Consider the following 144,179-nt stretch of genomic DNA (forward strand, 5'->3'; position numbering starts at 1 on the left):
GAATTTGGGCAAAATGTCATGCTGAAGTATGTGGGTTATCAACATATTATTACAGCTACACATACGTAAGGATTTTTATGATGTCTGTTTCATTCTATGTGAATGTGAAACTAACTTAAACTGAAGGAAGTGAGAAAATAAGAGCAGTCAAGCATGTCAGATGTCACACAGATTGAGTCAATTGAGAATAGAAAACATCGACTTACAGGTTATTGCTAATCTTGGAAGTAGTGATTTTTCACTATGTGACTTGCAAGGAATTTGACACAGATATGAACAAATTTTTCTGTGCTTGCCAGTTACAGGCCTTCACACATCATTCAATGAATCTTTTCAGGTGCTTATTCCCATTCTCCACAAATATGGGGTTGTGTTCATCACAGATTGGCAAAGCAAAGCTCTAAACACAGGACTGAGAAACTCTGTCAAGTGCCACACTAAATATTTTAGGCTTTGTCACAACCACTAACCTCTAATGTTGTAGCCCAAAGCAGCCCTAAACAATACACTAATGAATGTGACTGTGATCCAATAAAGTTTTTTTTTTTTTTTTTTGAGACGGAGTCTTGCTCTGTCGCCCAAGCTGGAGTGCAGTGGCCTGATCCTGGCTCACTGCAACCTCTGCCTCCCAGGTTCCAGTGATTCTCCTGCCTCAGTCTCCCGAGTAGCTGGATTTCAGGTGCCCACCACTACCCCCAGCTAATTTTTGTATCTTAGTAGAGACGGGCTTTCACCATGTTGGTCAGGCTGGTCTCAAACTCCTGACCTTGTGATCTGCCTGCCCCGGCATCCCAAAGTGCTGGGATTACAGGTGTGAGCCACTGCACCTGGCCCAATAAAGTTTTCTTTAAAAAAACAGGCATCTGGTCAGACTGGGTCCATGGGCTGTTTATTGACACACACTAAACACAATTTTCTAATCCTAGACCCAGCGTTTTCTGCATTACACTAGTCCAGCGGTCCTTTCTTAAAACTACACTGTTCAAGCTACAGACATATTTAAATGTTTACATTTAAAATATTAAATTTAACATGTTTAAATGTTCATAGACACATACAACCTGCACATTTACTCTTTGAGAAATGGATGCAGTAAATTTACTTAGCTTTCTGTGGGAAATGATAGTCTGAGGGTATGATGTTTTCAAATACCCCAAACTCCAACTAAGATAACCTGGAACCTAGTAAATGGATATCCAGTATTTTGTACTAAACTCTAAGGATATGAACACCAGGACAATGGTTATTCTGAGGCACAGAAAATAGAGCCAAAGCAGCAGCTCAGTATGTACCCCGGCAGTGCCTAGAAGAGACTAATGTGGGAGACAAAGTTTCTGGTCAGGTGTATTTGTATACTCGGTCAGGCATATGCCTTGGATTACACAGCTCTCACCCCCAACTTGGCAACATCTTATTGGTTTTCAGAATATTCTGGTAAGATGACAGATTGCCAAAAGAGCTCATGAATGAATATCTTCTATTCTAAGAAAACTTTTTTTTTTGAGATGGGAGTTTCACTATTGTTGCCCAGGCTGGAGTGCGATGGCATGCAGGTTCAAGCGATTCTCCTGCTTCAGCCTCCCAAATAGCTGTGATTACAGGTGCCTGCCACCACACCCAGCTAGTTTTTATATTTTTGGTGGAGATGGGGTTTCACCATGTTGGCCAGGCTGGTCTCAAACTCCCGACTTCAGGTGATCTGCCTGCCTCGGTCTCCCAAAGTGCTGGGATTGCAGGCATGAGCCACCACACGCAGACCACGTCGTTTTTTTCTTTTTAAGAGATGGAGTTTGCTTTACTCTGCTGCCCAGGCTGGAGTGTAGTAGCACAATCATAGTTACACTGCAGTCTCAAACTTCTGGGCACAAGCAGTCCTCCTGCCTCAGAGTGGCTGGGACGACAGGTGTGCACCACGACGCCCAGTTATCTAGTTTACTCTTGTCCAAGTTTAAATGGTATCAAACAATCTGAGACTAGTCAGTCAACTGTCCTTAGTACGACCTCCTTCTTGACAGCCATGTGGATTCTATCACACCTTTTATAATTTACAGCAATATTCAGTGGTTAAAGCAAAAATGTGTATCTATAAAAGAATCTGAGAAAAATGCAGGAAAAGGATGACAAAAGGTACATCCCTAGCTACCACCAGAATGTTACCTATCTAAAATGAACTGCCAACTTACGAATAGGTAAAACATACGGTAAAATTATAAAGGTGAGCACAACAGGAACTGGAATCTGTTCTGGAGGACAATATAACGTACTTGCAAGAATTCTAGATTTTTTTGTTTTTGGAGACAGTTTCACTCTTGTCACTCAGGCTGGAATGCAGTGGCACAATCTTGGCTCACTGCAACCTCCACCTCCCAGGTTCAAGTGATTCTTGTGCCTCAGCCTCCCAAGTAGCTGAGATTACAGGTGCCCGCCACCACACCTGGCTAATTTTTATATTTCTCCATGCTGGCCAGGCTGGTCTCAAACTCCTGACCTCAAGTGATCTGCCTGCCTTGGCCTCCCAAAGTGCTGGGATTACATGCGTGAGTAACCACACCCGGCTAATTCTAGATTTGATAAGAGTACAGGGGAAGTACTTTTGTTACAGACCACTGGTTCTAGTCCTAGACCCAGACTGTCAATATATTAGCCACTGGCCACTTGTGCCTATGTAAATTTAAAATAAAATACTTTCTAGTCATGCTAGCTGTATTTCAAGGGCCTAATAGCCACATGTAGTTAGTGGCTACCATACTGTACAACAAAAGCCTAGAAAATATCCATCGTCACAGAAAGTTCTATTAGACAGCACTGTTCTAGACAAAACAGAGTATAGGTGGCATCTGAATATCCCTTAAATACATCTGGCTCTTATTTTTTATTCTACCAACCGAGCCACCTACAGTGAAGCATTAGAATTGAAAACATGTGGGTTCTAGTGCTAGCTCTTTCTTCCCCAATTTCCTTATTTCTGAAAGTATATATCCCTGATAGAAACGTCCTTTTTAAAAAATTACAGAATCAACCGGGCGCGGTGGCTCACGCCTGTAATCCCAACACTTTGGGAGGCCAAGGCGGGTGGATTACCTGAGGTCAGGAGTTCGAGACCAGCCTGTCCAGCATGGAGAAACCCCATCTCTACTAAAAATACAAAACAAGCCGGGAGTGGTAGCGCATGCCTGTAATCCCAGCTACTCGAGAGGCTGAGTCAGGAGAATCACTTGAACCTGCGAGGCGGCGGTTGTGGTGAGCAGAGATCACGCCATTGCACTCCAGCCTGGGCAACAAGAGTGAAACTCTGTCTCAATCAATCAATCAATCAATCAATCAATAAAGTAAGATAAAAAGTTACAGAATCACTTACATTTTAAACCACCAGAAGTACTTGGGCATAACTGACCTAGAACACGGCAGTTACTCATCTGTGCCAACATAGACCTTAATATAGGAGGTACAGAAATGAGAAAAATTGGTTGGATGTGGTGGCTCACACCTGTAATCCTAGCATTTTGGGAGGCCAAGGTGGGTGGATCACAAGGTCAGGAGTTCAAGACCAGTCCGGCCAACATGGTGAAATGCTGTCTCCACTAAAAACGCAAAAATCAGCCAGGCATGGTGACCAGTGCCTGCAATCCCAGCTACTCGGGAGGCTGAGGCAGGAGAATCGCTTGAAAACGGAAGGTGGAAGTTGCAGTGAGCCGAGATTGCACCACTGCACTCCAGCCTGGGCGACAGAGTGAGACTCCATCTAAAAAATAAAATAAAATAAAATAGAAAAAAAAGAAACGAGAGAAATTTTAAACCTGAAAAAAAAAAAAAAAACCTAAACCTAAGTTATTATTGAGCTGATTACTTCTGGGTTAAATAAGATTACTGAATTTGAAAACCAGGCAGGACCTGGTGGCTCACGCCTGTAATCCCAGCACTTTGGGAAACCAAGGCAGGTGGACAGATTGCTTGAGCTCAGGAGTTTGAGACCACCCTGGGGCCACATGGCAAAACTCCATCTCTACAAAAAAACTAGCTGGGCATGGTGGTGAACACCTGTAGTCCCAGCTACTTGGGAAGCTTACGTGGGAGAACTCTCTTGAGCCTGGGAAGTGGAGGTTGCAGCCAGCCAAGAGCACGCCACTGTACCCCAGCCTTGGCGATAGTGTGATCATGTCTCAAAAAACAAACAAAACCTCACAACTAGCCGAGATGAAAGGTTGAACACATTTCTGTATTTCTGTATCTATCTTAATATGTTTGTTTCCTGTATCATTTCCAGAATGCCAAAAAAAGAAAAGAAAAGAAAATCAACTCTCTAGCCTTCACTTTAGGTCTTTCACATTAGTCCAGGATTGTCCCCTTGTAAGTTAATTGCTACACTGTCCCTGAATACCACTAACTTTATGCAGTCACCAAGTCCTCTGCTACAAGTCCTTTCAAAAGGTGAAATCTTAAAAGGATTTCCAGGATGCATCTTTAAATTCCCCACCATAACTCAGACTAGGACGTCAAATATGAATTATAGCAAGCTTTCCACATTTCTTCTATAAATAAAAATAAGACTCACATGTTATAAATTGCTTTCAGGCCTTAAACACCTATCTCATCATCCCTATCACCTTTGAGACCATGGATTCACATCTTCCCAGTCTTCTCACTGTCCCACAAAGATACAGCTCTCAGCTCCGACAGCACAGATTTATTTTCTCATCATTCTTTATGTCTTACCTCGTGCTCACCATCTCCATAAAATCTCCAAGGACTATTCTAAATGTGTATGGCACAGACTATGCATGAAATAATTCAGTATGTAATTACACTGTTACACATCACAAAACTATGACCAGAAGCATTTGTCTGTCCATGTCTGGCATAAATGCTGCAGTTCTCAATCTGGGCAAAGAAACTAAGAGTCAATTAGTGAAGTGTTATTCTAGTTCAGGCAGTCCTAGAAAACCAAGTAAACAATCTAGCACCATGACTGGTTAACGCTGCTGCACTGATATTTAGGGCTCCTGCACTTTTTAATCATTAAAATTTTTGCATCAGTCATGAAATCAAGCACAGTCAAAAAATCATGATCTGTGGTTTTCTTTTTAATTATCTTTAGTCTTGCGATCACACATAATTTTAAAATTTGTGTATATCTCTGCTACTTTAATCCTTTTAAGTTGGCAAAAGCACCATTCCCAATCACAAATACACAGTTCTACAGATTTATGTTTCTGAATGGCTGTTTAAAGACAATCCTAAATTATAACTTAGTTTGACTTAGATTGTAAAGAATTCAGAGTGAAGTTTAACTTGCTACTATTTTAAAAGCATGTGACCTTATAGATTTGTAAGATGTGAGAAGTGTTGAATAATCTTTAATATTACACATAAACCATACTAAAATGCTTTTCAATAAGTAAAAGGAACCATTTTAAATACAGGGAATTATAATTAGATTGGCATCGTTAAGGCCAAAATTCTAGACATTGCTACCTTATTTATCTTCAACCCTTGCCTTTAAGAGGCAAATGAACACAAAACACAGGTGAATCTTGCTTGGTTCTGAGACAGTGAAGGAATTTCCCCAGTATTTAAATATATTCACATAACCAGCTATATAAATCTAAATATAAAACCAATCTCCAGTAAGTTTTAAGATGGCACTCACCATCTTTGCGAAAAGTTGAACATTACTAACAAAGTCTAATCATATCTTTAGAAGGGGTAAACAGTGATGGCATTTACTGAATTGGAATTACCATTAAAATTCAAAAACTGAACATATTCATTTAACCACAAGCCAGTCTTAGTTTTAAATTAGGACTGCCCAACAAAATATTCTGTCAGTCATTCATGATCTGAATTCTGGTGTATGAGATCTATTAAAGTATGGTACACATAAAAAAGTCATGAGACATTTGTTTTGTAATAAATAAGGCAGCGGCCAATTATTACTCATTAGTAGCTTTTTTGAGATAAGCTATCAAGTCTGCCCTTTCTTCCTTCTTCTTAATGCCGACAAAGATCATTTTTGTTCCAGGGATGTACTTCTTGGGATTCTCCAAATACTCCATCAGTGTATCCTCTCCCCAGGTGATGCCTAAACAAGAAACAATGCATCGGTTAAGTATTTCACACTCCTGACAGTGTGTCACAGGTTACATTCGTGCGTTTTGTACTGTTTCATTTAACAAGTGACTCTTACCTTTGTTCTTATTGGCGGCTGTGTAAGAGTATCCAGGGGCCTGACCTGTCTTCCGCCCGAAGAGACCATGGAGATTTGGCCCAGTCTTGTGCTTGCCTCCCTTTTCAACGGTGTGGCACTGGGAACACTTCATAATAAAAATCTTCTTGCCTTTCTCAACATCACCCATATTTAATTCTAAAAACGAAAGCCCCAACTTAGTAATTTTTCCTCAGGTAACAAATACAGTGTAAATGAATGACCACTCTAGCCACTTAATTACCAATCCATTGGTAATTTATGTCATTAAATACCAGAATTAATCTTGTATTGCTTTAATACTCTTTATACCAAATACTCTTTAATACCAAAAACATTTTTTAGGAGCACCTCCTCAAAAACCTATTTTTGTGTGTATACGTGAAGGAACGTTAAAGCCCAAGCAAGCAAAGAGGGAACCTAATTCAAACTCCAGTTTCAGAAGAGAAAATCATGGTCACGAAGTCACAGATCTGAAGCTGAAGGGCGATCACATTAAGCCAAAATCACCACAATTTCAACTTTTAAGAAGGCCTAGTCATTTAATCTTACTACAAAGTAAAGCCACCTCTCCCTGAGGATATTGCAAAGCACACAAATGTTTAAAAAGCGGTACTGGCTGTTTCTACCTGCCCAGGTCACAGGAGTAGCCTGACACTCGAACTTGCAAATGGGAGCGCAGGGGCAGGCTGCACGGTCCCCCCGGGACATCCCAACTCTCCTACCTGTGATCCCCTGGGGCGAACATGAGGTCACCCATCCAGGTCGGTTTCAAGGTGACTGATGAAACTGTTTCTAGGATGTTAGAACGACTGACGGAAGAAATGTGCCCACGTAAAGAAATGGCCCCTTATTAGAAGAGCAACAGCTTTTGCCCTCTGAAGGAGAACGTGAAGCGCTAAGCTTCGGCTTTCCGGGTAGGAAGTCTTGCCTATCATTTCCATAGCCCCTCAGCAACCACTACGGAAGGGGCCGCATCTTCCTCTGATCTGTATCTAAGCCGCCTCTAGTCCCTGACCGAGACCATACCTGTCCCTAGTTAGGGCTCCATCGCACCTCAAGCCGTTACTCGCCCGGCTCGGTCTGACCACAGTCCAGGGTCCTCACTCCCGGCCCTCCCACCCAGCGTGGGTTCCACTAGGAGGCTCCCCGCGTGGGTCTCGGTCGCTCGCGAGTGCGCGCCGCCCACAGCGCTGCCTCTAACCAGGTGAGACTTCCGCGACCCGCTCTCACCTCTTTTTAGTCGCTGGCGCAACAAAGATTCCCGCTCCGAAGCAGGACGTCCCCACTCTCTAAGTCCAAGGACACGCCGGTCCGCGCTTAAGTACCGGTGTAAGTGCAACCAAACTCGCTCCGCGCTCCCGCGCCCTGACGTGCGGCCGAGCCGGCGGCTACGCAGTAACGACGCCGCACCTCATTGGCTCCAGTCCCCATGCCTGAGCAAAGGACCTGCGCGCGCATGCAGGCGAGCATGTTAGGGTGTGCGGCGTGCGTGCCCTTCCTCTCGAGGCCTTTCTTGCCCGGCCGTTACGACAGGCGTTTGGTCGTACGACAACGAGGTGGTATCGGGAGGGGTGATGTCACCGGCGGTCCTCTGTGCGCTTGCGTGTGCTGGAGGAGCGGGGAGGGTGGGGCGGAGTCGCCTTGTTGGCGCGTTGCCCTGCTAAAGTATCAGTTCTTGGGCGTGGTGATGTAATGAGCCTTGAGCAGGGCGTTCTGCCGGTCCAGGAAAAGACGCCCTAACTCTGGCGCACCTAGAGGTCTCCTAGCTACCATCTTGTCAGCCGGCGACCTTTACCCAGACTCTGACCTGCTACCATGGCTGGCGCCAGCAGCATCCTAGAGGGACAGCCCGGAACCAGGAGTTACACGAGTTGGGCACCAGCTCGTGACCTTGTTCTAGTTTCACCTCTACTCGGTTACTTTCAGTCATCTTCCAGCTCTCCGCTTGATGGACGCCCCAAGACTGAGGAACATGCTGCATTTGCGGCAGAACAGGCTTATCCCTGTGAACCCTTACCTGTCGGCGTCTTTTCTGCTAACGCCCTCCCCCGCCTCGCGTTCGTGTGCCGAAAGAACACAGAATGTGTGCTGGCAACATCTAGGAAGAAACATTTTTAGATGATTAGAGAATTATTGGAAATCTCGAGGATTTGCATCCCTTCTGACCTAGATAAAAGTCATGTTCAAGTAAACTTAATGCAGTTAAGATCATATTGGAAATAAAGGCGTTAATACCACAGCTTTTAGTTATCATAGCCATTCTTTAAAACTAGATCCCCTTCCTGACATGCCTAGTTCTATCACTGGTTTTCTTGACTCCTTTACTCCTCAAATTCTGGTCCCAAGTTCTGATTAATTTTTCCATCTTTCTTTTTTTTTTCTTCTCCCCACTTGTATTCTGTCTGGCACTGCCGTATTAAGTCAAGTGTTTATTGGCCAGGCGAGGTGGTTCACGCCTGTAATCCCAGCACTTTGGGAGGCCGAGGCGGGTGTATCACCTGAGGTCAGGGGTTCGAGACGTCACCAGCATGACGAAACCCCGTCTCTACTAAAAATACAAAAATTAGCTGTGCGTGGTGGCATGCACCTATAATTCCAGCTACTCGGGAGGCTGAGACAGGAGAATCGCTTGAATCTGGGAGGCAGAGGCTGCAGTGAGCCAAAATCGTGCCACCGCACTCCAGCCTGGGTGACAGAGTGAGACTGTCCCTCCAAAAAAAAAAGAAAAGTGTTTATTGAATGCACGTTATATGCCAGGCATTTTTCTAGGTACCTGGAGTATTATAAATCAGTGAGGACTCTTTCTGGTGGAGCTTACATTCTGGGATCCTTTCTCCCATCCTGCAACTTAAGTAATAGATACAAGGAGGTTGACGTAGATTATCTTAGATCACTTCCAAACCATTGGTCTTATTATTTCTGCTCTGATCCTCCATCTCCCTATATGACGAGTATTTTTTTGTTTCTGAACTGTGTCCTGACTTCTAGTTCCCCTCTAATTTCACACACTACAGCCACAGTCTTCCTATAAAACAGCAGAAATCATCACACTTATTCAAGACCTTTTGTGCTTTTTGGAGGGGACAAAGATAGTCAGCATTTGGGTGTAACTCCTTAAGTAGGCTTATTTGGCAAACTGTTGAAATTTTTAAAAGACCAAGCTTAGCAACACCTTGAAAATTCAGCACATCCTTATGAAGCCAGGTCCTGATATTGCCACTCATACCCTTCTAAGGACAAAGTAGTCCTTAAATAGGTAACTGTTCTATCATCAGAAGTAACTAGTCTCTGTTCATACTGATGAGGTTTCATGTGCTGATACTGCAGATCATATAGACGTACGAATAAGTCAGTTAGCCAAGTGAATGGATTGAAGCCATTTTAAATTTATTCTCATGACAGGAAAAATAGAAAACAGGAAGCGTTTTTTTTTTTTTGAGATGGAGTCTCGTTCTGTCCTTGCCCAGGCTGGAGTGCAGTGGTGTGATCTCAGCTCACTGCAACCTCTGCTTCCCGGGTTCACGTGATTCTCCTGCCTCAGCCTTCTGAGTAGCTGGGATTACAGGCGCACACCACCATGCCCGGCTAATTTTTTGTATTTTTAGTAGAGATGGGGTTTCACTATGTTGGCCAGACTGGTCTTGAACTCCTGACCTCGTGATCCACCTGCCTCAGCCTCCCAAAGAGCTGGGATTACAGGTGTGAACCACTGTGCCTGGCCAGGTTTTTTTTTTTTTAACTAAGGAAATTGTGGATAAAGAGTTGCTATTGAAAGTAATGGGAAGATGAAGAGACAAAGAACAACCACAAAAATGAACAGTTAGCACCTTCCTGTAGTAAAGCAGATACCATAAATTTTGTGTTATATATGTATTCAAGAGATTCATGGTACTTACAATTTACTTGCGGTACCTAAGAGAATTAGTTGAAGAGAACAATAACATTCTGCAAGCTGCTTTGTTTCATATTCATTTCTGTTATATCTACTCCTCCACCTCCATCTTTTTAAAAATTATTTATTTTTTTATTTTTGAGACAGAGTCTTGCTCTGTCACCCAGGCTGGAGTGCAGTGGCACAATCTCGGCTCACAGCAACCTTCACCTCCTGGATTCAAGCAGTTCTCCTGCCTCAGCCTCCTGAGTAGCTGGGATTACAGGCACGTGCAACCATGCCCAGCTAATTCTTTTAATCTTTAGTAGACACAGGGTTTCACCATGTTGGCCAGGCTGGTCTCGAACTCCTGACCTTGTGATGTGTTCACCTCGGCCTCCCAAAGTGTTGGGATTACAGGTGTGAACCACTGTGCCTGGCCTCACATAACTTTTATTACAGTATATTGTTATAACTGTTCTACTTCATGATTATTGTTAGTCTCTTACTGTGCCTAATTTATAAATTAAATTATATCATAGTTATGTATGTACTATATAGACAAAAACCATAGTCCAGCCATGCATCACTTAACAATAGGGATATGTTCTGACAAATGTGATGTTAGGTAAATTTGTCATTGTGAACATTGTAGAGTGTACTACACAAACCTAGATGGTATAGCCTTAATATGGTTTGGCTTTGTGTCTCCACACAAATCTCATCTTGAATTCTAATGCCCCACATGTCAAGGTAAGGAGCTGGTAGGAGGTGATTAGATCATGGGCGTGGTTTCTTCCATGCTGTTCTTGTGATAGTGAGGGAGTTCTCACTAGATCTGGTTGTTTGATAAATGTCTTGCATTTCCTCTGTGCTCTCTCTCCTGCCACCATGTAAGATGTGCCTCCTTCCCCTTCTGCCATGATTGTAAGTTTCCCGAGGCCTCTCCAGCCATGCGGAAGTATAAGTCGATTAAACCTCTTTTCTTTATAAATTTCCCAGTCTGGGCATTTCTTTATAGCAGTGTGAAAACAGACTAATACAAGCCTACTACACACTTAGGCTATATGGTGTAGCCTACTGCTTCTAGGCTAGAAACCTGTACAGCATGATACTGTACAGAATACTGTAGGCAATTGCAATGCAATGGTATTTGTGTACCTAAACAGAAAAGGTACAGGAAGAAAAAAAACAACAACATTGGCCAGGCGTGGTGGCTCATGCCTGTAATCCTAGCACTTTGGGAGGCCAACGTGGGTGGATCGCCTGAGGTCAGGAGTTCGAGACCAGCCTGGCCAAATAGTGAAACCCCATCTCTACTGAATATACAGAATTAGCTGGGCATGGTGGCAGGTGCCTGTAATCCCAGCTATTTGGGAGGCTGAGGCAGGAGAATCACTTGAACCCGGGAGGTGGAGGTTGCAGTGAGCCGAGATCGCACAATTGCACTCCAGCCTGGGCAACAGGAGTGAAACTCCATCTCAAAAAACAAAACAAAACAAAAACACCATTGTATTTGTGATCATCATTGATCAAAACATTGTTATCTTGTACATTACTATATATATAGCGTTTGGTACTATTTGCAGTTTCAGTCATCCACTATGAGTAAGTGGGGACGACTGTATTTTTAAAAACTCTTCGATTGAAAAAAATCTAGTAAAATCCCCCACCCTACCCAATCAAAATTGAGACACAAGTAAGAGAAATCTCCAGGTTAGAGACAGGTGGTGAGGTAGGGCATAAGAACTGAAAATAGTGTGATAAGCATAAGCTGACTCCAGGGCCATCTTAAGGACTTGTGTTGAATGAAAGAGCATCAGGCTGTAATAGCAGTGCAGCAAAATGGAAGTAAAGCTCATGCAAAATGGTAATGGGCAAGTTGGAGGGAAAGTTGGCAGAGATCCATGCATAATCCTGGTACATTTAAATCTAAAGAATAAAATGCAGTCTTTCCACCAGCAAAGAGAAAAACCAGGTTAGTCTTGCCTGTCTTGGCCTTAGTATCAAGTGGCAGAAAAAAGTATTCCCTAAGAATTCATAACCACAGGTTTGCCTTCATGCAGGCTTAGGGTTTGATTGTACTCTACTCGCATAGTCTGAGAAAACTCTATCTGAAGAATGAACAATGACATTGTGGATGGGCAGTGTATCCCTGTGGCTGGCAGAAGCAAACACAGATCTTCTCTAGAGGAGTATCTCAGTCCAGGCCACTGAGGATTGTCATTATCTATCTGTCTCTCTCTCTCTCTCTCTCTCTCTCTCTCTCTCGCTCTCTCTCTCTCTGTTTATCCATCCATCCATTATATAAATTCAGGGCTTACAGAGGTTTGGAACCTGGCAAACCACCCCCTACTTTAGGCCAGCATTTAGGCTGCACCCTGATAGTGAGGGTGAACTGGCCAAAAACCAGATCTTACAAGGTCTGCGGCCTGACATATTTTCTGCCTGGTCAAGGAAAGCCTCAACTTTTGAACTTGGAATAAGGAGTTCTGTTGCCTCCAGATACCTGGTAAAACTAAATGAAAATTATTTCTGGCAGAAGATAATATCAGCTAGACTTCAAATTATTTCTACAAATAAAAATTTCAAATAAAGTATTCATCCAACAACGAAAAATAATTGCATACACAATATGAATGAGAATCAGCAGAAGGAAGAAAAAAGATCATAGGGATTCCTTGTTTTGGAATTATCAGGCAGTCTGTAATACATTTACATTTATGATGTTCTAGAGAAAAAAGCCAAAGTCGAACATTTTTAAAGGGAACTAGATATTATGATGTTTTAAAAAAAAAGATTTGAAAAAGAATTAATTAGAAATTCTGGAAGTGAAAAAATTAAGAGGATGCAATGATAATGTATATGTACCTTTTTAAGTTTTTATTAGTACAAAGTAGGTATATATATACACATATATGTACTTAAGAGGTACATGAGATATTTTCATACAGGCATACAATGTGTAATAATCACATCAGGATAAATGGTCTATTCATCACCTCAAGCATTTATCGTTTCTTTCTGTTACAAGCAATCCAATTATACATTTAGTTTGTTTAATGTACAATAAATTACTGTTGAGTGTAGTCACCCTGTTGTGTTACCAAATACTAGATCTTATTCATTCTTCTTCAGTGGTGCCATTTCATGTGTCAGCCTCCCAAGTAGCTGGGACTACAGGCGCACACCACTACACCTGGCTAATTTTTATATTTTTAGTAGAGATGGGGTTTTACCATATTGGTCAGGCTGGTCTCGAACTCCTGACCTCAGGTGATTCACCCGCATCAGCTTCCCAAAGTGCTGGGATTACAGGCATGAGCCACTGCACCTGGCCCCATTCTTCTAACTTTATTTTTGTATCCAATAGCCATTCTTAATACCCTCTACCCCCAACCACTAATCTTCCTGGCCTTTGGTAACCATCATTCCACTCTCTATCTCCATGAGTTCAATTGCTTTGACTTTTAGCCTCTGCAAATAAGTGAGAACATGTGAAGTTTGCCTTTCTGTGTCTGGCTTATTTCACTTAACATAATGACTTCCAGTTCCATCCATGTTTTTGCAAATGACATGATCTAATTAATTTTTATAGCGGAACAGTACGCCATTTTGTACATGTACCACATTTTAAAAAATCCATTAATCTGTTGATGGACATCAACAGATTTCCAAATCTTGACTATTGTGAATAGTGCTGCAGTAAACATTTGAGTACAGATATCTCTTTGATATCTGATGTTCTTTCCTTTGGGTATATACCTAAATATGGATCATATGGTGCTGAGGTCAGGAGTTCAAGACCAGCCTGACCAACATGGTGAAACCCCATCTGTACTAAAAATACAAAAATTAGCTGGGGGTGATGGCGGGTGCCTCTAATCCCAGCTACTTGGGAGGCTGAGGCAGGAGAATCTGTTGAACCCAGGAGGTGGTGGCTGGATCATATGGTAACTCTATTTTTAGTTTTTTGAGGAACTTCCAAACCGTCATTAAGTTCTATTAATTTACATTCTCACCAACACTGTATGAGCATTCCTTTTTCTCCACATCCTCGCCAGAATTTGTTATTGCCTGTCTTTGAGATAAAAGCCATTTTAACTAAGGTGAGATGATATCTCATTGTACTTTTGATTTGCATTTCTTTGATCAATGATGTTGAGTACCTTCTCATAGACCTGTTTGCCATTTTTAGGCCTTCTTTTGAGAAAAGTCTATTCATATCTTTTTTGATTGGGATTAGATTTTTTTTTCCTATAGAGTTGTTTGAGTTTCTTATACATTCTTGTTATTAATACCTTGTCGGAGGGATAATTTGCACATATTTTCTCCCATTCTGTGGGTTGTCTCTTTACTTTGTTGATAGTTTCCTTTGCTGTGCAGAAGCTTTTTAACTTGATGTGATCCCATTTGTTTATTTTGCTTTGATTGCCTTTGCTTGTGGGGTATTACTCAAGGAATCCTTGCCCAGACCAATGTCCTATAGTGTTTTCCTAATGTTTTCTTTTAGTAATTTAATAATTTGAGGTCTTAGATTTACATCTTTAATCCATTTTGATTTGATTTTTGTATATGGCCAGAAATAGAGGTCTAGTTTCATTCTTTTGCATATGGATATCCAATTTTTCCAGCACCATTTATTGAAGAAACTGTCCTCTACCCAACGTATGTCCTTGGCACTTTTGTTGAAAATGAGTTCACTATAGACATATACATTTATTTCTGGATTCTTTATTCTGTTCCATTGGATTATGTGCCTATTTTTATGCCAGTACCTGCTGTTTTGGTTACTATAGCTCTGTAATATAATTTAAAGTCAGGTGATGTGATTCCTTCAGTTTGGTTAATTTTGTTCAGGATGCCTTGACTGTTCTGAGTCTTTTATAGTTCCATATACATTTTGGGATTATTTTTGTTATTCCTGTAAAAAATGTCATTGATATTTTGATAGGGATTGCATTGAGTCTGTAGATTGCTTTGGGTAGTATGAACATTTTAACGATATTGATTCTTCCAATCCAGGAACATGAAATAACTTTCTGTATTTTTGTCTTCTCTTCAGTTTCCTGCATCAACATTTTATAGTTTTCATTGCAGAGATCTTTTACATCTTTGGCTAAGATAATTGCTAGGCATTTTATTTTATTTGTAGCTATTGTAAATGGGATTACTTTCTTGATGTCTTTTTCAGATTGTTTTGCTTTTGGTATATAGAAATGCTTCTGATTTTTGTTTGTTGATTTTGTATCCTGCAACTTTTCTGAATTTTATTGTCAGTTCTAATAGTTCTTTGGTGGAGTCTTTAGGTTTTTACAAATTTAAGATAGTATCATCTGCAAAAAAGGATAATTTGACTTTTTTCTTTCCAATGTGGATGCCCTTTATTTCTTTCTTTTGCCTGATTGCTCTAGTTAAGAATTCCAGTACTATACTGAATAACAGTGGTGAAAGTAGGCATCCTTGTCATTGTCCAGATCTTAGAGGAGAGGCTTTCAGTTATATATGGCTTTTCTTGTATTGAGGTATGCTCCTTCTATATCCAGCTTTTTGCCATGAAGGATATTGAACTTTATCAAATGATTTTCAACATCAGTTGAAAGGATCATATGGTTTTTGTTTTTCATTCTGTTGAGATGATGTATCACACTGATTGATCTGAGTATGTTGAATCATCCTTGCATTCCTGGGATAAATCCCACTTGGTCATGATGAATGATCTTTTAAGTTGTCGAATTTGGTTTGCTAGTATTTTGTTAAGAATTTTTGCATTAGTGTTCATCAGGGGTGTTGGTCTGTAGTTTTCTTTTTTTTCCTTCCTTCCTTCCTTCCTTCCTTCCTTCCTTCCTTCCTTCCTTCCTTCTTTTCTTTCTTTCTAATGTGTCTTTTGTTTTGGCATCAGGTAATATTGGCCTTGTAGAATGAATTTGGAAGTATTCCCTCCTCTATTTTTCAGAATAGTTTGAACAGAATTGGTATTCTTTACGATATCAATTCAGGCCGGGCGCGGTAGACGCCTGTAATCCAGCAGTTTGGGAGGCCGAGGCGGGCAGATCACGAGGTTAGGAGTTCGAGACCAGTCTGGCCAACATAGTGAAACCCCGTCTCTACTAAAAATACAAAAAAAAGTAGCTGGGAGTAGTGGCAAGCCCCTGTAATCCCAGCTACTTAGGGGGCTGAGGCAGGAGAATTGCTTGTACCTGGAAGGCAGAGGTTGCAGTGAGCCAAGATTGTGCTACTGCACTCCAGCCTGGGTGACAGTGAGAGACTCCATTTCAAACAAAAACAAAAACAAAAACAAATAAAATACCAATTCAGTCTGGTAAAATTCAGCAGTGAAGCCATTCATTTAGTCCTGGACTTTTCTTTGCTGGTAGAGTTTTTATTATGGCTTTGATCTCATTACCTGCTATTGGTCTGTTCAGGTTTTGGATTTCTTTATTGCTCAATCTTGGTAGATTGTATGTGTCTAGTAATTTATCCATTTCTTCTAGGTTTTCTAATTTATTGGTATGTAGTTGCTCATAGTAGTCGCTAGTGACTTTTTGAATTCTGTAGTATCAGTTTTAATGTATATTTTTTCATCTCTGATTTTGAGTATTTTTTTTTCTTATTCTGGCTAAAAGTTTGTTGATTTTATCTTATCAAAAACTAACTTTTTGGTTCATTTATCTTTTGTATTTTTAAATTTCATTAATTTCTGCTCTGATCTTTATTAATAATTTTTTTCTTCTGCTAATTTTGGATTTGGTTTGTTCTTGCTTTTCTAGTTCTTTAAGATATATCATTAAGTTGTTTATTTTGAAGTTTTTCTACTTTTTGATATAGGCATTTATTGCTATAAACTTCCCTCTTAGTACTGTTTTTGCTGTAGCTCACAGGTTTTGTTGTGCTGTGTTTTCATTTTCATTTGCTTGAATAAATTTTTCAATTTCCTTCTTAATTTCTTCATTGTCCCACTGGTCATTTAGGAGCATATTGTTTTATTTCCATGTATTTGCATAGTTTCTAAAGTTCCCCTTGTTACTGATTTCTAGTTTTATTCTATTATAGTCAGAGAAGATATTTCATAGGATTTCTATTTTTTTTTAATTTTTAAAGACTTGTTTTTTGGCCTAACATATCATCTGTCCTTGAGAATAATCCATGTGCTGTGGAGAAGAACATATATTCTTCAACTGTTGGATAAAATGTTCTGTAAATAACTATTCGGTTCATTTGGTCTATAATGCAGATTAAGTCGGATGCTTCTTTGTTGATTTTCTGTCTGGATGATCTGTACAAAGCTGACAGTGGGGGTGTTGAAGTCTTCAGCTATTATTGTATTGGGATCTGTCTCTCTTATATTTCCTCTATATATCTGGGTGCTCCAGTGTTGAGTCTATACATATTTACAATTTATATCCTCCTGCCGAACTCACCCTTTTATCAATATATAATGATCAGCAAGTGATGAATCTTGCCAGGACTGGGTTCTTCCCTTTAAGGCAGTGGGTTCCCTTCTGGCCCAGGGTGTGTCTAGAAATTTCATGTGGGAGCTAGGGCATGAAATGGGGGCCTCCCCCTAGTGCACAATTCTACTGTGGTTGAGCTGGTATTCAAGTTGTAAGACAATGTCTTCTTTACTCTCCCCTCTCTTCTCCCCAAGTGGTGGGAGGAGTCTCTCCCAGTGCTGTCAGCAGCAGTGCCTGTGGCTTGGGGAGGAGTGATGCAAACACTTCCGTAGCCTCCCTGGCTAGTATCTCACTAGGTCATGTACATTCTAAGCCCAATGGCACCAAGCCTAGCAACAGAACTTCCCCAGGAATTGTAGTTCTTTTGGCCTAGTCTGCCTTTCAAGTTTATTTGGGACCCCCAGAGCACTTTAGCCCATGGTAGCTGGGCCTGCTAGAACTCAGGTTCTGGCTGCTTGGGTGAAAGACTTCCTCTCTGGCTAGAGCTCGTCTAAATGCTCCCTCAGCACTGACTGATTTCTGCCCAGTGTTGTTTTTCACTGTGACAGGGCAGCACTGAGTTCCAATGCAAGGCCCCGCAATCACTGCACTGTCCCTCCCCCAAGCACACTGATTCTCTATGCCATGTGGCCACTGCTGGAGGATGTGGAAGGGGTGGTGTAGGCAATCCAAAACTGCCTTTTTTTACCCTCTTCAGTGCCTCTTAATATGATGTTAAAACCAGGTACTGTAATTGCTCACATGATTTTTGGTTCTTATGAAGGTTCTTTTTTGTGTGGATAGTTTTTCAATTTGTTGTTCCTATGTCGGGGGCAATTCTTGGAGGCTTCCATTTGGCCATCTTGCCCCACCTCTCCACCAAAATGACTTTTTGGAGGGGAGTTATTAGACTGTCACTGGAAGTGGTGTAACAGCCCAACAGGTTCTTCTTGCCCACTGCCTAGAAAAGCCAATGCATTGAGAGCAACAGTTTTTGGAGCAGAGAAAGAGTTTAGTTATCAGAGGGCCAGCCAAGCAGAAGGATGGGAGATAATTTTCAAATCTGCCTCCCTAAGAAAATGGAAGCTGGGGTTTTTCAAGGATAGTTTGGTGGCCGGGTGCGGTAGCTCATGCCTGTAATCCCAACACTTTGGGAGGCCGAGGCTGAGGCCTGACATCACTTGATGTCAGGAGTTTGAGACCAGCCTGGCCAACATGGTGAAACCCCGTCTGTGCTAAAAATACAAAAAATTACCCCTGTGTGCTGGTGCATGCCTGTAATCCCAGCTACTTGGGAGGCTGAGGCAGGAAAATCACCTGAACCTGGGAGGTGGAGGTTGCACTGCACTCCAACCTGGGCAACAGAGCAAGATTCCGCATCTGAAAAAAAAAAAAAAAAAAAGAAAAGCAAGCTGGGGGACAGTGGCTGGTTATCACTTCTTCTTCCTTTTTTTTTTTTTGAGATGGAGTTTCGCTCTTGTTGCCCAAGCTGTAGTACAATTGCATGATCTCGGCTCACTGCAACCTCTGCCTCCCAGTTCAAGAGATTCTCCTGCCTCAGTCTCCCAAGTAGCTGCGATTACAGGTGCATGCCACCACGCCTGGCTAATTTTTTGTATTTTTGGTAGAAACAGGGTTTCACCATGTTAACCAGACTGGTGTTGAACTCCTGACCTCATGTTCTGCCCACCTTAGCCTCCCAAAGTGCTGGGATTATAGGTGTGAGCCACCATGCCCAGCAGGTTATCACTTAACTATACCTACTTCTTAGCAATTCAGGACCCTCCCATAATCCTAACCTTGTGACCTTTCATTAGTTTTTCAAGGGTGGTTTTTGGTTCCCAAACAAGCAGGGAGTTAGTTTTGGGAAGGAAGGAGCTATTATTGTCTTTGCCTTACAGTTAAACTATAAATTCCTCCCATAGTTAGCTTGGCCTATGCCCAGGAATGAACACACAGCTTGTGAGGTTAGAAGCAAGATGGAAATAGCTATGTCAGATTTATTTGACTTTCATCATTTTTGCAAATGCAGTTTCGGTGACACTTGGAGCAACACACATCCATATATGTTCAGTGGGTTAGAGCGGGGGCCCTCAAACCCTCCTCTGTGGTCTGTTAGGAACAGGGCCACAAAGAAGGAGGTGAGTGGGGGTGAGCAAACGAAGTTTCATCTGTATTTACAGCCATTCCCCTGTATGCACATTACTGCCTGAGCTCTGCCTTCTGTCAGATCAATGGTGGCATTAGATTCTCATAGGAACTTGAACCCTATTGTGAACTGCACTTGCAAGGGATCTAGGTTGCATGCTCCTTATGAGAATCTAATGCCTGATGATCTGTCACCATCTCCCATCACCCCCACATGGGACCATCTAGATGCAGGAAAACAAGCTCAGGGCTCCCACTGATTCTACATTGTGGTGAGTTGTATAATGATTTCACTATATATTATAATGTAATAATAATAGAAATAAAGTACACATTAAATGTAATGCGCTTGAATTATCCTGAAATCATCGTCCCCCATGCCCCGGTCCATGGAAAAATTGCCTTCCATGAAACTGGTTCCTGGTGCCAGAAAGGTTGTGGACTGCTGGGTTAGAGGACATGGAGCTGGAAGACTTGAGAAGGAAGAGAAGAAGGTTCTATGCCACACTGGTCATGTTTAGAAAACACTTCGTATTATTGTTACTGGGGGGTCCTTGCTCCCAGAGCTTCCAAGATGGTGGTGGGCTGCTTCCAAAACGGCGGTGGCCAGTTCCAAGATGGTGGCAAGCCTTGTGTTCTCTGACCTGGGATTCTTGGCCTCACAGATTCCAAGGAATGGAATCTTGGGCCATGTGGTGAATGTTATAGCTCTATTAGAAGCCCTGGGTCACAGAAGAGAACTGTGGAACCCAGTGACTAGTGTTCAGCTCGATTAGGAGGAACCCAGGCACTTAGCCATGCAGGAACAATGGCAAGCCTTTGGCCCGATCGGGAGTGGCAATGGGGGCCTCGCTGGATCAGGAGCACAGCTGCCACCCTGCCACCCTGCTGGATCCGGAGGGATGGAAGTCAGCGGTGGGTTTGCGATGGCAGCAAACAGCAGTGGTGGACGGCGAGTGAAAGCTCAGCTCGAGCCCTAACAAACACGGACCAGAAGAGTGCAGTTGCAAGAGTTAATAGAGTGAAATAGAGCGAAAACAGAGCTGCCATACAAAGGGAGGGGACCCAAAGAGGTGAGCCATTGCGGGCTCGAATGTCTGAGTTTATATCCCAATCATTGTCCCTCCCACTGTGCTCTCATGCAACAGATGATTGGCTATTTCTTTACCTCCTGTTTTTGCCTAATTAGCATTTTAGTGAGTTCTCTTTACTGTCTGATTGGTCGGGTGTGAGCTAAGTTGCAAGCCCCGTGTTTAAAGGTGGAAGCGGTCATCTTCCCAGCTAAGCTTAGGGATTTTTAGTCAGCCTAGGAAATCCAGCTAATCCTGTCTCTCAGTATAACCATTGTCATCGTGTGCATTTTATTCCTCACTACTGTGTATGGTACTGACAATGCTAAGTACTTTTTTGAAATATCTAGGCTTTGTAGGTATTCAGTGCCTAATACATATGTTAAAAATAGAGGTTGTAAAATAATACATTCTGTAAAGATCTTTTTGTTAAAATTCCCTATGAAATGTTTGGGGGAAGAATGGCCAAACCACCTCTTGAGTAGTACACATTGTGTTTGTGCACTGTTTCAGGTGAGGAGAGAGGAAAATGAAGTGCAAAGAGCTCTATGCTGGTGTCCACAGTGAGGCAAGATTAACCATTGTTCCTTACTTCTATGCATTTTATTGTACTTATCTGTGTATATAAAGGATAAACAATACCTAATTTACAACATCTAGTCTTTCTAGATGTTAAAGAGGTCACTTGTGTATGACAAAAGTAGGGTTAGTAAACGAGTATGTTTTATATATTTTAAAATTTCCAGAGAGGATTGCCTTCTGAATATTTGAGCATTATTGACCATTGAGTTGATGGAGATGGGAAGTGTTCTAGGCCAGAATGTTCATATTTTAAAAGGCTCTTTCAAATTATAACTACTCTTACATGTGTGCAATTTATTCAAGACTGCTGTACACATAGTGGACAAATTAACTCCTTATGTATGTTAAATGTAGAGGTAGTAAAATATCACTTTTTGCTAAAATTCATAGGCAATATTGGCTTTTGGGAATGGAATTGTTACAGCATTTCTGTGAGCAGTGTAGTATTGTCTGTACCATTCAGTGGTTTTGAGGAGGTAGGAGGGAAGGAATTGCAAAAGGTAATATGCTAGTATGTTCATATTTGGACATTTTCAGGAACTGTTTTTTTCTGTATGTTTTGTGCATTTTGTTTTGCTGTATATATAGTGTATATAATGGACAAATGAGTCCTAATTTTGCAACATCCAGTCTCTAGATGTTAAAGAGGTTGCCAATGTATGCACAGTACTTAGTAGAATTAGCACATTTTGTACACTTTGTGTTGAAATTAATAGGCAAGCTTGTCTTCTGTAAATGACTTCTGGATATGAATTTGTTCAACCATCTCTAAGCATTACATATGCTTATGTTTGTCCACTGGATTGAAGGCAGAGAGCAGGAAGTGAGGATGGAATGGTTCAAGGCCAAAGTGGTCATATTTAGAAGATTTCTCAGATTGTGACCTTTGTAATGTGTGTAATTTAACTGCTGTGTATATAGTAGACATGTTCTGGTATGAAATAGCTAGTCTTTGAAGATATTCGGATGTGCTTGAAGTTTGAAAAGCAGAAGTAGTAGAATAACACTTTTTGTAAATAGCTTTTAAAAATTAATGGAAAATACTGTGTTTGGAAGTATAATAGAATTGTTATACCACCTCTGTGAACAGTGTACTCTCTGTATCGTTCATTGGGTTGAGGGAGGAGGGAGGAAATTACAAAAGGTGTTTTGCTAATGTGTACTAGAACATTTCAGCTTATCCATTGCTCTATACATTATGTTCATTTGATTTAACTTTTCTGTACTGTATATATTGTGCATGTACTGGACAAGCGAGTCTTAATTTTATAATACCTAATCTCTGGATATTAAAGAGGTTGCCAATGTAGGACAAAAATAAGAGTTAGTAGGCTGGGCGTGGTGGCTAACACTGTAATCCCAGCACTTTGAGAGGCTGAGGCAGGTGGATCACGAGGTCAGCAGTTCCAGACTAGCCTGGCCAACATAGTGAAACCCCTTCTCTACTAAAAATACAAAAAATTAGCCAGGCGTGGTGGCAGGTGCCTGTAATGCCAGCTACTTGGGAGACTGAGGCAGGAGAATTGCTTGAACCCGGGAGGTGAAGGTTGCAGTGAGCTGAGATTGTGTCATTGCACTCCAGCCTAGACAACAACAGTGTGAGACTCCGACTCAAAACAAAAACAAAAACAAAACAAAAACAAAAAAACAAAAACAAAAAACAAAAAAAGAGTCAGTAAACTAACACATTTTGTAAAGAACACAAAACAAAAAACAAAAAATTGAGCTTTTGATGAGCATGCTTGGAGTTTGGTATTCTCTGTCATCAAGTAAGGGCAGATTCATTAGCTTTAACAATCAGCAGAGTTAAAGGAAAGGCTGACCTCCTCTTAGTTGAGGAGGATGACTATGACAATGTCTAAAGAGAAGGCTGTGCCACCCTTGCATGGAGGTAGACAGAGTGAACACCATATTTAGAATGTAATTTCTAACTAATTTCCATGCAACCCAGGGAAACTGGGTACAAAGGTATGCACATTACACAAAACTCAAGGAGTGCAATCAAAACCTCAAATTTTTATACCACAGAATTACATCTTCCAAAGTTTATTATTTGGAATTCCAGTCCAATGATCTACTCTGTGATAGAAAGTGTGTACACTATCTTTATCTCCCTCACGTCAGACACTCCCAATTGCATCACATATTAAAGGCTATAGAGAACCCAGTGACCAAGTCATGCAACTGATATTGTTGCTCTGATTTCCCCAGTGTTATTTCACCATATAAACCTTTACTTCCTGTGATACTTAATGTAACTAGTGCTGTACAGAATGCAGTTGGAAAAAAATTCTCCAACTTTAGAATAGTTTTAAGGAGATTATAACCAAATGACACGTTGGTCATAAAATTAAAATAAATATTCACAAAATACTTAAAGAAATTCCTCTTGAACTTCCATGATAGACTACGTTTAAAATCTACCTCTTGGCACATTAAATGAATTGACTTGCATATGGGAGTTAGCCACACTCTTAGAGAACACACTCCAGAAATGAAGATTTGGCGCTCTGTAATAACTGATACCAAGCCTTCCTTTCTTGCTATAATTACAACTCACCAGCTGCTAATTAAAGCCATTGCTAGATCTTCAGTAAAATAATTTTATCTGCATACAAGAAATAGTTATGTTTCTTAGTCAGAAGGTTAAGAGTAAGAAAACAATTCAATTTGTAATGCGTACATGCGGAGAGTTTTGGGTTTCATTTTTTTCGCCGACGACTTTTCTTTTTTTTTTTTTGAGACGGAGTCTCGCTCTGTCGCCCAGGCTGGAGTGCAGTGGCCGGATCGCAGCTCACTGCAAGCTCCGCCTCCCGGGTTTACGCCATTCTCCTGCCTCAGCCGCCGGATCGCAGCTCACTGCAAGCTCCGCCTCCCGGGTTTACGCCATTCTCCTGCCTCAGCCTCCTGAGTAGCTGGGACTACAGGCGCCCGCCACCTCGCCCGGCTAGTTTTTTTGCATTTTTTTTAGTAGAGACGGGGTTTCACCGTGTTAGCCAGGATGGTTCGATCTCCTGACCTCGTGGTCCACCCGTCTCGGCCTCCCAAAGTGCTGGGATTACAGGCTTGAGCCACCGCGCCCGGCCCGCTGACTTATTTTCTTTATATGTTTACATAAAGGAACAGAGTCCACATACTTTTAAGACAATATAGTTTGTAGAGCTGTCCATCCCTCAATTAACTGGGTGTTTGAGTTTTGTCTTTTCTATCTAATGCTACTATGTACAAAAATTTACATAGGCCGGGCGCGGTGGCTCAAGCCTGTAATCCCAGCACTTTGGGAGGCCGAGACGGGCGGATCATGAGGTCAGGAGATCGAGACCCTCCTGGCTAACACGGTGAAACCCCGTCTCTACTAAAAATACAAAAACTAGCCGGGCGAGGTGGCGTAGTCCCAGCTACTCGGAAGGCTGAGGCAGGAGAATGGCGTAAACCCGGGAGGCGGAGCTTGCAGTGAGCTGAGATCCGGCCACTGCACTCCAGCCTGGGCGACAGAGTGAGACTCCGCCTCAAAAAAAAAAAAAAAAAAAAAATTTACATAAAGAGACAGTGTTCTCATATTTATTTTATTAAGATACTATAATTTGTATAGTCATTAATTAATTATTGCTCATTTGAGTTATTTCCAGCTTTTCAATTTTTTTTGGTGAAACGATGTAAACTTTGTTGTACACATTGCTTTTTGTGATTTTGGAAAATTTCCTTGGAGTATAATCTGAAGATGAGAGGTTAAAGACTATACATTTTTCTAGTTCTAATATTTTATTGCCAAATTGTTAAACTTTTCAAGAAGTCAGAACATCACCTTTTCTGGGTTCCTCCAACCAGATACTAACAAATTCCTGAAAGCATAAACCTCATTAACAAGGTCCTTGTGGATTAATCTAGAAAACAAAATCCAGCAATATGAAGGAAACTCTATTATATTTTTTAGCTTCTTGCAAGAGGCGGGGTTTTGAAGGGAAGAATGAGTATCTCAATTATAGAAATAATAGGAATTATGGCCATAGAATTGGTGCTTCATCCCTGAATGCTCATTATCTCTGAGGTCTTTATGGTCTTCTAGAATTGATTTATGGAAACGCTTTTGTGCACCAGTTTTTGAAAAAGAGTTCTTAAGCTCCAGCAGGTTGGTCTGAGGCTTGGTCACTCCAGCTCTAGGAATCCAACCAAGAATAGGTCTTGTTTCTTCATTGTTTTCCATGTTCAAGACCAACTCTTCTTCTGGCTTACTTAAAAAATGTTCTAAAGTGAAAGCTTCCATGTCTTGTTTATTTTGTAAAACACTAGGTTTACTAAGGCTAACAGGGTTTGGACACATATTATACTGATCACGCAGGGGAGATTTAAGATTTTCGTAGTGAATCCAGTGGTTTGGTTTACAGTAAGGTGTGGGTTGGGTTTTCAGTGACTGCTGTCTCCAGTATAAATCTTCTGTCTTTTTAGTATCTGTGATTTTTGGAAATGGCTTTATGTCATAAATGCTAGTCAGATCTTTTGTTGGGTAACAAGATGGGAGTTCATAGGTAGACAGCAAGCTCTGTTCTTCTATAATTTTCTCTTCAATATCCTGGTTTTTATGGGTCACACCTGCTGGTGTGTTATCACTAAGTGCCATCATTTCTTTAGAACTGGGTACAAAGGTATGAAAATTACACAAAACTCTAGGAGTACAGTCTGGACAGGAACGTTGTCTTTGCTGGACTATAGCCTCCAGAGAACGCCGGTTCTGAATTAATCGGGCAATTCGTCCTTCCAATGGTCTGGGAGGTTTGAAGACAGGATGGAATTTTTCTTGCTGTAGTTGTGGGATAAAAAGGAGAAAAAAATTAATCAGGGATATTGCCAGAAATGGTAGGTCAAAAGTCATACCCATTTTCACTGTCTGAGTACACGTGAGATGGGTGTAGGAGTGTACATTGCAATACTCTTTGATATTAATTTAAAGACATTGAAATTTGGGTCCAAATACATTTTCCTCCTTTAATGGTTTTAGTGAATATGAAAGAGGCATGTGTTTTATTTGGATATACAGAACTCTTTCTGTGTGGGAACTCTGCTTTTAAACTTCAAAGGTATAAAGGAATCACTGGAATAAAACTTCTGCCCATCACTAATAGATGGCATTAGCAGTATGTGCAGTTATTTAATCTTAGCCAAAGTCTCCTTTATTAGGCCTTAGCAAGTGCCCTTAAATCTTGGCTGAATCAGAATCATCTTCAGAGCTGGCATGAAATGAAATTCCTAAGCTCCTAAGACCCTCCAAGATTGTGGGTGAGAAGGTCTGTAATGGGCTACAGGAAGCTGAATTTTCAACAAGCATTTCGGGTGACGGTGAGGCTGGAGATGTGCTATGTTTTGAGAAACACTGGTCTGAGGTGTCATGTCTATGCTTCTTTTTAAGTTGTTTTATAAATATTATGAACTCAATTATGTCTGGTAACTGCGAAAGTAGTGAGTGTATTTAAAGGGCTATTAACAGATACATGCTGGGTGGTGGGAAGAGGACGCAGCTGACTGGGAAGGGGTATGAGGAGGAAACTTTCTGGAATGATAGTATTCTGTATCTTGATGGGGTCTGGGTTACAAAGGTGTATTTGTTAAAACTCAGTGAATGTACACTTAAGATCTGTGCAATTGCATTGAACTTTATTTCACCTCAAAAGAAAAAAACTGCAAACAAATATTGAACTCTGGTTGATAATATACATGCTGAATGTTTAGAAGTGAAGTATACTAATGTCTGCAATTTACTCTAAAATGCATACAAATAATATACTTTAATTATTTCTGGATGATGGATTGTTAGAGGGATGGAAAGATGGATAGATTATGTGATAAAACAAGCATAGTAAAATGTTAGTGGCAGAATCTAGGTGGTGAGTATATGGGTGTTAATTATAAAATTATTTTTACCTTTCTGTATGTTCAAACATTTTATAATAATATGTTAAAGTAAAAAAACTACCAAAGAATGTATGTATAATGATGATGGAATTGACAGCAGAGATAATACAAATGAGAATAGTGAGAAAATAATCACTGTAGCTTGGACTTAAAAAAACGGACTTAGGAACATCCTTTTGAAAGCTAGTCTGTTCACAGAGAAATTTCCATATTGAGGTAACAAGTTTGTTACAGCCTATAGCTAATCAAGTTTGAGTAAATACTGCGATGAAAAGAAAAAACTTCAGCTCTTTGACGTGCTTTGTTAAATTTGTCATAAAAAAGGACAGGACTTATCATATTGTACTTTGACCATATATATTCCTGTATGCAAGAAGCAGTTTTTAGTGCTTTTATTTTATACTACTACAATAAAACATTTCACACACATTTTTATTACCACTAAAACATGTTTTCTCAGTCTATTCTTTATGGTTTAATCAGAAACCAGCAAGATTCACTAAAACGTTCTTTTAAACTTCCAATTATCTTAGGTATACTTTATCTTGTTATTCATAAATATTTAAAAGTTGATTTGCCTGCACAATGATTTTGCATATATTTGGCAAACATTCTGTATATAATGGAATATGTACTTTGTACATACCATACAGGGTCGAATCTCTGGAAATCTGGACAGTTGTTGAACACACCTGACAATATGTGCTCATATAATATTTTCCATCCTTAGAGAATGCTCATTGCAAATTCCACATAAAAATCATTAAAAACCCTTCAGTGAATGATAAAACACAGTCTATAAACCTGCTCCTGGTGTTATGATTTTATATCACCTTAGGAAATGCTGAAGGTAATGTAAAATAAGTATGTTCAGTTCAGTTTTTATTTTTATTAATTTATTTTGAGACCGAGTCTCACTCTGTTGCCCAGGTTGGATTGTGGTGGCACACCCTTGGCTCACAGTAACCTCCGCCTCCCAGATTCAAGCGATTCTCCTGCCTTAGCCTCCTGAGTAGCTGGGACCACAGACATGCGCCACCATGCCCGACGAATTTTTGTAGTTTTAGTAGAGACAGAGTTTCACCATGTTGGCCAGGCTGGTCTTGAACTCCTGACCTCAGGTGATCCACCCGCCTTGATCTCCCAAAACACTGGGATTATAGGCGTGAGCCATGGCACCCAGCCCTCAGCTCAGTTTTTTTGTTTTCTTTTTCCCCCGCCCATCATGACCTTGGCTCGCTGCAACCTCTGCCCCTTTCCCTGGTTCAAGCAATTCTCCTGCCTCAGCCTCCGGAGTAGCTGGGATTACAGGTGCCCGCCACCACGCCCGGCTAATTTTTGTATTTTTAGTAGAGACGGGGTCTCACCATGTTGGCTAGGCTGGTCTCCAACTCCTGACCTCAGGCGATCCACCCATCTCGGCCTCCCAAAGTGCTAGGATTACAGGCATGAGCCACCAAGCCTGACCCAGCTCAGTTTTTAAAGTGTTCAAATTGAAATAATCTTACAGTTGTTTTTCCATTTTTTCCATGTGTTTTTCACAATTTATAGATCTTTAAAATGTTAATTTTGTTTTCAAAATTTGTAGTCGAGAAGAAAATTTAGGCCTCAAATAAAACAACATATATACAAACTATTAGGTCATTTCATCTCATTTACATAATTAAACCAACAGATTACACCTTTGCTCATTAAAAGGCTTGATTATTTCTTCCAGGCCATTTTGCATAATCAATTTAAAAGTCTCTATGATATCTGCAGAGAATGTATCGGCTTTTAATTGTAATTCAGCCAGCTCTCAATTATTATGAATAGCAAGAGGAAGCCTTTATTTCTTCAAAAGCATGGTAATGTACAAGATATATAAATATGCAAAGGGTGGGTGCAGTAGCTCACACCTGTAATCCCAGCACTTTGGGAGGCCGAGGTGGGCGAATCACGAGGTCAGGAGATCGAGACCATCCTGGTCAACATGGTGAAACTCCGTCTCTACTACAAATACAAAAATTAGCTGGGTGTGGTGCTGCATGCCTGTAATCCCAGCTACTCTGGAGGCTGAGGCACGAGAATTGCTTGAACTCAGGAGGTGGAGGTTGCAGTGAGCTGATATCGTGCCACTGTACTCCAGCCTGGTGACAGAGTGAGACTCTGTCTCAAAAAAGAAAAAAAAAAAAAAAAAAAAGCAAAGATCTACGGAATTTACTAGGAATCTCATTAAATTATTAGTTAAATTCTTTTGTAAACTGCTTCTTTTGTAAGTTATTTCAGCAACAGTAGCACAGTAGAAAATCTGTTAAAAAAAAAAAAAAAACAAAAACACTCTGAAGAAGAAAAGAAATCTTTTTTTTTTTTTGAGACGAAGTCTCACTCTGTCGTCTAGGGTGGAGTGTAGTGGCATGATCTCGGCTCACTGCAACCTCTGCCTCCCGGGTTCAAGCGATTCTTCTGCCTCAGCCTCCTGAGTAGCTGAGAGTAGAGGCGAGCGCCACCATGCCTGGCTAATTTTTGTATTTTTAGTAGAGACAGGGTTTCACCATATTGGCCAGGGTGGTCTCGAACTCCTGACCTCGTGATCTGTCCGCCTCGGCCTCCCAAAATGCTGGGATTACAGGTGTGAGGCACCGCGCCTAGCCCAAGAAAATAAATCTTGCTTGTTTTCCCAAACAGCAGACACAGTATTCAAACCATTTCAAATCAGCTCAGAATTTACTTCTAAAATGAATAAAAATTTCCATTTGCTAACTTGGTTGCTAAAACCCATGACACAAAAAGTGGCAAAGCAAGAAAGAGCCCAGCACTTTCCCCCCAAATAACTGAGAGTTGACTGTAATTACTTACAGGCTCTGGGTCAAATCCTATCTGTCCTGTTAACTCTGCTACCACCTTTTCATGGTAATCATCCAGTTCAAGGGGGTCCATGGGCCCCAGACCTTAATGGAAACATCGTCTTATTATTTTGTTAGGGTAAATGAAGAATGGCAGTTATATTACCCTTTACAGGAAAACTTACTCATTCCCTTTGTAATATAATTAGAACCAATAAAATGAAAACCAACCCTACCTCCCAGCTACCCATGAAGAGAAATTTACCACCCACCTTATTCCTATTACTTAGGATTTAAATACTTAGATTGAGAAAAAGGCAAAAATATGAGAAGTTGAAAGCTTGTCATAGCGTTTGTTAAATATTCCAATTTTGTTCTAATTTGTACTTGTTATGAAAGTGAACTCATACCTGTAAAATCATGAGTGTACGAAGTGAGCCAGTGGGACCTCTCAAGATTTCTTTGTATGTTGGCTTCTTTGGCAGAGCAAATAGGGTCCCATGAATTTAAAGAAGTGTTAGGAGCGAAGGTTTTAGGAGGTTTTGGGTAGAATACTGGCTTATTTTTCTCAACACCTCTAGGAAACTAAAATATGAACATAAAGATTACTGCTGTTAACGTCATCTAGTAGAATAAGAGCTGATTCATCATCTCAGCAGGAAAGACGCAAAGGAAATTCCAGGCTGAAGTCAGACACTGTTTTTTTTTTGTCATTAATTACTAGTTAATTACTAATTGCTATAATTGGAACCATATATAGAGTTAAACACAATATTCTATCAAAAAAATGGTAAGGTGTTTTCTAAAAGTCTTTTGCCTTAGCAGGGACTTTGATAATGTGTATTGGAGAAATGTCCCTGAATACTCTACCTCCAATGAAATTTTATTAGCAATACAAAGGGTTCTGAGGTGCTCGTTTGGCTAAGTTTAACTAAAATTGTATGGCTTCTACTTTTCCTTCCATGCCTGAAATGAAACCATTTGATGTCTTTATGAATTTCCAATGAAGTTTACATCACTCAAATTCAAATGAAATTTTCATTCTTCAGACATAACTATAGAGTTTTACTTTATATTTTCAAAAGAGCTATGCATGTAAACATGAGTGAATAAGTGAGTTTCACTGCAGTCTTTTTGGTTACTTAGAAATTCACCTTTTCTCAGTATCTCTCTTATGATACTTAATATTTACTGAGCACCTATATGTGCACAGTAGGGGTTAGAAACAAGCGTGGATCCGAAACAAATCTTGCCATCGAGGAACGCTAGTAGCGGAGATAAAGCATGGAACACAAATGACAAAAAGATTTTAAAAAGTAATTCTTTGTCGTAAAAGAAATAAATTTATGGACCGGGCACGGTGGCTCACACCTGTAACCCCAGCACTTTGGGAGGCCGAGGCGGGTGGATCACGAGGTCAGGAGATCGAGACCATCCTGGCGAACAAGGTGAAACCCCGTCTCTACTAAAAATACAAAAAAATTACCGGGTGTGGTGGCGGGCGCCTGTAGTCCCAGCTTCTAGGGAGGCTGAGGCAGGAGAATGGGGTGAACCCAGGAGGCGGCAGAGCTTGCAGTGAGCGGAGATCGTGCCACTGCACTCCAGCCTAGGCAACAGAGTGAGACTTCCTCTCAAAAAAAAAAAAAAAGAAAGAAGGAAATTTGTATAGTACTATTTTTTTTTTTTTCAGAGACAGGGTCTCACTCTGCCACCCAGGCTGGACTGCAGTGGTACAATTATAGTTCACTGAAACCTCCAACCCTTGGGCTCAAGTGATTCTCTGGCCTCAGCCTCCTGAACAGCCTGGAATACAGGCCTGTACCACCACTCTCGGCTTTTTCTTTAAAAAAATACTTTTTGTAGAGACAGGGTCTCATCATGTTGCCCAGGCTGGTCTCAAACTCCTGACCTCAAGTGATCCTCTTATTTCACCCTATCAAGCATTAGGATTATAGACCATGCTCGACCATGAGACACAATTATTTGAAAGTTCAAAGAAGGCAGAGAGTGATTCCACCTGAATGGGGAAGTGGACCTGGGAAACAGGGAGGGAGGGTGGAGATGAGAGGCCATGTCATGTTATAAGCAGAAACTGGGTCTTGAATGATGCGCAGAGATGTGGAGGCCAAAGGAACAGCAGGAGCAGAGGTATGGATAGTGGTGGCAAGTGTGGAACTAGCAGTTCTTGAACATTAGGCTGCTGGGTGCCCTTACAGCCAGGCCCACCCTTAACACTTGAGGGCCTGGGATGAAAGTACAAATGGGCCGGGTGCGGTGGCTCATGCCTGTAATCCCAGCACTTTGGGAGGCTGAAGCGGGCGGATCACGAGGTCAGGGGATCGAGACCATCCTGGTGAACACAGTGAAACCCCGTCTCTACTAAAAATACAAAAAAAAAAAAAAAAAATTAGCCAGGCATGGTGGTGGGCACCTGTAGTCCCAGCTACTCGGGAGGCTGAGGCAGGAGAATGGCGGGAACCCGGGAGGCGGAGCTTGCGGTGAGCTGAGATTGCGCCACTGCGCTCCAGCCTGGGCGACAGAGCGAGACTCCGTCTCAAAAAAAAAAAAAAAAATGCAAGTCCGTATTCCATTTGTCTAAATAGTTTAATTTATAAATCAAGTAAATAAATGTTACATAAAATATGTTCCTTTCACCTGCTTTGACAAAATATCTCTGGAACAACCTGGAAGACTAGGTTTAAAATTGGACTTCTTGGACTACTTCGAGTTCTGCACTGGGACAGGGTGGTTCAGGAAAAGCCAGCCGCTGGTCCCTGGTCTCAGCACCCTGACTGCTTTCTTCTTTACCCACTCCATTTACCCCCCACCCCACTTCTAGCAAATAGGCATGCAGTCATATTTTGGTCACTCCTTTGGCCATGAAGTATATACCAGCTTGGCAGCACTGCCAACCCGTGGGAGGATGGAGTTGAGGAATAGACCCCAAGAAGGGCCTAGGATTGGGTTCAAAGCCATTTGGTCAGGGAATTCTGTGGTTCAAGATCATGGTCAGGGGAGGGAGACAGGGGAGCATGGGCTCCGGATGAACATACCCGCTTGCTCCACAGAAAGGGCCACAGCCAGTGGAAGGCCAGAACTGGCCCTCTAAAGTGTGGGGCCTTCTAAAGCTCCTGGGCCTAAGGGTTATGCTGTTCATAGCAACCCTTTGAGATTGAAGTGATTCCATTTTACATATAGAGTACTCATGGGAAAAGGCACTGCTACCCCTATAAACCTTTAACAAATATGTGTCTTACTGATTCAGGGATAAAGAAAGCCCCCTTTGATCCCCTTCTCTTTTTCATTATTTGCAGAGCCAGCTTACTTGGAAATAAGAAGGACTGTTTTTTTTGTTTGTTTGTTTGTTTGTTTGAGATGGAGTCTTGCTCTTGTCCCCCAGGCTGGAGTGCAGTGGTGCGATCTCGGCTCACTACAACCTCTGCCTCCCGGGTTCATGTGATTCTCCTGCCTCAGCCTCTCAAGTAGCCGGGATTATAGGTGCCCGCCACCACGCCTGGCTAATTTTTGTACTTTTAGTAGAGATGGGGTTTCACCATGGTTGGCCAGGCTGGTCTTGAACTCCTGATCTCAGGTGATTTGCCTGTCTCGGCCTCCCAAAATGCTGGGATGACAGGTGTGAGCCACCATGCCCAGCCAAGAAGGACTTTTAAAAAAATACTGTTCTACGGGGCTGGATTAATCTTGTGTCTTACACTGGTGGAACTAACAACAGAGACCTACTGAAACACGTTCAAGGGCATGGGAAAGGAAATAAGCAATGTGAAATTTTACTGTAGCCTGTGATGTCTTGAGAAGGGACTAAAGAGGCAGGAAACATTTGAGAGGGGAATTGATCAGTTTTCAGTATGTTAAGGGGATGTTACTCTGAGAGGATAGTGAGAGAGGGGTGGTGGAAATCATTCACTCCAAAGGTATTCATTGGCTCAATACACTAAACTCAGGGTAGAGTTTGTATCTGATATGGAAGATAAGCCCACAGCAGAAAGGAATTACAGTTCCTGAGATGTTAGTTTCTAGGCAGACACTCCAGTCTACAAAGAAGTGACATTAGTTGTTTTGAATTTGGAATATATTCTCAGAGGAATAGTACTATATAAATTGTGGTAACATTCCCAGCATAGCTCATATAATATATGTAACTCATAACCTATTTATTAAACACTTGCTGAATACCTATTGCATGCAAACATTTTTGAGAGTTCTGTGCTAGGCACCAAACTCCATAAATTGTCACTAAATATAACATGGTTGTAATATATTAAATGAAACAAAAAAAGCAAATATAGATTTTTTGTTTGTTTGTTTTATTTTAATCTTGAATGATGGGGCTTAACCAGGTTAAATAGGGGAGGTTAAAAGGTTTACTGTGGAGACCACATTGCCATTTGCAGAGGCCTTAGCATTTGGGAATACTGGTTCTTTATTAGATATTTTAATTAATTCTATTGTATTAGCACCATCTTTATACTAACAGGTTATGATAAGGCACTTTGTTCATTTACATCTGGAATGAAGAGAGAGAGAGAGATGGAGAGAAGGAGCAAATAAGAGACTGGCAGAGAGAATTATTTTTGGCATCTAGTCAGGGCTTAGGAAAGAGAGGGTTGAAGGGAGAAGAGGACACCTGGTTGGATAACAGTGCTGCCTGAGATGGAATGGCGGGAACATCGTGGTGTGAGACAGTAGATGAGGAGAGAGACAGACCGTTTGTTTCCCATTCTGGGCCCCTTGTATGTCAATGGGTCTGAACAGGTGGGAGGGGGCACAGGGTGCTGGTGGCCACGGAGAGGTGCACTGTGGGCGTCCAGTTATTTGATAAGATGACTCCTTTCTAAAGGAGGTCCCCACATGATCACCAAATTCATTCTGGCCACTTAAGGATGAGTGTGGAGTATGGGTGGTATGTTGGAGAGAGAACTGTCCCTGGAATGAGGAAAGTATCTCTAGGATGGGGATGGGCATTTTAGATTGGAAAGATGGCAGGTGGAGCGAAGAAAAACTGCTCCCCTTTGAAGGGGTGATATTGGTGAGCTCTCTCTCAAAGGGAAGCCAAAGGTCTGTCCAAATATTTAGGTTTGCAAAAAACTGGGTTGTAATGAACGTTGTGTTATTCTCAGCGAGGCTTTGAAAATGGTTTTGTTAAAAACACTTCAAAAAGTCCAAGGTAAGGAGGTTTATGGCACTTGACCTTTGTGATTATATCTCATCTTAACAAAAAAATTATTACAAGGTAGATTTCATCCTAGAGACTATTCTCATATCCTAAAAGCTAAGGCTAGACATTCAAGCTCTTGAGAAATTGGACAAAAGTCTTCAGCCACTGGAGTAAGCAATGATACAGCCCAGAAGAGTCAAGTATTAAAACCTATGTATGGGCCGTGCATAGTGGCTCACACCTGTAATCCCAGGACTTTGGGAGGCCGTGGAGGGAGGATCACTTGAGGCCAGGAGTTTGAGACCAGCCTGGACAACACGGTGAACCCCTGTCTCTACTAAAAATACAAAAATTAGCTGGGCGTAGTGGGGCTCACCTGTGGGCTCAGCAACTCTGGAGACTGAGGCAGGAGAATCGCTTAAACCCAGAAGGTGGAGGCTGCAGTGAGCCGAGATCATGCCACTGCACTTCAGCATGGGTGACAGAGCGAGACTCCATCTCAAAACAAAAATAAAAACTATTTATGTTTGCCAATTGGAAAAGGAAAAGGAATGTTGACTGATTCGGTAATGGATGGAAATGGTCAGTGAGAAGAGATCTCAGCAGGAAGAGAAGGGTAGCAGAAGAGGCCCTGAATAGAGTGATAAGTGCAATGACCACTAATGACTCTGGAAAACTGGGCCAGTCCAAAGAGGCAAAGCTAGGGCAGCTCTGGGGTCTGGGTGGGAAAGGGGCGCCTGATCTCAGTAGCGGCTGAAGGCAGAGCTGCTGCATCCACATGCAACGTGAAAGGAGGAGGGAAAACGACATTTAACACACTCTGTTAACATGAAGCCCTGGGAATTAATTTTTAAAAGGTTAGCGTTCTTATGTGGAATATTCTCCTTTCCAAGGTTACCCATTTCTTTATGTTGCTAGGTTGACAAAATATTATAAGCATTGGAATAATAATAATTAATAATAATAATAGCAGCTAATATTTATTATGAGCTTACGATGTACGAATATCGTGCTGGGTGCTTTTCTGTGTATTTCATTCTCAGGACGGCACTATCAGGTAGATTTTATTATTATTCCTGCTTTGTCTATGAGGAAACCAGGTATTGAAGGATTAAGTATGTTACCCAGGTCACAGAACTCATAAGTTTTGGAGCAGTATGTTATATGTATTTTCTTATTGGCTTGGATGAAAAGTACTAACATATGGTTCCTGGAGTTTTCTGTTTTGCAGCTGGGTGACACATTTTTGAACCTGTGTATCAGGTTGGTAGTGTCCCTTCTCCTTCCCTGGGTACAGTAGAAGGAGAGGGAAGACTATTATCCCAGAAATGCAAGTTACAAGTCCTTGAAAAACAAGGCATTCTTGCTATGAGTTCCATTCTCAGAGAATGATTTCATTTTAGCCTGCACCCCTGGCGATTCTAATGCGCAGTCAAGGTTGAGGACCACTGCTCTGGCAATAGGAAAGGTAAATACTATAAAAAATATCCTCCTGAGCCTGGTGTGGTGGTGCACAGCTGCAGTCCTAGATACTTAGGAGACTGAAGCAGGAGAATGCATGAGGCCAGAAGTTTGAGAATATGGTGTGCCATGATCGCACCTGTGAACAGCCACTGCACTCCAGCCTGGTGTTAAATAATTAATAGACCTGAGAAAGGCAGCATGAGACAGAATCTGTCTCTCTTTCTCTCTCTCTCTTTTTTTTTTTTTTTTTGAGATAGAGTCTCACTCTCACCCAGGCTGGAGTGCAGTGGTGCCATCTCGGTTCATGGCAGCCTCTGCCTCCCAAGTTCATGCGATTGTCCTGCCTCGGCCTCTTGAGTAGCTGGGATTACAGGCATGCCCCACCACGCCCAGCTCATTTTTGTATTTTTAGTAGAGAGGGGGTTTCACCATGTTGGTCAGGCTGGTCTCGAACTCCTGACCTCAAGTGATCCACCCGCCTTGGCCTCCCAAAGTGCCTCCCAAAGGGATTACAGGCATGAGCCACTGCGTCTGGCTATCTCTTTGTCTTTTGTTTCTCATTTTTATTTATATATTTTAGAATTTAAAGCATTTAATTAAACAAAAATCAACTCATAAACTGGGCAGTCGCCAAACCAAAATAGGTTCAGAGACTCTGCCACTGCCAGGTGGTGGAAGAAGGTTTATGGACAGAAAAAGGAAAGTGACCTACAGAAAACAGAATTGAGACACAGAAACAGCTAAAACTAGGTGATTGGCACAACAGTAGGTTACACTCTGTTTATGCATCCAGTTAGGTTGCAGTTCATTCTATATGGAGAAATCTTTAGGCCAAACTTAAAAGACATGAGGAGGCAGCTGTAGGCTATACTCAACAATTCCTTCTTTCTGGTTACGGGGTAACATAACGAGACCTTGTTTCTTAAAAAAAAAAAAAATCCTTTAATGGGAATAGAGCATTGTAGATACAGAATGCTTTAGATTACCTCCCCCAATTAAATGATGAAAGGCAGGAAAAATAGGAAGGACAAGTATAGGGTATTATCCTAGAGATTAGAGGAAAAAAAAGGTGAGTCATGAGTTACTCCCATGAAGCTCAGTATCTATTTTATTTTTACTTCTTTGTCCAGGGAAACGCAAAACTTGATTAGAGTTAGGGATGAGCCAGAAGAAAATCTGAAAGGTTGAAAATTAAGAGCAGTTAATAAAGATTAAGAAAGTGGGATTAACCATCAGAAATAAGAAATAAATAATCAGCCAAAAATATTTATGTATAATGCACTGTGGGGATATACACATAACATGTTCTGTTCTCAAATAACTCATAATTTAGTTGGTGAAATATGAAGTACATGTGAAAAGTTACTGGTTACAGTATGTGTGGTAGAAGTCAGAAGAGGGAGCTATCATTTCTGCTGGAGTAATAATAATGCCTTACAAATTATAGTATTTTCTAGGTTTTGAATCTTTCATATGATCTGCATATCTTGTGAAATTTACAGGACAGATTTTAGTGAAATTACCCAGATATGTTTTATGAATTAAAGCTCAGAAAAGGGAAAGAATCTGCCTCGTATAACTTACGCAGCAAATGGTAACAGAGGAGTGACCAGCAAGCACACAGGCCTCCTGACCTGGTTCTCTTTGCTACACAACAGAAACAAGGAGGGTTGAGCTGAGCCTTGAATTAACAAGTATTGGGCAGAGAGGCCTTGGAGGAGGGCTTCCAGGAAGGGAAATGCCATGAACCTGTTTGGGAACCAGAGGGTGGGGCCAGGCTGCAGGCTGGAGGTAAGGGCAGATCCTGTGGGGTCTCTGCACCTCAGTTAAAGTATCGGGATTTACACTCAGGCAGAGGATAGCTATTCAAGATGGCTGCCAAGGAATGTGACATGAGGAAAACAGGATTTTAATGACTAGGAAGAAACTTAGCTACAGATCTGGAGCCTTTGGCTATAAGAACATGTAATGATAGGATGGGTTCTAGAATAACCTCTCATATTTCTGGGTTGCTTAGATATAGATTTTGCTTAAAAACTGAAAGAGATCCAGTAAAACAGACGATTCGTTAGGAATTCTTTTTGACGTTTAACTTTAAAAAACAAACAGGAAATGACTTACTTTATAGATGACTCTGTGACATGGCAGCGACCATATGCTGGGTCTGTCATAATGATTTGCCAAGTAAAATTCAAATGTTTCCAACCTCTCACTTGCCTATCTCATGGATTGCTGGATGCCACGAGATAATATATGGAGAACAGTTGGTACTGCTTCTCACCAACCATGTTAGCTATTATTATTTTCAAATGTCTAGATATTTTCCCTCTTGATTTATAATTTTCTCTTTTTATCCATGTGGAGTTATGGGGCAGAGGTTAAGGTCAGAGACTAGAACTTTACAAACCTGATTTCTGTGATCATGACATAGTCACAAATTCTTAGTCACAGTTTCCTTATCTATAAAATGAAAATGATGATGCTAACCTTAGGAGGTTATTGAAAGGGTTAAATGATGTATTTAGAGTAGTTAGGTGTGGAGCAATTTCTCAATAAGTGGTGGCTATTGCTTTATTTCATTTTAGACTTGACACCAATATGATAATACGGCTGGAACAATAATAGCTTGTAAATCTTTCTGGAAATCTTCCATTTCCTCTATGCATATTTGGAGTGACTGGATGTATTATAAGCCGTAAGAATAGGGTTGGAGGAACACAGTGTGAGAAATGCAGCCCTCCCCCACCATCTTCCTGGGGGCAATGTTTTTTTTTTTCTTTTGGTAACTGTGGAATGTTCCATAACTACCAACAGTACATGAAATCAGCTAAGAAAATTGAAAAATGTAAATCACAGTCAAAATCTCAAATTTTACATTCAGATGGAAAATGAAAACAATCTTTTAGATTTTTTTTTTTTTTTTTTTTTTTTGAGACAGAGTCTCACTCCGTTGCTCAGGCTGGAGTGCAGTGGCATGATCTTGGCTCACTGCAACCTTCACCTCCCAGGTTCAAGCGATTCTCATGCCTCAGTCTCCCAAGTAGCTGGGACTACAGAAATGCACCACCATAACCGGCTAATTTTTGTATTTTCTAGTAGAGACAGGGTTTCACCATGTTGGTCAGGCTGGTCTCAAACTCCTGACCTCAAGCAATCTGTGCACCCTGGCTTCAAAAAGTGTTGGGATTACAGGCATGTGCCACCATGCCCAGCCTAGATTTTTATAAATGTATTGACTAAAAATATTTGTTACTTTCTTTTAAACACACATTTAAAAAGATACTTACATCATAATATACACCCTGACCTGGCCAAGTCAGTGCTTTCTTCTTTGAATCCATGGGAATATCAATCAGTTCATATCTATAAGGATTACCTGAAAATGTCAGGAAAAGCAATAAATAAGAACAGTTTTTTAAGGGATTAATAGGTAGAATAAATAGAAATGAGATAATATAAGGTAGAGACGGATGTTGGTGTACATTTTACCTATGTAGTTACAGCTTTAGAGAGATTCAGCTTGCTCCTGAATTCCTTTTTATTTTTACACTTGATCTTAGCCAAAAGGCCGAGAAGCGATCTTTTTATTTTTATATATTTTTTAAGATAGCATCTTGCTATGTTTCCTAAGCTGGACTTGAACCCCTGGGCTCAAATGATCTTCCTACCTCAGCATCCTGAGTAGCTAAGACTACAGGGGCAGGGCAGGCCACCACACTTGGCTTGTTGCTCTTGAATTCTTGAGCATGTACAGGAGCAGCATGTGGGCCACAAGTGTGAGAATGAGTCTTTAACCCTAGTGCTCTCAGTAGTAACAGGAGTCACTAGTACTTCACCTTTCTTCTTAATGAGAGAGATCTTAGGTAAATAGTAGTGTTCCTGGATTCTCTTTCTGATCTTTTTTTCTGGTCTCTGGGGGCTCAACAAATACATTTCTATATTACCTGTTTTGGCTTTTCTCTGCCTAAATATCAAGTTTTCTGAAACTGAGTTAGTACTTGCTTACCAAAAAGGTATTGAAAGGGAACATCTTAAACAATATGGCTTCTTAGATTTTGTTTTATAATTTGATAAGCTTTACCAAACAGCATGGCTTGCTTTGCTCTCGTGATAAGTTTCAAGTTAAAGAATGTTCTGAACACCCATCTTCATATGTAATAAGAACAAGTGCAGGCGTTTATTGAACACTTACCATGTGTCAGTCACTGTACTGTTTTATATATATCATCACATGCAATTTTTAACATTACTATAAGAAAGGTACAGTTATTCCAACTTTAGTAAATGAGGAAATTGAAGCAGAGAGAGAATAAGTGATTTGTCCCCATCTCAAAGGTAGACTTCAAACTCAGGCAATCTGATTCTAGAGCCTGAACTCTTAACTTCCTTCCTTCTTCCCTCTCTCCCTTCCTTCCTTCCGTCCTTCCGTCCTTCCTTCCTTCCTTCCTTCCTTCCTTCCTTCCTTCCTCCCTCCCTTACTCTTTCTCTCTCTATTCCTTTCCCTTCCTTCTCCCTCCTCCCTCCCTCCCTCCCTTCCTTTTCTCTCTCTTTTTTTTTGAGACAGAGTCTCTCTGTCACCCAGGCTGGAGTGCAGTGGCATGATCTCAGCTCACTGTAACCTCTGCCTCCTGGGCTCAAGAGATTCTCATGCCTCAGCTGCCCAATTAGCTAGGACTACAGGCATGCGCCACCACGCCTGGCTAATTTTTGTATTTTTAGTAGAGACAGAGTTTTGCCATATTAGCCAGGCTGGTCTCGAACTCCTGGCCTCAAGTGATTTGCCCACTTTGGCCTCCCAAAGTGCTAGGATTACAGGCACAAACCACCACACTTGGCCCGTGCTTCTTATTACTAATAAAGAATAATTAAAACAAGTGAAAGAGTAGAAACCTAATGACATACTAATTCCTGGAAAGATTTTTTGATAAGGGTTGTTAGAGTATGCTCATCTTTAAAAAATTCCCTAATAGTGACTGAATGGTTGGAGAGAGGTAGAGGGTTGGAAGAGCAGGAAATTAAGAGGACAACTTGTGTTTTCAGTTCCTTATGTACTACTGCATTGAAAGTGTTTTTATGGGCTGGCCACGGTGGCTCATGCCTGTAATCCCAGCACTTTGTGAGGCTGAGGTGGGCAGATCACTTGAGGTCAGGAGTTCGAGACCAGCCTGGCCAACATGGTGAAACCCTGTCTCTACTAAAAATACAAAAACTAGGTGGGTGTGGTGACACACGCCTGTCGTCCCTGCTACTTGGGAGGCTGAGGCAGGAGAATCACTTGGACCTGGGAAGCAGAGGTTCCAGAAAGTGCCACTGCACTCTAGGCCTGGGCAACAGAGCAAGACTCTGTTTCAAAAAAAAAAAAAGTGTTGATATGAATTAAACACATATTTCTGTGATTTCTTGCTAACTATATGTACTTCACATAATTTCAGAAATTACTGAATTCAGGATTGAGAAAAAGAAATTTACTTTGACAATTTATGTAACAAAGTCATACAAATTTTACTTGTTGAGGTATCATACCTATCATTTCCTTTAGAACATTTATAGCTCTTTTGCACAGCACCATCTCTCCCCACTTCTGCTGTGTAGCTAAGCATGGTGCCCAACACTAACAGCCAGTACACTTGATACAGATTTCACTGCCTTTTTCCAATGCTGCCTGGTCTGAGAGGCAATGGGAAAGTTAAGCATGGTACACACATACGGCAGTGATTATATGCTAGCAGGGTAAGGGAATAACTGCTAACATTTATCTCTGTTATTTGATAAGTGGGTACTATTAATAATATTCCCATTTTGCAAACTGGGAAGCAGAACAGAGAAGTTCAGAAACTCTCCCATGGACCACAGGTGAGTAAGTGGCAGATCCAGAATTCTACTCATGCATCTGACTCCAGAATCCATGCTCTTACATACTCCACTATGCTAGCTTTCAAAATGTTACTGTCTGCTAATAAGACACTGAGGTTGAGGCTGATGATGGCAATATTCTGTCCTTGCATTTTGGTCCAAATATTCATGTGTAGAGGAACTGCAGGATAGGACAATTCTTGAGTCTTTTCTACCTCACCTAAGTGCACGCAACAAATAGTTGCCTTTGCCTGCCATGTGTCATTTTCATCCCTCTCTCTTGAGTGTTTTCACTCTTTCTCCAGAGGTGGCCTCTCTGTTTACGCACATGCGTAGGTATCCTCAGCAAAGACCAAAGTGTCTAGTGTGGGAGAGATTTGATGACTAGCGTACGGGATTCCTGTCCTCTCTGATAAAACACATTCACAAAGACTCCAAGGTTTGCAGCTGGGAGAACGTGCTCCAGGGTGTGAAGAAGGACTGAACAAACTCCTCTCATTGCTTTCTGCATCTTATTTTAATGGGGATCTTTCAATTCTATCACTGCTGCTGCACCCACATCCAGACTCTATGATTGATCCAAACACTGTTCCTTGTGCTGATCACCTGGGCTAGGATGAAATTTTTAAAAACTAAACCATGAGAGCAGGACATAAATAAAAATAGAAGTGGAATAAAAACCACCAATTCTACAACGTTTTGGTTTCTGATTCTAACATGGGAGGCTGTGTCTAGGGGAAAGTTTGGGAGCACCTGCAGAGTGTCCAATTTGATGGGTCGGTGGTGGCGCTCCAGCTGATTGTAAAGTTGCAGCTGAGAACAAGTTTCCTAATCTACTGAGTCACACATTTGTGACTTGAGTCCTTTGTGCTCCTTGCTTTAATTTTATTATTGAAGAAACCCCAATAATAAGAATTAATACAGTTCTGATTCTAGATCACATTTTACCTCTTGTCTTCAAAACTGTTGAATCATAAGCCTTGGATGGCACCGTGGGAGGAAAGGGCTGCTGGGTGCGGGCTTTAATGCCTGTGTAGAGGTCCTCAGGTGACGTGAAGGTGGGGAACATGGCGCCGCGACAGGTGTGTGTGTGGTAGGGGTGTTCAATTGGATATGGCAAGCAGATCTCTCTAAGATTTATTGAGGAAACAAAACAAAATGAAAACAACAGAAAGAAGTATGATTGAAAAAATTAATCACCAAATATTTATTGGGACCTTTTTTTTAATGGCAGAAACTGTTCTAATGCTGGGGGACAGGACAGTGAGTCGATGTCCCTGTGCTCATGGAGTTGGCATTCTCTTGGAATGTATACCATAAAACAGGGCATTTTCTTAATTTTGCTAGATAAAACTAAATTTAATTTTAAAATAAATCATGCTCAATTCTTTATCAGTGAATAAGTTTCATAATTGGTATAAAAAATATAAAGCAGAAAATAAATGAGTTTTGTGTTTTTAGAATGGTATATAGGAAGAATTTCTAGTTGCTTTTAATTACTGTGTCTTATTTTAAGAGGCTCCCAGGAATTGTTTTGGGCATTCTGCTTCAGCAAAGTGATCTCTAACCATCTTGGAATGACCTTTCAACCCAGGGCATCTGTTTCTTTAAGCAATCAATCAACAAAATATACTTCCTGTTTATATACACAGTACTGCTTCAAAATAGAAAAGCCAAAAACTGTTAGCACACTGAAGGAAAAAATAAACACGTTAAAGAGACCGTAGGGATATAATTTTCCTATTATTTGGAAAATTGGCAGAGGTTAAAAAAAAAAAAAAAAAAAACCATGTGGGAGCTGTCTAAACCAGAAGAAAAGCAAAATTAGGAAGTCCATGGGATAGAGAAATGTTATTCATAACAAGAAAATTAAGTAGAAAAAAGCAAGACCAAGTGTTATGTGTTGAATTTCTCCCCTCCACCCCCATCCATATATTGAAGTCCTAATCTCCAGGGCCACATACTGTAACCTTGTATGGAAATAGGGTCATTACAGATATACTTAGTTAAGACCAAGTTACTCCATACTGGAGCAGAGTGGACCCCAACCCAATACTCCTGGTATCCTTTTAAGAAAGGGAAAGTTGGACACAGACAAACACCCAAGAAGAATGCCATGTGAAGATGAGGCAGAGATTGGGATGATGCATCTATAAGCCAAGGAGCACCAAAGATCACCAGCAAAGCCCAAAAGCCAGGGGAGAGGCATGGGACAGAGTCTCTATCACAGTCCTCAGAAGGAACTAACCCGGCTGACGCCTTGATCTCAGACTTCCGGCTGCCCACCTTGGAACTTGCCAGGCTACAAGCAGAAAGGTGAATCGAAGAAATATGACCTAACAAAAAGGACTTTACTTTTCAAACTGTTTATGAAGAGAATTTGAAAAGCCCAAGACAAGGGTTCTTCACGTCGTCGTTTTTTTAAAAATAGAAAAACCAAAAAAACCTAGACATTAATTTTAATAGCCTTTTGAATAGGTCTTTAGCTGAAACACAACTTTTTAAATGGCAGCTTAATACTTTCTGTTAAGCTTGATAGAGGACTCCAGTGGCACGGAGGACACTGGGTGCTCAGATCTCAGCTTCTAACACCTGTCTCCAATCAAAGGAGCCAGGGTTTCTGGGAGTTATTATTATTATTATTATTATTGAGATGGAGTCTTGCTCTGTCACCCAGGCTGGAGTGCAATGGCGCGATCTTGGCTCACTGCAACCTCTGCCTCCCGGGTTCAAGCGATTCTCCTGCCTCAGCCTCCCGAGTAGCTGGGATTACAAGCACTTGCCATGCCAGACTAATTTTTTGTATCTTCAGTAGAGACAGGGTTTCACCATGTTGGCCAGGCTGGTCTTGAACTCCTGAGCTTGTGATCTGCCTGCCTTGGCTTCCCAAAGTGCTAGGATTACAGGTGTGAGCCACTGTGCCCGGCCACTCTGGGAGCTATTATATAAGATGAGCCTGGATTATCTTAGAGTGACAGAAAGAAAGGAAATGCTAAAAGGAAAAAAAAAAAAAAAAAAGCCAAAACCCTACAATGATGGGGAAATGTCAAAGGAATATAGGAGCGAACTCAAAGAGCTCCTCATTGCCAATCGTAGTAACAAAAGAAAGTGGTATTGGATTGCTACCTAAGTACTAAAGTACAAAATAAATGTCCATGAGTCTATACTGAGAGAAATAAGTGATTGAATAAATAAATAAATGGAGTGGAGTAGATACATCTCCCATGTATCTATTCTAGAATGCCAAATAATTTATGAGGGTACTCTGCTTTCAAGAAGGTGGAGTATAAATCCAGATACCTTAAGTGTGGGCTGCACACAGTCACACAGAGAGCTTCTTCTAGAGTGCAGTGTGGAAAGGAGGGAAGAAACAGTGTGTGTGCAGCGGGGAAACCTGCTGAGGACACCTCTGTGGGGCGGTCAGGGTTAGCATTACCAGGGATAGATCATGCTGATGGCATGTACCCTTGCTACGATGGCATGAAAACAGCACTTTAGCTCTGTAGTCTTCCTTCCGCAAATACGTCATCCCACTCTAACCATAAGAAAAGTATCAGTCAAAGCCCAATTTGGGGGCATTCTACAAAATATTTAACTAATAATCCTAATCATTGTCAAGGTCATTAAAACAAGGGAAGTCTGAGAAACTGTCACAGCCAAGAGGAACTTAAGGAGAGATGATGACTAAATGTAATGCGGTACTCTGGATGGGATCCTGGGACAGAAGGACATGAGGGAAAAACTGAGGAAATCTGGATAAAGCATGGATAAAGCATGGGTCATTGTAATGCATCAGCAATGGTTCATTAATTGTGACAAATGTTCCATATTAATGTGAGATGTTAACAATAGGGGAAACTGCGTGTGATGTATATGGGAACTCTCCACACTATCTTCACAATAATTCTATAAATCTAAAATTATATGAAAATAAAACGTACTAAAAAAGATTTGCAGGGGATATAATAGGAGAGAAATAAAAGTAATGCTACCCTGGACTTGCACCAGCCTTTCCTTCCCACTATTAAAACATAGTTTTCAGGCCAGGCACTGTGGCTCACACCTGTAATCCAGTACTTTGGAAGGCCGAGGTGGGCAAATCACTTGAGTCCAGGGGTTCAAGACCAGTCTGGGTGACATGGAAAGAATCCATCTCTACAAAAATTACAAAAATTAGTCAGGCATAGTGGTGCACACCTGTAGTCCCAGCTACTTGGGAGGTGGAAGGATCACCTGATCCCAGGGAGGTCAAGGCTGCAGTGAGCTGTGATGGCACCACTGTACTCCAGCCTGGGCAACAAAGTAAGACTCCGTCTCAAAAACAAAAACAAAAACAAAACAAAACAAAACAATAAACAAAAGAAAAGTTTTCATGGAAAGTCTCACTTGTTGTTTTCACACTTCTGAGACATAAGAAATGTCAATGTTTTTTCTTTGATTATAACAGAGAAGGAAAATATAAGTTATTTACTTACCTTACTGTTGAATTTGGCGGTTTGGGTATCCTAGAATAAAAACAGGAAATAAGTTCTAACTTATATTAAGGGCTTTTAAAGGTTTATATTCCTATTAGAAACTTGATTAATGATATAGGCTGGGCATGGTGGCTCACGCCTGTAATCCCAGACCTTTAGGAGGCCAAGGTAGGCGATTGCTTGAGCTCAGGAGTTTGAGACCAGCCTGGGCAAAATACAAAATAGAAAAATACCAAAAATACCAAAAATACAAAAAGAAAATTAGCTAGGCATGGTGGTGCATGCCTGTAATCCCAGCTACTCAGGATTACCCAGGAGGAGGAAGTTGCTGGGTGACAGAGCAAAAGTCTGCCTTAAAAAAAAAAAAAAATAATAATGATGAACCCCATTTTCAAACCGTAATGCCATTAAGATAACGTTCTTGATTAACTTTCTGGATCCCTGAATATTGACAAGACAGAGATGTTGTTTCCTTATCTCAGTTGTCTGTTAATTTTTCCATCCATTTATTCTAACCTCAGTCCTGCTCACCACTGTTTCTGCATTTTCCATTTGCAGTGAAGATACATGGGATGACTACTTCTTTTTTTTTTTTTTGAGACGGAGTCTCGCTCTGTCGCCCAGGCTGGAGTGCAGTGGCCGGATCTCAGCTCACTGCAAGCTCCGCCTCCTGGGTTCACGCCATTCTCCTGCCTCAGCCTCCCGAGTAGCTGGGGCTACAGGCGCCCGCCACCTCGCCCGGCTAATTTTTTGTATTTTTAGTAGAGACGGGGTTTCACTGTGTTCGCCAGGATGGTCTCGATCTCCTGACCTCATGATCCGCCCACCTCGGCCTCCCAAAGTGCTGGGACTACAGGCGTGAGCCACCGCACCGGGCCGGGATGACTACTTCTAATGATAAGACAACTTTGGTTCTTTCTGACTTTTACTCTCATAATCAGGCAGTAGCCAAAGTGCTCTGAGGAAGCCCGACATTATACATGTGGTGCAATTTCATGGTCTAAAGTGACCCGAGTGTGGCCCGGCTGGAGAGGATATTTAAGTACTATGTGTGCTTTCTACCTTTACTCAGGGTTGCTGATATCTCATGATAGTAAATGTTGCCCGGTCAGCAGAGAGAGAATAGAACAAAACGGACCAAGTTCCTGGAAGCATGCCTTTTCTGAAGCAGTTCAGTCCAAGGCTGTGCATTTACTAATTACTCCGAACCTTGCATGCCAAGAAATAATCCTGCAGACCTGGAAAAAGGTCGACTAAAGACGGGTAATCATCCATCTACATTGGATTTCAACAATTCGTTTCAGCCTATGCAAATAAAATTGTGAAAGACTTCAGGCGTGAAAAATGAACAGAATGTTATCAATTTGATAGTAAAAGTCAGTAAAATTGAATACACTTTAATTTTTTAGATGTTCCTCCATGCTAGCAGATATTCCCTAGAAAGTGGCATGTAAGCCATATAAATTTATTATCCTGTAATGTATTATAAACACGAGATTCCCATGAACTATAAAAGTTTATATCTTTTTACATTTCAACTCTAAATCTGCGGGCATGGAACTAGAAAAGCATGTTCTGTCTTCCATTGACATCACTGAGTTGGAGAGATGGTGGGGGCACAAAGGGCAGGGAAGTGATGAATATATGAATCCAAGGAATCTAGAGTTGTTATTAATAGATTGGCAACTATATATAACATAATATATATAATATATAATTAAGCTAGCATCTAAAATTATTCTCATGTGACAAATTCCACTACAATATTGATAAGCATATGCCTAAAATTGATTTGATTTGAAATGGAAAAAAAACAATTTAAATTTAAAATATAAAATTTTTTAAAACTTCAAGATTTGAAAAGATAAAATGAAAGTAACAAATGCTGAGACACCTCTTCCTTGACCTAAATCAGTCCATTAATTTTACTGCCATCCTTCACATCTGCTTTGCAAAATTCACTTATCCCAAAGGGATAAACCAAGACAACCACAAATTTTGTCTTTTTGGCGCCATCTAGTGGCTAACTTGTATATTAAATTTTTACCTATCAACAACTAGTACTTCTTAATAAATAAGTGATAGTTTCATTACTACTTCAATGCTGTCGTGTTTAATATTTATTTGTTTGTTTGCCTGTTTGAGACGGAGTTTTGCTCGTGTCCCCCAGATTGGAGTGCAATGGCGCGATCTTGGCTCACTGCAACTTTCGCCTCCTGGGTTCAAGTGATTCTCCTGCCTCAGCCTCCCGAGTAGCTGGGATTACAGGCGCCTGCCATCATGCCCAGCTAATTTTTGTATTTTCAGTAGAGACAGGGTTTCGCCATGTTGGCCAGGCTGGTCTTGAACTCCTGACCTCAGGTGATCCACTCGCCTCAGCCTCCAAAGTGTTGGGATTACAGGCGTGAGCCACTGCGCCCAGCTGTGTTTTATTTTTATCTAAAAATAAAAATGTATGCTTTTGTAATGTACATGACAAACTATTTAAAAGCATAATAAAATAATACACTTGAAAAGAATACCTTTAAGTGATGGCTAAATTAACAAGTATGGCTTATGTTAAAAAAGATACTTAGGAAGTGTTATTAGGAGTTATTTGCAGATGATAAAAAAAACTCTATCCTCGTAAAATTCTGGTTGCAAATTTGTTGAGGGCCACTATGGCGTTTTCTATTGATATTTCAATAAATGTAACAGATTCTTACTAGGTTACATAAGTAGGTCAAAGGCAGGGAAATGGACCAAGATAACCTTTAGGAATCCCTTTGAACATTACTATTCATCAGCTCCTGTTTTTTTCTTGATTTTTTTAAACACTAAAACTAGTGGTTTGTTATTTTTTTGCTTTTGTTTGTTTGATCTTGGTTTCTGGCATTAATTGTCTCTATTTTAAAAAAGGAATAATTTTTTTCCCTAAAAGTCCCCATTTAGGGCTTTAAAAATGTCTCATACAACTCATTTCCACTTAAAAATGTTATTTGATTTTATATAAGGAAAAAAACCCAGACTTACAAAGAATCATTTCCATAGAGATCACTTTTTTTGTTCTGGGTCAAATAATAAAATTGTTCAATAGGAAGCTTTCTGAAAAGAAAGAAAAGATTAAATTAAACATGTTTTAAAATTAACAGAATATAATGGTGAGATAGTAAAAGACAAATAGATTAATAATACATCCACATATATGTAGAAATTCAATATATGAAAACATGTCATTTTATTTTATTTATTATTATTTTATAATAAATAGAGATGAGGTTTTACTATGTTGCTCAGGCTTATCTTGAACTCCTGGGCTCAAGAGATCTTCCTGCCTTGGTCTCTCAAAATGCTGGGATTATAGGCATGAGCTACTGTGCCTGACCAAAGGTGTCATTTTAAACCAGGGGAAAAAAGATGTAGTTTTCTTTTTTAAAATTTTAAAAGTTTTTATTTATTTTATTGATTGATTTTTGTTTTTAGAAACACAGTCTTGCTATGTTGCCCAGGCTAGTCTCAAACTCCTGGCCTCAAATGATTCTTCTGCCTCAGACTCCCAAAGTGCTGGGATTACAGGCATGAGCCACCACACCCAGCCAGAATATATTTTTTAATATAGAAAAAATGCAGTATTCATTTGAAAAATAATCCATTTCTATTTACACTATTCAGAAAGATAATTTCAGATGGATTTAAAAATCCAAAGAATTTAGAGAAAAACCTATACAAAAACAAAATGTATAGGAATATGCTTTTTCTTTGGTGGTAGGAAGGACCTTTAAAACAATAACTTTATTTTAAAAGTCAAAAACCTGAAAGAAAATTTGATCATCAGATTTAATTATAAGGCCAGGAGCTCACACCTATAATCTTAGCACTGTGGGAGGCCGAGGTGGGCAGATGACTTGAGGCCAGGAGTTTGAGACCAGCCTGGCCAACAAAGTGAAACTCCATCTCTACTAAAAATAGAAAAAAATTTGTTGGGCGTGTTGGTGCATGCCTGTACTCCCAGCTACTCAGGAGGCTGCGGCATAAGAATTGCTTAAACCTGGGAGGCAGAGGTTGCAGTGAACTGAGACCATGCCACTGCACTCCAGCCTGGGCAACAGAGTGAAACTCTGTCTCAAACAAAAAAGAATAAATAAAAATTTTAAAAAATAAAAAATAAAAAAAAAAACCCAAATTTAATTTTCAGACAAAACCCATAAAAGTTTAAATAAAATAAAAATTAGAAGAATTACTTGCAAATATTAGCAAAGATAACACATAAAGGATTGTTTCCAGAACATAAAGAACCAACAAGAATCTATAAGTAAAATACAAACAATAAAAATGGGTGAAGAATAAACATAGAAAAGGAAATGTGAATGGCCATACCTAAAAGATAAGGAAAGTACTCAACCCAACTAGTAAGCACTGAAATACATTCTCATAACCATGATACCCTTTATACTCATTAGATGGGTAAAAACTATACATTTTGATAATATAGATGGCTGAGAGTGTGAGGAAATGAATACTTTTAGACACTACCATGACAATATAAATCATTTGGGTTACATGCACTAAAATTTAAAAAAATCCCTATACTGTGACCCACTTAGGATCTGGCATTTATTTATTTATTTAACTTTTTTTTGAGATGGAGTTTTGCTCTGTCACCCACGCTGGAGTGCAATGGCATGATCTCGGCTCACTGCAACTTCCATCTCCTGGGTTCAAGTGATTCTCCTGCCTCAGCCTCCCGAGTAGCTGGGATTACAGGCGCCCACCATCATACCTGGCTAATTTTTGTAGAGATGGTTTCACCATATTGGCCAGGCTGGTCTCGAACTCCTGACCTCAGGTGATCCGCCCACCTCAGCCTCCCAAAGTGCTGGGATTACAGGCGTGAACCACTGCGCCCAGCTGGATTTGCCTTTTAGAAACCTTTGAGCATGAGCTCAAGAAGCTTTGTACAAGGATGCTTTTTAAATGTGGTTAATGTATAAAGAAACACAGAGAGAAAAGAAACAATACATGATGGCTAAACTATGATGCATCCATATTGTAGAATACTGTGAGAAATTAAAAAGAATGATGTAGATCTATGTTTATCTGCATTTACAGGCATGTGACCATTTCTAGATTGTACAGAGAAAAAAAACCCAAATTGCCTAATACTATGTATCAAGTGATTCCACATATATATGAAATAACACTGTACATTTTCAATGGATACATGTATAATAGTGTAAGTGCATAACAAAAGGCATGGAAGGAGACACCAAAATGGTAACAGTAGTTCTCCTCTAGGAAGGAGAGTGAGACTGCAGGGTAGTAGTCAAAAGAGTACAGACCTCATCTGTAACCTTTTCATGTTTTCATGTATACTATGCTCACCTGCAACTTGTGGCTGCCCAATTATCTTTTGAACATGCAGCCTACATTTTTTTTTTTTTTTTTTTTTTTTTGTGATGGAGTCTCACTCTGTTGCCTAGGCTAGAGTGCAGTGGTGCAATCTCGGCTCATCGCAACCTCTGCCTCCCAGGTTCAAGCAATCCTCTTGCTTCAGCCTCCTGAGTAGCTGGGATTACAAGCACCTGCCACCATGCCTGTCTAATTTTTTTGCATTTTTGGTAGAGATGGGGTTTCACCATGTTGGCCAGGTTGGTCTCAAACTCCTGACCTCAGGTGATCCACCCGCCGCGGCCTCCCAAAGTATTGAGATTACAGGTGTGAGCCACCGCGCCTGGCCCCAGCCTACATTTTTGTAGTGCGTGTACCGTGAATGTCATCTACCCAATGCAGATTCCAAGAAACTTGCTTTTTCCAGCCTCCGAATGGCCCTGGAGCGTGAGGGTTATTTGTATCCCACAAGAATGCTCACCTAGAGAACCCCACCACTGAGGACGTTCTCAATAATTAGGCAGATACAACGACCAGCTCTGTGCGTGTCAGGTTTTCTCGTCACTCCGGTGCTTGCTCAGTGGCTTCGTAACGAAGTGATCATGGCGGCACACAGAAATTATCACACATGGACTCAGCAACATGAACTTCCCTCACTAAGACTCACCTGGCTGTTGGCGCATTTGAGTTTGCCAGCAGAAGTGACCAATCCTAAGCGCTTGATAGGGTGACCTATCCCTGGATGTACTAGTCAGCCATCTGGTGGTAGGATAATTACACTGAACCCCTTCCATCATCAAAGAGATAAGATTAGACACTTCTTCAAAATAGGGATTTCCCTTCCCTTCTCACCATGCCTCTGCAAGTAACATCATCAGTAAACTTACTAAATGTCTCATTTGTTGCCATGCCGTCTTAAATAATATTATTTTTGATTAAGGAACTCAATTTACCACAAAAGACATTGGGCAACAGTTGGTTGCATTCAAATGATTCACCATATATACAGAATGTCATATTTTGCCATACTTACAGAACATTAGAATGGCTTACTGAATATTCAATTATGGCTGAGTGTTGTCCTAAAGAGTGTGGGACACGCTCTGAACCAGTGACCAACATGCTCTGAACCAGATTCCCCCTTAGCCAGAATGCATGGTCTGAAAACCAAAGGATGGAAGTGGGAATGGTGCCTCTTACTGTTATACTTATGGTTACACTTGGGAAAATTTGACTCCCTCCCCAGCCACCTTGAGCTTTTGTGGTTTAGAGGTCAAGGGAGAAAGGCTTCCATCCGGGGATACAACAGTGGTCCCAATTGCATTGGAAGCTGAATTGATGATGATGTGGTAATTTTGGGCAGGATGACTGATCCTGAATATCAAGGGCCAGAAGATATTATACAATAATGGGGGAAAGGAGTATTTCTGGAACCTAGGGAACCTTTTGAACACCTGGTATTGTCTTCAGTAGCATGGAGTTAATGAAACACTATAGCAGCCTCACACAGGCAGAACCACTAAGAGCTAAGATCTCTCAGAACATACTTTGGGGTTGTTCTATCAAGTAGCATACTCCCACCAGCTCAGGTATTGGCTGAGGGCAAGGGAACTGGGAATAGGTAGTGAAGGAAGGAAATTATTATTATTTATAAAAGCATTTTTAATTTCAATAGCTTTTGGGGAATGGGTGGTGTTTGGTTACATGAATAAATTCTTTACTGGTAATTTCTGAGATTTTGGTGTAATCATCACCCAAGTAGTGTACACTGTACCCAATGTGTAGTCTTTCATCCCTCACCCCTTTCCCAACCTTCCTCCCGAGTCCCCAGAGTCCACTGTATCATTCTTATGCTTTTGTATCCTCATAGCTTAGCTCCAACTTATAGGTGAGAACATACAATGTCTGATTTTCCATTCCTGAGTTACTTCACTTAGAATAATGGTCTCCAACTCCCTCCAGGTTGCTGTGAATGCCGTTATTTCATTTCTTTTTATGGCTGAGTAGTATTCCATGGTATATCCATGCCACATTTTCTCCATCTACTTGGTTAATGGGCACTTGGGCTGGTTCCATATTTTTGCAATTGTGAATTGTGCTGCTATAAACATGTATGTGCAAGTGTCTTTTTCATATAATGACTTCTTTTCTGGAGGAAGGAAATTATAACACCAATGATAGCCTCATGACCAGGTGCAGGAATGAGGACAATAGTCGCTTCTCCTATTTTCTTCCTTGCTGTGTATTCTGCCTTATGTATCTTCTTTTTTCCTCTTCATTTTCCTTATTATTTCATATAGGATGCATTGGTGATAGTTAGCTTTATTAGAGGGCATGGGTATAGAATATTGGGACAAGATTACAGCTGAACTAGACAGGAGTGAGCACTTGGAGTTGGATATAGCAAAGTTGGAAACTGCTTTCCTTTGGCCTCTGCTTTTGGGGAGGTGAGTGTATTTTCATTTGTATGAAAATTGTTGTTTTTTTTTTTTTTTTTTGACAGAGTCTTACTCTGTTGTCCAGGCTGCAGTGCAGTGGCACAATCTTGGCTCACTACAACCTCCGCCTCCTGGGTTCAAGTGATTCTCCTGTCTCAGCCTCCTGACCTCGTGATCCGCCCACCTTGGCCTCCCAAGGTGCTGGGATTACAAGAGTGAGCCACCACGCCCAGCTGCATTTCCTTACATTGAAGCAACAGTTCTCCAACTTTGCTGCATGTTGGAATTATCTGAGGTATCTTGTTAAAATGCAGATTCTGTTTCAGTAAATCTGGGTGGAGGCTGAGATGTGGCATTCACCATTTCCTAGGTGATGCTGATGCTGCTGGCCCAGGTACCGTGTATTGAATAGAAAAGCATGTTATTGTTGCTGCTGTTGTTTAGAGTGACAGTCCACTGGCACTCAAGACTATCATCCTTACAATACCCTCTCTACATTTTGCTAGTTTCCCACATTTGGAACACCCCACTTCCCAGCATTCCTAGCAGCCAGGGTGCAAATGTGCCCTAAGTTCTGCCAATCATCCCCATCTATACTAGACTTTGATTTGACTGTGAGTAGTCTGAGAACATGAGCTCCATGAGGCGCATCCAAACTGCCAATAAGGTGGCAGCAGAGGTGTCCAGTTAAAGAGGCACTTCCTCCCTGATGAGGCCAGTCCTGGGAGTGAGTTGGCCACTATTCCTGGATGCTGAACAATGAGCCTATTTCTCTAGGCATCCCACAGTTTTGTGAGCTAATCTAATATCCTCCCATAATCTTGTTCTTTTCTCTTTTTTTTTTTTCTGAGGCAGAGTTTCACTCTTGTTGCCCAGACTGGAGAGCAATGGTTAGTTTAAGAAGAACAGGATTGGCCGGGCGCGGTGGCTCACACCTGTAATCCCAGCACTTTGGGAGGCCGAGGCAGGTGGATCACCTGAGGTCAGGAGTTCGAGACCAGTCTGATCAACATGGAGAAACCCTGTCTCTACTTAAAATACAAAATTAGCCGGGCATGGTGGGGCACACCTGTAATCCCAGCTAGGCTGGGAGGCTGAGGCAGAAGAATTGCTTGAACCCAGAAGGGGGAGGTTGCAGTGAGCTGAGATCACGCCACTGCACTCCAGCCTGGGCAACAAGAGTGAAACTCCATCTCAAAAAAAAAAAAAAAAAAAATTAAGAGATATGCCAGGTATAACTGGCATTCTAAGTGGAACAAGTATTCTCTCTCTCCCTGCACATTCAGTAAGAGATCATGCACCAATCTCATTTCGAAGTAGATTGCCCTTAAGAAACAAGTCTTTGGCTTTCTTTTTACACACTAGAATTCTGTATGAATACTTCTAATTCTTACAAAACATTGTGCATTTTTTAATATTTAAATTTTGGGAGGGCAGTAGCTGTAAATTCCATACAGAGCTATCTCCCCAGTCTCTAGAACAATGCTTCCTATACTTAAATTACAGAGCAGATAAATGAATAAACAGATGCATAAATAAAATGAACAGATAAAAAGAAGTTGGGGTGTTGGAGTCAATAAATCTGGACTCAAATCCCTATTTAACAACTTTATAATCGTCTGACCCAAGGAAAGGTGCTGAATCTCTCGGGTCTGTTTATTCATTGTAAAACAAGGATGGCAGTATCTGCTTCACAAAGAGATTACAGTTCCATGAGAGCATGGGCTTAAACACATCTGCTGAGTGAATGAATGAACATGAGGTCCTCACTATCTATAATGTGTGTTGATGTCTGAATCTTTCTAATTGGCCTGTGACTGTCAGGCCTTTTTATTTGTCGCTTTTTATTGCTTTTCTAAGGCTTTGACAAGGTCACCGGCGGCACATGTCCCTGTTGTTAATGTTTCTCTCTCTTGCTGTGGCTTGTCTTCCTTAATTTATTTCTTTTACCTGCTTTAGAACAAAAAATTAGTTAACTAAAGTGTTCATGAGCCAGATAATCAGGATTGTTAGATAAAGCAGGGGGAAGCAGGCTCTGTGCCAAGTGTATGATAGACTCTGCTCTGAGTAAATGTCTTAATCCTTAGGAAATATTTAATATGACATTTGCTATTCAAATTTTTTTTTTGCTTTCTCTTGAATTTTAATGTGTTTTGAATAGAGTTGCTGAGTGACTTTAAGATTTATAGACTATTATTGAAAGGTTTTAACACTCGAAAACAATGCCCAGCAGAGTCTAGTGATTATCAAGAAGACTGACAAATTACAAATCAAAAGTTCCAAAAACCAAGAGCATCTGTACAAATTAGGCCAGGTCTTCGCTCAAAAATATTTAACATTTAATTGTTTTTCTCTCTTTCTATCTCAGGAACATTTCCATTTAGATTTAGGTAAGATATGATAAGTAAGTAAAGGAATTAAATGAATAAAAATTTCTGATCACAATATTTTAACATCACTAAGGACAGCAAAAACCATTCATTTATTATTATTTCACAACTAGAAATTAGTCTTTCATTCTGTGTCTTTTCATAAATAGTAAAAGAAATAACTTTGAAGACAGATTTAAGCAAACAAAGGACTCACAATAGAAATAAAGAAAAATGGATAATAAAGACCTTTCTGTGAATGGCAGAAAGTTTATTTACCTTGGCCAGGTTTCTCCACCAAATCCGTAATGCTGATGTCCTTTGCCCATGACACGAGGAGGCTCACACTTTGGCCTGTGGTCCTCGGGGAGTGAAATCGGTATTATCCCACCATACTCTCTTTCAGCGCCCCAAGGAAGCCTACATTGTTGAAGTGACTCCCTTAATTCCTGATATCTGTGGAAAAAGACAGACTTTAAACAGCCTCAGCAACAAAACAGATGCACAAAACTGCATAACGGATTGCATAAAATTCCTACCACTTCACAAGAATTTTTAGATTAAATCTTCAGAACACAGAATTCTCAGTGTCAGGTAGATTATGATACTGGTTACTTAGGCATCATGGGACTGCTGAAAGAATGAGGTTAAATTTCGGAGGACTTACAGATTATCCTTTTTTTGGTCATCAGTTGTAGTGTGCTTATCTTTTATTTTTTAAATTTTATTTATTTATTTTTTTGAGACAGGGTCTCACTCTGTTGCCCAGGCTGGAGTGCAGTGGCATGATCTTGGCTCACTGTAGCCTCTGCCTCCTGGGTTCAAGCAATTCTCCCACCTCAGCCTCCCGAGTAGCTGGGATTACAGGGGCGTGCCACCATACCCAGGTAATTTTTGCATTTTTAGTGGAGACAGGGTCTCATCACGTTGGCCAGGTTGGTCTCAAATTCCTGACCTCAGGTGATCCACCTGCCTCGGCCTCCCAAAGTGCTTGAGATTACAGGTGTGAGCCGCTGCGTCTGCCCATGTGTTTATTTTTAAAAACAGCTTTATTGAGATTGAATTAACTTGCCACACAATTCATCCATTTAAAGTGTACAATTCAGGCCAGGTGCAGTGGCTCATACCTATAATCCCAGCACTTTGGGAGGCTGAGGCAGGAGGACTACTTGAGCTCAGGAGTTCAAGACCACCCTGGGCAACACAGCAAGACCCTGTCACTATTTTATAAATTTATAATTAATTAAAAAATAAAGTGTATAATTCAATGGCCTTAAAGTTTATTCACAGATAAGTGTGAGCATCCCCACAGTCAACTTTACAACATTTTCATCATCTCAAGAATACCCTGTATTCCTAAGCCATTATCCCCTATACTCCGCACCCTCAGTCTATCCCTTGGCAACTATTACACTAATCTACTTTCTGTAGATTTGCCTATTCTGGACATTTCCTGTAAACAGAATAATATAACACGTGGCCTTTTGTGATGGGCTTCTTTGACTTGGGATAATGATATTTTCAAGGTTCATCCATTTTGTAGTATGTGTCCATACTTCATTCCATTTATTTATTTATTTTTAAGATGGAGTTTCGCTCTTGTTGCCCAGGCTGGAGTGCAATGGCGTGATCTTGGCTCACTGCAGCCTCTACCTCTCGGGTTCAAGTGATTCACCTGCCTCAACCTCCCGAGTGCCTGGGATTACAGCTGCCCGCCACCACGCTTGGCTAATTTTTTGTATTTTTAGTGGAGACATGGTTTCACCATGTTGGCCAGATTGGTCTTGAACTCCTGACCTCAGGTGAGCCCCCCCGCCTCGGCCTCCCAAAGTGTTAGGATTACAGGCGTGAGCCACAGCACCCAGCCCTTCATTCCTTTTAATGGCTATGTAATAGTCTACCATATAGATATATCATGTTTTGTTTCACCATTTATCAGTTGATGGACATTTGGGTTATTTTCACCTTTTACTCTTGTGAATAATACTGCTATGAATATTCATGTTCAAATTTTGGTTTGAATACCTGTTTTTAATTCTTTGGGGAATTAAATTAGAAGCGGATCATATGGTAATTCTGTTTAATTTGTTGAGGAACTGCCAAACTGTTTTCTACAGTAGCTGCTCCATTTTACATTCCTACCAACATTGTATGAGGATTCCAATATCTCCACATCTTTGCCAACACTTGTTATTTTCTGTTAAAATTTAAAAGAATTATTGCCATTCTAGTGGATGTGAAGTGGTATCTAATTGTAGTTTTGATTTGCATTTCTCCAATGACTAATGATATTGAGCATTTTTTTCCATGTTCCTATTGGCAGTATCTTTATTGGAGAAATATCTATTCAGATCCTTTGCATTTTTTGTTATTTGTCTTATTTTTCAGTTATAAGAGTTCTTTATATATCCTACTTACAAGTCCCTTGTCAGGTATAATAGGCAAATATTTTCTCCTATTCTGTGCATTTTCTTTTTACTTACTTGATAGTGTCCCTTGAAGTAAAAAAGTTTTTAAATTTTGATGAAGTTCACTTGATCTGTTTTTCCTTTTATTGCTTATGCTTTTGATGTCATATCTGAGAACACAGTTGCAAATCCAAGGCCATGAAGATTTATTGCTATGTTTTCTTCTAAGTATTTTACAGTTTAGCCCTTACACTTAGGTCTTTGATTCAGGATGAGTTAATTTTGGATACTATATGAGATAAGGGATCTCATGCATCTATTCTTTTGCATGTGAATATCCAGTTGTCCTAGCTCTTTTTGCTGAAAATCCTTCTTCCTCATTAAATGGTCTTGGCTACAGATTATTTTTGGATTTTCAAAAACGGAGAGTATTGTAAAGGAATATTCCCAATCTTGTAAAGGAGCTACTTGCTCATAAGTTTTATCTAGGGCTACTACAACAATGGTTCTCAAACAGTGGTCCCTAGACTAGTAGTGTAAGCATCTCCTAAGAGCTTCTTAGAAATGCAAATTCTCAGGCTCCACCTCAGAACCTAAGAATCAGAATCTCTGGGGATGGGGTGCAGTAATGTTTTAAGAAGCCCTCCAGGTGATTCTTGTGCATGCTAAAGTTTTAGGAGCACTATTCTATTCAACAGTTACCTTGTATGGTAATCATGTCTCCAAGTCCCACCCCTTACAACAGTACTATGCAGTGGACTGGAGATACGGGGGTTTCCTAAACTGGTTGGTAGGGCTTATCTAATCTTGAAACTGGTAGCTCAGATGATTCTCTCTGCTTTTTCTTAACAAAGGAGTGAAGGGCAGGGATTCTATTGGCTCACTGTTGTAACCAGGCTGTACCCCAGTGCCTGGCACACAGGAAGTATCCAATGAATACTACTGAATAAATGAGTAAGGCCAAAGAGGTGGATTTGTTTCCTGTACTGCTTTCTGTGAGAGAGGAATGAAATCTTCTGGTTAGGAACACAGCCTCACAAAAACATCTACAAATGTATCTGGCAAAAGTTCTGCTTCCTAATTAGGAAGGATTTAATGACTTTCAGTTTCCAGTAATGGGGGCCTAGGTTATTTGGACCAAACTTCCCACTGAAAACAACTAAAAATACTGGGAGGAGAAAAAAAAATCTTAAAAACAACGAACTTTTTGACAAGACAGAAAGGGATGAGTGCTACATAGAGGGTAAATAGGAAGCCAGTGAAGTAAGCAAGCAGGGAAGCCACTTCTGCCCTTAGGGCAGGGCCAATCCTGGCAAATTTACATTTTTGTTTTAAGGTGAGGGATATGGAAATCAGCCAAGTGAGGAAACTAAAGGAGACCATCTACACAAGAAGCTGGGACCTTAAAATGCTTACCCTCTCCTGTTCAAGGTGAGTCAGAAGTTAACCAGTTCCCCTGTGGCCCCAGTTTGCATCTACCCTAAACTTAAGCTTGGATTTAAGTGGTCCTGGATTGGTATTACGGTATATACCTATAAGGCACTTTGCAGGACAAACAGGAATCCTTTCAGGAGGAAGGATTCTTGGGGGAATCACATGATGTGTGTTCTAAAGGATGAGTAGGAGTTATCTAGAGGAAAGAGAGGAAATACTGGGGCATGCAAGGGAATAGCAGGTAGAAAGGCCTAGAGTTTAATAGACTGGAAAATTCTTGACAGTGTTGGCTTCAGTCTAGAATCTCTCTTAGGGAAGAATTACTTTTGTTTGGTAAAATATTCTGCTAAGCCACTTGGCGTAGACACAGACTCTGAAAGTATAGGTGTTGGTAGGAGCTCAAGCAAGCTCAGACTGATTAAACTGCTCTGCAGTGGGAGAAATGTGTTTGTTTGCTCTTGAAAGAGGGAGAGGAGAGGAAAGGGGAGTAAGGGAAGAGGGAGATGAGAGGAGCCAGACTGATGGTGAGGCTACTGGGGACTGCACTGGTTGGAAACCCAGGGAGAAACCCTTGGTGACAGCTGGTTAAAGACCTTTTAAGAATGTGGAAGTTATGGCTATAAAGTGTTTTGGTTACATGTAGCGTGGCATGGTGTGACTCTCCCTCCTGATCCCCAACAGTTCAGTGAAGTTTACCAGGCTCACAAATGCTCTGCATGGAAAAGGTCTTTAGAGAAAAATGAGGGATGACTGAGTTTCACATCTGGGCCAGTGTGTTCTTTTAAGTGCAACCAGGAACCCAAAGTCAGAAGTGACCATGCGACTTTCAAATGCTATCCCTATCCTTGTCATGGGAACTTGGATAAATCTGGAGGTAATCCACAAGGCATGGAGTAAAGATTTGAGTAGAACTTACCCAGATCTTAGGGGTTGAGAAAATAGAGTTGAATTTTGAACTATATTAGAAGAGTTGATAGAGAATTCCAGAACTTGGGGCACGTAGAGAAGGGCCATACTGAGAGGTGGAGCATGAGAGGAAAACAAGGACAGTATCCTATCCTTCAAAATCCTCTGGACTGTACCGTGAGAACAGTGGCAGCCACTCAGAAACATGGAGGAGATGAAGGGGTGGGGTGAAGGGTTGGGGAGGAGGGTGAGAGGAGGAAGGGGGAAGAAAGAAAGAGAAAAAGGGAGGGAGAGAGAGGGGGAGAGAGTGAGAAAGAGAAGGGGAGATAGATAGATAGGGAGAGAGAAGGGGAGAGACAGGGAGAGAGCGAGGGGGAAGGAGGAAGAGGTAGGAACTGTGGAGTAACTATTTTCTCTTTATCAGTACAGTGCGTGGCTTAACATAACCCCCCTCTCCTCCACCTGGAATAATTGTGGAGAAGAATAATAGAATGAAGAAGCAACACTCAGGACTGTCTTATAAGTGGAATATATTATCCTGTGAAGTCCCTAGATTGAGGGTTGACAAAGCATGGCCCATGGGCCAAATCCAACTCCCTGTCTGTTTTTGTAAATAAAAGTCTATTGGAATATAGCCATGACCATTCATTTATGAACTATCTACAGTCTATGGTGCTTTTGCCCCACAATGGCAGAGTTGAATAGTTGGACAGAGACCGTAAAGCCTACCATCTGCCTCTTTACAGAAAAAGTTTGCTAACCCCGCACTAGCTAGGCAAGGAGAGTCCTGGGCCCACTGATTTGGGGTGCTTTAGAAGGGACGCTGGCATTCAGCTCTCAGACATCTACATCCTCTCTAGCTGTCTGACAACGATCAACAGACACGGTTTCGGGGACATGACAAGTTAAAAATATTTAAATGCATTTGATTAATGACAACCTAAGCTGTAATATCTAAGTTTGTAAAAGTTACATTCAAAACCTAAATGAGTCAATTTCTCAACATCTGACCCCCATATATTACATTGTCCCCGGAAGATGAGCCGGTAGAAAATGCTAATCAATCATTTGGACTGGCATGTATCTAAAGCTGGAAAGTTGCAGGAAATCATTTAAAATAAAAGACAATGCATAAATAAATCATATTTCCCTCTTACTTTAAGGTATCATGTCTCCCTCCCCTTAGCCTTAATACTCACAGAATTGTAGAGAAGGAACCAAATTAAAATAAAAATTGACATTTTAGGATGTAATAATTTTAGGATTTCATTATAGGCTCCCATTTGTTTCTGGATTCACTTCGTTGCTTTCTGATTCTTAAACATTTTGTAAAAATGATAGTTATCTGCCAACTAAAAATGAGGGTTATGGTTTAATAATTTCAATGAAATTTTAAACCTTTCTTTTTCCCTCTCTCTCCCCGTCTCCCTTTTTCTCTCCCTTTTTTCCTCCCTCTCTCTCTCACTGTCTCTCTCACCTCTTTCTCCCTCTATCTCTCCCTCTCTCTCCCTTTCTGCGAGCCCAGTAGTTCTCAATGTAAATAAAATACATCTCTATAACAAAGAGAATAATTATCAAATTACTGGTGCTACCATCTCTAGCAATAGAAAATGGTTTACTTGTTTTTGAAAAAAATACATTCCCTATAGATGAACCAATATTTCATTTTAAAGTCACTGTACAAGATTTTGTGCATCAAGTCCCAAATTCAATAATTTAGCCAGTAATTACCGGGAGGCATGATTAAACAAAAGCTCGAAATAAACATAACCCTCATTTTTAGTTGGCAGATAACTATTATTTAAAAAAATGTTTTAAGAGTCAGAAAACAGCAAAGTGAATCCAGAAACAAAATGGGAACTGATAATGAAATTCTATAATGAAATCCTATTAGATAATGAAATCCTAAGCAGTTCTCAAGGCACTTCCTTAATGGATATGTTTGCCCTGTGAGCTAAGATAACTTGCTAGAAGTAAGGAGAAGACAGCTGAATGAAAAAGGGGATAGGAATCTTGATGATTTTGAGTAGCTGTTCCCGCCACACTTAAATTTTCAACAGAATAAATAAGAAAAAAAATACCACCTGTTTATATACTTAATATTTTTAATGGAGATCAAGCAAGTTTATATAAAATAGTGGCTAGCATACTTGTTCTAAAAAATCCACTTGAATAAAGTGATTAAAGTGTAACAACTAACTTACTCTTGGTCATCAGGTAAGCCAGAACCATAGTCCTGGTTTTCTTACATTTTCAGTGCTGCTAGCCCAGTAGTTCTCAATGTAAGCTGAAAAACTAAAAAATGCAGATTCCCTTGCCCCACCTCAGACCTGGGGAGTCAGAATGTCCATAGAGGAAGCCTGGGAATCTGTCTTTCTAGGAAGCTCCTCAGGTGATTTTGAAGTACCCTGTCTGCAGACCAGTCCCAGGTAACACGGCAGCTAGACTGCGTCACATGTTTTTGTATTGTTTTATTTTGTTTTGATTTTTGAGACAGGGTCTCGCTCTGTTGCCCAGTCGGGAGTGCTGTGGTGTGATCTTGGCATACTACAACCTCTGCCTCTAAGCTCAAGTGATCCTCCCACCTCAGCCTCCCAAGTAGCTGGGACCACAGGTGTGAGCCCCCACACCTGGCTAATTTTTGTATTCACCTCACCTATTGCGAAAAGAAAAAAAAAGTAGGCTGATGTGAGGAAATCATTTTGCGTCACTGTTAAAGCTGCCAAGTGAGGGCCATGATGGCTGCATCTAAGTTGTAGGTACAACCTACATATCTAAGTTGTACCTGGATACATCACGGTATTTACAAAGAGTGTCCCTTTAAGTACATCCGTGTTTAGAAAATTAAGCTGCTGAGTGCAGATGTATGCTAGGGCTCACATTTATCCTTACCATTATGAAGGTAATCCCGAAAAACCAGGGGCTTTCTGTTTTGTATTGTTTTATTTTGCTGTTGAGATACTTTGTGATTCAAATTGGGAGCCACAGACCCTGCACCTGGTCTGGAGAAGTGAGCCTCAGCAATGATAGAACAGACGGACCACCGGTATCCTGCGAACACCGCCCAGAGCCGTTCCCTCACTAACACTGAGAGAAGAGACTCTTTTGTAAGCTGCGCGGCTTTTTAAGAGGGGGTTAAGAGGAGGGGTTCTGAGAACACATGATCATCCTGGTTTTCTCAGTCTGGGGATTGTGAAAGGAAATAATTCATGTGAAATAAAAGGGAAAGCAAGTTGTAGTTATTAGTAGCCAGACACATGGTTGTACCTAGATAGAGCTTCAAATAATACCTTTTTGTAGTTTATAGTTGACCATATATCGTGTTGAATTTTATAGTCAGTTAACAAAAAATGTGCTTCTCTTAAATTTCATGCCAGTTAAAGGGTTTTGGAGCTGATCACTAACCACCTATAGGACCTTTTAGGTAGAGGGGATCAACATTTCAGTGAAAAGCCTTTGACAGTGCTTTTTGTTGGTGCATTCAGATATGACAGCCCTAAATTCTTGGATTCTTTTAGGCCAAATATAAAACCTTACATTGCTGTTTTTGAGCCAGGGACAACTGCCCATTCCCAGATCACACACAATCCACTAAGAATTTCATTTGACTCAAGTGAAGCTCTGCCTAATGTGATAGCCCCTGGAGTTGAACGGGAATTAAGGGCTGAAAACCACTCTTGTGAATCAGGTCAATGGTAGAGGAGTAGGGGCAGCAAGGACTGACCCAGAAGTGACAAGAGCTCCTCTTCCCCCAATATAAGAATATTTCTTTTCATTATGTGAAAATAGCAATTGATTTAAAAAATGTTGAATATGATCTTTACATTAAAAAAATTGGACAGGACACACATTAAGATGTTAACACAGTAGTTATTATCTCTGGATAAAGGAAGTACAGAGGGTTTCTTTCCTGTGCTTCATTTTCATAATCCTTCTGTGGAAAAAGAAATAATTTGTTTTCCTTACAGATTTCTATGATTTCTACATTATGAGGAATGTGTGTTAGTTTTATAATTATGGAAAAATCATTCTTTTTCTTTATTAATATACACAGCATGTTTGTAAACTGGAGAAGACCTGTGGAAGTCTGATCGAGATGGTGAAAGGCTAAGTGCAAGAAGAAAAAGGAGCTGAATCTGTGAGAATCAGTGTTTAGTCTGGCAAACAGAACTCTCAGAGGGGCCAAGAGAATCTTCAGATCTTGAAGGGCTGCTAGCATGGGATGATGAATTACTATTTTGCATAGCTTCAGAGGGAAGAACCAGAATCAGCAGGCAGAAATTACAAGGGAAAAAATTGTTCTCATTAGAAAGAAAATGATCTAACAATCAGGAGCATTCAAAAATGGAATGGACTGCCTGGTGTGGAAGTGCTGTCCTTTCTGGAAGTGTTTAAACTGAAGTTGGTTGACTGCCTGCCTGGTTTCCTAAAGAATTCTTAAATGATTGGGAGGCTGAGGTGGATGGATCACGAGGTCAGGAGATCAAGACCATCCTGGCCAACATGGTGAAACCCTGTTTCTACTAAAAATACAAAAAAAATTAGCTGGGTGTGGTGGTGTGTGCCTGTAGTCCCAGCTACTCAGGAGGCTGAGGCAGGAAAATTGCTTGAACCCAGGAGGCGGAGGTTGCAGTGAGCTGAGATTGCGCCACTGCACTCCAGCCTGGCGACAGAGCGAGACTCCATCTAAAAAGAAAAAAAGAAAAAAACCCCACAAAACAAGTCGACAACCAGTCAGGCTATTTTTTCATTGTCCAGGTGTTTTGAGGTGTTTTCTTCTTTTCCTTTTCTCAAAATGATTCAAATAAATACAATACAGGAAATGCTGACACTAAGATCTTGGCAAACTCCTTGTGTGTATCTGTTATTTCATATGTAAAATGCAGATACCAGTAGTGCTTATCTCATAGGGCTGTCATGAGGATTAAACGAATTACTACATACAAAGCATTTGGTAGAGTGCTGACACAGTAATCACTAGATATGTTAGGTGCAATATTTTTCATTGTAATTTTTTTAAAAAACTCTTTTTCTAGGTTCAGGGGTACATATGCAGGTTTGTCATACAGGTAAATTGCACGTTGCAGTGGTTTGGTGTACAAATGATTTTGTCACCCAGGTGATAAGCATAGTACCCAAGAGGTAGTTTTCTGATCCTCGCCTTCCGCCCTCTCTCCACCCTCAAGTAGGCCTTGGTGTCCTTGGTTCCCTTCTTTGTCTCCATGTGTACTCAATGTTGAGCTCCCACTTATAAGTGAGAATAGGTGATATTTGGTTTTCTGTTCCTGTGTTAGTTTGCTTTAGAATAACGGCCTCCAGCTCCATCCATGTTGCTGCAAAGGACATGATCTCGTTTTTTATGGCTGCATAGTGTTCCATGGTGTATATGTACCACATTTTCTTGATCCAGTCAACCACTGATGAGCATTTAGGCTGATTCCATATCTTTGCTATTGTGAATAGTGCTGCGATGAACATACCTGTGTCTTTATGGTAGAACAACTTATATTCCTTTGATAGAACAACGTATAAGAACAACTTAGAATCCAATAATGGGATTGCTGGGTCAAATGGTAACTCTGTTTTGAGTTCTTGGAGAAATTACCAAACTGCTTTTCATAAATTAAATCATAATGTATAATTAATGTGTTACAGGGAATTTGGTGAAGCAAAAATTTACACAACTATAAGCAGCAAATTCTGGGAGTATTTTTGGGCAGATGGTAGACGGTCATGTTAGGGAACCAATACAGTACTCTTTATAATAGTCTTTGATTACAACATATTAATTTCCCAATGAAGGAACGGGCCATTAGAATGTAGTGGATGAATACGATGTCTGGCTTTTATAGTACACAGCCACTTACTTCTCGAGTTCCTTACAGACACTTGAAGGTTCAGTTAATTGCCACGTTTTGCCTTCCCTGTGATATGATAAGCAGAAGAGCCCTGCCCGGTGCCCTGGTCACGCCTGTAATCCCAGCACTTTGGGCGGCCGAGGTGGGTGAATCATTTGAGGTCAGGAGTTTGAGACCAGCCCTGGCCAACATAGTGAAACCCTGTCTCTACTAGAAATGCAAAAAACTTAGCTGGGCATGGTGGCGCATGCCCGTAATCCCAGATACTCTGGAAGGTGAGGCAGGAGAATCACTTCAACCTGGGAGGTGGAGGTCCCAGTGAGCCGAGATTACACCACTGCACTCCAGCCTGAGCGACAGAGTGAGACTCCATCTCAAAATCAAACAAACAAACAAAAAACAGAAGAGCTCCAGAGCAATACATGTTTTTCATCAATACACTAAGACATTAAAACTGCTTTTTCTTCTTTGCTTTTTCCAGTTTTTGTTTTACCTGTCCTCTGACGCAGTTGGGCGAGTAGTCGTTTGGAGGGGGGTGTGCAATTCATTAGAGTAAAAGGTGTTGGACAGTATGTCAGCTCCTTCAAGCTCCCTGCAACAGTACGGCCTGCCGTGAATGACCTCCATGCTTCTTGGCTAAAAAGGCACAACCTGGAAAAGTAAAGGAGGGGACATTTGGCTTGTCGAGTCAAGGCAGGCAGAAAATACATTTTACACTGCTAAATTGTTCAACCTGACGCTGCACAGAAATCACAGGCTTCCCTCTGCACTGAAAGCGGTCAAATCAGTAATAGAGACCTAAATAAGTTCTATGGAAATAAATTTCAACTGAAACAAATCCACAAAGTGGATAGTGCCTCCAAGTAGTCACCAGAATGACCATCCAGTAGGTTCGTACCAGTCCGCTTTGTGGCTATCAACTGAAATTCAATTCCTGCCTCAAATTTAACTATAACTATTCAAGAAAACTCAGTTGACTTTTAGCCTGTGGTCTTTCCGAATATTAGAGACTCTTCATTCAACAGAATAAGAGCTGTCCTAAAGGCTTCGGGGATTCCGGACAAGAATCCCTTTGCAGATGGTGGAGTCAAGGGTGCAGCACGAATGGGACCCTAAAGAGGATTCCAGGTTTCCACTGCGTCGGGGAGAATCCCACCTCTCCCTCGGACTTGGGGGAAAGCCAGGAGGCGGCGTAGCTGGGACCAAGGGTGCCGGGGGCCGAGGCCGAGCCTCGCGGGCTGTCATCGCCCTGCGAGCGGTGCCTCGGGGGTCTGGACACACCTGGGACATGAGTCTGGGGGCGCTGCGGGACCGCGCCTCCCTTCCGCTCCCTGCAGCTGGCGGTCTTCGCGGGCCGAGGAATTTTGAGGTCGTCCGCACCTGCGGCCCGGTGGAGCTGGCAGGCAGGGGCGGGGGCGGGAGAAGGACGGCGGGCAGGCCGGGGTAGGGTGGGGCTGGGGGCGCTTGTGACGGTAGCCGTGACCGCGGCACTAAGTGATGCGTCCTTGAGGCGCTGGGGGCTTCCGGGTGGCGAGCGGGGCGCGGTAGGCGGCTCTTAGAGACCTCGGAGGAAGCGAGCCCAGCCATGCGACACTGGCAAGAATGCGAAGAGGTACTGAGAGTGAAGAGAGCGGGAGGCGAGGTGTCGGAGGTGAGAGGTGCTCTTCTGCCTTGCGGCCGCTGTCCCCGCCTCTCGGTCCCTTGTCCCGCCCCTCTCGGCTCGCCGCCCTGCCTCCTGTAGGACCCCGCCTTGCCCCACCCGCGTCCCGCCCCCAGGCGCCCTCTAGCGGCGGCGGCGGTGGCGATATCAGTTTCTTTTTCCAGGGCTTCCAAGTCTGAAGCTGTCTCCCGGCCGGCTACGGAGTGTTCTGATGTGGACTGGGCGGAGGAAGAACTCCGGTCCAGTGGAGTCCCTGGTGAGGTCGGAGCATCCGACCTGTCCTCCCTCCCCAGGTCACCTCGCAGGATTAAGGACAGTGCGACCAGATCGAGGGTGGAGTCTGCAGGATTTTGAAACTGCAGCCCCTGGCATGGCGCCCTAACAGAGCCTCTGCTCCTTGCCTGGTGGGTGCGGACGTGGCAAAGTCCTTTACTTGCCTCGTCCCCAGAGCCTAGCCCCACCTTGATTATCTCAGTTTTCCCCAAAAGATACAAATGTGAACCACGTCTCTGCACCTACAGGGTCATGACTTCCTGTGATGGCTGAGAACAGGGATATCACCCCCCTCCCCACTTGCCCCACCCCCCCGCCCCATCAAGGAATGGGATGTGGGGAGGTTAGGCTCTGTGTGTGATATGTGTGATATGGTTAGGCTTTGTGTCCCCACCCAAATCTCATCTTGAATTGTAATCCCCATAATCCCCGCATGTCAAAGGAGAGACCAGGTGGAAGTAATTGGATCATGGGGGCAGTTTCCCCCATGTTGTTCTCGTAATAGTGAGTGAATTCTCACGAGATCTTATGGTTTTATAAGGTGCTCTTTCCCCTTCTCTTAGCACTTCTCCTTTCTGTCGCCTTGTGAAGAAGGTGACTGCTTCCCCTTGGCCTTCTGCCTTGATTGTAAGTTTCCTGAGGCCTCCCCAGTCACGTGAGATTGTGAGTCAACTAAACCTCTTTCCTTTATAAATTACCCAGTCTTGGGCAGTTCTTTATAGCATTGTGAGAAAAAACTAATACAGTGTGGGAGGCTAGAACTGAGCCTGCAGGAACCAGAAGGTGAGGGTGAGAATGACAACCTCTGAGAAGAAGGACTCAGTTGAAACTGTGTGCCAAAGAGTTAAAAAAAAAAAAGTCATAGAAATTCTTGAGTTTACAGGATGGCAGATAAAAGAAACAAATTGCTGAAATGCTGAAATGCCTGGGCTTGTAGGTTAATAAAACTGGCTGAAATCCATTGGAACCTATAAGGCCAACTAGAGTCTGCACAGACCCAGCTTGCTGACCTTACAGCTGGATTTCTATGGCATGTTTCATACTAACTCCTCACTGAATTTGCACGTGGAACCCTTAGGTAGCATGAAGAGATAGGAGCACATGCCCAAGGACTTCCCAGACTTCCTCTTTCCTTCCACCACGCACCTGCTAATCCCAGAATCCACACTCAAAACCATTTCTAATAATTGCCCTAACGCCAGCACAGGGAGACAGATTTGAGCTGGACTTCCTATTTCTTTGTTGGTTGGCATGCAGTAACAGTTTTTATTTTATCAAAATCCCAGTGTTACAGTATTGACTTCCAGTGCTTTGGGCAGCGAGCCTCCTTTGCTTGGTAACAGTATGATGGTGTCTTTGCCATTCTCTGCCTACTTTACGACGTTTTACTAACCAACCAGTGGGCATTCATTTTGTGCTGTGCTTTCTATGTGAGTATTACCTGGAGTGGGGGAAGAAAGGTGTATTGAAGTAGGCACAGTGGTAATTTTGTAGTCTTGGTTTATTTCTTAGTTCCCGCATCTCTGCCAACCTTCCAATAGTTACCGCCCGCTAAGCCTGGAGGAGTAGATCCTGCTGGAGACAGAGTTGTGCATTAGGTGAAATTGGCTTTTATCTTTGACATCTTTATTTCCCCTCCAATTTCTCGTAGTTCATTGTAAGCTTTTGCCCCCTTTCTGCTCCTGTGTGTTCAGGATCTCCCATTAAATTCCTTGTCTCCCCAGCCTACTTCATGTCCCCAGTCTTCCAATACTTTCCATACTTCACCTTTTTCTCATCCTCAACCTTAGTCCTATTTTCCCGTGGCTTGATTCTTCCTGGGAGGAATAACTGAGCATGATAGATTTAATCAGAGGCATATGATGAAGATGCATCATTAGCCATGTATGTACATGGATGGTGGTGACACCGGAGAAGGTATGTCAACTCCAGGTTGAATGATCAGGATATGTGGTGATAGCCTACAGGTTCTAGGGGGTTTGAAATTTTATTTTAGGTCAGATAAGTATAAAAGGAAGAAAAATGTAATTATTTTGATCCTTATCATTTTTCAAATAAAATTTACAAGCAAGAAAAATTCATTGTCAGATCGTTGTGAAACAATTGTTTTCTTTGAAAATGCTTCTCCATCTGAAATTCTCAGGGATGTCAGGATTCAGTCTATTTGTTTGACCAACACTCTTTACTCTTAACTTTTGTGATTTAACTCACTCCATCTCAGCCAGCAGGTGATGTGGATGTGACCTCAACAACACACAGTAGCCTCCTACCCAGGTATGCTCAAGTGACTGACTTCTTAGGTGTAACATGGCCAGCGGGTCAGTAGCCTCAGATTGCCTTCTTTTGACTTCTCACATGTTGATCTTGTCACCACCTCAGTTTGCTAGTAGTCCTTCAAGCTGGGAAGATGAAATTTGGTAATGAAAATAATATATGCATAGAATACTGTGGGTTGACGACAATTCCAAGTCACAGACCTTTCACCTTCAGGTAAAGAATAAGTAGGAGGTAGATAATAACAGAAAGCATGACTTACAGTCTATAAACTTTCTTTCAAATCTGTTATGAGACCAGTAAAATGAATGAAGAGACTAGTAAAATGATTTTTTTTTTTTGAAACAGAGTCTCTGTCGCCCAGGCTGGAGTGCAATGGTGTGATCTCGGCTCACTGCAACCTCTGCCTCCCTGGTTCAAGCCCTTCTCCTGCCTTAGCCTCCCAAGTAGTTGGGATTATGGGCACTCGCCACCACGCCTGGCTAATTTTCTGTATTTTTAGTAGAGATGGGATTTTGCCATGTTGGCTAGGCTGGTCTCGGACTCCTGACCTTAGGTGATCCATCTGCCTCGGCCTCCCAAAGTGCTGGGCTTACAGGCATGAGTCATGCCCCCAGCCCAGTGAATATTTTTTACGTGAAAAAAAAAATTTGGAGTCTGGTGCCTTGCTTAGAAGATGTGTTGGAAAGTGCCTCAGTAATGTTAAAATATGCATCTTTAAAAACTGAAGAACCTTGTTGATTTCAGTATGTGTGTCTTCTTAGTAGGATGACAATTAGAAGTATGTATATTCTGCTGGCTTTAAACTACAAATGAGTTAAATGACACTTTAATACTTTTTTGTATTAAATAATTTAACCTAAGTTCAGTACTTTAAATTCTTCTCAAAACATATTTTCTTTCTTTCATTCTTGTTTATTATAAAAATGCAATCAACTTTTTTTGTGGGTGTCATTTCAATTTTTTTCTTGAATAGAGTTATTTTTAAAGAGCATTGTAATCTCAACAGTCTTTATGGTGATTGTCGTGTCAACTATGATCAATTAAATAAGCCTAGAAACATAATGTGCAGCACAAGGATTATAATTCAAAATATTGTGTTGCATACTAAAATTTTTCTAAGAATGTAGATTTTAGATGTTCTCTGCCTCCAATAAAAAATTTACTATGTGAAAAATAATAACAATATTATTATTATTTTTGGCTTGAGTAGCTAAGGAACGAGGTGGTCATTTAGTAGTGAACACTGAAGTGACATTGATGCACACATTTATAAAATGTGCTATTTAGTAAACAGTCACCAGTTACCTTGAATGCATCAGGGGTTGTCCTAGCACATACAATCTATGGGGACATGGAGCAGTGGACAGTCGTAATCAGTGAGGTAAGTGCTCGACTGGGGCCAACACTCTTGCTGTAGCGGTCCACAGTCTCCTAACCAAGATTCTTGTGCTTCTGATATCATTCCCTTGGAAATGTCTGAAAAGAAATGTAAGGTTCTTCCATTTAGAAACATGATCGTCAAAACCCTTTAGCAAGGTGACCTGGCCATGTGCCTTTGGTTACATGCAGTTGTTTGTCCTTGTGGCCTCCATGGCATCTTTCCATTTATCTTTCTTTGCATCTTCCTACATGGATATTCTAACATTTTGTCCCATGAATTTGAGTTCCTTCTGGGTAGCATTTTTCTCTCTAATCTTAAACCTCTGCTCAGAAGACTCAGTGATCAGTCTCTATTCCTCTGTCATGATTCAATGTCTTTGAACTGTGGCGTATATACAGACGGCCCCATGCACTATCCCTACTGTCTAGTTGAGTGAAGTTATGTAGAATATGTATTCCACATTAACTATTAAGTCCCACTACTTAAGTTTCTTCTTCACTTACCCACACACACAGATATGAATTAAACGTATATTGGATAGAGAGGGTGGGCATGGCACTTCCAGATGCAACTGACAGGAAGACATGCTGTCCCCCAGGGGCTCCAGCTGATGAGGACAGTTTGAGAGCATCCTGCGGTGTCGCATTCTTCACTCAGGGCACCGTGATACCTAGTCAGGGAGGGAGGCTGTAGGGGCTTCTTTGGGTGTACCTGGCCCACCATATGTTTAGCTGTCTTACCAGAAAAATACTGACTCAGTCATTCTCTATATGAAAAAGGTGATCAGTTACCCTATACTCAGTCATTTGGGTATTATGAGGGCTTTCTTGGCAAGACTGAAGCTGTGGGGCTCTTCTTAGGGAATGAGAAAAAGAAGCATTGCAAATCCCAGTGCTGTGATTTCTCATCACGTTAAAATAATGAGGAGACCCTTTGCTGAAATGAGGAGTGTCCTCACGTGGCTTTTTTGTTTTGTTTTGTTTTGAGACAGAGTCTTACTCTGTCACCAGGCTGGAGTGCAGTGGCATGTTCTTGGCTCACTGCAGCCTCTGCCTCCCGGGTTCAAGCCATTCTCCTGCCTCAACCTCCTGAGTAGGTGGGACCACAGGCACGTGCCACCATGCCCAGCTAATTTTTGTATTTTTAGTAGAGACGGGGTTTCACCATGTTGGCCAGGATGGTTTCGATCTCTTGATCTCATGATCCGCCCGCCTTGGCCTCCTAAAGTGCTGGGATTACAGGCGAGAGCCACCACGCCTGGCCTCATGTGGCCCTTTAAAGCATTGGCCCAGGGTTCCTCGGGTCTCTGCTGGGTGAATGTTCTCTTCCCTTGGAGACTCCCCATCTTTGGAGCGCACAGACGTTAATCCCAGAGCCGTGCTCTGTCCCCAGGTGACGACAACAGGAAGAAGGCCAACAACCCCAAACACTGCAGATGCATTATAGATCACATCTTCACTGGTGGGCTGCAGTTGGACGTCTCCTGGCAAGTCTGCCAGTAAGTGACAAGCCGTGTGCTTGGTGGCGTTGAAACCCACCGGGGCTGTGCTGACATCTCCCAGTCTCCAGAGCTGCCAGTCTCCAGAACTGTGTGTGCTCCGAGAGGTCTTTAAGGAGGCTGCAAGAGAAATGGTTAACAGACGCCCTGAGAGCGAAGGTCTTGGGGTAGAGGTGCTTCCTCTTGGGGAGATCCTGGGGTGGGTGTCCTGGTGGGATGCGAGACCTCTGTGTGGAGGTCTTGGTGTTGTCCACAGTCAGTGTTCTTGGACGCTTCCCCCAACATTTCTCTTCTTTCAGTCCTTGACCAGGAAACAAACAAAAAATAACCCCCTTCAAGAAGGGGTGGATCACGCATGGCAGATTATTTACATATGTGCTTTGAAGTGTGCTAGTTCTCATTATTTTATGGTTTCCTGTTCCATTTTCTCTATGTAGTGGCCCTAATTCTTTTGAAGTGTGGTCTTTGCTTATAGCTCCAAGCATTGAGTGCAGGAAGCATCTACTGTTTTGTTAGATTAGAGGAACGCTCTCAACCAACCTTAGTGCACGCTGCTGGGTTTTGTTTTATGTTTAGGCATGGGGTCTTATGTTGCCCAGGCTGGCCTTGAACCCCTGGGCTCAAGCAATCCTCCCACCTCAGCCTCCCAAGTAGCTGGGACTACAGGTGTCCACCATGGTGCCTGGCTCTGTTCTTTACTGCGGTTGAAGTTTTAAAAACCCTGGACATGATCCACAAAAACGATTTCAGAACCCATAATGGATTGCCACCTGCAGTCTGTATAAGACCAGTGAAAAACGGGAAAGGCCACTGCTGGCTGTGTCACAGATGCAATTTTCTGTAAGGAGCATAGATCATTAGAGGCCTTGGCTCTAAGCATTAGAAACCGAGTTTGCTCTGAGCAGTTTAGACCTCCTTGCTGACCCTCAACTACTGAATTCCGTCAGCAGGAAATTGTCTCAGATTTAAATCTTGTATAAATATCGAGAGCAAATTTCCCAGTCTGTGAGTTTTTGTTTTTAGTGTTGTCAAATAAATCTCTAGCAAGGAACTGGCCTTGTGAAATGCAGCATTAAGTGTCCATCTGGAAAATGTGGCACATATATACCATGGAATACTATGCAGCCATAAAAAAGGATGAGTTTTTGTCCTTTGTAGGGACATGGATGCAGCTGGAAACCATCATTCTCAGCAAACTATCACAAGAACAGAAAACCAAATACCGCATGTTCTCACTCATAGGTGGGAATTGAACAATGAGATCACCTGGACACAGGAAGGGGAGCATCACACACCAGGTCCTATTGTGGGGAGGAGGTAGGGGGGAGGGATAGAATTAGGAGATATACCTAATGTAAATGATGAGTCAATGGGTGCAGCCCACCAACATGGCACGTGTATACATATGTAACAAACCTCCACATCGTGCACATGTACCCTAGAGCTTAAAGTATAAAAAAAAAAAAAAAATGTCCAGCTGGGGGCTGGATGCGGTGGCTCACGCCTGTAATCCCAGCACTTTGGGAGGCCGAGGCAGGCCTATCACTTGAGGTCAGGAGTTCAAGACTAGCTTGGCCAACATGGTGAAACCCCGTCTCTATTAAAAATACAAAAAATTAGCCAGGCGTGGTGGCAGACACCTGTAATCCCAGCTACTTGGGAGGCTGAGGCAGAAGAATCACTTGTACCCAGGAGGTGGAGGTTGCAGTGAGTCAAGATGGCACCACTGCACTCCAGCCTGGGTGATGGAGTGAGACTCTGTCAAAAAAAAGAAAAAAAAAAAAAGTCCAGCCTAGCTGGGGCACACTCTCTGTGAAGTGTGCAAGGAGGTCTCCAGTGACACCTAGATTGCAGGCCCCAGGTTCCAGATACAGCTGTAAAATAGACCTGTGGATTCAGAGCCTCTGACGGGGCCCATGAGTTTATCCTCTTCCAAAGCCCTTTAGTGACTATGATGGTCTCCAGGCTGGGAAGCCCTTGCTTGAGGAGCAGCCCTTGGCTTCAGGGTTCACACACATCCCTCCCCAGGGCCACCTTGGGAGCCAGGACAGGTCGGGTATGAGCATTGCTGCTCTTGATCCCAAGTCCCAAGTGTCCCTGAGACAAAGGGCACCGTGCGGAAGGGGTGTGGGCGCAGCCTCCTCCCCAGGATGCCTCTGGAACTGGGAGGGCAGCAGTCCTCACGGGCATTGTTCCCTCTCTTTGCTTCCAGCAGTGTCTCCACTACCATAGATCCCTTCTGGGACATCAGCTTGGATCTGCCCAGCCGTTCCACCCCATTCTGGCCCCTGAGCCCAGGGACCAAGGGCAACATGGCGAACAAGGAAAGCCACGTGTCTGGGAACCACCACAATCATGGATTGCCTCGAAGGTGAGAAGCCTGCCTGCACCCACATGGAAGGGGCTCGTCTTCCTGGCGGGAAGGCTGTACTTGATGAGAACCAAAAGAGGGCTTTTCTTTTACATGCCCAGGACAGATCCTGAGCAAAGATGCAGCACTAGCGTGGGTTGGCTAGTTTGTCTTCTGTTTTGGCTGGTCACTCGATATTTCTGTTCCCCAGCTTTGCACAGTGCCGGGTGTTGGTGTCAGCAGCTGATATTCCAACCTCCTCATGTAAATGAGTTGAGAGCCAAACTGGATGCTCCTTTAGCCTTTGTAGTAAACACCAACCCTGGAGTGTGAGCTGAGAAATGTCCAGCTCTCTCCCTGTGGTCCGCAGTCTTCTCTGCACGTGATTAAAACTTAGTTGTGATGTTCTGTGCTTAGGGCCATTTTTGAAATTGTTCATTTACTGCTTTATTTGGGATAAGTAATAAGATTTAGGAAGTGTTTTTTTTTTTAAATGTATTTAAGTAGCTATAGCATACAATTGTAAAAGGAGCAGAAAACCTTCCTAAACTTTGTCTAGTGTTTTATAGTCCTTGTTTTATTTACATTAATTAAAGGTAATACAGAAGAGTCCTTGTTGAGTGGAAGTACTCCTTAGAAGAGGTGTAAGCTTTTGGTTTCTGTCTGACTGCATAGTCAACAGGACCAAAGTTGCATGTTTATTTTATTTTTTGAGATAGGGTCTTGCTCTGTTGCACAGGCTGGAGTGCAGTGGCATGATCATAGCTCACTGCAACCTCAATCTCTTGGGCTCACACCATCCTCTTGCCTCAGCCTCCCCAGTAGTTGGGACCACAGGTGCGTGCCACCATGGCCAGATAATTCTGTGATTAAAAAAATTTTTCTTTTTTTTTGGTCGAGACGGAGTCTTGCCACATTGCTCAGGCTGGCCTTGATCTTCTGAGCTCAAGTGATCTTTTCAGCATAGCCTCCCAAAATGCTGGTATTACAGACATGAGCCACTGTGCCCTGCCAAAAGTTTGCATGTTTAGAATTTTGAAAGCATCAACTTTGTAACACTAAGTCCACATAATAAAATGGAGTATCACATTTTAAATTCAGAAAACTAGTAAATAAATGATGGAAACCAAAACCTTCTTAAAGAACATCTTTGCAACTAAATTAAACTTCGTCATAAATTCCAATAAAGTGAAAGTGTTGGTCAGGCACAGTGGCTCACGCCTGTAATCCCAGTGCTTTCAGAGGCCGAGGCGGGCGGATCACGAGGTCAGGAGTTCGAGACAAGCCTGGCCAACATAGCTAAACCCTGCCTCTACTAAAAATACAAAAAGTTAGCCAGGTGTGGTGGCAGGCACCTGTAATCCCAGCTACTCAGGAGGCTGAGGCAGGAGAATCACTTGAACCTGGGAGGCGGGGGTTGCAGTGAGCCGAGACTGTGTCATTGCACGCCAGCCTGGGCAACAGAGTGAGACTCCATCTCAAAAAAAAAAAAAAAAAAAAGCATTGCTAAAACAGTAGGCCATGAGGGAGAAACTGCACTTCACAAACTACAATGTGTAGGAAGCCTGTGTTGTTAGGAGAGACCTGGCATGGTGCTGGCTCCTGGGAAGGTGGAGGAGAGGGAGAGCGCGCCCTTCCTCACTTTGTATTACAAGCAAAGGCTCCTTTTGAGTCTTGTGGAGAACAGATCCCAAAGCTAGCAAGGAAACAGGTGCCACTTTGCCCGGGGGTCTTTTCTTCTTGCCCTAGGTGAGATGGCAGAATTTCCAAACCGTAAACAAAGGCTTTCCATACCTGGCTGTGAAAAGATTGAGATTTTTGCTAGTGTTTCAGCTCTAAAATTTGATGTGTGCTTTGTTGAATCATCTGTTCCGTGGGTTTTGTTGGTGGCAGCTGCCACCTGTGCCAGATGCACTTCTAACATAGCCCTCCTACTTCTTGCCTCTGCACCGTCAGGAAATTACCTTTCCCAGACCCCTCGTCTCTCTACATTAAACTGCTCATGTTGAGATCATTGTAGATTCACATACAGTTGTAAGAAGCAATCTGCTACCCCTTGCCCTGGTTCCCTGATGGTGACATCCTGCAGTGCTGTGGCGCGGCGCCCTAGCTGGGATACAGAGATATTCATGCAGAAAGTACCCAGCATCTTCATCACCTCCTTCCTCACCACTCGCTCTGTAACCCCAGCCATCGGGGACTCCTCCATTTCCATAAACCTGACATTTCCAGAATGTCACGTCAACTGAATCATACAACAGGGAGCCTTTTGGGTTGGCTTTTCTTGCTCATGATAACTCTCTGAGGATGCGTCCAGGGTGCGGCTGGGGTCAGTAGTTCCTTCCTTTTTGCTGCTGACTTGTGTTCCATGGTACAGATGTTCCACAATTTCTTTATTCATCCATGGGAAGAAATGAGGTTGTTTCCAGTTCTGTGATGATTATGGGTAACACTGGTACACATTTGTGGACAGTTTTTGTGTGAACATTAGTTTTCATTTTTCTGGCTCAAATTTGACTGCTGGGTCATGTGGTGCTTAGAACATCATTATCATTTCCCCAGCTCTTTTCCTGAAACAAAACATTTATGATCAATATTCTTTAAAGAGATAGGCAGCAAAGGTGGAAACATTTTCTCTTTTTTTCATTGTGAAATTGTAACCATTCATAGTTGTATGTGGGTGTTTTTGGTAGGAAAATCAACCTATTGAAAGAGATAAAATACCCCTTTCCTCACTTTTTCCTGTCTCTCACATCTCCCTTACCACTCCTGTCTTTTTAAAACACCTTGTAGATTCACCAGACCAGAGTACTTGGGCAGTAGTGCCAAGATCAAGCAGAGTGATCGCCATAACTACCAGGAGTCCATGGATCAGCTCAACATGAAGAAACTGCCCATCGTAGCCTGTTCCTATCTCAAAATAGTTGGTTTTCCAGAAAGCCAACTCTAGTGACAGACTCGATTTTTAGCCCACAGTACAACTTGCAGCCTCTTGGTTTGGTCTGATGTGCAGAATTTTTGTTTGTTTGTTTGTTGTTGTTGTTTTTTTGAGACACAGTCTCACTCTGTCACCCATGCTGGAGTGCAGTGGCGAGATCCAGCTCACTGCAACCTTTGCCTCCTAGGTTCAGGCGATTTTTCTGCCTTAGCCTCCTGAGTAGCTGGAATTGCAGACGTGCACCACCATGCCTGGCTAATTTTTGTTTTATTAGAGATGGGGTTTCGCCATGTTGGCCAGGCTGGTCTTGAACTCCTGACTTCTGGTGATCTGCCCGCCTCGACCTCCCAAAGTGCTGGGATTACAGGCATGAGCCACTACGCCTGGCCAACATTTTTTATAATTGCAGCAAGTCAGCAAGAACACAGAGAAAGCAAGAGGGTGTGAGTGAATTGTCCTTCTGTCTGTGCTGTGGTAAACAAAAGCAGTGGTCTCACAGTGAAAGTAGGATGTGAGCTACTCTTCTAGGGGAGGGGAGTGGTTGTGACGTTTTTATTACTTCTACCCAAATTCCTCCAGCTACTCCCTCCTCAGATTTTACGTTGTTCTTTTACTTTAGAACGAAGGCCGTGAGCATTCAGATCCAGTCCAGGAGTTGGCAAGCTCTTTCTCTAAAGGCCCAGATAGTGAAGATACCAGGCTCCACGGGCCACATGCGATCACACAATCTCTGTTGCATGTTCTTTGTTTCATTTTACAACTCTTTTTTTTTTATATCTTCTTTTTTTTTTTGAGACGGAGTCTCGCTCTGTCGCCCGGGCTGGAGTGCAGTGGCCAGATCTCAGCTCACTGCAAGCTCCGCCTCCCGGGTTTACGCCATTCTCCTGCCTCAGCCTCTGGAGTAGCTGGGACTACAGGCGCCCGCCACCTCGCCCGGCTAGTTTTTTTTGTATTTTTAGTAGAGACGGGGTTTCACCGGGTTAGCCAGGATGGTCTCGATCTCCTGACCTCGTGATCCGCCCGTCTCGGCCTCCCAAAGTGCTGGGATTACAGGCTTGAGCCACCGCGCCCGGCCTTACAACTCTTTAAATGTGGAAAGCACCCATTCCTAGCTCACTGCCTGGAATGTGTGACTCCTGGTCTAGGCAAAAGACTGTCTTCTGTTTGGTGAAAGAAACAAGTTGTTCATTTATTCTGCTACGGGTCGTGGATCTTTGCTTGTCTATGCTTTGCTGGGTTTGCTGTGAAATTACTTTTTGTACCCTTGGTGTTATCACGGAACAATCCCATCATCTGAAGACTTGACTGGAACCCTGTAAAAGAGGACTTGTATGGGTTATCGTTGTTATTGAATCTGTAATTCTAGGTGTAGCTAAAAGGCAATTCCATAAAATACAATGAGATACACAGACACATATTATTGAAGGAAGCCCCTGAAGCCTCCAATGACATTTCTGTTCTTCTTTCCTCTTCTCTGCCTTTTTCCTGTTTCTGCAGTGATTTGAACACTCAGCCAAGCTGTGACGGAAGATCGCCACATACATGTTCTTTCCCCTGGAGCTGGACATGGCCCCTTTCATGACCTCCAGGTCTAGGCGGGGGTGTTGGCCTGTTCTGTGTCTGGAGGAGCTGTGGTCAGGACAGGAACCCAGCTCGGAGCTCCTGTGATAAGATGACTGTTGATATTAATATAAACCCCACCTACCAAAAACTTATTTATCCTGATCTTAAGATAAGACACACTTTAATGAGTTGTTTTTGCCAGATATACTGATTTTACTTTGAATGTTTCTCTAACAATTTTTGATCCACTTTCAAACTGGCAAAGTCAGGTGGGATCACAGTGAGAAGTCAGCACTTTAATTGGTGGAACAGGTGTTGAAATACAGACAGACATCGTTGCTTTTGCTGTTGTAGATTGCATTTTCCTTTTCAGATCTGTAATATCGTGGGGACCTTGGAATTTAAGCCTCCAGAATACCATGCTGCTCACTAATGTGTGAGACACATATGAGTTTCCTACAGATCTGTGACAAACAACCAAAAACTTGGAAGCTTAGAACCACAGAAATTAGTTTTCTCCCAGTTCTAGAGGTTGGAAATCTGAAATCAAGGGGTTGGCAGGGCCCCACTTCCTACAAAGGGTCTAGGGGGATTCCATTCCTCACCGCCTCCAGCTGCCGGTGGTTCCGTATGTACCTTCTGTGGCCATGTCCCTTCCCTGGCTTCCTGGTCACATGGCCGGCTCCTCTGAGTGTGTGTCCAATCTCCCTCTGCTTCTCTGTCAGGAACAGTGGTCATTTGGGGCTCAGGCAGATCATTCCAGGAGCATCTCATCTCGACATCCTTACCTTGATTCCAGCTGCAAAGACTGTTTTCACAAATGAGGTCCCAGTCTCAGGTTCTGAGGGTTGAGACGTGGATGTTATGATTTGGAGGATGTTGTTTTTTAGAGGGCCACCATCCCAGTGCCAGCACTGTGGAAAGCATGTTGCCTTTGGTTAGTTATCGGCTTCTTCCTGGTGTCCTTTCTCATGGCTGTCTCACCCGTCTTGTGGTACACAGATGACCTCTTGAATAAAACAAGATCACCAGAGTCAGAGCTCCGTGTTGTCAGCCTGACCACGATGTCATGTACTGAGGGAGGTGATAGTACTGTTGCTAAGGTCAGGGTCACAAAGATCTTGTGTTTTCAGCCAACCACAACCATGGGAAAACACAGTAAATAACGCTTGAGACTTCCTGTTCCCAGTACCGGTGTCTCCCCCATCTCACCAGGAGAGGTGCTGGTCATGAAATAATGAGCAGCAATCTTTGCCCCTTTTGAGGAAGCAGCTGTTTAGGTTGTGGAATGGATTTGACTTACGCTTTTCAAACAAACCCTTTACATGTGGGAGGAAGAGTGCCCTCGCCATCTCTGTGTCACAAACCAAACTCACGTTTGTCCCAGATCCAACTCCCATCACCAAACCCATTCAGGACCCATCTTGGAAGGGCCAGGGGCCAGGACAGCTGACTGGGGGACCCAGGTGTGCTCTACCTTGGTATCCTCACAAAATGTGGGGTGATTGCTACCTGAAACATAAAGTGCACCCCAGTACAGTGTCTGCGTGGTCGGGCCTGGATAAGTGTTGATATCACGAGAGCCTTGTGTCTCTGTGTCTGATGATTTTGAATGATGCTGAATTCTGCTGTTGTTTGTTATAGCAAAGAGAGCAGGATGAATGGACAGTCCCAGCAGCCCATGGACAGTCTCAATAACAGCAAGTAAGAGGTGCTCAGCGGTGTGGGTGTCAGGGGCCTCTGGCGGAGAGCCAGCGACGGGCCCCTGTCTGCCCTGCAGGACGCCCAGCAGAGCTCCTGCCACTTACCAGCTTCCTGTCTGGCTGCCCGTGGCTCTGCTAGGAGAGGCTGCTCCATGCAGGGCCACAGATGCTCCCTCCTATTGGAGCAGCCCATCTCAATTCCTGGCCTCTGGGAGAAGGGAGGTTCCATCTGGAAAGCTCAGTGTCCATTCTTCTTGCCTTGGGGTTGTAGAAAGAATGAAAGGCTGGGATGTTCCAGGAGCCCCGCTGCTGACTGCAGTCACCACTCCCACTAGTTGCAGTTCCAGGAAGCAGCTGGACCTGGCTGAGAGCCAAGCGGGGTGACCAGGCTCTCCTCGTCCCTGTAGCCTCCTGTGCCTCAGCCTGAGTCCCTGGGGATTGACAGCCAGGCCAACAGGCCTCCCCTTCCTGCCCGGGCTGCCTGGTTGCTGACGGTGATGAGTGACAGCATTGAGTCCTCTGCGCTTCCTCTCCCAGGCTGCCTGGTTTCTGGTGGTGGTGAGTGATGGCATTGAGTCCGCTGTGCTCCCTCTCCTTTCTCCTGCACTACGTTTTCCTTATTTGCTGACATTAACCATCAAAGGACTTTGGAGAGCGGCCACCACACCAGCTTTATCCCGTGGCACAAAGACCAGTGATTCAAGTGTGATGATGCCATTATCACCAAGGCCAGCATCAAGGACGTGCTGGATAGCAAAGAGTGCGTCCTGTGGAGCAGGAGGAAGGCCCTGGGGCAGGGGAGGCCCCGTGGTGGCAGTGCTGCTTCCCCTCTGGTATAGCTGAGACCAACCCACATGTGAGCATAGAACTGCTTGAAGGTGTTGACCTTCATTTGCTGAAGTGTGAGGGCCTGCTCTGGATAGGATGCCAGCCCTGACGAGCTCACAGGAGGGAGAGAAGGTGCCTGACTGAAGGCCCTCTCTGGAGGTGTTCCCTTAATGCAGAGAACATCCAGGCAGTTGTTTTTTTAACCGCATGACCTGGACACATCAGTTTTTTGTCAGCTCCTCTCTTCTTTCCCAGTTTCATTCTTTCACGGCACAGAAACCCGTTGACCCTCCAGGGATCAAGGGGACCCCAGCTGTCAGGAGCTCCCTGAGGCCTTTGCACTTCACATTCAGAGCAACACGGACACCCTCTGGAGAGGTTTCATTTGGAAGGCTCTGTGGTATACTGGATAGCCTTCAGGGCAACAAGGTGGATATGGACTGGATCCCCGTGATCCTTGACAACAGCAGGCCTCACACAAGGGAAGGGCTGTCACGGGTGGGAGAGAGGCTGTGTGAGGTCGGGTGAGGCAATGGGTGACTTCGTGGCAGGTGGGGGTGGTGGTCAAGCTGTGGTGATGGGCAGGGCCAGTGCCACCAGCCAGCTACACACTTGTTCCTCCTGGGGGACTGAAAAGCCAAAACCTTCCAGCCATGAAATCAGGCCTGTCAGACCTGTGCAGAGTGCAGAGCATGTGTGCTCTTGTGTAGGGCAGGTTGTTCTGGCTTTCCCGTCTTAGGAATTAGATGTGGGCATCCTCCCTCTCTCCGCCTCTGCAGGTACTTGCTGTTCGATCACAGTTCCTGGAATAGAGTAGACTTATCTGCAACTGGTCAGAAAAAATGAAGGCAATGCATTGGCAAGCCTCACCAAGTGATACCCCCATCCACCCCCCACCTCCCGGCCTGATGACACCGTCTCCCATGCAGATGTGGCCCCTCTGCACCTGGGACCCGTGGGGTCAGGATAGACCACATGGATGGGGAGGCTCCAGGAACTGCAGTGAAGATGGATGAGGTGAGGGTTGTGCTCTGGGTGGGAGGAGCAGTGTGCACCCATCACCAGGATATCTCCTGTGCTCCTCATAATATGGCGGGGGAGCGGGGGTGGACGATGGGAGCCTCACAGCATGGAGTGACCTCTGCCTGGCATTCCCTAGCACTGGGTATGGAAAGGCCCCTGTCTGCTGTAAGATTGTGGGTTCTTTAAGAAGTAAGTTGAAGTGCAATGTGCGGGACAGAGGACCTTGCAGACACCTTTCTGTTCATGACTTTTAGTGTTAAATACAGAGAGTATGGAACTCGTTGCCTCGGTTTTCTCAGCGGCGGTGAAGCAGCCCCCAGAACTCTGGAACTGAGGCCACTACATTGGGTTTCCAAGTGTGTCTGCTCTGCAGATAACTTAGCATCAAGCTGCAGGTGGAAGCTTCTCACAGATTTCTAGAAACAGGCATTTTCTTTCTTTCTTTTTTGTTTTTTGAGACGGAGTTTCATTCTTATTGCCCAGGCTGGAGTGCAGTGGCATGATCTTGGCTCGGTGTAACCTCTGCCTCCTGGGTTCAAGTGATTCTCTCCTGCCTCAGCCTCCTGAGTAGCTGGGATTACAGGCACTCACCACCACGCCTGGCTAATTTTTGTATTTTTAGTAGAGACGGAGTTTCACCACGTTGGCCAGGCTGCTCTCGAGCTCTTGACCTCAGGTGATCCGTCCACCTCGGCCTCCCAAAGTGCTGGGATTACAAGTGTGAGCCACCGTGCCCAGCCTAAAAAGCCATTTTCTCATCACTCCCCCTTTCCTCTCCTTTTCCACAGAGGTGAACTTCATACATGTAACACTAGCGAAGTGAGTGAATCACTGTTGATACTGAAATTTAGATAGCTTCTCCTTTAGTCCTGAGAGTGAGTCTTGCTTTTAAATCGGTGCTGCTTATGTTGCCTCTGCCCTGTGCACCTGGCTCCCCTCTGGCCACCTTGGTGTCTGCCAGTGGCTGGCAGTGGGCGCAGTGAAGGAGTCGGGCTGCAACTCACAACGTGTCTCTGTCATCTCAGTCTGGAGAAAATGCAGCATTGCTGGTGTCTGATCAATCCTCCTCTCGTGTTTTCCTTCTCGGCTTTCTGTCCCACTGCCTGGCTGCCGCTGCCTGGTGGCCAGTGTGTTGGTTGCAAAGCTGGAGTGGCCTCGGGTGGAGCCTGCGTCTCGTGGTGTCTGCCTCTGCTTTACATTTGGTGTACTTTCAGGCATAGTGGGGATACAATGACATCATGACCAAACTTGTCAGCAGAGCCGAAAGAGGAAGCAGAAGGATGTGTGTTGTTCTTTGTAAGACATCTTGCATGTATCTATGTATTCAAATTCAAACATGGTGGTTTGTCCGTTTGTCCACTGTGAAATTGCAAACTAGGGACAAGGAGGAGGAAAAATACTTAATATAATTTATGAAACAACCATCTCTCAAGCTGTGCTTGTCTGGGAGCCCTGTCTGCATCTGAACTGAGGGCTCTTCAGTCCTGCAGAGAATAGGATCCCCTGTTTCGGGGGTGGGCAGATGTTTTCATAGACAGCCAGGTAGCGAACACTGTCAGCTCTGTGGGCTGTGTGGTCTCTGCCGTAAACTACAGAAGTATGGCTGTGTCTGGTACAACTCTTAGACACAGAAATCTGAATTGCATATAATGTTCAGTGTCAAGAAACTTCGATTTTTAAAAACTATTTAACAATGTGAAAACTATTCTTAGCTCACAGGCACAGGGAAGCTGGTGGGGACCACGTCCAGCTCTTTAGCTGGTTAGGCTGGGGAGGGGGCAGTGACAGAACTCACTGCTCAGTGGAGAAAACACCAGAACACAGGACATGCCTATCATACCCGGCAGAACCATCACTCACATGCGGCAGAAGCCTTAGGGTACTCATGAGATCAGTTCATTTTCTGTTGTTTTTCTGCATTTAAAGAATTCAAGAGGAAGCATGCTTTAAAACAAGAATTATCAGAGAAATAGGGATGGGCCCAGATTTTCAGAAGAGGCTCTACATGACCAAGTTCTGCTGTTTGTGTGACAGTGCCATAAAGATCTCTTTTGGGGGCAAGAGCTCTCTTTTAATCTGGAACAAATCTAATGAAAAAGAGAGTTGACTGAAATTGGCCTGCAGGATTGCAAGCCGGGTAGCGCCTTTCTTGAAGGCTTGCCACCTCGGGCCACCCTGGTTTATGGGAGTGTCCTCTGAAGAGTGTGGAAGGCAGGTGTGAGGGCCTTGGGCCTTTCTGGTGGCTGCTGGGGTTTGGCCAAACCTTGCCTCCCCACGCCCCCTGGGCTCCTTCCTGTCTCCATTTGGATTCAGGGGTGGTTGTTGCTCTGAGAACACTGGAACTGGGAAGAGAGATGGAGCTACATGCATTCCTGGTGGGCATTATTCTAAACTTTTGTATCCAAGTTAATCCCCTATTCACTGTGACATTGCCGTTTCTAGGTTCAGGAAATCTCTCCTTTTAGCTCCTGATCTGGCTATGAAATTCAGGAAACCTGTTCTCCTGTTGCCCAGTAATCACCTCATGTAGGTGTAAATTGTGACAAAGTATATCTGACCACTTAGGGACCCCCTGGGTGACCCCCCCGACACATTCCCACCAGTGTATTAAAAATCGCCCGCATGTCTGAGATGCTGGCTATCCTTTCAGCTCTTCACAGGAAGTCAAATGGGCTTTCCCGCTTTGGATGCCTGAAGGGAATGCTTTGAGGTGAGTGATGTGTTGGGAATGTGGGTGGCCTCCCTCCAGCCCTGGGGCCCTCCATGGGGCTGGGCTCCCTGGTAGGCACTGGAACCTTCCTGGATGTTCCCTCTTGTGCCAGCACCACTGCAACATATAGACCCGAGAGCTGTTGTATTTTGGCTTGGTGTGTATGCTTTTCATTGTGTAAAATTGCTGTTCTTTTGACAGTTTGACTGCTTTGTTTACTATAAGTTTGAAAATAAAAATTAAGAAAAAAATTCCAGTGACTGTGCTGTGGTTGGAGACTTTATTTACCAAGATGTTTGCCCCTTCCTTTCCCCTCTCATTTTCAGGAGACTTTTAACTCCTCTTCCCCCCTAGTGGCTTGCAGTCTTTCCTATGTCATAATTAAGCTACACTTTTTTCTGAAAACTGGCTGCTTCTCCTTTTATTGACACAAGCAGTCAAAGAGAGCGTGGCAGGAGGGAGAAGAGCCAGCGCAGACCGACCTGGATGGGGATGTCCCTGGTCTGAGTCAGTGGCCAGAGCTGCAGTCTCAATTTGTGCCCAAAGACTGGCTTGGGTGTCGAGAAGGCCATGCACTCACATTTCTTCCCTTTCTGTGACTGGCCTGCTGCTGACCCTTGTTCCTTTTTTAATGGGCACGTGATGACATCCAGGAGTCAGGACAGCCACGGACCTTCAGACTTGGTTGTGCATGAAAGTCACCGAGGCCCTTGATGTGCAGGAATCCTTGCCAGACTTGGATTGCAAGACCTGGGCTGTGGTATAGCAATGTGCATTTTGTAGCAAGCTCCCTGCATGACTGGAGAGTAGCAAATGGAGTGGAGAGAAAATGTGCACAGCTATTTAAGTGCACGGTTCTGTGACAGGTCACAAGGCCGTGGTGTATGTCTATGAAGTGCTCTCCTACCTGCCCCCACACATTTCCCCTGCCCTCGGTGAGTCAGGACTCTCCTGCTTGGCCTCATCTTCAGTCAGCCTCTGAGAGTTAAATAGCCCTCCCCCTCCATGTTCAGGTGCCTCTGTTGCAAACCTCTATGGCAAGTTATTTGACTTCCTTTACATGGAAACACTAAGGGGCACCAGAGAATGTCCCAGGTTCCAGACTTAATGCTGTCTCCATGTTAAATGCAACCATTTTTTGTGTGCCCTCTGGGGAGGCTTCACTCTACATGGGCCCTAAGACCTTCAAACCAGTAAAGCTCCATTTCTCCAGGACAGAAATAGGAAAACTTTGTGACTGAGACATTTGGTACAATACAGGCCAGACAGGACAAGGCTTCTGTCCCAGGAGGGCTGATGACATGGGCCCCTAGAGCTGAGCTGCTGGGCCGGGGAGGGCCAGTCTGTCTCCCTCACAGATGGCCCAATGCCAGGGGATGCCCTTGAGGACCCTCACTCCAGTTTGGCTGAGAATAAAAGAAACGGACATGGTCAGCATCTTCACCGAGCCCACCGGGGCCCCTCAGGGATGAGCCCCACAGGCCTGGGCCTCTGGAGTCCTCGGGGTCCCTGTGTGGCCCCCTGGTCTGTGACTGAGGACACCCCTGCAGGCTGCTGATCCCAGAGGGAGTGCTGTGTGCAGTCTGGGGTTGGAAGGTTTTTGGAGTGGGTGAGCCTCAGGTCACTACTGGTTCGGCAGCCCTGATTCATATCTCAGATGGAAGAGGCCTTCACTGTCACCCAGGCCGCTTGCCACCTCACATGGGGGCCTGTCTCCACAGTGGGTGAGATGGCCCTGGGCACGGGACCCCCTCTGCCCTCCAGGCTGTCCACTCCATGCCGGGGCTGGACCCATCCCACACCTGGCTGAACTCTTGTTTCTGGATCCGGGCCAGGGGATCTTCCCATGCCCTCTGCCCATATCCTCTCTGGGCCAGGAACATGGATTCTCTTGTCTCCCTGGCTTGTTGTCTTGCCACCCTTGGAGGGGCACTCAAGAGTGAGGGGTCCCTGCTGCTCTCTAAGGAGGTGGGAGTGGGGGCTTCCACAGACGGGTCCGACTGCCCCAGTGCCCTTCGGGGCCCTTCGAAGGGAAGAGGGGGACAAAGTAGAAAGTGGAGAAGGGGTATTGGGGAGGGTCCTGCCCACAGCCCCCCCAACCCCATCTGCCCAGCATCCAGCATGTCCAGCACACATGTGCTCAGCACCTGCCCTGAGGACCGGCAGATCCACGTGACTGTCTTTGAGTAGAGGAGGAAGAGGAAGTGCAGAAGGAAGCTCCAGGTGGTGTCACTGGTGGAGGGTGTCTAGGTTCTTGGTGTCTTGAACAAAGAATTGGACAAAATGGACAAACAAAGCCGGGAAGGAATGAAGGGATTTATTGAAAATGAAAGTACATTCTACAGTCTGGGCGAGGGCCCAAGGATAGGGGCTCAGGAGCCCCGTTACAGAATTTTTGGGAGTTTAAATATCCTTTAGAGGATTCCATTGGTTACATGGTATATGCTTTATGTAATGAAGAGGATGAATTAAAGTTACAAAGTCATTTACTTGGCGTACGCCCTATGGAGAGGATATTTGCTGTCATAGCTGAAGTGCGAATCAGCCTTATGTTCCCTGCCTCCAGTCCCTATTTTCCTGCCTCATTTTCCCCTGAGAGATGTGATTCCCATAAATCCTTGTGGGAGGCAGAAGGACCGATGGTCTTTCTTCTGTAACTGCTTCATGCTGGCTTGGGGCATAGTCCCTATCTGTTGGGGATCACAGAACTCTCGCCCTGCTCTGTCTAGTGGAAGCAGAGTAGCTTCTTGATGGCCAGAGGTGGTGTCTTCACCTGGAACTGACTGGAACCTTTGTTGCATAACTATCTGAAGCTTGATGGTCTCTAGGCGAGAGGAAATGAATTTGGTTAAAAGATTTAATGGGAACTTCAGGGGATGGATATCTATGTTATCAGGAATGTTTGTTATAGAGATTTGCAGGAGAAAAAACAAAACCTGGTCTGTTCTAGAATCTATGTGTTTCCTTAAACTCTTAGCACAGATAACCCCTTTTGGCTTGGTTTGGTCTGCTGGGGCCTAGTGCATGATCTTAGTCTAAAACAATGGCATCCCAGAATTTTGTTTAAAAATATTCCCCCTTTCTGGTCAGGTTCTCTCTTAGGTGAGAGTGTGGCCAAAACTTAGGGCCTTAGCGCCACTCTCAGTTACCATGATTTTGGGTTTCCGGTCTCAGCACTTCATTGATAGGTTGCAGTGTCCTCAAGGTTGCACATTTCTTTCAGTTCTTGTCATTCCAGTTGAAGAGAGACCATATGACGTTCTAGAGATGGCTGCATGCGAGCAATAAAACCTTCAAGAGAATCCAGTGCACCAGGGAGACTATTCTCATGATTATTGAGAGGATAGTACAAAGAGTTTGGAGTATGGTCCTTACCCAGGGTCTCCATAAGTCAAACCTCCTAAAATCAAATAGAGCAAAGAATGAGCTAGATAAAGAGTCTACTCACTTAATAAGTAGTCTCTTTGTTAATTCACTACCACTGAATTTCCATAATTTTCACCTGATGTATTTTTCCATAGGCCACAAGTGCCAGCACCGGCACAGATACTTCTTGTTCAGCCAATTCTATTATAACTTTCACAAGAGAATTTAAAGTTTCTTGTGTCCTTTACTGTATAATTTGCTATAGAGTCTATCATGAGGGATACATTTCTAATCATTGCTTCTTTTACTTTAAACCATGGAAAAAGGACCTAACAAATGATGCCCTTCTAGAAGAGTGAAGACCTCCTGGCAGTGTTCTTTTTAACCCATGATGTGGGTTAAAAGGAATGAATCAATGTTTTGTTTATAACTGAATACGAGGCAATGTATGTACCATTAAAGTTTTGTACCTACATTAGGCTTTCATCTTTTATTTATCAAAGTATAAGTTTTTCCATGTATAGGGCTGGCTGTAAACTTCCTCACAAATAAAACTATACCCAGTAAGTGCACATAACAGACCGACTGCCTTTTCACTTCTATTGTTTATAGAGGCGTAAGCAAGAAAAAATATTCAAAGAAAAGAGTTTCATGATAATAGAAGTCTTAATCTGTGAACGTAGAAAAAGCAGTTCACATCAAGGATGCCACCTTCTTCTGGGGAGAAACTTTCCTGGCTAGTTTTACCTTAAGGATTTCAATGAGTGTACATTTCCAAGAGTGATGAGGGACTCTTCTCAGTTGTGAGATTATGAACCCAAAGTTCAACATCCTGAAGTTTTGTAATCATGTAGATGGCAAGGACAGTTTGTCTTTGACGTTCTCAGAAGATCCAAACCATAAAAAGTTTTCTTTACCAGATGAAACTACACTGTAGCATAATAATCTGCTGTGAAAACATCAGCCCTCTGGCATGGGAAAGCTTTTTTTTTTCCAAACAGAGTCTTGCTGTGTCACCCAGGCTGGAGTGCAATGGTGTGATCTCGGCTCACTGCAACCCCTGCCTCCTAGGTTCAAGTGATTCTCCTGCCTCATCCTCCTGAGCAGCTGGGATTACAGGCACCCACCACCATGCCCGGCTAACTTTTTGTACTTTTAGTAGAGGCAGGGTTTCGCCATGTTGGCCAGGCTGGTCTCGAACTCCTGACCTCAGGTGATCCTCAGCCTCCCAAAGTGCTGGCATTACAGGCATAAGCCACCTTGCCTGTCCAGGAAAGCTTTTATACAACCAGAAAACATGCACTGAAAATAACAATTGAGTGAAATCCCTTTATAAAATGTTCAAATGGCCCACCAGGTGACCAAATGTACCTGAAGCTTTAATTATTTTCCCACGAATATAGAGCCAAACATTGGTTATAAACTATTTTAGTAATTTATAAGTTACTACATGAATGTATTCACTTTGGATTATTTTATCTTTTCCATGATGAGTCATGGAATGCAGAACTTTTAATAATAAAAACTTTAAGGACTCAAAAAGGACAAGGTGGTTATCCTGATTCTCCATGAGTCCATGCTTATTAACATCAGATGTATATCCTCTTGAATACCAGTTGTTTTTCTAAATTAGGTGCATAGCACTGATAACTGATGAGTTATCAAAGGTAATTTTACTTAAGCTGTGAATTTATTCAAATTGTTTATCTAAACAATTTCAGTATCAGCTGGTTTAACATGAAAATCTGACTTTTCTTGTTTAATTTTTTTTGTTCTACTTGGGTAGAACAGATTTCCTTTATATAAGGACATTTAGTTATTTCTGTGGTTTACAGTAACTTAACACAATAACCATAATTATAATTGGTAGCATATACTTACACATTAGAATTTTAGAAATCCCATATAATTTTGGAATATGTATTAGTATTATTCACAAAAATATAACCTAAAGAAGATTGAACATCATTTTGGCAATCCCATATACCTAACCATGTCAAATAATCTTGTTTACTTCTTTTCCAGATGTTTTCAAGGGCCCCCCGATCCATTCAAAAAACTAGGCATTAGGAAAGAAAATTTTAAAACTGAAGTTTAATTTTGGAATTCCAAATTACCAGAAATTATTTATTTTGCCAAAATTATAACTCAGAAATTTTAAAGAAGCAAAAAACTTTTATAATCTTTTACAAAAAATTCTACTGTTCTTACACACCTTGCATGTAAAACTGTTTCTAGTAGTCTTAATTATGTGTTATAATGGTGACTCTCAGCAATTTTAATTTTCATATGAAACCTGGTAAGTTATGTTCTGATAAGGTTTGACTATTTCCAGCATTAGCTAGGGGTGTGGCCAACTCCACATGTCCTCAGGCCTCACCTGGAGGAAAGCAGACAAGTTAAACAATTTTCAAAAGCTAAAGAAGCAGTTTACGACCTTAAAGCATTTAGCAAACCTGATATTTGAACATAACTTAGACCACATGTTTACATTTTGAAGACATTTGTATTTTACCAATAATCTTTAAAACTGTCTTTATTTCCCAAAGATTACTCAAATCACATGAACTAAATAAAAGGCATTACATTTTTCACGTTTCTGACAAAATATTTGATTTAAGCTCTTATTATTATTAAACCAATTAAAGTTCTTTTATATTAATTAAAACTTTACAGAGGAGATAAACAGTGACTTTTACTATTTGTTTAACCAGTTTGTACAGAGAGAAAGAGGCCAGTGACTGGCTGGTAAGAAATTCTTACCCTTTTGCCAGCATGCCACGTTTCTGGGTTCTCTCTCCCTGACCAGTCCTAGTTGACCCCGCTTGACTGTATGCAAACAAACACATTGCCATGAATTAAGAATATTCACAAATAGTTTACAAATTTTGGAGAAATTAGTCAGAGAGAGAGAGAGAAATGTGACTTAAATTCTATTTATTAGAGTATACTCAACACACTTAAAGTATCAGGGAGCCTAGAATCCAAAAAATTAGTTTAAGGATAGGAAGCTGGTGTGCTCCATTAACTCCTGTGGCCCAACAAAGGCAGCATAGAAATTCCAGATAAATGGAACAAATAATGATTTGCTAGAAATGCATAGGAAACAAAATAACTATTCACAGAACCAAGTAAAAGCCTTCCACTAGGAACTAAAAAAAAAAAATTGGTTATATATATATATGCATACACATATGCATACACACAAAGCTAGAGGAGAATAAACGCAAATGAATGAAAACTAGAAGCAGAAACAAAAAACAGGAGACCAATCCTAAATTTTCCTACTCAGTATACCTTGGAGGCTACAGTGTACCAACCCCCAAAACCCACATATTACATATTTTATTCCTGATACACAATTTAATATCCTTAAGTCCATCAATATTATTATAAATTCTGTGCAATCAAGAAATTCACTTTAGGCACATGACCAACAAGTACTCCAGCACTATCCAAGCAAAGTGGTAAACAGCATGAAGAAATGCAAGCATGGATGTGAAATTTGGCTCCACACTCAATCCAGCTTCATGTTTAACTATATTTAAAAAAGAATTGCCAAACTGCTGATTCATTTCTTTACAATACTTTTATTTTACTTTAATCAAGACTTGGCTTTAACAATGAAAGTGTTAATTAGCCAAATATCTCCAATTCTTTATCAGGTTTTGAAGAATGTTTTATTATTTAAACTTTTTTCGCATCTTACTCCCCTACTTAATGATTCCTTACCACATTGTTTCATGAATAACCTTTTCAAAACTGTAATTTGAACTAACTTTTAGATAACTTCTGAATTAGACAAAATCATTCTTTTTTTCACCTATAACATAACCCTTTTTAGCATATTTTGTATACAGAAGTATGTGTTAACTATAATTTTTATTCTTAGTCACCTAAAACTTTAGTGAAACCCTAAAAAGCAAGAAATCCTGAACTATCAGATATGGACATTTATAGATAAAAACAACTCCACAACCTTTGCCCAGAGTGTTTCTGAGAGGACGTTCCCCCTGGGTCTTCTCCAGGACCAAGGCCCCAGAGTTCTCTTGTCCCTTTTCAGTGACCCAGGAAAACGAAGCCCCCTCCTATATTGATAGCTGGGAACTGTGGAGTCTGCTATCTCTCCTCTTGAGACAGGGTCTCCCCTAGCACAGAGGTTGCTTTGCATCAATAGATCATTTTATCCCCAAACCAAACACCCTCCTTGCTTGGCTGGTGTTGTTCCTAAGGCAGCTTCACTGGTGAGAGTGAGCGAGGATTGAAGTAGAATACAGTAGTCACCAGATGTCTTGCTTCCTACAGAAAATGATATCTCCATGGTCCCTGAATGATCCCAGGAGGCTGATCCTATAAAGACGTCTGGTCCGTGACCCCATTTGCCTCCAGGTGCCCAGAACAGCCTATCGTGGGCCTTCACCTTCGGCAGGTGGACGTTGTTGTCTCAGCTAAGGTTGAGAACTACCAACCTGGATAATTTGAGCAAAATATTGAGGACCAAATAAATATGGCTGGGAGAAACCTTGTCCTCATCCATCTCCTTTATTCCAAAAATAAATTTTGGGAAGTTTCCAAAATCATATGTAATATGGTAAGATGTTTGAACTTTCATGGGATCAGGGAGAGGGGAAACTTTAGAAAGAGGGGAGGGCTCTCAGAGAGGGTAATGTTCGAACTGAGGATTCCAGGATAAGGAACATCCCCCCTGACCTGAGTGAGAAAGGAGGAAATAGCATTCCTGGCAGAGGCAAAAGCCAGCCAAAGCCCTCAGGGCAGGAATGAGAAGTGGAGGACTTCTCTGAGAATGAGCTTCACATGGTCTGGGACAGTGGGCCCTGGAGAGTCAGGGGGGCTGAGGCTGAAAGGAAGCCAGGGCCAGGCCGTGTGGAGCGTGAAAGCTTCCCTGCACCAAACGGAGATTTCATTCTGATCGTGTTCAGCGTGCTTTTCAGCACTGAGGAGATGTGATCGGATTGATGTTTGCAAACATTGCTCTGGCTTCCAGTTGCGACCTAGGAGTAGAAAATCAGAATGGGCCTCACTCCTCTGGTAACAGTAAAACAACGGATAATCTACAAGATCATACCTTTCCCTGAACCTATCAGAAGCTGAAGACACAGGGCAAACACTCAGCCTGAGGCTGAAGGAAGGCAGGAGCCTCTGAGGAGAGGAGGTGTGAACACGGCTGCCTGTGGCCAAACATGAGAAGGAGCCAGCCCTGCCACACAGGTGGGGAAGACTGGCTCCGTCGATGCCTTTAAAGAATCAATGAAGGCTGTGTGTGAGTCAGCATGGAAGTGTAGACCTCCTGGGATTTTTGGACAGCGGAGTTCACACTCGCTTGCAGGTGCTTCTCTATAGATGGCCACTGAGCCTTCCTCACACATTAAATTACATCTCTGCTTACATCTGCTTTTCATGTTGTCTACTTTTTTCATTAGAGCTCTTGACACATTAATCATAGTTATTTAAAATTCCCTATATGATAATTCCAAAGTCTGTGCCATATCTGTGTCTGCTTCTGATGCTTGTTTTGTCTTTTCAGACTGTGTTTTTTTTTCTTTCTTTCAACATGTCTTGTACATTTTTGTACAAAGTTAGCTATGTTAGGTTGGATAATAGGAATAGTTCTTTATTGTGAAGTTTTATGTTAATCTGGCTAACAATTGGGGTGTATTTAATGCTTCTGTAGCTGTACGTGCCAGAGGCTTCAAATTACTCCAGTGTCCATGATTTCTCCTCTGTTGTCTTTGGCCTTCTCTAAGAACTTCCTCTTTTTTTTTTTTTTTTTTTTGACAACATCTCACTCTGTTGCCAAGGCTGGAGTGCAGTGGTGCAATCTCAGATCACTGCAGCCTCAACCTCTTAGGTTCAAGAGATCTTACCACCTCAGCCTCCCCTCTAGCTGGGACTACAGGCATGTGCCACCAGGCTTGGCTAATTTTTGTACTTTTAATGGAGATGGGGTTTCGTTATGTTGCCCAGGCTGGTCTTGAACTCCTGGGCTAAAGTGTTTGTTTGTTTGTTTTTTTGAGACGGAGTCTTGCTCTGTCGCCCGGGCTGGAGTGCAGTGGCCGGATCTCAGCTCACTGCAAGCTCCGCCTCCCAGGTTTATGCCATTCTCCTGCCTCAGCCTCCACAGTAGCTGGGACTACAGGCGCCCGCCACCTCACCCAGCTAGATTTTTGTATTTTTTTAGTAGAGACGGGGTTTCACCGTGTTAGCCAGGATGGTCTCGATCTCCTGACCTCGTGATCCGCCCGTCTCGGCCTCCCAAAGTGCTGGGATTAAAGGCTTGCGCCACCGCGCCCGGCCTCCTGGGCTAAAGTGATGTGACCACCTCGGCCTCCCAAAGTGCTGGGATTACAGGTGTGAGCCACCACACCCGGCCAGAATGCCTTCTTAAATAGAATCTGCACCTTGCAGCTCTTTCAGATATAATTCATTGTTATTATACTGGAGGCTGTTGATGTGGTGATATGGTGTAGGGGAGGGGAAGTTATCTATAATATTATAATTAAATTTCATTTTTATAGCGGGCCTGTGTTCCTGGACAATGTCCTTCAGGAGTATTACTTAGCCATCACTCTCCTCCCCCGAGTAGGTGAGACAGAAATGCTAGACAAGGATCTGGGCATATGGTTATAAATGGTTATAATTCCCCTTCTCCTGCTATGGCCACAAGGGGATCTTTCTTGACTGTGGACCATAAGAACTTGGTTGGGTTTGAGGAGGTAAAATCTACAAAAGGTTATATCTCAGACTGTGGCCCCCAGAAATTTTTCACTCTTATGCTAATCTACACTCAGCTCTCAACAGTTTGTCAAAATTACTACTTGCGTGTTACTACCCGTTTATAGCTCCAGTGGCTTCTGCTCCAGGTAAGCATAATCTTAGTTGTGTGTGTGTGTGTTTGCATTCAAATGTCTCTTTAGATTTCAGGATGGTGGTTTTCGCCTCAATTGTCTAATGGGTCCAAGAAAAGTCATTAATTTTCCATTTTTTCAGCTTTTTTTTTCTGTTATTGTAAGAACAGGAATGACACCTTTTACTCTCTTCACATGTCAGAGCTGGAATTAGGAGTCTAATTTATTTAAAAGCTATTAATCACAGTTATTTTAATACCTGATATATGGATTGTTCCTGGGTCTGCTTCAGTGATTGCTTTATCTCTTATCAGACACGTTTTTCTTCTTTGCATGTCTAGAAGTTTTCAAAAATTGTACTGCAAATATTATTGATATAGACTGTAGAAGCTTTGGATTATGCTATGATCCTCTAAAAAGTGTTGAGTTTTGTTTTGGCAGCTGTTAAATCACCAGCACATTGCTTTAATTCTGTTGAGGCTTCATTTTAGGCTTTAGGGTGGGTTTTTTTCAGTTTTGCCCCACTTCTAGGACATGGCCTTTTACAAAAGGATCTCAACTAAAGGGTCAGGATGTTCATCAAAGTCCCTCTGGCTGGGCCTGAACCCCTTAGTCACCTCAGCACTGTTAAGTGTCCAGAATCTCTGCTTAACACTCGTGCTCCCAGCTGCTGTTCTCTTCTCAGGCTCCTGGAGTCTTGCTCTACGTTTGAGACCCTGTACCCTAAGAGGTCTGAATCCAAGCTCCGTGTATCTTCTCTGAGCTTCTAGGATTTGCTAATTTCTAGTTTTTTCTCTGCTTCCCCAGCTCTATGGGTATTATCTGCTTACTGTCATTATTATTTCTGGTTTCCTATGTCTTCTTTTTGCTTTTCTTTCAGGCCTCTAACATCTGTATAACCAATTTTCTGTATTAAATTCTCTCTGCTGAAATGCCTAGTTTGGTTTCTGTTTTCCTAACTGTGCATATTGCACCATGGATAGATAGAAAACAAAGTTGACTGAAACAGTAAGAAACAGAATGCGATCTAAAGCACTGTATCACTAAGTTGAATTAAACACACACAGATTTAGGATGCATGCATATTCGAAGACTTATATTGAATCCATTTAGAGCCTTTGGGGGAAAGAGGGAGTGGAAGTGGTAGTCAGTGATAAAGGGAAGAATATAAAATGAGAGGGGCATGACAGCATGTTCTGAATTCAGGAGTACAAGTAACTCAACAGTCTGCAAGCACCTGATGTCCAAAATAAAAGAAAGCAAAACAATAACAACCAAAAAGTGCTATTCTTCTGACAGATGTTCCGGTGATTTGTCTTTTTGGAAAGGCAATTCCCTGCAAGAAAGATAAAGATCAGATGTCAGAAAAGGAAAAGAAAACCATTTATCTCAAAACATGTAAACTATTCTAGAAGATAAATGAATGACCACATCCGGGTCAAGAACCGGCCACTAATATTAAGCTAACAGCCTTTGGTGAATAGGTGCTCCAATGAGAAAAATGGCAAATTTAAGAGTAGCTGGCCAAATTATCAACATTATTGTCAGCAAATCTGACTCATATGCAAAGCTATAACAAAAGCATCTTATCTGATGCAGGTCATGGGTAAAGTGAGAAGGGAATGATTTTCGATTGCCTGATATGGAAAATGCAAGCATCGTTGTTCATTGCTTAATTCCACATCAGGACTATCCACATTGTCTCTTATGCCATGGAGGAAAATAATAGCAGCAAGACACAATCTTGACTTTCTGTGTCTAGAGCAACTCAGTTATTTCTATTGTAGGGGGTATATCTTTTAGGATACAACATTCAGGAGCTCAAAAACAAACTGTATCTTTTTTTTTATATATAAACATAATTTTGTTTCTGAGCGGTCAGCCTCAAGGCCGTGGGAGGATTTTACATCAGTAACTCTTGGGTATATCCTCCCTCATTAGGATTTCATGGAGATTGTGGAGGGTGTTGTGCAGTGACCAGAAGGACCATTCTGGTAGTCAAATTGGCAATTTTCACTGTGATGTCAATTTTCTATATTTGTATGTCTTCACTCTATGATGCACAGGAAACCCAACTGGCTGTGGCCTCACTCCAGTGCCCTGGTTCCCACTGCTTGAGGATCCACGAGTTTCTTTCTGCTCCTCTCAACTTGAAGGAATGCTTTGCTCCATCCTCCTCTTTTCAGACATTCTGCTGCTTCTTCTTAAAAAACAAACAAACATACAAACAAAAAAACGCTATCCTTGCTCTGAGGCATATACTTTAGGAAACAGGGCTAGAAAGTTGGTTCTTTACTTTGCACCTTACCACATACCTCCCCTGAGGCATGCAGCATAGCAAAGAGCAAAGGAGAAATACTGGGAGGGCTAAATATGTAAATTAATATCTCACAATATTAGCCATGTACATCTTTTTGCAGGATCAATCCTTTTATGTGACAAAGTGAATAGAGATGGAAGAGAAAAAGAAAAGCAGATGGGAGAATGGGCAATATATTTTATAACTGATGAAAATTCAAGCATAATCACTTTACATGTAATGATCATGTAATCAAATGTCAAGATAGAAAAACGATAGGGAGGTACTGAATATGGTCAGTTTGCCAGCACTGAAGCTGTAAACCAAATAGTATTTGAGACAAGTCTCAATCAACTTAGGAGTTTATTCTGCCAAGGTTAAGGGCAGGCCTGTGACACAGAAGGTCCTGAGAATTCGTGCCCAAAGTGGTTAGGCTACCATTTGGTTTTATATGTTTTAGGGAGACATAATACATCAATCAGTACATGCAAGACGTACCCTGGTTTGGCCCAGAAAGGCGGGACAACTCCAGGGAGTGGTATTTATTGATTGGCAGTTGGTTGAAAGAGTTTATCTAAAGACCTGGAATTATTGGAAGGAAGTGTCTAAGATAAGGGGTTATGAACACCAAGGTTTTTATTATGCAGATGAATCCCCAAGGTAGCATACATAGTAGAAGCTTAAGAAATCTTTGCTGATCAAAAATGAACTGGACATATGTGAAGTGTGGATGGCAAAGTCATGTGTATTTCAGTGGAATATGCTGAAGATGGGAGTAGTTTTTGGCAGAATAGGTGGAGAGGTTTTATAAAAATCCACTTAATCTAAAGAGGCACATCATAGATTTTGAGTCCCAGAAAGCAAGATTGATAGAAATTTATTGATGTGGGCAAAGAGATGTCTAAAATGTTTTGATTATATACTCAGTAAAAGAATATGTGCATTAGGTCCTGCATGTGTGTGTGTGTGTGTGTGTTTTAGTCACACACATATTGCTTTACTAATATAAACTATACATATGGACACAACTTTTACACATATTGATAATAAAATATGTACATTACAATGAGGTGTACTATATATTTGCATTTATAGCTACCTGGTTTCTTTCTTTTTTTGCCATTACTTTGTTCATTTCATAAGTGTTACTTGAACAAGTACTGTTCAGGCCTGATCCCTGATTCCAGAAAACTCTTCAGTTTACTAAACCATTGGCTTTCAAAGCAAGGTAAGACATAACTAAGATGACACAAGATGACCTAATAGGGCATGGAAAGAAAATATTAGAATACTATATATTTTTTATCCCAACACTTTAAATTTTATTCCAACACTTTAAATTTATATTTTAATTTTAAAACACTTAAAGTTATATTTAAATTTATATCTCTATTATATTATTCTTATTATATAGAGACAGTCTCATTCTGTTGCCCATGCTGGAGTGCAGTGGTGCAATCATAGCTCACTGCAGCCTCGAACTTCTGGGCACAAGCAATCCTCCTGCCTCAGCCTCCAGAGTAGCTAGCTCTAAAGGTGCACACCACAACTCCTGGCTCATTAAAAAAATTTTTTTAGAGATGGAGTCTAACTATATTGCTCAGGCTGGTCTTGAACTCTTGGCCTCAAGCAATTCTCCTGCTTTGGCCTCCCAAAGCATTGGGATTATAGGTATGAGCCACTGCACTTGGCTAGTTTTTGTTTATATTTAATATGGTACTTTCTTAATTCAGTTATACACATAAAGGAAGGGTATGGAGAAATAGGCTGTCATATGTTTTCCAAGGGAGTGTGAATCAATACAGTGTAGATGGAGGGCAATTTACCAACATCTATCAAAGTTATGACTGTATTATAGCATTTTGACCTAGAAATTACCCTTCTAGGAATTTTTCTTTTACATACACGCTCACAGGGCTTGAACACACACAGATTTTTTATTATTATTATACTTTACGTTCTAGGGTACATGTGCACAACGTGCAGGTTTGTTACATATGTATACATGTGCCATGTTGGTGTGCTGCACCCATTAACTCGTCATTTACATTAGGTATATCCCCTAATGCTCTCCCTCCCCCCTGCCCCCACCCCATAACAGGCCCCGGTGTGTGATGTTCCCCTTCCTGTGTCCAAGTGTTCAAGTTCCACCTATGAGTGAGAACATGTGGGAACACACACAGATTATTCAGTTCAGCATTGTGTGTAACAGGAAAAGCTTTGCTATAACTTAAATGTCCACCAAATAAATTACGTTACGTCTATGTAATGGAATACCAATTACAAATAAAGATACTTAAAAAATTGTATTGTGCATGTCTAAGACATATAACATGATGTTATTCTGGTTATATATATATAAAATAAAGAAGTTCTTATAGTGAAGCAAATTAACACACCCATCATTTCAGAGTTACCCATTTTCTTTTGCTTTTTTGACAAGAGCAGCTAAAATCTACAGTCTTAGCATGAATCTCACATCCAGTACAATTTTGTTACCTATAGTCCTCATGTTGTGCATGAGATCTCTAAACTTGTTTGCCCCACATATCTGCCATTTTGTGCCTTTGGACCTATGTCTCCCCATGTCCTCCCCATCCCGTCTCTGTTAACCACTGTTTTGTTCCCTATCTCGATATATTTAACTTATTTTTTTGATTCTACATGTAAGTGAGATCAGGATCATGCCATAGTTTTCTTTTTGTGTCTGGCTTACTTCACTTTGTATAATGTCCTCCAGGTTCATCCATGTGTGATAAATGGCAAGATCTTATTCCATTTTAGGGTAGAATAATATTCCACTGTATATGTGTACCACAGTTTCTTTATCCATTTGACTGTTCACAGAGACTTAGGTTGCTTCCATAGCTTGGCTATTCTAATGCTACAATAAACTCGGGAGTGTAGATATCGTTATGAGGTGGCAATTTTATTTCTTTGGGGTATATCATATGCCCAGAAGAGGGATTGTGGGCTCATGTGGTAGTTCTATTTTTAATTTATTTAGAAATCTCTGTACTCTTTTCCATAATGGCTGCACCAATCTGCAATCCCCCAACAGTGTACGAAAATTTTCTTTTCTCCACACTCTTGCAAACATTTGTTATCTTTTGACTTTTTGATAATAGCCATCCTAACAGGTGTGAGGTGGTATCTCACAGTGGTTTTCATTTGCAGTTTCCTGATAATTAATGATATTGAGCACCTTTTCATATACCTATTGGTAATTCTTATTTCTCCCTTGGAGAAATGGCTATTCACCTCTTTTGCCTAGTTTACAATCAGGTTATTTGTTTCCCCCCCATTTAGTTGTATAAGATTTTATGAGTTTTGATTATTAACCCCTTATCAGATATATGGTTTGCAAATATTTTTTCCCAATCCATAGGCTGCTGTTTCATTTTTTAAAATTTTTTAAATAGTTTGATATAATACCATTTATTTATTTTTTTGAAGTAAAATTTTCAAAATTATTTATTCCTCAGTTTTTAAAAATGTTCTTTCCAAATAACTTTTTTTTCTCAATCTTATTTCTTCAGTATCTGAAATGATCCTGTGGTGTAGAGTCACTCATTTTCTTTTCTTTTCTTTTTTTTAATTATTATACTTTAAGTTCTAGGGTACATGTACATAACATGCAGGTTTGTTACATATGTATACTTGTGCCATGTTGGTGTGCTGCACCCATCAACTCATCAGCACCCATCAACTCGTCATTTACATCAGGTATAACTCCCAATGCAATCCCTTCCCCCTTCCCCCTCCCCATAATAGGCCCAGTGTGTGATGTTCCCCTTCCCGAGTCCAAGTAATCTCATTGTTCAGTTCCCACCTATGAGTGAGAACATGTAGTGTTTGGTTTTCTGTTCTTGCGATAGTTTGCTGAGAATGATGGTTTCCAGCTGCATCCATGTCCCTACAAAGGACACAAACTCACCCTTTTTTATGGCTGCGTAGTATTCCATGGTGTATATGTGCCACATTTTCTTAATCCAGTCTGTCACTGATGGACATTTGAGTTGATTCCAAGTCTTTGCTATTGTGAATAGTGCCACAATAAACATACGTGTGCATGTGTCTTTATAGCAGCATGATTTATAATCCTTTGGGTATATACCCAGTAGTGGGATGGCTGGGTCATATGGTACATCTAGTTCTAGATCCTTGAGGAATTGCCATACTGTTTTCCATAATGGTTGAACTAGTTTACAATCCCACCAACAGTGTAAAAGTGTTCCTATGTCTCCACATCCTCTCCAGCACCTGTTGTTTCCTGACTTTTTAATGATCGCCATTCTAACTGGTGTGAGATGGTATCTCATTGTGGTTTTGATTTGCATTTCTCTGATGGCCAGTGATGATGAGCATTTTTTCATGTGTCTGTTGGCTGTATGAATGTCTTCTTTTGAGAAATGTCTGTTCATATCCCTTGCCCACTTTTTCATGGGGTTGTTCATTTTTTCTTGTAAATTTGTTTGAGTTCTTTGTAGGTTCTGGATATTAGCCCTTTGTCAGATAAGTAGATTGCAAAAATTTTCTCCCATTCTGTAGGTTGCCTGTTCACTCTGATGGTAGTTTCTTTTGCTGTGCAGAAGCTCTTTAGTTTAATTAGATCCCATGTATCAATTTTGGCTTTTGTTGCTGTTGCTTTTGGTGTTTTAGACATGAAGTCCTCGCCTGTGCCTATGTCCCGAATGGTATTACCTAGGTTTTCTTCTAGGGTTTTTATGGTATTAGGTCTAACATTTAGGTCTCTAATCTATTTTGAATTAATTTTCATATCAGGAGTAAGGAAAGGATCCAGTTTCAGCTTTCTACTTATGGCTAGCCAATTTTCCCAGCACTATTTATTGAATAGGGAATCTTTTCTCCATTTCTTGTTTTTCTCAGGTTTGTCAAAGATCAGATGGCTGTAGATGTGTGGTATTATTTCTGAGGACTCTGTTCTGTTCCATTGGTCTATATCTCTGTTTTGGTACCAGTACCATGCTGTTTTGGTTACTGTAGCCTCATAGTATAGTTTGAAGTCAGGTAGCGTGATGCCTCCAGCTTTGTTGTTTTGACTTAGGATTGTCTTGGCAATGCAGGCTCTTTTTTGGTTCCATATGAACTTTAAAGCAATTTTTTCCAATTCTGTGAAGAAACTCATTGGTAGCTTGTTGGGGATGGCATTGAATCTACAAATTACTTTGGGCAATATGGCCATTTTCATGATATTGAAATTCTTCTTATCCAAGAGCATGGTATGTTCGCCTGGCAGAGACGCAACAAAAAAAGAGAATTTTAGACCAATATCCCTGATGAACATTGATGCAAAAATCCTCAATAAAATACTGGCAAACCGAATCCAGCAGCACATCAAAAAGCTTATCCACCATGATCAAGTGGGCTTCATCCCTGGGATGCAAGGCTGGTTCAACATATGCAAATCAATAAACGTAATCCAGCATATAAACCGAACCAAAGACAAAAACCAAATGATTATCTCAATAGATGCAGAAAAGGCCTTTGACAAAATTCAACAGCCCTTCATGCTAAAAACTCTCAATAAATTCGGTATTGATGGAATGTATCTCAAAATAATAAGAGCTATTTATGACAAACCCACTGCCAATATCATACTGAATGGGCAAAAACTGGAAGCATTCCCTTTGAAAACTGGTACAAGATAGGGATGCCCTCTCTCACCACTCCTATTCAACATAGTGTTGGAAGTTCTGGCTAGGGCAATCAGGCAACAGAAAGAAATAAAAGGTATTCAGTTAGGAAAAGAAGAAGTCAAATTGTCCCTGTTTGCAGATGACATGATTGTATATTTAGAAAACCCCATCATCTCAGCCCAAAATCTCCTTAAACTGATAAGCAACTTCAGCAAAGTCTCAGGATACAAAATTAACGTGCAAACATCACAAGCATTCTTATACACCAGTAACAGACAGAGAGCCAAATCATGAGTGAACTTCCATTCACAATTGCTTCAAAGAGAATAAAATACCTAGGAATCCAACTTACAAGGGATGTAAAGGACCTCTTCAAGGAGAACTACGAACTACTGCTCAGTGAAATAAAAGAAGACACAAACAAATGGAAGAATACCATTTATTTAGTTTTACTTTTTAGGTCTGAGATTTTGGTATGATATACAAAAAGCTATTGCTGAGGCCAATATCCAGGAGATTTCCCCCTATGTTCTCTTCTAGGAATTTTATACTTTCTGATCCTATATTTATGTCATTTACCCATTTTGAGTTGATTTTGGTGTATGGTGTATGATGGATATGGGTCTAATTTTGTTCTTTTGCATGTAGAACTCTAGTTTTCCCAGGCATCATTCAGTGAAGCAACTATCTTCTCTCCATTGTGTCTTGTTGGTGTCCTTGTTAGAAATTAGTTGACTGTATATGTTTAGATTTATTTCTGGGCTCTCCATTCTGTTCTCCTACTATATGTGTCTGCTTTTATGCCAGTACCCTACTGTTTTGATTACTATAGCCTTGCAATATAGTTTTAAGTCAGGAGTGTGATGCCCCCAACTGTGTTTTTCCTTTTCAGAATTGTTTAGGATGTCTGGGGTCTTTTATGATTCTATTTGAATTTTAGGATTGTTTTTATAAGGCAAGGGGAGTGGGCATCCTTGCCTTGTAGTAGGTCTTAGTGGTAAAGATTTCAGTTATTCCCCATTGATTATAATGTTAGCTGTGAATTTTTGGTAAGTGGCCTTTATTATGTTGAAAGCTTTTTTTCTATACCTAAACTGTTGAGAACTTTTATCAAGAAAGGATGTTGGCCTTTGTCCAATGCTTTTTCTGTACCAGTTGAAATGATCATGTGATTGTCTTTCATTCTGTTAATGTTATATATGATGTTGATTGATTTGCATATGTTGAACCAGCCATGCATGCCAGGGATAAATCCTACTTGATCATGTTTAATTGTTTTGATGTGTTGTTAGATTGGGTTTGCTAATATTTTACTGATAATTTTTGCATGAATTTTCATCAGACAAATTGGTCTGTAGTTTTATTTTCTTGTGATATCTTTGTCTGGCATAGGTATCAAGGTGATGCAGGCCTCATAAAATGAGTTTGCAAATATTTCTTTGGCTCTATTTTTCAGAAGAGTTTAAGAAGTACTGGTATTAATTCCTCTTAGAATGTTTGGTAGAATTCAGCTGTGAAGCCATCAGACCCTGGCTTTTCTTTGTTGGGAGGTTTCTGATTACTTCTTCAATCTCTCTCTTTATTATTGGTCTGTCCAGGTTTTCTGTTTCTTCCTGACTCAGTCTTAGTAGGTTGTATGTTTCTAAGACTTTATTTCCTCTGGTTATTCAGTTTGTGAGCAAATAATTGTTCAAAATAGTCTCTTATAATCCTTTTTATTTCTGAGTCATCTATTGCAATTTCTTCACCTTCATTTTTGATTTATTTATTTGAGTCTTCTTTCTTTTCCTTTAGTTAAATTAGCTAAGGGTTTGTCAATTTTGTTTATTTTTTCGAAAAAACTTTTAGCTTTGTCGATTCTTGCTATGGCTTTTCTGTGCTTAATTTGATTTATTTCTGTTCTGTTTTTTATTATTTTCTTCCCTCTGTTTAATTTCGTGTTTAGGCCAGGCACACTGGCTCACACCTGTATTCCTAGTGCTTTGGGAGGCTGAGGTGGGAAGATCTCTTGAGCCCAGGAATTCAACATCAGCCTGGGGAACACAGCAAGACCCTGTCTTTACAAAAAATAAAAAGTTAGCTGGACATGGTGGCACACATCTGTGGTCTTAGCTATTTGGGAGACTGAAGTAGGAGGATCACTTGAACCCGGGAGGAAGAGGCTGCAGTGAGCCAATTGCACTATTGCACACCAGCTTGGGTGACAGAGTGAAACCATGTCTCAAAGAAAACAAAAATTTGTGTTTTGTTCTTTTTCTAGTTCCTTGTGGTGTAATGTTAGATGGTTTATTTAGGGTCTTCCCCTTAAAAACATTTTTTTTTTTTCACTGTCACAAATTTTACACAGTCTTTCTTCTTTTTTGTTGTAGGTGTGTGTTGTTATAAAGTTTCCTTTTAGGACTGCTTTTGTTGTATCCCATAGGTTTCATTATTGATGATACATTTTATGTACTCATGTGAAACCTCCCATATATATATATACTTTTTTTTTTTGATATGGAATCTCACTCTGTCTCCCAGGCTGGAGTGCAGTGGCGTGATCTCGGCTCAGTGCAACCTCCTCCTCCAAGGTTCAAGTGATTCTCCTGCCTCAGCCTCCGGAGTAGCTGGGATTACAAGTGTGAGCCACCATGTCTGGCTAATTTTTGTATTTTTAGTAGAGATACAGTTTCGCCATGTTGGCCAGGCTGGTTCAAATTCCTGACCTCAGGTGATCCGCCCACCTTGGCCTCCCACAGTGCTGGGATTACAGGTGTGAGCCACCGCGCCTGGCCTCCAAGATATATCTTAAGGGAAAAAACAATTAAGGTACAGAATAGTCATAGGGCATGCTACCATTTGGATAACAAAATAATTACATCCTTTCTTTTTTTTTGAAGGAAAATTTGTATTATTTTAATTATTTTTATGTACAGAAAACTCAACAGTGTACATTTAACTCCGTTTAGTAGCAAGTTCTTTTTTTTTTTTTTTTGAGAGAGTCGCACTCTGTCGCCCAGGCTGGAGTGCAGTGGCGCGATCTCGGCTCACTGCAAGCTCCACCTCCCGGGTTCACGCCATTCTCCTGCCTCAGCCTCCGGAGTAGCTGGGACTACAGGCGCCTGCCACCACACCCGGCTAATTTTTTGTATTTTTAGTAGAGATGGGGTTTCACGTGTTAGCCGGGATGGTCTGGATCTCCTGACCTCGTGATCTGCCCGCCTTGGCCTCCCAAAGTGCTGGGATTACAGGCGTGAGCCACCGCGCCTGGCCGGCAAGTTCTTTAACCTTTGCCTTTTCAAGCTTGGCAATGTGAGCTACAGACGTGGGACCCAGGACATTGCCTCCCCAGTGATGGCAGATCTCATCGTATCTGTTGTTGTAGTTGGTCCTGATAGCTTCCGCCAGCTTAGCCAAAGCTCCTTTGTCTTCCGAGTTCACCTGTGTGAAGGCGACAGTGGTCCAGGTCTTCCTGTGGACTATATGTCCCAGTCTTTCCTGCCTCTTGATAATGCAGGGGAAGAGACCCCCATTTTACGACACAAGGCAGGCAGGAAGGCAACCAGCTTGATGGGATCCACATCGTGTGCAGTCACCACCAGCTGAGCCTTCTTGTTCTCCACCAAAGTGGTGAGGGTGTAAACTCCTGCTTGAAGGACAAGTGGTCTCTTAGTGGGGATGTCCCCTTTGCTGGCAGCTTTCTTCTCAGCCTGGACCAACAGCTTCTGCTTCTTCTCTTGCTTTGTCTCTGATCTGTAGTTGTGGGCCAGTTTAAGCAGCTGAGCAGCTGTTTGGCAGTGCAGGGCCTGGGTGAACTGGTTCATCGCACACAGGAGGCACTTTCAAGCCACTTATAGAGGATGACTCTCTGCCGCTGCAACCTGATATACTGGGACAATTTCATGAAGCAGGTGAGGTCTCTTTTGGGCTGGATGTCCTGTCCAATGCCAAAATTCTTAGACCTTTTGTCAAACAGGAGGCTCACCACTTTCTTAACCTCCTGCTTCTTCATGACAGCGGGGGCAGGAGCCGCCTTCTTCCCCTTGGCCTTCTTTCCTTTTGGCATCTTGGGTGGCAGGAGGAGAGAGTCATATTTTCTTATAAATTACATACACACACAATTTCTTATATGCCCATAGAAAATTTCTGGAAATATGCACAAGAACCTGGCCACATGGGTTGACTTTGGCCAGGGGAATTGGTAACTAGAATTGAATGGAGAGAGGGAGAGATTTCACTATATTTATATAAATATATGTTATACTTTAAGTTCTAGGGTACATGTACACAATGTGCAGGCTTGTTGCATATGTATACATGTGCCGTGTTGGTGTTTTTTTTGCACCTTTTGAATTTTGAACTGTGTTGCTCATTTGGTACGGGTTGGTTTTTCTGGAAGCAGATGCTGAGATGCAGTTTGGAGTACAAGATGTTTATTGAAGATCAACACCCGAGGAAGAAAGATAAGGAAGAGAAGAGCTGGGCAGAAAAAGAAGTCCATCTGTGAGGAAACCTTGGCAAGACCTTGGCTAACCCTCTGTGATGCTCCGGAGCACATATGGCCTACCAGAGCAATCCAGGTGGGTGTAAATGGCCTTTATACCCCTTTTTTGACAAGGTATTGGATGCTATTGACCTGGGAAGGCATTCTGGTGGGCCAGGTAGCTCTTCGCAGCTGAACATTCCCCGCTAGATCTGACAGCTTGGGTAGCAAATCCTACTGTGAAGGGAGGTGTAGGTATCATGTCTTAACAAGGACACAAGTTTTCCTATCCCCTCACTTTGCTGAGAATTTGGTTGGGCATAAAATTCTAACAAAATTTAGAGGTAGGACAATTTATTTTCAGATAAATAAATATTCATGAAACTTACCTCTTGGGTACTCCTTTCTATTTGTTTAAGTCAATGATATTCCCCCTTGGTCTCTAAATTAGTATTCAAATGCATTTTTTTTTGAGACGGAGTTTCATTCTTGTTGCCCAGGCTGGAATGCAGTGGCACAACCTCAGCTCACTGCAGCCTCTGCCTCCCAGGTTCACGCGATTCTCCTGCCTCAGCCTCCTGAGTAACTGGGATTACAGGTGCCCACCACCACACCCAGCTAATTTTTTGTATTTTTAGTAGAGACAGGGTTTCACCTGTTGGCCAGGTTGGTCTCGAACTCCTGACCTCAGGTGATCCATCCGCCTCGGCCTTCCAAAGTGCTGGGATTACAGACACAAGTCACCATGCCTGGCCATCCAAATGCAATTTTCAACTGATGCACCTGGTATAATGATGATTTTTAGACGCTTGTAGCCAAATAGAGGAAGTCGTAACAAATGGCAAGTAGTTGCTTCTGGGGAAGAGGAATTGGGATTGGATGAAGTTGGGACTTGGGATGGTCATTTTCCATCCAACTGAGACATTTTTGAGAGTGAAGGGGATCACTGTTAATAATTACACTGGGATAATAGGCATAAATTGTGCTATTAATTAAGTCGTGCCTCCCCCCACCCCACCGCCCCAAGTTCATATATTGAAGCCCTGACCTCCAATGTAATTGTATCTGGAAAGACGGTCTTTAGGAAGTACTTAGGGTTTAATAAGGTCATAATGATGGGTCCCTAATCCTATAGGACTGTGTCCTCCTAAGAAGAGGAAGAGAGAGGTAGCGATCTCTTCATGCACATGCACCAAGGAAAAGATATGCGAACATATAGTGAGAAGTGGCCATCTGCAAGCCAGGAAGACAGCCTTCGCCAGAACTCTACCATGCTGGCATCCCAGTCTCAGACTTCCATTCTCCAGAATGGTGAAAAATACATAAATGTCTGTTGTTTAAGCCACCCAGTCTACAGTATTTGTTGTGGCAGCTCAAGCTGACTCACACACATCAGAACTGTCCCTGGCAAACTGGGGTGATTCGCCTTTTTTGGATTCTTTGGAATTTTAAATCTTTATACCTGTATTTCTTTGTTAAAGATGACATTAATTTTAAAAGAAGAATTATAAGGGTTTAGAAGTCAACTCATAAATCTTCACATCTCATGCAGAAATAACATGTGTGATATTCCTGTTGTATAACCATCCTTGAATACCTTCCTGTGGCTCATGTTAGATCTATTTCTGGGCAGCTACAATTGTTAGAAGATTCTTTCAAACTTGTCAGTTTGTAACTGCCACCAATAGATGATAATACAGAAGCTTTTCTCTTCTGTGACTAGCCCTGCTTTTAAAAGTGCATTGCTTTTCTTAGTCCGCAAGGAGTGACACCTCCACCCTGTCCCAACCCCACCTTAGCTGTAGCACTGTGCTGTGTTTATTAGTGTTAGAGTGAAGAGCGGGGAGACTTGAAAAGTGGGGAGAGCAGGTTTGTGTAGGTTAAGAAACCAGACCTCAGAAATGATTTAATGTCTTGGATAAAGTCACGCATAACCCTGCAAGGTAAAAGCTGTATCAGGTTTGATTGGCAAGTGAGTGCCTCCTGCATCAGAGAAGTCACCGTCTGCAGTGATGTATAACCCCTGGCTCCCTGCTGGCTCCGTTCCCCCATCAGCCTGCTGCCATTGCCCTCTCGCTCTCCCATGATGTAGGACGTAGCTGAGATTGACAGAGAGAGAAGGTTGAAGGGGCAGTAGTTAAAATGTCACCCACCCACACTGAAATCCAAATGGCTTAATTTACCATGATGGGTTTTAATTAATGAGAGTGAAAAAGTGAAGAGGTTGTACTTTCTAATCAAACAAAGTAATGCCTTAGTTACTGAAATGCAAATGGCTTCATTGGGAGGGAAGCAAAAGTTAATTAGGTCACATAGATAAATTAGGAGGAAGCTAAAACCATTTTTGCCACAATTAGATCTTTGCCACAATTAGTTGGTTTGTAGTAAAGGAGAATACATATAGACTTTAAAGATTCAAACGTAAGTATTTTCGCATTAGATTGCTTTGTGACTTTGGTGACTTTCAATTTTATAATAAATACCACCTTTACATTCCATTGCAGATATTTTAATGTAAAAATAGTCTTGCTTATTCTCAATGGGTGCTGTTTTAAGTCCTCTGCCTTTTCTAGAGGATATGCTGATTCCTTGCTGCTAAGAAGTGATCCTTAATGTGTAACTAAAGATGCAACAAACATGTTTACTTTTGCCTTCTTTAAACTGTTGGAATTACATTTTAGTTTAAAATTTAAAAAGTTTTAAGGTTATTAACTGAGCCTTAAGTGTACAGTATAAAACAAGAAGGTCTTTTTGTTGTGCTGGTGGTGTTTATTGTTGTTTTGGTCTAAGAATTTAAAATTAATGATGCACAAATGTGGAGTATTTCCTGCCCTCTAGTGGTTAAAAGTAATTTTGCACTATTGGTTACATCTTAGTGCTTTCAATTACAAAGGAGGAAGCTAGGGAATATTTTAAAAGCAGTTTGCAAATTATGTTGGTGCATTGCTGTAGCTAATTATTGTTGTTGCATATTTTAAGAAAGAGAAACAATACTTTTATGTTTTATTAACCACAATATACCAATGCTTAGAAATCTGGCAAGAAGGGAAATAAATTTTAAGATAATTTTTCTTCAGGATTAAAATAATATTTCTCTATTTCTACAAAGAGAGTATTAACTTGACATTAATCTAGTTATAATTTAATTCCGCTCCTGATTCTAATCGTGATTTTCCTGTTTGGCTTCTTTCATACTTTAGTTCCTATATTTAGGAAGAGAATAATGGGTGATACTACTTTCTATTTTGTAAGCTACACATAGGATTATATGTATCACATTCGTGTTATATTGTGAAAGGAAAATGCTGTGGCGTGTTTTATGAGCAATTATTTTTTATTAGTTATCCTTGGGCATCTATTTGACTAATTATTATTATTATTATATATTCTAAGATATTAAGTGCAAAGGTTCTAAATTTTAGGGAAGCAGATGAGAAGCAAAGTACAAATAGGCTATTAGGAAGAATGTGAAGGAGCCCAGAAGGTCAAAGAAAAGTGCTATAAAATAGCAGATGAGTGATTGTTGACCATTCTTCATTTCTTAGGAAAATCAAACTAATCAACTCTTCATTTTCATTACTGTCCTGAAATTAATGTCTGTCCATCTCTGACTGCTAACAGAAACCTTTGCTGTCTCAGGCATTTCCAAAGAAGCAGTAGTTCTGGTCTCAGGTGAATCTAATACATTATAAACTGGTGAGATGATAAAAGAGTTCAGGAGAGAAAAAGATTAGCAACAACTACCCCCTTTTAAGACAGGCTTAACGGTGCTATAGGAAAAATTTAAAGTTCTGGTGAAAAATGTGACATTACTAAATAAGAGTCTGTCATTTATAAATCCTTATTTTTCTCATAGGATTTTTTTTTTGTGTGTGTGGTAGCTAAAATAGCACTTAAGCTTTGGGTGTGATTTTGTAGGTATTAATAGTGTGAGCATAATTAGTGAATAGCATCTGACTATGTAAAAAGGCAAGTGAAATGTACTTAATGCCACTGAATTTTACACATCAATATGGTTACAATGGTAAAATTTATGTTATATATATTTTACTACAATTTAAAAAATTTGAAAAGGGCAAATGAAATCTTTCTGATTTTTAATATTTCTAGCAATGGTGAATAAAATGTGCAACATCTAATAAACATTTCAGGAACTCTGGGCCACTTAATAAGAAATCCAAGTAAACACTGGATATAATAAAGAGGGACAAATGCTCGCCACATAACATTTTCCGAATACAGGCCTGACTCCAAGAAGCAAGTGATTCTGTTTTCCACAGAGCATTCACCTGCACACACCCATCTGAGTGAGAGGGAGGGGACGGCTGCTACGATTCATGCCAGTGCGCAGGAGCAAACTTACTTCTGATTGATTTTAATTCCTTTACTGCTTTGTCCTAATTCATAAGTGAGATCTGTAGCAGACCGCAAATAACCCAGGGAGGCAAGACCCATCTAGGCAGAAGTTTACCTACTGACTGCCTTTGCTTTCACTCCATTTGCCGTGACTGCATATTTCAGTGGCTCTCTGGACCGCTGCAATTTCCTTTTATTACAAAGTTTAAAAAAAAATAGAGATGGAATCTCACTATGTTGCCCAGGCTGGTCTCGAACTCCTGGTTTCAAGTGATCTACCCAACAGCCTTCCAAAGTGCTGGGACTACAGGCGTGAGCCACGGTGCCTGGCTTGGACCACTTCAGTTTTACTACTGAAGCAGAAACTGACAGTCACATTTTATCATCAACAATAGCACCTTGTTTGCTAAAGGATAAAAATCAAGAAACATGACTGGCTCCTTGAGAGTCTAAGATAAAAGTGGTCAGGCTTGTATTCTGTGATGCTTTTACCTTTTACAATCACTCATGACTGGTAAGGTGGGCATCTCCTTGCCTGCTGTAGAAGTAGATACCTTAAAGAACAACTAAACTACAGCTCTTCAGCAATCTATGGTCCTTCTTTCTTCCCATTCTTCCTCCCTTCCCCTCTCTTCCTTCTTCTCCCTCTTCGTACCTTGCCTCCTCTCTTCCTTTCTCCCCCACCCCTCCTGCCTGCCTCCCTTCCTTCTAAAATCTTTATATAGTGTTTTAAAATGCCAGGGATTTACTCCTGGGCTTCAGTGTATCTATTTTTTTCTTATTTAAACATAATTCAATGCATGTTTCCTGAATGCTTATTATGCTGCAGGGTTGGATGGCAGGTGGTTGTGTGGTAGTGAACAGGGCAGTGGATGATGGTTCAGAAGAGAAACACTTAAAAATTGGACCTTGGTTGAACCCACTTGTTAGCTCCCATTTCTTGGGAAAGTTCTTTCTGAGCTCAGTTCTCATGCATAAAAATGAGTATTAACGGAAGTGGTTAAAATAGCCTTAAATGCTAAAAGATATAGTTATCATAACAATTAATAATCACTATTATTATTAAGCTGGGGGGAGGGGAGTCAAAGATGATTACAGCAGTCTAGTGCAGTGGTTTCTAATTAGGGGTGACCCCCGACTCCACCCTCAGGAGCATTTGGCAATGTCTGGAGATATTTTTGGTTGTCATAATAGGTGAATGATCCTACTGGCCTCTGGTGGTTAGAGGCTTCTGGTGCTGCTAAGCACCCTACCATACACCAGGAAGTCCCCACAACAAAGAATGACACAGTCCCAGATGTCCATAGAACCACTGTTAAGCCTGGTTTAGTGAAGAAAAACCATTAATATATGTTTCATATATTCTATAACAAAGCAGTGAGCTCGTATTGGGGGGACCCATTAAGTTGTCCACTTAATATTCATGCTCTTTTTTCATATAATGGTGGTTGAGACAATGTGCTTAATGGAGAAACGACATTTCCCAGTCTCACCTGCAGAGTGGGGTGATCAATTACGTGAAAGAGGAAGTAGTCAGGTGGTGCGCTTTATTTATTTTATTTTATTTTAAGTTCTGGGATACATGTGCAGAACGTGCAGGTTTGTTACATAGGTATATATATGCCATGGTGGTTTGCTGCACCCGTCAACCCGTCATCTAGGTTTTAAGCCCTGCGTGTGTTAGCTATTTGTCCTAATGCTCTCCCTCCCCTTGCTCTCCACCCCACTGGATGGTGCTCTTTAAACAGGCTTTTTTTTTTTTTTTTTTAAGGAAAGAGCACCCCTTTACCTGTCCCCTTTGTTTCTACTGCCTGGAAAGGGACGTGCCGGCCTGGTGGAGCCATGTACTTGGGCCGGTGCAGCAGCAGGATGGGAGGGTCTGGATCCTGGATGAGGGTGTGGAATTCCTATGCCAGCCCAGAACTGCTTCCTTCCCGACCATTTTGTGTGAGAAGAAAAAAAAGTTTCTCTTGCTTAAAACAGTATTATTTAGATTTTTATTATATGCAGTTACATCCAAATTTGACCTGTGTCTCAAAGGATTTTGATTGGTAGAAAAGAGGCCTTTGAGCTGAAGGAATTAGCAGGAACGAAGGCACGGAAATGTGAACGTGCATGTTTTCAAGGAAATAACTTGTGGATTGGTGTGTTAATTACGTAATAAGAAAACTTGGGTCACAGAGCCTCACATAATGTTCCCAAGAAGCTCTTCAAGGGGAAAAAAGGAATAAGCACACGGAGGGCAACACACTCACCTTCCTTGTCCATTTCATTTTGTTGGTCACAGTCAGGTGAACACTGACCTTTCATTTTTCTCACTGAGAAATTTGTCCCAGAGTCAATACTTTTTTTTTTTTCCTTTTCGTATTTCTCAAGGTCATTGTCAAAGTGTGATGTATGAAGTGCGGACCTGAGAGCCGGTGAAAGCCACCTTCCATGAAAACCCTTGCTGTGTGTGCGTGTGTCCCATCCCAGCATCCCTCTGAAGCCCCGCACTCTGCTGCCATCACAGGCCAGCTGAAGGTTGGGTTAGGACCAGTCCAGATGGAATTTCCTTGGGAAAGGAAAGTGTTGGAAGAGAAGAGAAGGGTGGAATGGATATCTGGAAGGAAGTGCCTGGAAAAGCACATTAAGGAGAAAAACACAATTACCACCTCACTTCTATTTTATCCCACTGTCAATGCCAGTATTTGGAGGAAGTTCAAGCTAAATTACTGAAATGATTTTGATTGTTCTGGCATTATGTTCTCAACACCTACATGACCAATCAGATAACATTCATCTGTAAGTTGGATTAGATATTAACTTAAAATAATTCTAGACATAATATTTTATTATCGTGATTCTTAAACTTTATGGGTTTACAAACCCCTTTGAGAATCTCCACAAGAAGAACTCTCTCTCCAGAAAAATGTAGGTATATGCTTATTGATTCAGACAAAACATCATTTTAGCAGCCGTGAGCACTCCACTTAAGGAGAGATTCATCTTTGTTGCAAAGGATGTGAAAAGTGAAGTTTTAACCAAAACCCCCAAAACTAATAGATAAAACAATTCTGAAGTCAGATCACTATTTGCAGACTTTCTAAAGGATGTGGTTGGAAACTGGTTCCACCAGTCCTCATTTCCTTCACTGACTTGGAGACAATAAAAGGATAGTGTTTGGGTTCAGGAGAGATTCCTTTGGAGAGAGCTGTTATGTGGTCGCTGTGAGCTGGTACCTGTGTCCATGCCCAGGGGTCTGGAATTACTGCTTCCTCACCCTTCATCAGGGAGGGGCTTCCACATGATAAGGAAATGTATTCTATGAAGTTGAGAAAAACAAAAGCCAAAAAGGCTGAAGAGCCTGGGGGCAGCAGGACAGAGGACCCATTTGGGATCACAGTCAGGTGTGGAGGGGGAGCTGTGCACAACTCTCTGCGGCAGGCAGAGAGTTACTGGAGATGTTTCAAGTCCTACTCAAGAGGACCCCAGAAGAGAAATAAGCATGTATGGAGTGGATGCCCATGCCCCAGGACTGAGGGCCGAGGCCACTGTGGGGCCTGGAAGGTTTCACAGTACGACAGAATGGCAGGGAGAGGGTCCAGTAATGGTTGGCAGCCCCAACCCCTGAGTCCTGAGAGTGAGTCCATCCAGGTGAGAACTATCTCATCCCCTCTCCTCTCATCCCCAATTCTCTTAACTCCCAGTGCAGTCCAAAAAGGCAGCCAGGGAGAGAAGCAGCAGATGAGGGTGGAAGAGAGAACAGAAGCCAACCACGGTCCTGTCTCCAGACTTAGGCCTCAACAAGGGAAGAGTGCAGAATGAATGTATGAGCAGCTGAATGCAGGCTGAAAGGCTGATGACAATGGAACTGAGACTGTGTGTTTTTGACTCAGAGAGGCCAAAGGCTTGACATTACTTAAGAGAGAGGTGAAGTTCATGGCATCTGGCCAAGTTTTCACTGAGGGTCAGAGGAAGATTTCTGCACACCCTCTTCCCTATCCCTTATATTAGAAAGCGGCAGAGGGGCACAAAAATAAATTTGCATTTTGAGCACACTTCATGAATCATACAGTTGTATTTTATACCCACTGTAGGATGGAAGCAGACCTCGCAGGCCTGCATGAAGCTGGCTTTTGGGTTTGATGTAGAAAATGGAAGCTGCTCTGATTAGCAAACACGGGTGTTGTGGGATCCAGCAGGGCCGAGTCTGGGGGAAGCAAGATAGGCTACATGATATGCAGGGTTCCGTGCAAAATATAAACATGGGGCCCCTTGAAATACTTAAGAAATTCAAGACAGTGACAGCAGAGCACTGAGCCAAGCGTGGGGCTTTGTGTGACTGCAGGGATTGCACACCCATGAAGCCACTCTGGAGTGAATAACAGAGGTCAGAGAGGACGGGAACTTGCCAGTGGTCCAGTTAATGAGGGACCCAGAAGAGGCCTGGTGGAGACTTTCCCAGTGAAATGCTGCACCATGCAATCCCGCAAATCCTCTGCAAAATTGCAAGCTCCACATTGAGTTACGTGAGTGGGGTTCTTATGGAAGCTGGTGAAGGAGCCGGTGTGGTGGCACAACAGAATAAGCCAAGCAGATGAGGGGACAGCCAACAGTTGGCTATTCAGCTAACATTTCCCGTAAATTAGGAGCTTAGGTAAAGAACCCATTTCTATGACAAGAAGTTTCCCTGTGTCATATACTCTCACAGGACCAGATGGTCTTTTATTTATTAGTGTAGCAGGATGTTGCAGGATACTCTCTCTGTTACTCAGAATTGGCAACTGGGGACCACAACTGGAGGTATACAGAGAGGCTAAATACTTTAGAAGAGATGCTAAGTGAAGAGAACCATGGATGGCAGGAGCCAGACACCCACTCGTGGTTTGCTAAGACCTGGCAGAGCCACAGCAGCCCTCCCTGCCTTGGCCGTGCCCTTCCAACATGTGCAGGTATGAGAGTCTGCCTTGGAGGGGCCTCCTGCAGTTGCTGCTCCCTCAAGAAGCCAAGTAAGAGTGGTTCCTAGAAAACCACTTCTAGAATATGGGGTTTTGACAGGCGCACTGCATGCTACTTCTGACTGGCTGCTTGCTTAGGCAGTAGACTTATGACCGGCCTGCCCCCTCCTAAACAGGGACAAGAGGGGTGGAGACAACGGGGGGCAGTGGAGTGGCAACTTGCAGTCCACCCTTGGGCTGGCTGGGATATTTGCATTCTCTATGCATCAAGCGGGCACTGGGAGGGTGGCTGGCTTGAGACTTTCTGTCTGGCAATAAAAACTATGGGGACAACAGATGAGACGGGGGTAGCTGGGAGAGATCGAGTAGCATCCAGAGCCCCCAGGTAGGTGACCTGTGTGAAGGCCCCTGCGAGTCTTCCCGAAGAACGCTTTTGTAGAAGCAGCAACTTTATATAGAGAGGAGGAGACCGCTTCTCTTGACCATCCCCACTATCCCCATTCCTCCTGTGCCCTGGAGAAGATAGGAGGGGAGATTGTTTTTCAGAGCCTACCATGTTCCCTCCCAGCACCCTACCTCTCAGGTGAGAAAGGGGAGGAAGGGAGAAAGAGCAGACCTGCCCCTTTCCCACTTTAGGCCCTTCCTCCAGCCCAGCCAGCCATGGGGGTGGGTGGGGACATTTTATTTTTGGATATGAGGTTGGCATCTTCAACTGGACTTGACAAAGTTTTTTAATATCAGGAAGTGACTGAGGGAGTTATGCAGTATGTCCAGGGTATCATTAAGGGAACTTTGGTCAGCAGGGGCAGGAGATTCAACACAGCCCAGCGGGGGGCACAATGGGAGAAAAATAAAACCATTTCCTGTGTGCGCCCAGTGGAGTTGCGACTGTTCAATAAACTAGTTATATCTGATTAAGGACTTCATATCCTCAGGATTCAAGGCACGTCACTGTGTATTTGTGTTGTGGTGTACTGAATTTATAAATTCTTAGTTGAGGAACAGCCAGATCTTTTTGCAAACCAAACACTTGAAATGTTAAATGAGGAGAAAAGAAACTCACCAGAAGCAAATTTCTGGATGTAGACAGAGGAGACACTAAAAGAGGTAACTCATAGTTGCCTTTTTCTTTTATCTCCCTAAAGTCTAAGAGTTTTTATTTTGTAGTATTACACGACATTTACATTTCAATTGATCACAGATTCATTAACAGTTGACACGATAGAAAGAGTGTACAGAAACATGTTTATAAGTGATTTGTAATCCTTGTTCAACCATGTTATTCTGGGAAATTATTTAATTTCCATCATAATGTTTTTCAGGGTGCTCTTCTATTTAATTATTTTTTATTAAGTGTAACTGTGTCTATGATTTTTATATAGGGTAGTGACGAGGGTCTTCTGTCTCTCTCTCAATTACGAGAAATTTCTAAAGCATTTACAATGCTCTTTTTTATTCAGACAAAAATCCTTTTAACTTTACATAACAAATATGCTTTAAATTTTTACAACTTTCAAGATACTATTATAGTCGTACTGACAAGGAAAAATTGCCGTTGATGATCCATAGCTGATGAAATGTATGTAGCTGCTCGTCCTTGTGGTCTTTGCTATAGAGCTATTTGTAGATTACAGGCCACAGCTTTAGGGACAGGCTCCAGGTTTCTTATTTTTCTTGTTTCAGTTCTGCATTATCCATTTTCTGGAATACCAGTCTCCTAAAATGTAAGCAGTACAAAATGTTCTCACCCATCAGAACAACAGCATGCAAGAGTGCATACAAATACAAGCCATAGTCCTAACTGCCTAATTATACTTGAGTTGAATTGTGTTGCACTTGACATGAGTGAGATATTGGGGGGATGCTGAATCTGTGATCGGCACTTGGGCCCAAACACTTATCATGGATTCATCTCTCTCCCTCCAAACCGCCCCACTCCCAACATCTGATTAGCTGTCAATTCTGCCTCTGTATAACATCCCAGAACCTCAGCAGAAATGTCACGGTTCTCCCTCTCCTGATGAATGGTGCCCCAAGTCCTTGTCCAGGTCCACAATATCTGCGCTCTCTGCTCTTACTCTGTCTAGCCTTCTTTCTCTCCTTTTTGCATATATTTTGCTCTTGCCAAAGGGTGCCTTGGCTGTTCTTGGCTCACCTTGCTTGAGTGCCTAAAAATGACCTCCCTCTTCCCACCCGTCTCCAAATGTTCAAGAGAAAGCTGCTTCTCAAAGGCAGGTTTCCACATACAGAAACATCCTCTTTTTTTCTGACCCTCTGCAGGACCCTATTAGTGCCTCTCTTATTTCATTTATCATGTCAAATATTGAGGGCTTACTATGTGGCAGACACAGTTCTTAGTCTCTGGGGATATGGCAGTGGACAAAAATTATGGGATTTGTAGGACTGAAATTCTAATAAAGGTAATGCACCCTAAATATAGGTCAGATGGGGATAAGTCACATGGAAAAGAAATGGAAAAGACATGGATCCTAAATATATGTCAGATGGGGTTAAGTACCATGGAAAAGAACAAATCTGGAGTGTCCTGAGAAGTACAGTGGCAGACGGTGTCGGATAAGGTGACACCGTCTGCCACTGTACTTTCTTCAGGTCTTAACTAAAGCATCATGTTCTACTTCACATAAAAAAATTTTTTTAAGCATACACTCTCTACTATAAAATAATAGGTAGGTAGCTTATTAATTTTTAAATCTTACATTCTGATGTATACATAGGAGATAATACATATTTCTTAATTAATATAAATAATGATTATAACAGAGTTTATAAGATGAGATTCAGAAAAAAGAAAACACTTTGATTAAAAGTCAGGAAAGAAAACCTGCTGCATTTGAGACCTGGATTATTGAGATGGGGTCCTTTACACCTGAACAGCTCTCTCCCGTGAGACTTTTTATGTGGGAGAGGTCCAGCGTCAGACAATATCCTGTCATTGCATGGACTTACTGAGCAGCTACAGGATAATGAGACTGATGCTCATATGTGGCTTAGGGGAGCCATCTTATGATTTTATACCTTGAGCCATGCTTATTGTACCTGGCCTTCTATAGTTCCCAATGTACAGGTATTCAGTTCCTTGTGTCTTTGCCTCTCTCTCCTTCTAGGAAACTTACTGTCTTAGAAACTTATGTTGAAAAGGTGTAGCCATTTTTAAAGTTTCTAGACCACCTCCATATAACTGCCCATGCACTTTGACTGGTTTTCAGGTATTTACCTTGATCGTTTTTGATCGGGATTCTGGATTTCTTGGTGCTGGCAGGTCATGGAGTAAAATAAGTCATTGGCACATGGTGAATGCAAGGATCCTTGACATAAATCACTCAGCGTCCTGCAGACACTTTTGGCTGTTGTCGTTCTCCCAAACCTTTGGGGCAGGTTAAGAACCCGTCTCACGAGGCTCACCTCCATATTTCTTCCAGATCTCAGAGGCAGGTTGGCTGTTGCTCCAGCACTTCTTTCTTCTTCAGTGTTCCTCCCAAATCTCAAAGGCAAGTTGGCGACCGAGTGTGGCATTTTGTTGACTGCAGGTGTACTCATCTTAATGACATTTTTTGGTCCCCAATCTTTTAATTCCTCAAAATTGAGGCTTCTTTCCCTTTTTGGGTATCCTCTAGGCTATAATTAGAAATGACCATTACAATAGCATACTGTTGTTATAAGCAATAGATTTAAGCCCCCAATTAACTTAAATCTAGACTTTAATCTGCAGAATTGTTAAAGCTATAAACAAAGTTTGTGTTCTTATGTGCAGAATTTTTAAATAAATAATTTGTATTAAGCTTTTTAAAGCAATCTAGTTTCTCTGTCCCTAGACTATTGTAAGACAACCATAAAATATTTATAAAATATATATAGTGAATACAGAAATGAGTTCAAGCAGCAGGAACACAATGAAGTTCTGAAATGAGGCAAAAGTTTATTTTACTGCAGTTATTCTCTTTTGGTTTTTTTTTGATTGATGTTGTTTATGGAATATTTTATATATTTTTGTAATTTGATTTTGGAGAAACTTCCCACTCCTTTTTCATGTTTCTCTTTAAAGGCCAAAGTGGCACATGGAAACACAGTACATCGAAACAGAGATGCTGGCCAGTTTTTGGGGTATAGTTGTAGGAGGCCCAGTGAATTTCTTTTTTTTATTCCATCTTACTGAGGGTTCCACTCTAAAGCTTTCTCAAGAAACCAATTGCATTTTTATTAGAATATAAAATATATTTTTAGTAAAGAACCCATTGGTTTATGGGTTACTGCATCACAAATATGCCAACTTTGTAGGAACCATCTCAAATACAGAGAATATTTAGTTAGATTTAGTCTTTATCATAGGAGCTTGTCATATGGAGATTTTCAAATGATTGTTTTCTGATTATTGCTTGAGTAAAATGAGTATACACACTAATTTCAGCAGATTTGCAAAACATGTAAAAGAAAACAAAAACAATTTGCAATTTTACCATCTGGGGTAGACACTTTATTAACGTATAGATTTAGTACACATTGGTCAACTTGTAACTGCTAAGCCCAAAATAAATGTCTTTTTTGGTTTATTTGTAGTTTAAAACACTTTGAATGTCCAGCTGAAATGTATCCAAATCTTAGTTCTGCCAACCATTTACTCCAAATATGCACTTGTGAGTTGATTGAAAATTATTAATGTGCTGTATGCTTGCTAAGTACCATACTCACCAGTACAATTGTTATTACAGAAGCCAGCCTCATTGCTGTTGTGCTAAATAATACAAGTTACATTTATACATTGTCAGAGGAAGGCTGAGGTTTGACAATAAAACAGAGTACACACCAACTTACTTCTTATTCTTTACAAAATCATTAGACTTAGGATTAATATTATATAATTAATGCTACTCAGAGAGATTTTAAAAACTTACCTCAGAATATTTGTCATAATTTTCTTTGCTGTGAAGATTGGACATCATTAATTCATCTGAACAAGAAATGTTTGATGTTAACAAGCTTGAAGTGGCTAAAGCCAATAAAATGAATAGTTTTGATGAAATAATTTCCATTTTGTCCAAATCTAAAATTAAGTCTGTATGTGCAGCCCAATGTTTATGAGAGGAGAAAAAAATTGTGGTGTTTTTATATCATCTAAAAACAAAGGCAAGTTTTTTTTTTTAACAGTGAAATCAATCTCACACATTTTAAGTACTAATATTAATTAGAATGTACAACTAAAATATGCATGTAAGGAATTTGAATAATTCATTCTGGGAAGACAGCAATGTTTGTGCTTGCAAATTCATTAACTTTGAAAATAATTTTCCTCATTATAAAAGAGTTTCTAATTAGGTAAGTTTGGGGCGATAGTAATTAGGATTCCAAACAAACAGAATGCTTCCTTTCTCTAAGCTTAAACAAAAAGCATTTTGTTTTTGGTGTTTGTGTCAATTCTTGAGGGAAGGAAAAAGAAGTATTTAATCCATGCTAGCTATGTTTTTTTTTTTTTTTTAATCTGCACAAAAGAGTCAGGCATAGTATTTTCAAAATGTCAAGCAAAATTAAGAATGTGAAAAATTATAATATCCCAACAAAATGCCATGAATTAGTTTTTTTTGTAAAATGCTATTTGGTTATTAAAAAAGCTTCAGGGGTCAATGTCAGCTGTAACGTGAAGGATGTGTATACGAGCAAATACTTGATAGGCATTTTGACAAACTGGTGTCTCAGGAGAAGCTGGAGGCAGTCAGACCCTCTGCATTTGCTCTATGGGTCTTATTTTGTAAAGCTGTGTAAATCACCAAAATTTTCTTTCCATCAAGATGCTGCATCCTACCTTCCCTCTCAAAGTCCTTAGGAAGATGAGCAGGGGCCTGGTAAGTCATACACATGCTAATTTTGTTGGTCCCAGGACACATATTATTTAGGTAATCACGTATTGCCAAAGGCGTGCTAACATCATGGCATTAAAAGAGAATTTACAGAAATAAATGCGCATTTACTGAAATGCCAAAGTGAATCTCTTTTGGAGCAGCTGACTGTTCTTAAATATCTGCCTTATCACTAGACTGCCTGGGTTCTTGAGATACTTTTACTTATTCCCACCAGTCCCTTCAGTCCTTTCAGGAGAAAAAGACTTGTGTGGATTTCCAACAGCCCAGCTACTTCTAGACACAGACAGTTAGAGGTAATTCACAAAGAGTCGTAAAATTGCTCTGTTGTGTCTAGCACTGTGCCACCTCTCACATCTCTCACCAACCTACCGCATGTAATTTGAGACATGAGATGGCAGAAGTGAAGATCTTTCTTCGTATTGATCTCCAGAACAAGGCAGAAAGTTGAAAAACCACAGTGGGTGAACTCTTGTGATACAAACTTGCCTGTGGTCTCTCTTAAGGCATTTGACATCATTGGCTTCATTTGTTTTGGGCTGTGGTAGCCAAGAACCCCACAGTAGGAGGCAATTAATTCAATTCATAGTCTAGTGTTAATTTTGTAATGCCATTATTGGATTATTTGGGTTTAATTTCCCTGAGGATTTAATACATTTCTCTTCCAAATTGTTCTTTTGCAAAATGCTGATGGAATTTCTGTGTGTGTGTGTGTGTGTGTGTGTGTGTGTGGTGTATGTGTGTGGTCAGTAGATCCAAACTTTTGAGAAATGGATGAATCAAGGGGCAAGTTTTGTTGACTGAATTCACACCCCAGAAAAAGCAGAAGGCATCAGCCTGGGTCTTTTCCAAAATATATTTTTATCTAGTTGTCATTTTCAAATAAAATGCAAATTTAGCAGCTCACCAGTTTTCAGTGCTGCTACCTGGGGTGTTGGCATATCCATTAGAGTTTTCCTGATTACAGTCAGCATCCACATATGACTAATTGCTCCCTGCCTCCACCAGGTTAGGCCTCCAAGTTTGGAAGGTAGTTAGAATTATGGCGCTTGGACCAGGCACGTGGCTCATGCCTGTAATTCCAGCACTTTGGGAGGCTGAGGCGGGCAGATCACCTGAGGTCAGGAGTTCGACACCAGCCTGGCCAACACGCTGAAACTCCATCTCTATTAAAAATACAAAAATTAGCCAGGAGTGGTGGCACATGCCTGTAATCCCAGCTACTCGGGAGGCTGAGGCAGGAGAATCGCTTGAACCCGGGAGGCGCAGGTTGCCGTGAACTGAGATCACGCCATTGCACTCCAACCTGAGTGACACAGTGAGACTCTATCTCAATAAGAAGAAAAAACAAACAAATAAAACAAACAAACAAAACAAGTAAACAAAAAAATGGGGTTTGACTCTTTTCAATTATATCTTCATTTAACTTTGAAAGTGTTAACAGATATAGAACATACACAGTATGAAATCACCATAATCTTTTGTTGAAATGTGCTACTCCATACACACATACAGATTAATTGGTTTAGGGTCTCTTGATAAGACGTGAGCATATGAAAAATTTTAAAAAATCTCTGTCTTGGACTTGTGGCATTTGAATACATACTTCATTTGCTAAGATTTTAGTGGCTCTAGGACTACTCAATCCTAAGCCTATCTCTCCAACCTGGTCACTTCTCTTGAGCTTTTGAACCCCCAAACACTCAGCTTCCTCCCAGACAGTGCTGTTTGGACACCCCACAAGCATTTCAAGTTCAGTATGTCCGAAATGGAATTTATCTTTTCCATACCTATTTTTCCTCCTATATTTCTCATTATGATGAATAGTACTGCATCAGTGAGGGTCCAATCAGGAGACGGAAAACACACAGTAACTTGAACAGAAAGTGATTAATTCAAATAATTATTAATTATAACAGGAAATTAGCTATAAAGGGGTGAAGAATACACAACAGTTGAGAGACAATATCCAAGGAAAGAACAAGCTGGTTGGAATTTAGATCATATTGGAGAAAGGGTGATGGCGGAGAGGTTTGCTGTGTTGTTCCAGGCCAGAACTTATCTGTAGAGTCAAGCAGGAAACCTTTTGGAATATAGGTAGGCCAGGCAACTTCTAGAAAATCTGTGAGACTCCTAGGAATCTCTCACTGAAACCTGATGGGGGTGAGCACCATTAGATGACCCCACATCATCCAGTAGATAATGCACTACTGGCCACTGCACACAGAGAAGGAAGCAAGTGGATGCATGATTAGATCAGGAAAAGTACTTCTTTGCTTTAGTAACCCTTCAGTACCTTCTACTGATGGAACTTAAAATTATACCTGCTGCAAAGAAGAAATGCTTACTGGGTCCATCTCCCTTATCTCAAAGCATGCATTGAAGGGTAGATGTGGAGCTGAGCAGCAGTAGGTCTATAACTGGCAAGGTTACTCTCATCCATTCATTTATCCAGGCTAAATTCCCTTGTGAGGTCCCTATTTCCTCCCTTTTCCCTCCCACATCTTATTCTACAGTTGATGATAATTGTGTTTCTAGTTTTGGGCTGTTACACTCAATAATAATAAAAGCCAATTTTTTAAAGCATTTATCACGTTCCACAAACTCTTCTAAGCATTTTGTGAATTAACTCACTTATCTTTCACAATAATCCCATGAGCAGCTACTAGTATTGTGCCTACTCTTCAGAAAGGGAGACTGAGGTGCAGAGGGATTAAACAACTTTCCCCATAAGTGTCAGAACCAGGGTATGAACACAAGCAGTCTGAACTTAATGACTATACTAGTCTGCCTGTTAAAGTCTGTTATCTTCCAACTTCTAAATGGCTCTTAAATCTGCTCACTTCTTTCCACTCCCATGGCCATAACTCAGTTTGTCATTTTTCTCTTGCCTAGATCCTTTCCAATTCTTTCTCCATGGTGCAATCAGACAAATTTTTTTTTTTTTTTTGAGATGGAGTCTTGCTCTGTTGCCCAGGTTGGAGTACAGTGATGTGATCTCAGCTCACTGCAACCTCCGCCTCCTGGGTTCAAGGGATTCTCCTGCCTCAGCCTCCTGAGTAGCTGGGACTACAGGCACGTGTCACCACGCCTGGCTAATTTTTTGTATTTTTAGTAGAGACGGGGTTTCACCATGTTAGCCAGGATGGTCTCGAACTCCTGACCTCATGATCCACCCTCTTTGGTGTCCCAAAGTACATTTATGACTTTCCTTCTTAATGTCTTTCAGTTGTTTCCCATGTCCCTCAGAATCACTCAGGTTGCCTACCCTTCATGATCTGTATTCTGTTTATCTCTGTTTATTTGCCCACGTGGGCTCTTGCCACTCCCCACTAGCTTCTTGCTTGATGATGAACTTCTTTCTGTTCCTCTAAATAGATGAGCTTTCTCTCGCCTCCAGGCCTCTGCCCATGATTTTCCAGTGCATCTAACATTCTTCCACTGGCCTCTCTCCTTATCACACCTATTCACTGTTTGGGCCTCAGCTGAGGCATGATATGTTGTGAAAAGTCTCTCTTGCCTTCCATCTCTAAGAGATAACTGGTTTTTCTTTGCTAATCATTGCTCTTATTACCCTGACTTGTCCTGAACTGTCCATGGCTCCGCAAACTTTGTGAGGGAAGGAGCTTGCTTGTGTAGAACATAGGATTATTTTCATTATCTATTGCACAGATGCCCAGGAAATTTTATTTCTAAGTTAATTAATACTTTTTTATTATTATGTGAAATAGGAGTTACAACTGAAGTTGTTTAATTATTTTTCCCCAGTGTTGGCCTAGGTTTGTGGTCTTAACATTATCTTTTGGGATTTCACATTGAAGACTTTCCCAGACTGAGCTCCATACAATTCAGTAAAAGTAGGTTGAATATGAGTTTTGGTTTTTCTGTTTCCAGCTGAATATGCAGCTCCATAAGTTCAATATGTTCTGATGGATCTTACTGTGTTGATGGCTGTCAGTTGTGCCCAAACACCAGGACAGGTAGGAACAGAGACCGCGCAGTCCCAGGGAGTGCTTCCTGGTGATGCTTCAGGGTCTTCCACCAGGCCGACTTTAGAACAGAAAAGGGTTCTCTGCTTGCTTATCATCTCTCTATGCCCACTAGCCCCATCCTAACTTCGGGCAGGCAGGTAGAATGGGAATTCAATTTTACCAGTCAGAAAAGGAGCTGACTTAAGTTTGGGTTTTTGACTTTGTAAGGTTCTTATCTATTTGCGCTTCTAGTAAATATTTAAAATAAGAGTTTTGTGCCATGGGCTGCAAATTTCTGTGTAAATCTTTATGTAGAAGGGGCAGCTCACTCTATGCATAGTTCCATGCTTCTTGAGCTCATAGTGAGGGCTACCAAAAGGTGGTTCATTGAATATCTGGAGGAGCCCCATTACAGAACCCTTCTCCTCAACCCAGCAGCATACTTCCAGGGCACTTGCCTTTTTATAATGTTTATTTCTTCTTTTCCACCTAAGTATAACCTAGTTGTTATAAGGAAGTATTTATAGGCATTAGAGTCTTATTTTGCATTTCATGTTTGCAAAGTATTTTGCAACCATTTGTGAACTAATTCAGGCCTTCTTTAGAGGCGAGGCGGATGCTAGTATTACCACATAATTCATTTCAGCATTATGTGTGGCAAGGAAAAGAAATACCTGCCTTTGTTTCAAATAATAACATCCTATGCAAATTGTAAAAAATTCTTATTAAAAAATGTATGGTAGTACTTTTTGTTTCAGGATTTATGAGTGGCTTGTTATAATGAGCTTGTCATATTTGGAGAGCAGGATTGTATTTACTTCTTTGCCTTTTACTATGACAGATGACAATGCCAGGGTTTTAGAAGGTGCTGATGTGAATGTAAGACAGAGATTATTCTGCCATCTAGTAAAAGCAGTTGAAATTCATCTCGAGTTGAAGTAACTTAAAGAATCAGTTTGTACAAGAATAAACATTAAATATTTATAAAAATTAATTCACATGATTTACTCTGGAAAATTGAATCAATGGCAAGGTCCCTATATCTAAAGGACGTAGTTTAGAGCAATATATTGAGCAAACATTCAGTATCTCTATTAGATCTTTCAAACAACAGAGAATGGTAGTATTTTTAAAGATTTTTTTAAAGCAAACGTGTAAAGCTGATTAGGAAAGAGGCTCTCTACAGCACAGCTTTCCAATTCAAGCTTTTACTTTTTTTAATGTTTCATTTTTATTGACTTTTTTTTCTCTTGCAGGAAAAATGTGTGATTTTTACTGGCCTGGCAGGGCGTTGTGGTACCTCTTGCCAAAGTGTCAAGAAAACTCAGAATTCTGTACATGAGAGACAAAGACCAGATGTTTAGTTAAAACAACACATAGCTTTTACACAAATATAGGTAATGGAAACCAAAATTTTCCCTCGTATTTTTTTTTTTTTTCTTTTTGGCCAGTCTTGCTTTTGATATTTTTAAAATAAGCAAGCAGCCATCTTGTCATTCTAACCTGAGCAGGACAATTTAATTTCTTATAAAGTGTGTGCTTTTTCAATATCTTGGGGGTTTTTGATTTATCTTTTTTTTTGAAGGATTCTGCTCTAAAATGTAGAATGTACTCTTCAAGTAATAATTTGCTTTAATAAAAAAGGAAAATTTGAGACTTTGAGTGGCTTAGGAAGGACGTAGCCTAATCCTTAGGCTGCCCTTTTCTATGAGCCTGGCCATATCTTATTTATATTTATTTATTTATTTATCTGAGACACAGTCTCACTCTGTCTCCACGCGAGAGTGCAGTGGCACAATCTCAGCTCACTGCAACCTCCACTTCCTGGGTTCAAGCGATTCTTGTGCCTCAGTCTCCCGAGTAGCTGGGACTACAGGCATGTACCACCACACCCAGCTAATTTTTGTATTTTTAGTAGAGACGGGGTTTCACCATGTTGGCCAGGCTGGTCTCTATCTCCTGACCTCATGATCTGCCCACCTCGGCCTCCCAAAGTGCTGGGATTACAGGTGTGAGCCACCGTGCCTGGTGCCAGGCCACATCTTTACTGGAGAGGAAATCTGTTGCTTAAACCTACACTGATGTGGGTCGTGGACGATATTTGCAAGGACAGCCGTTTTCCCATCTCCAGCATAGGAATAAAGGCAGAATGAACATCATCACTAATGTGGGTCCTCCCAGCTGCTCTTTCATCTCTGATGAAAAGGGAACGGATTGAAATGCGCACATGAAGGGGTTGTTGTTGTTGTTTGTTTTCTTTTTGTTGGGGGGCCATGTTGGTACTGTGCTCGTGAGTACTGTTGATAAGAACTTCCTCAAAGGTCCACATAGCATCCATGCGATTGCCTAGATTCTGAATAGCAGCTGACCTGGCTCTGGCCATCCTTGCATGAACACACTGGCACTTTGACTTTCTTCTGTTTGTAGCCCTTTGGCTTTGACAACACTCCATGCCCCTCTGCTCTACCTGTGAGCACCTGTGGGTACTTCATACCCAGTGGGTGCCTCTTTCACCTGAGTCAGAGAGACTGCCCTTCAGTACTGAGGAGCTGGCACTTCCCTTCAACACTGGTTTCATTGGACCTCCACAAAGGGATGGGTTCGTGCTACAGCCAGGAATTACAGCACAGCAGTTCTCAAGCAACTCCATGACAAAACTCAACCAATTCCAAGCAAGCAAACAGGAAAAGCTTCCGCTAAAATCTTACTGCTGTCTTTGGAGGAGTACTTAAAAATACACTTTTAAACCTATAGCAACTGTAGGTATAAATTTAATTAACGGGGGAGATTTTCTGGCCATTTCCTGATTCTAAAAGACAAACTCTAAAGTGAAATTTTCTGTACTAATTGAGGTAAAATGAGCTAAATAAATATTAATATAATCAGTATTAAATATCTGTTAAATGAAACTTAAGTTGGCTGGAGGATGCCTCCATACTTGATTCCTCACATAAAGAACTACAACCTAAGTTAGTACCTAAACTAAATGAAAGGCTAACTTAGGAGAGTACTTTTGTAACACACAACTGAGTCACATCCAATCACTGTAGTTGAGCTTCAGTCAGTCTTCGGTGGCCAACTCCTCAAACCATATTCAAACAAAGCAAATGTCGAGCTGTCTCTGTACCTCACTTACATTTTTTGTCCATAAATGCCACCAGACTACATTGCAGGCTGATATTCTCTGACCCTGTTTTGGTTTTGAGGCTCATTCTTGTTCAGTTAAACTATTACATTTAATTTGTCTCAAGTTTTTCTTTTAACATACCTAATGGATTTAATTATATACTGGGTTTAATTACTTCCTAGGTTTTAAACTAGTGAGTTTAAGAGATCTGATATTTCTCTTTTGAGAACCTATAACAAAAATAAAATAAGTTGGTAAAGGTTTTAGAGAATATTTAAATGCATAAGTAGGCACAGAAGTTCTAGGGATGATAGCCTATTATAAACATAGACTTGAATGACCCAGAGCAGTTTTAGAATAGTGGGACCTTTGCCTCAGGTGTCTTTCTGATTCACTGATGGAAGTAGACGGTGATTCACAATCTAGAAGCGTCCAGTTAGGAGAGCAATGTGGATCTTCAGTGAACACCCCCTCTGTCCATGCTTCATGCCCCAGCCTTTAGGTGGAATAGTTCTTCCTATGTTTTCATACACTTTAGGCTAATTGCTTATTTATATTTACCACTCCCAAACTTCCTTTGATGTATATTTTAATCTGATCTTACTCGGATAAAAATATCCATGGAGAAGGAGTCCCAGAATACTAGGGGGAGCCCCTAACATACAGACTAAGCAGGGCACAGCGAGAGGTGGAACGGGAGAGAAACCACTGTGGGCACACATGGCCCTCCCTGCCTCTTGGGCAATTTTCTATTCTTTTTTTTTTTTTTTTTTTTTGAGACAGAGTCTCTCCCTGTAGGGTGTAGTGCAGTGGCACAATTATGGCTCACTGAAGCTTCGAACTTCCTAGCCCAAGCAATCCTCCCACCCCAGTCTCCCAGGCAGCTGGGACCACAGGCACATACCACCATGCCCACTTCCAATCTATCTATCTATCTATCTATCTATCTATCTATCTATCTGTCTATCTATCTATTTTGTGTAGAGATGGGGTCTTGCTATGTTGCTTGGGCTGGTCTCAAACTCCTGGGCTCAAGCAATCCTCCTGCCTTGGCCTCCCAAAGTGCTGGGATTACAGGTGTGAGCCACTACACCCAGCCAAGTTTCCTATTCTTATAAATGTTGTGTAGTTGAATCTTTCCTATCAGCACAGCTGCAAAACTAGGCTCTCATTTACCTGATATATTATTACTCAGTACTCCTCAGTTGCACATTATTGAAATTTCTAATGCATTTAAGCAAAATGAGGAATTTGTTATGAGGATACTGGGATGTCTTATAAATGGGATTAGGGCCTATAGAACATCTGGAACCAAAGACTCACATCACCATCGAGACTTTCTCTTGGATTCTCATTTCTTCTCTGCGTCTGTTTCATTATCCCCTCTTACTACTATCTAGATTTTTAAACTTCTCTATCTTTTTGCCAAAACCTCCTGAGTTTACATAACCTCAATTCTGGCTACCCTATGAAAAACTGCCTTAGGTTTCTCAGTTTCAAAGTACCAGGGGATGACTCTGATTGGCCCAGTCTAGATAAGGTGCCCCATCTGAACCAATCATCTGTGGCCAGGGGTGGTCTACATTGTACTACCATAGAAGATCCTATTATAACCCTCTGAGAAGTGCTGGGGGTGGGCGGCACTACTGGTAAGACAATACAAAAGATGTCCAATACAGTTAGAGAGAGAGCAGGTCAGGGAGAATCTGGACTCATCTCTCCCTGACTCCAATTCCTTGTACTGAGAAAAATGATTTCCTTAGCTGGTGAAAACCTAAGTTGTTACCTGCAATCAGAGGGTGACTTAACCATTCTCTGTTACTGCAGGTATTTCTCTATGTCTCTCTGAAGATGCTGTGGAGGTCTTTATTCTAGCCTGGTGATACCAGGAAACAGTGCTTTCAGCTGTGCCATCTGGATCTTTGTTTTTGCAAGCAGGTGTTCTTGTGTGATATTTTTGTGGCTCATATGGGGCTTTGATGGTTAAAAAAAAAAAAAATTCCAAAACAAAACAAATTCTAGATCTTCCTTCCCCAGGGGCGGCTGAGAGCACAATTCCCAGCTGTTTCTCCATATATCCATCAAAAGCAGTGCCACCTTTGAGAGCTTATAAGATTCCTGGTCACCCCTGGCAGGTGAAAGCCTTGGCTCAGGTGTTGCTTCTTGGCATTTGGAGGTGCTCCTGTTTCCAGCGTTATGCTCACACCAGATATGAAGCACTGCTCAGAGAATTCCAGGACCAGATGGTTTGGTCCCTAAATGGTCCTAACTCTTTTCAATTTGGGCCTCTTTCCTAAACATTTTACACCCTTTATTTTGCTATGATGATACTAGCTTGCCTTATTTCTTCCCGCTGAGTTCATCAAGGTGGGATAAGTTCTATGACCCAAAGTAGAATTTTTTTTGAGCAAGAAAGTTAATTTTTCTATTAAGTTGGCAGATTTGCCAATCTCTGCCTGACAGTCGGGTAATCTTCCTTGGAGACACAATCCCAAATTTATTTTCTTTATATAATGATGTGTACAGATCAGTAAGGAGTGTTTATTTTAGAGATAGTAAAAATAAGACCCTTGTGTATAATTCCAAATGTAAGTATCTATTCTTTTGGTAATTAGTGTGTCATTGCTGTCAATTTTTTAAAAACAGGATTTACACTAAATGAGCAGTAGTAATAATGGGACATTTAAGTTCACTCATACAAAGCATATCTGTCTACAATAAAATATTTGCTTTCAGTGACAGAAAGTATTTTAAAAGTGTTCATTAGAACAATTTGATAACTGTGTATCCATTATTAATAACTTGAGACAGGGAATTACATGTTACATGACTCATGTGACCAATAAGGAAGCTACCATTTTCATAATTATAAAGAATTTATACCACATCTATTAGACTATTCTGTATCATTTGGCCCATTTATGGCTCATTCTGAAAAAGTAAGATTTAAAAATTTATAAAGTTTTTTGAATGAAAAATCTGGCAGGTCATTTCTCCCTTACATTGCTAGCAGTGGGTGCCCGCCATCTAAGAAGCTGGGGCCATTTTGTTCCACACCTCGGTCCTCTAACTCCATACCAGCAAAGAACATTTGGGATGCTCTGAGGTATGCTGACCCCTCCCCCTCAGGAGTGAGTTTGAGCAGAGGAAACACATTCCCTCTCTGGGGAGCCTTCTGACAGGTAAACTATGACAAGAGTTGAAGTGGAAGAGGGTGATGTGGGTTGGTCACATTCTGTAACAAAACTAAGCTATGGGGTGAAGGGCAGCTATTCAGTGTCCACGTGTTCTTTGTTCAGAAGTCCAGTCAAGGTTTCTTTTTTTTGAGGTCGGGAGTGGGGAGGCGGAGTCTCGCTCTGTTGCCCAGGCTGGAGTGCAGTGGCATGATCTCGGCTCACTGCAACCTCTGCCTCCTGGGTTCAAGCGATTCTCCTGCTTCAGCCTCCTGAGTTGCTGGGACTACAGGCGCGCCCACCACGCCTGCTATGTTTTGTATTTTTAGTGAAGACGGGGTTGGCCAGGCTGGTCTCACACTCTTGACCTCAAGCAATCCACGTGATTACAGGCATAAGCCTGTCAAGGTTTCTGAAGAACCCGTTTAAAGAAAAAGTTGAGCAAATGCTCAACCTAGTAAACTCCCAGTGAATGTTAATTACTGGTGGCATTAATGCTGCCGCTATTATTCTTCCAATCTTCCAGAATTAGTGACTCTGTGTGTGTGTGTGTGTGTGTGTGTGTGTGTGTTTCTTTGTATTTGTGGGTGGAGAGAAGAGGAGGTGAGATGCAGGTTGAAAGGGTGGAGAGCATAATTTCGAAGGTTGGTAGAAGATGAACCTTTATATTCTAGGTTTTCTTCCTGGCACGGAAGGGAGAACCAGGCCTATTGAATGATTCTTGGCCTGTTATTCTTCCTCCCCAACCTCTGCCCAAAATCTCAAAATTAGTTGGATTTGGAGCATGTTGAATTTGGAGATTCCCAAATTATTGTCACACTTGAGAACCTGAGACAGCATTGTTCTTACTACCAGATAAAATGAGTGCCGAGAGACTCCAAGTCCAGTCCCACAGGATCCTATTGCATCATCCCGTCTTTGGACATGCCTGTGAACAACAGTTGCTGAAATGATTTTGACGAAATGTGACATTTGCAGACTGTGGCCGCCGACCAAAGAATCTGAGCTGTGGTATCCAAATTTTTACAGGCTACAAAATATAAGCTGGCCAGCATTTATTGCTTGTACCGACAGCTTGAGCCACATTTCCTAAGCCTACAGGGCAGACTTCTTACTGCGGCTAATTTTACTGTCAGCAAACAAAAGGGAAAGGGGAAACAGTATCAAAGGCGGAAGGAGAGCATCTGTGAGCGCGAGGTGGACACGGATAATTGCAAGAGGGCGACTTTCTGTGTTCTAAAACTAAAAAGGACTAAATTTGCACAGAAATAAAATGGGAAAAGGTGTAATATAGAAAAAGTTATACGCAGAGATCCTGTGCTGACTTCTTAGGATGGCAATGATTTATATATTAAGGCAGCCACCAGGGGCATGTTAAAAACTCTGTAGGGAAATTTCCCATATGATGGATAGAACTTTAATATTAATAGAGGATTCATCATGGTAATGTAAGTCATAGATCTAAATCTCCTTTCATCAATTGAATAGTTCCTTTCCAGCCTATTATACAGGTAGTACAGGTTTTAAATAGCGTCATATAACAGGGCTGAAGTCTTTCTTTAGCTGCAGTTTCTGAAGTTCTGTTCACAGGAATAGTGATTGACTGAGTCATTTGTCTTTCACAATGTTACCTCAGCCATCTGCATTTCCCCCCTTTACTTTTTATTAATATTTAGCACTCTTTAAAATATGTTTAAGTTGTACTTTTTTCACAAATGAAAAAAAAGCAGAACTCAATAAAAACTATTTCACACATATGAAGTGGATATGAAGGAAAAAATCCATTATTCATCTATTTGTTGAGGATTATCCAAAGAAGAAAAGTAATTCCTGGGTTGCTATTTGGTGTAACTATCTAGTACACAATCACCAATTATATGCATTGCATTGTTCAGCATCTTACTCTGGGTTTTCTAGTCTTCTTGTAACAATGAAAGCTAAACAAAATGGTAGCACATCTTCCTAGGATCCTGTATGGCAAGGACAAACTTTTTGGAATGAGAATATTTGCAATGTTGGTATTAGTAATAATAAATAAGACTTGGCTGCTACTTTTTTTTTTCAAGAGGGACTCCAACATCCATTAATGGAACATACAGTCATCTTTTCTTATCTTACTCTAAAACATGCATGAAAATAAGTTCAGACTACAAATACAGACACAAAGTGTATACACAGAAAAGTAGACCCTCAAGTTCTATCAAAAAGGTGGGCTTTCCTTAAGCCTGGATATCACTGCATACTGTGTCCCTCTTTTCTAGATTCATAATGTGCATGGAGTATCCTCCACTGCAGTTTTATGCCCATGGAGTAACCAGTGTTAACCTATGGCATACATTTTGTGAGATGTGAGGTTCTGTGAAGAAAACTGTTGAATGTTGTAGAATCCAGCATTTTCTAAATTTTATTTTGATGGTGGAATCCCTTTCTTTTTTTGAGACAAAGTCTCACTTTGTTGCCCAGGCTGGAGTGCAGTGGCGTGATCTCAGCTCACTACAACCTCTGCCTCCCGGGCTCGAGTGATTCTCCAGCCTCAGCCTCCTGAGTAGCTGGGATTACAGGCGTCTGCGACCACACCTGGCTAATTTTTGTATTTTTAGCAGAGATGGGGTTTCGCCATGTTGGCCAGGCCGGTCTGAAACTCCTGACCTCAGGTGATTTGCCTGCCTTGGCCTCCCAAAGTGCTGGGATTACAGGCATGAGCCACCGTGCCCCGTTGTGGAATCCCTTCTTACAGGTAAGGTCTGTAAACAATTGGGAAATCTTGGCCTAATAGAGGTATTCACAAACTTAGCCTCTTCTGTTTTGTTTTCAGGGTTTGATTTTCATTGGAAACTTTGTGGTGAACTCCTATTCATCCTTCAAGTCGTGGCTCAGATGTTACTTCCACTGTGAAGATTTCTCCACTTGTCCTAGAATGGATGTGCACTTTTTCCCTTTTGCCTTCTACTCCTTTAGTATTTTTGTGTGTGTGTGTGTGTGGCAGATCTATGTTAATGTTCAGATCATGAACTAACTTATTTATTTTTATTTTCCCCTTCTAATCTATAATTGCCTTTATTTTAAGGAGTGTATTTTTATTGTCAGTGCCCTACAGAGTGGTTGGGTCATTGTAAGAGCTCAACAAAGGTCTGCTGAAGGAATGGATGAGTAAGTAGAACCTGGGAGCTTAAGCAGAAAGATTATCTTTCTGGTGTGTTGATATGTGATTAATGAATGAACCCTTTTGAGTTAAGGACTTTCTCCATTATAGTGACTAATTTCCATAGAGTTGATTGGATTGAGATAGACTCTGATGTGAAATGGTTAATCATTTAGTGTGCCAAAAATGCAAGATTGACTGTTACTCAGTCTGTTTTCCCCCTTGCATGAACATAGTACCTATTCATAGCGGAGACCTTTTTTATCTGTACTCACTACCAGTCTATAACTCAGAATTTTCTCTTTTTTTTCACCTGCTAAAGGAAAAAATTGAATTTATAGACCTTTTTACCTTTCATTAAAAAGCTGGCATTATAGATTTATGGAATTACAGATTTGACTATATTATGCTTTTAGCCTTTTAATTTATAATACTTAATTTTTTTTTCCTGATATATTCTAGGTTTCAGGCTTCACATTTTATTGTGGGTTGGGCACTTTTTCCCACTTTTTTTCCTTCCTTCCTCTCTCCCCACTCCCTCCCTTCCTTCATTCATTTTAAAAAACCTTTTAAAAGATGTGCTAGAATAAAGATAATAATCTCCCTCTCTGGCTCTACTACACTGCAGTTCATGGCTTCATGTATTTGGTTGGCATAGATTTGGGGAAATGTAAGGACTCAGGCCAAGATGGGGCTTGGCTAGAAGGCTACATTTATAACATCCTTTTCTACAGTTCTGTGTTCTCTTTTTGAAGATGGTTTATAAACTTATAACCTGGTAAGGATATTAAGAGAATCAATGTGTCCAAGAAAATTAATTATGTTTCTGTCATAGAGACTAGGATGGCAAATTAGGTAGGATTAAGTCAACTCTTTCTGTAGGTTGTCAGAATGTAAAAAATAGGTAGCAAACCTGATTAGAAGAGGAAGAGTGAAAAAAAGTTAAGTCAGAAAGGTTGTTAGCTTGGGGTCAGGGACACCCATTATTTCCTCCCCCGCAGCAATGAAGTCTACCACTGCAGGGAAGTGACATTCCTGAGTACCCCTGGCACCATGGCAAGGCCTAAAACCAAAGCAAAATGGATGATAGTAGTTGGGGAGGGGAGGGAGGAGAGAAAGGGACCATATAAAGTAATGGGACAAGCACTTGATTTGGAAGTTAGGGAGTCTGCCTTCTGGTTTCTAGCTTCTGGGTAACCTTGAGCAAATTATCTAGCTCTTAGTTTCTTCCTGCAAAAAATTTGTGGATTGTAGGATAATCTTTAAGGGCTCTCTACCTCCAAAAGTCTATGTTGGTGATGTGAGAAAGAATTTGAGAGAGCTGGAGAAAAGAGATGTGTGGATATGATCGGCAAAGATCATCCAACTCAGGTGCCCCTGAATTGCTCAGGGGCAATTCCTGCTTCCTCAAATCCAGGAGACAATTGACTAGCTCTAGAAGTTTCTGTTCATTAGCTGGGGTGGAGATGAGAATCTGGCTAATAGAGAAAGGAATTGTTATATATAACCCCTGCCAGGAAGCCAATAGATCACAGGCAGTAGAAGACAGTTAAGTCTTGCACTTGCAGGTTCACCCCAGCAAACCATGCATGGAAATGGGGATTGTATCCTGAAACGTTTTTCTTTAGATGGGGTAATTTTGACCAAGCACACATTCCTTGGCTAAGGACCAAGTGTTCCTGGGAGCCAATCCTCTGTAGCAGGGTTTAGCTTTAAGGCTATTTGAAAGCCAAAACAAAGAGAATGAGTTTCACATTCTCAAGCAACTGCTCTGATGCCTGAATTCTAAAAGGTGTTTCAGAAACAGAGCTCACAGACTCTAACCCTTGACCATCAGAGTTCTCCCTGTAGCCCCTTTCAGGGTAAGTGTGGGGACAGTCAGCTGTGGAATGTTAGATGAGTAGAAAACTTTCCAGGGCTGTAGGTTGTTAGTTGATTCCCCAGAAAGCAATTCTGTGAAGCTATTCTTATTTTTACATATGGCATATCTGAAAAAGGGATTATTTGGTGATTGCAACATTTTTTGTTTTATGTGCCTCTGCAGGCAAGATATGTTTTGTCTTCCATCAAGTCTTTAAAAAAATATTTATCCTGGCATCTTCCCATTTTTCTTTCCACATGGAAACTCTCATATTTTTAAAGACTAGTTGTGAAGTCATTCCTAGGTATGCACATTATATGGAACTCTTAGAAAAACTTTGAAGGACAATGAATATAAAATGATAGTTTTTTTCTTTTATTAATATGTACCAGACATTACAAGCCATTCTTTTGTTGGGCTCTTCTCGATTAGTAAGTTGTAACAAAGTGTGGCAAGCATGCTTTTTCTAGTGGGACAGCCTATTGAAAACTATGGAAGGTAAAAAAGAAATGAGAATTTGAAAAAATGTTCTCATGATAGCATCATGAAAGCAATGCTATCTTATGGTTAAATAAAGCATGAACAATAATTTTGGGTTAGGTATGTTCTTCAATTATGCATTTGATTTTTGTAATAAAAGACGAATGCTTTTCAATAACGTTTGGAATTTAAATATACTGTTTCTTTTTCCCACTCTTCATGAGAACACTTATCAATGCAAAAGTTACCTCTAGCCCATTCTTGTCCATTAAAAATTAAATGCTTTTACAGTAAATTATTAAAAGTGCTAGGTTGGCTGCAAATCATCAAAGGTACCATAAACCATTATGCAAGCAAGCAAGTGAGAAGTCTGATTAAATCTAAGGGATCAGAAGGCATATACATCCCTTGATATCCATCGCAAATTTGAAACTTACAAAAGCTACCATAAAATGCTACATTAAATTACTTTAAAAACTCTTCCAGGATTTTCACAATTCAACAGTGACTTGCCTTTTCAATTAAGTATGAACGAGGAACCTTCTACCACAAAGCACAGATACACCACTATTTAGAAGTTATTTCCATGTTCTCTAAACCTGCAGCAAAATTAACCCCATTTTTCCAACTGATACAGCTCACTTAATGGAACTGGGGCACTCTAACAGGTTTGCTGAAAAGCTAGTGATTAACGAAGTTCTTGTTTTCCTGCAAAATGTCTTTACTGTCATTTGGTTATAAAAACAGAGATATGATGGGTCCTGAATGTTGCAACACCATATTGAAAATGTTAGAAGTATTTACCTCTGAGATGTTTGAAGAAAAGACAATTCATTGTTTTGGTTTAAATGAGACAACGTATACCAAATGTAACATACCTAGCATAGTGCCTGGCCCATAGTAGTCACTCAATAAATGGAGACTTTTATTGTTGTTAACTCAGTTTTTCATTTGAAAAACTCAGGTTCCAGAAAGACTAACTTGTCTAGTGCTACCTGGATGGTGTGAGCCCCAAGGTGGTTGATTCCGAAGCCAGCAACCCTAAGCATTACTGGCCTTCTTAGAATCTGACTGTGCAGGTGACCAATTAGCTACTCATGTATGTGTAAAATGGCCTATTGAAACAAGATATAGGAGAAAGAAAAGTATAATCATGGAGGTAACCTTCAGTCAAGTTGCAAAAATTGTGAAGAGGAACAGCAGTTGAAGCAAACATTTACAGTTGGGTTTTAGAGTAGGGTCTGCTCCCAAGTCTCCCACCCATGGTTTACATCTACCAAGTGGGCTGAGGATGAATAATTCTGTAGTATATCTGGGACTGGTTTGGGGTGGCTAATGAATCTGAATGAATAAATGAAAAGCAAACATTTGCGTGTTAAGTGTCAGGTGATTTCATCTGTCAGTAATTCTCAAACTTCAGTATGTATCAGAATCACCTGGAATACCTATTAAAACACAACTGCAGGTGGTGACCCCAGCATTTCTGCTTCAGCAGGTCTGGAGTGGGATTCAGAAATTTGCACAACTAACTAGCTGACGGGGGATGCCAGTGCTGCTGGTCCAGGGACCCCACTTTGAGAACAATTGATTTATGTTATCTAATTAGTGCCACAACCCTGTGATGTAGGTGTTATTAGCCCCATTTTATAGATGAGAAAATGGATGAGTGGTAAGTTTGGGAAATTTTTCAGAGTGATGGTTTAGATCCTGGTTAGAGAGAAGCTGAGAAATTGCCTTCAAAGAGTTTTTGAATCTCTCCAATAGTGACAGAAATGTAAGACTACAGCTGTTCATCTCTACTCTCCCACTACCCTCCAGAAAGATGAATGTTGTCAGAATGAGACAAAATCTTGTTGGTCTGTACCCAGCATGGCATGGTCCCAGAAACGACAATGAAAATGGAAACAATTCTTTCAGAGATCCTTGAGCACTTTAGATGGGGGAAGCTGAGGCATGGAATGGTTGAATGACTTCCTTGATTTTATATAGTGTATGAGAGGCAGCATTAGGATATCAGATGTCCTGAAACTCAATGAAGTTTTAATGACAAGAGGAAAAATTTAGAGCTTCTGTTTGCCATCCCGATTGCCATCTTCTATGCCTGCTATCAAAAAAGCAAGATAATGAAGTGGAATAGATACCAAATCAGGAATCAGAATTTATTTATTTATCCTATGTTTATTGAGTATCTTTCACATGCTAGGCACTGTTCTAGGTGCTGGGGAAACTGTGGTAAACAAGATAGACAAAATTCTTGTTTTTGTACCCTAAAGGCAGTGAGACAGTCAATGAGTATGTTTAAAAAAAAACAAAACCAAACAAAAACAAAACCCAGGAAATCTAAGAGAATGATAAACACTATGAAGAAAATTAACATCAGATAATGTTATAGAAGATGATCACAGATTCAGAAATTTAAAAACACAGGTATAATGGTTTACTAAAGATGCAAAAAGAACTGAGGGAGATTGACCACTAGTCAGAGGCTGGACCTGTCATCTCCCAGTTCTTAGCATTTTGATTTTCTAGGTTCTATTTTAGCCATGACTATAACCCAAGATTTTCCCTCCAAACCTCTCCAGAAATTGTTTTGAGATCCTCAGAGGAGAAATG

At 41.7% G+C, this 144,179-nt stretch overlaps 4 protein-coding genes and 1 pseudogene across 4 annotated transcripts; 1 reads left to right on the top strand and 4 right to left on the bottom strand.

The window, feature by feature from the left end:
* Nucleotides 1–867: 867 nt before the first annotated feature.
* On the bottom strand, nucleotides 868–7,592 carry LOC117072525 (cytochrome c). The gene is made up of 3 exons (XM_033192823.1): nucleotides 7,436–7,592; nucleotides 6,185–6,361; nucleotides 868–6,079 (listed from the first exon to the last, which is right to left on the bottom strand). Exons 2-3 carry the CDS (start codon nucleotides 6,351–6,353, stop codon nucleotides 5,931–5,933), a joined length of 318 nt encoding a protein of 105 aa, XP_033048714.1. The 5' UTR covers nucleotides 6,354–6,361; nucleotides 7,436–7,592; the 3' UTR covers nucleotides 868–5,930.
* Nucleotides 7,593–24,856: 17,264 nt separating this feature from the next.
* On the bottom strand, nucleotides 24,857–69,452 carry CUNH7orf31 (chromosome unknown C7orf31 homolog). Its single transcript, XM_033192181.1, has 10 exons — nucleotides 69,071–69,452; nucleotides 68,283–68,440; nucleotides 57,463–57,639; nucleotides 50,022–50,093; nucleotides 47,010–47,039; nucleotides 43,483–43,664; nucleotides 39,969–40,057; nucleotides 30,452–30,626; nucleotides 30,055–30,146; nucleotides 24,857–26,107 (listed from the first exon to the last, which is right to left on the bottom strand). The coding sequence occupies exons 2-10, from the start codon at nucleotides 68,414–68,416 to the stop codon at nucleotides 25,286–25,288; spliced, it is 1,773 nt and encodes a 590-aa protein (XP_033048072.1). The 5' UTR covers nucleotides 68,417–68,440; nucleotides 69,071–69,452; the 3' UTR covers nucleotides 24,857–25,285.
* LOC117072166 lies at nucleotides 68,868–80,358 on the top strand. Its single transcript, XM_033192103.1, has 7 exons — nucleotides 68,868–69,192; nucleotides 69,743–69,782; nucleotides 70,298–70,349; nucleotides 71,944–72,040; nucleotides 74,773–74,878; nucleotides 77,091–77,249; nucleotides 80,022–80,358. The coding sequence occupies exons 1-7, from the start codon at nucleotides 68,868–68,870 to the stop codon at nucleotides 80,176–80,178; spliced, it is 936 nt and encodes a 311-aa protein (XP_033047994.1). The 3' UTR covers nucleotides 80,179–80,358.
* Nucleotides 80,359–84,049: 3,691 nt separating this feature from the next.
* On the bottom strand, nucleotides 84,050–110,268 carry LOC117072167 (annotated as a pseudogene).
* Nucleotides 110,269–121,419: 11,151 nt separating this feature from the next.
* NPVF (neuropeptide VF precursor) lies at nucleotides 121,420–125,110 on the bottom strand. The gene is made up of 3 exons (XM_033192979.1): nucleotides 124,853–125,110; nucleotides 123,178–123,578; nucleotides 121,420–121,659 (listed from the first exon to the last, which is right to left on the bottom strand). The coding sequence occupies exons 1-3, from the start codon at nucleotides 124,988–124,990 to the stop codon at nucleotides 121,608–121,610; spliced, it is 591 nt and encodes a 196-aa protein (XP_033048870.1). The 5' UTR covers nucleotides 124,991–125,110; the 3' UTR covers nucleotides 121,420–121,607.
* Nucleotides 125,111–144,179: the final 19,069 nt, after the last annotated feature.

Source organism: Trachypithecus francoisi, unplaced genomic scaffold (genome assembly GCF_009764315.1).
Source record: "Trachypithecus francoisi isolate TF-2019V2 unplaced genomic scaffold, Tfra_2.0 Lachesis_group4, whole genome shotgun sequence".
Lineage (NCBI taxonomy): Eukaryota > Metazoa > Chordata > Mammalia > Primates > Cercopithecidae > Trachypithecus > Trachypithecus francoisi.

Coding starts and splice junctions, on each gene's coding strand:
- NPVF (XM_033192979.1), bottom strand. CDS start 124,990: ATGGAAATTATTTCATCAAAACTATTCATTTTATTGGCTTTAGCCACT. Junction 123,579..124,852: donor ATTATGACAAATATTCTGAG/GTAAGTTTTTAA, acceptor TTCTAATTATAG/CCTAGAGGATACCCAAAAAG. Junction 121,660..123,177: donor CCCGATCAAAAACGATCAAG/GTAAATACCTGA, acceptor CTTACATTTTAG/GAGACTGGTATTCCAGAAAA.
- CUNH7orf31 (XM_033192181.1), bottom strand. CDS start 68,416: ATGGAGGTCATTCACGGCAGGCCGTACTGTTGCAGGGAGCTTGAAGGA. Junction 50,094..57,462: donor GGTGGAGAAACCTGGCCAAG/GTAAATAAACTT, acceptor CTTTCTTTTCAG/AAAGCTTCCTATTGAACAAT. Junction 43,665..47,009: donor CCGCCAAATTCAACAGTAAG/GTAAGTAAATAA, acceptor AATAAATCTTAG/AGAGATCTGCTTGCCATATC.
- LOC117072525 (XM_033192823.1), bottom strand. CDS start 6,353: ATGGGTGATGTTGAGAAAGGCAAGAAGATTTTTATTATGAAGTGTTCC. Junction 6,080..6,184: donor AGCCGCCAATAAGAACAAAG/GTAAGAGTCACT, acceptor TTTCTTGTTTAG/GCATCACCTGGGGAGAGGAT.
- LOC117072166 (XM_033192103.1), top strand. CDS start 68,868: ATGGTGGAGTCAAGGGTGCAGCACGAATGGGACCCTAAAGAGGATTCC. Junction 69,193..69,742: donor CGGCCCGGTGGAGCTGGCAG/GCAGGGGCGGGG, acceptor CTCCCTCCCCAG/GTCACCTCGCAGGATTAAGG. Junction 72,041..74,772: donor AGGTGTAACATGGCCAGCGG/GTCAGTAGCCTC, acceptor CTCTGTCCCCAG/GTGACGACAACAGGAAGAAG.